This window comes from Schistocerca nitens, chromosome 3 (assembly GCF_023898315.1).
Source record: "Schistocerca nitens isolate TAMUIC-IGC-003100 chromosome 3, iqSchNite1.1, whole genome shotgun sequence".
Taxonomy (NCBI): domain Eukaryota; kingdom Metazoa; phylum Arthropoda; class Insecta; order Orthoptera; family Acrididae; genus Schistocerca; species Schistocerca nitens.
Window position 1 is genome coordinate 834,162,705 of NC_064616.1, and position 121,896 is coordinate 834,284,600.

Consider the following 121,896-nt stretch of genomic DNA (forward strand, 5'->3'; position numbering starts at 1 on the left):
TACAGACGAATGGAAAAACTAGTAGAAGCCGACCTCGGGGAAGATCAGTTTGGATTCCGTAGAAATACTGGAACACGTGAGGCAATACTGACCTTACGACTTATCTTAGAAGAAAGATTAAGAAAAGGCAAACCTACGTTTCTAGCATTTGTAGACTTAGAGAAAGCTTTTGACAATGTTGACTGGAATACTCTCTTTCAAATTCTAAAGGTGGCAGGGGTAAAATACAGGGAGCGAAAGGCTATTTACAATTTGTACAGAAAGCAGATGGCAGTTATAAGAGTCGAGGGACATGAAAGGGAAGCAGTGGTTGGGAAGGGAGCAAGACAGGGTTGTAGCCTCTCCCCGATGTTATTCAATCTGTATATTGAGCAAGCAGTAAAGGAAACAAAAGAAAAATTCGGAGTAGGTATTAAAATCCATGGAGAAGAAATAAAAACTTTGAGGTTCGCCGATGACATTGTAATTCTGTCAGAGACAGCAAAGGACTTGGAAGAGCAGTTGAACGGAATGGATGGTGTCTTGAAGGGAGGATATAAGATGAACATCAACAAAAGCAAAATGAGGATAATGGAATGTAGTCGAATTAAGTCGGGTGATGTTGAGGGTATTAGATTAGGAAATGAGACACTTAAAGTAGTAAAGGAGTTTTGCTATTTGGGGAGCAAAATAACTGATGATGGTAGAAGTAGAGAGGATATAAAATGTAGACTGGCAATGGCAAGGAAAGCGTTTCTGAAGAAGAGAAATTTGTTAACATCGAATATAGATTTAAGTGTCAGGAAGTCATTTCTGAAAGTATTTGTATGGAGTGTAGCCATGTATGGAAGTGAAACATGGACGGTAAATAGTTTGGACAAGGAGAGAATAGAAGCTTTCGAAATGTGGTGCTACAGAAGAATGCTGAAGATTAGATGGGTAGATCACATAACTAATGAGGAGGTACTGAATAGGATTGGGGAGAAGAGGAGTTTGTGGCACAACTTGACCAGAAGAAGGGATCGGTTGGTAGGACATGTTCTGAGGCATCAAGGGATCACCAATTTAGTATTGGAGGGCAGCGTGGAGGGTAAAAATCGTAGGGGGAGACCAAGAGATGAATACACTAAGCAGATTCAGAAGGATGTAGGTGTAGTGGACTGATTAGGCAGCCAGTCCACAGTGACGGGTAGCCGAAAGGCACACGTACACACACGCCGACTGGCGTGAAGTCTGAAACAGGATACGTGATGAAAGCTATAAAGAAAAGAACGGAGCTTCTCGTATACTTAACTTTAATTTCTTGTTGTACATTGCTCTTGATAATACAAGTGAGACTCTCTCCAGATATGGTTAATTGCGCCTTGCTAGGTCGTAGCCATGGACTTAGCTGAAGGCTATTCTATCTGTCTCTCGGCAAATGAGAGAAAGGCTTCGTACGTCTAGTCGCTAGCAATGTCGTCCGTACAACTGGGCGAGTGCTAGTATGTCTCTCGAGACCTGCCTTGTGGTGGCGCTCGGTCTGCGATCCTGACAGTGGCGACACGCGGGTCCGACATGTACTAATGGACCGCGGCCGATTTAAGCTACCACCTAGCAAGTGTGGTGTTTGGCGGTGACACCACAGTAGGTTGCAGTAGGTACTGGGAGATGAAGAAGCTTGCACAGGATAGAGTAGCATGGAGAGCTGCATCAAACCAGTCTCAGGACTGAAGACCACAACAACAACAACAACAACAACAACAAGGGAGTGCTACATGTGATACCACAAACTTGCTTGATGATGTTTCAGACATCCATACCCCTTTATCACAAAATTTCTTTCACAATTCTTTCTTGTGAATACCCATAGTGTCCTGGCGGGAGATAAGAAATTTACTAGAACTGAAGGAACTTCATGTATCAGCATCAATTGGGCATTCTCATAGCTTTTGGCAATTGAAAAGTCATAGCACGTATTTAAAATTAGCTGTCACAATAAGCAGTACTTCAGTCCAAAGTCATTTTTCTAATTTAAATTTATAGCTGAAAAGTCAACAGCCTCTTTCCCTTTTGGCTATCATAAATACATTTTAATACAGATGTACCCTATGACTACTGACGTATTTAAATTAACATTTTGGCAGTGCTGGAGCTTTTCATCAGTAGTAGACTCTACCCACTGTGGGCTGTTTGGTTTGTAGAAATATGATCCACTTTCATCCCATATACAGCTACAGTAAAAATAGTCAATTCAAGTAGAGCCCTGCATCCCTGAGCTACCCTAATGATTTGTGCAAAACCAGCAAATAATTATTAAAGAAAAAAAAAAGTTCAAATGGCTCTGAGCACTATGGGACTTAACATCTGTGGTCATCAGTCCCCTAGAACTTAGAACTAGTTAAACCTAACTAACCTAAGGACATCACACACATCCATGCCCGAGGCAGGATTCGAACCTGCGACCGTAGCGGTCACGCGGTTCTAGACTGAAGCGCCTAGAAACGCACGGCCACACCGTCCGGCCAATTATTACAAAAATTCCCTGTTGATGCTTCTCTCCTTGACTTTACAAGAATACTTTCATCACCTGAAAATAAGATCAGTTCTGCATCCTGTTTCATATAAAATAGTACAGCAAAAGAAATAGAGGGTGAATAGCAGTAGTCATATAATTCAAATTTTTGGAATGAGCACTACAATTTCTCCCTTGTCTAGGCTTACCATACTTTTTTGGGTCCAACCCAGGACGTATTAATGACATCTTTTGGGTCCAATCCAAGACATATTTTTGAAATTACTTGAAAGTCTTAGCGTTTTATTGAAACATTAAACTTTATTTATTCAGTTGTATTTTTCAATGAGCATGACTTTTTTCAGAAATTATTTATGTACAATGTGGGCTGGATAACCAATTCGTAAAACAGGTCTATCTAAATTGCTTTGAAGTTTTCTGAACACATTTTCATTCCCCCCGTCTTCACACTACCAAAATTACTGTAGCTTTATCAGCAATATAATAAACCAACTTTCCTTCATGTGTGTATGTTTTCAGACACTGCAAGAGATAATGAGTCAAAATTTGTGCAATTTCACATGACATTTCATCAAAATTTAAAAGTTTACCTTGTATTCCCTATTCCAGACTAAAATATTTTGCAATTGGAACAAGTTTTACTTCACTTCTGTTTGAGCTATTGATTCATCATTACCGTTACATAATTAATATTTTCCAAAGAACACAATGCATTATCATATACAAATGGTGAAGTAACATTAACAATAATTCCCTCAGCTTTTAGCTCTAGCAGATAAAAATTTTGGGTCATTCAACTTTTTAACCAATTTAGATATGCAGTCTGTTGTGTACAATATGACAATATAGAGTCTTTATTAGCACACTCCAGATCACAATTCCCATCTTTAGCTTAATAAAAAAAAAAAAATCTCTTATGTCTGGTGAACAAGTAACATTAATGTCATCCCTATGTTTTGTCTTTAGTATTGCTCTTTCTTTTATGTATAACAGAAAATTCTCCAGTACATGTACGTAGTACAAAAAACATATTCATTATTACTGTCATTACACAATTTCAAAAATTTGTATTCCTGTTGCAGGTTAACATTAAACAAGCACTTTCTTTTGCCCATTGCTAAAGGATGAAACATAAAATGAATAGAGATGATAATGACTAAACATGTAGAGGAGTTACTGCACACATGACAATATTAACACATTGCTCCTGCTGTGCTGCCAAATGACCAAACATAAGTGAAAAAATATTTCAGAATTGGTAGCTATGCCTCCCCATTGATATCAGTGCTTGCTCCAAGATTGTCTGATGGAGGCTTGGCCATATGCGAATGTCTAAAAATGCAATGTCGAACACGTAGGTCTAAAAAAATACTCTTCACAAGTCATAAAATTCTCAAATTTTGGACAGCACTTAAAACCAGGGCTGTCCAGGCTAATCCTGAAGATATGGTAAGCCTACCCCTGGCATCCCTCAATGGATTACTCGAAGAACATTCTATAACTGCTTGAATTGTGTTAATTGCACTGAATAAGGTTTACAATGCAATACAATTTTCATATAAATAAAATTTCTGTCATCAATTGTTATATCTGACAGGATAAAATAACTTCTATGAATTGTAAAAATATTACAACTGGCAGTATTTCATAATTTTAAAAATTTTATTATGTACTCAGTAAATGTATAGCTAGTAGTCTTAGTAGAGTTTGAGACCTGATATACATATTCCCAGATATTTTAATAACCTTCCACAATATTTTATGACACTATTTATAATACGAAAGTACTCTGTAATTACAAGATCTTCCCTTCTATACTTGGAAACACTGTGATAATTTTATTGATCTAATCTTTTTATTGATACAATCTTCTTCTTCTTCTTCTTTATTTTTGAAGAGTTTCTAGTATTGCATTTAATTTTGTTGTTGTTAGGAAAACAGTTTTCAAGAATGGAAACAAACTAACTAAGAAATATTTTTAGTTTAGAGCTGGTACTGGGCTCATGGCAAACTTAATTCGAGTCAACATGTTTTTAAGCTCACACTAAAGTCTTTGATTTATTTTGTCATTAAACAGCCTCTCTATGCAGAACTGTATACATAACCAATTTATCCAATATGTGTAAGATTAGATTAGATTAATACTAGTTCCATGGATCATGAATACGATATTTCGTAATGATGTGGAACGAGTCAAATTTTCCAATACGACATAATTAAGTTAATTTAACAACATACTTAAGTTAATACAACAACTTTATTTTTTGTGTTTTATTATTATTATTATTATTATTATTATTTTCTTAATTTATATCTAAAAATTCCTCTATGGAGTAGGAGGAGTTGTCATTCAGAAATTCTTTTAATTTCTTCTTAAATACTTGTTGGTTATCTGTCAGACTTTTGATACTATTTGGTAAGTGACCAAAGACTTTAGTGGCAGTATAATTCACCCCTTTCTGTGCCAAAGTTAGATTTAATCTTGAATAGTGAAGATCATCCTTTCTCCTAGTATTGTAGTTATGCACACTGCTATTACTTTTGAATTGGGTTTGGTTGTTAATAACAAATTTCATAAGAGTATATATACTGAGAAGCTACTGTGAATATCCCTAGATCCTTAAATAAATTTCTGCAGGATGATCTTGGGTGGACTCCAGCTATTATTCTGATTACACGCTTTTGTACAATAAATACTTTATCCCTCAGTGATGAATTACCCCAAAATATGATTCCATATGAAAGGAATGAGTGAAAATAGGTGTAGTAAGCTAATTTACTAAGATGTTTATCACCAAAATTTGCAATGACCCTTATTGCATAAGTAGCTGAACTCAAACGTTTCAGCAGATCATCAATGTGTTTCTTTCAATTTAATCTCTCATCAATGGACACACCTAAAAATTTGGAATATTCTACCTTAGCTATAAGCTTCTGATTAAGGTCTGTATTTATTAATGGCGTCATACCATTCACTGTACGGAACTGTATGTACTGTGTCTTATCAAAATTCAGTGAGAGTCCGTTTACAAGGAACCACTTAGTAATTTTCTGAAAGACAGTATTGACAATTTCATCAGTTAATTCTTGTTTGTCAGGTGTGATTACTATACTTGTATCATCAGCAAAGAGAACTAACTTTGCCTCTTTATGAATATACACTCCTGGAAATTGAAATAAGAACACCGTGAATTCATTGTCCCAGGAAGGGGAAACTTTATTGACACATTCCTGGGGTCAGATACATCACATGATCACACTGACAGAACCACAGGCACATAGACACAGGCAACAGAGCATGCACAATGTCGGCACTAGTACAGTGTATATCCACCTTTTGCAGCAATGCAGGCTGCTATTCTCCCATGGAGACGATCGTAGAGATGCTGGATGTAGTCCTGTGGAACGGCTTGCCATGCCATTTCCACCTGGCGCCTCAGTTGGACCAGCATTCGTGCTGGACGTGCAGACCGCGTGAGACGACGCTTCATCCAGTCCCAAACATGCTCAATGGGGGACAGATCCGGAGATCTTGCTGGCCAGGGTAGTTGACTTACACCTTCTAGAGCACGTTGGGTGGCACGGGATACATGCGGACGTGCATTGTCCTGTTGGAACAGCAAGTTCCCTTGCCGGTCTAGGAATGGTAGAACGATGGGTTCGATGACGGTTTGGATGTACCGTGCACTATTCAGTGTCCCCTCGACGATCACCAGTGGTGTACGGCCAGTGTAGGAGATCGCTCCCCACACCATGATGCCGGGTGTTGGCCCTGTGTGCCTCGGTCGTATGCAGTCCTGATTGTGGCGCTCACCTGCACGGCGCCAAACACGCATATGACCATCATTGGCACCAAGGCAGAAGCGACTCTCATCGCTGAAGACGACACGTCTCCATTCGTCCCTCCATTCACGCCTGTCGCGACACCACTGGAGGCGGGCTGCACGATGTTGGGGCGTGAGCGGAAGACGGCCTAACGGTGTGCGGGACCGTAGCCCAGCTTCATGGAGACGGTTGCGAATGGTCCTCGCCGATACCCCAGGAGCAACAGTGTCCCTAATTTGCTGGGAAGTGGCGGTGCGGTCCCCTACGGCACTGCGTAGGATCCTACGGTCTTGGCGTGCATCCGTGCGTCGCTGCGGTCCGGTCCCAGGTCGACGGGCACGTGCACCTTCCGCAGACCACTGGCGACAACATCGATGTACTGTGGAGACCTCACGCCCCACGTGTTGAGCAATTCGGCGGTACGTCCACCCGGCCTCCCGCATGCCCACTATACGCCCTCGCTCAAAGTCCGTCAACTGCACATACGGTTCACGTCCACGCTGTCGCGGCATGCTACCAGTGTCAAAGACTGCGATGGAGCTCCGTATGCCACAGCAAACTGGCTGACACTGACGGCGGCGGTGCACAAATGCTGCGCAGCTAGCGCCATTCGACGGCCAACACCGCGGTTCCTGGTGTGTCCGCTGTGCCGTGCGTGTGATCATTGCTTGTACAGCCCTCTCGCAGTGTCCGGAGCAAGTATGGTGGTTCTGACACACCGGTGTCAATGTGTTCTTTTTTCCATTTCCAGGAGTGTATATTAAGAACAACAAAGGACCCAAGACTGACCCTTGTGGAACCCCATTCTTGATAGTTCCCCAGTTTGAGGAATGTGCTGATCTTTGCATATTATGAGAACTGCTTATTTCAACTTTCTGCACTCTTCCAGTTAGGTACGAATTAAACCATTTTTGCACAGTCCCACTCATGCCACAATACTTGAGCTTGTCTAGCATAATTTCATGATTTACACAATCAAAAGCCTTTGAGAGATCACAAACAATCCCAATGGGTGGTGTTCGGTTATTCAGATCATTCAAAATTTGATTGGTGAAAGCATATATAGCATTTTCTGTTGAAAAACCTTTCTGGAAACCAAACTGACATTTTGTTAGTACTTCATTTTTACAGATGTGTGAAGCTACTCTTGAATACATTACTTTCTCAAAGATTTTGGATAAAGCTGTTAGAAGGGAGATTGGACGGTAATTGTTGACATCAGATCTATCCCCCTTTTTATGCAAAGGTATAACAATAGCATATTACAGTCTCTCAGGGAAAATGCCCTGTTCCAGAGAGCTATTGCACAGGTGGCTGAGAAACTTACTTATCTGTTGAGAACAAGCTTTTAGTATTTTGCTGGAAATGCCATCAATTCCATGTGAGTTTTTGCTTTTAAGCAAGTTTATTATTTTCCTAATTTCAGAGGGAGAAGTGGGTGAGATTTCAATGGTATCAAATTGCATAGGTATGGCCTCTTCCATTAACAGCCTAGCATCTTCTAATGAACACCTGGATCCTACTATATCCACAACATTTAGAAAATGATTATTAAAAATATTTTCAACTTCTGACTTTTTGTTTGTAAGGTTTTCATTCAATCTGATGGTAATACTGTCTTCCTACTTATCACGATCTGACAGTCCATTTACCACAGCAATGGTATGTGTCTGTTTAACTTTTGCTTGTTGTAGGAATGCATCATCTATTAGGGCACTACACATCTCTTATGAAGACAGAATCCCTTCTGAATAGCACAGATGACATACTGCCTCAGCATGAAACAATTTCTATATATGTCCATATAACAGCTACGATTAAATAGTATGCCAGGTGGCTAGTAGTCTCAGTCATCACTGCCCTGAATTATTTACAGCAGTCAGCCTAGACAGATAAGGCATATTGGACGAGACACCAATGTCAGAACTTGTGCATGAAGTTAGCAGGATCTGAAATCCTTCCTGTGTTAACAATATATGTAATGCTAGGAGCAGCCCAAACAAACAATGCAGTTTGCATGCACTGTTCACTTTCCTTTATTTACATGCACATGTGCAGACCATCTTTTATTAAACACCAACTAAATGATTTTGCTAACAGTTTATAGAAAGAACACAAGCTCTGGTGTAGAGTGGGTAACACTGTCAAGAAGGGTGATTAATAAATTGTACAGAAGCACTATACAAACAGAGCAAGGAATGGCTAATAGTTCTTGCTCTAGTTACATATTAAATTGTACACCTGTGGTGGTGCTAAGGTATGCTGCTAAATCTGGAACAACCAGAACTAGTACACTCTGAAAGAAAATGAAATTAATGTGAAGTAGTTTTTTTAAATTTTATTTAAGATTCTGCACATTTATGTACACCCACTATACCAAGGTTGTTAATGTGATTAGTTGGTAAAATATAAGTGAGTATGATGGCACTCAAGCAGTATGGAAAAAAAAAAAACTAAATTTCAGATTTTGTTGAATTATTCTACATTTAACCTAACTAAACAGTGCAACTTCAGAACATTGATAGATTTTTGGCAAAGAGCTTTCCAGCAATTGTGATTATATATGTTTGTTACATCTAACTAGTGTATCAAGGGTGTAGTTCATATAATCTACAAACTGATTTTAATTAGTCATGCTATATTAAACTTCTTGTATATGTAACATGATCATGTAGAATCTGCAATCAAGTACCAGTCACAAGAACAGGGTCATCAACATGAACTAACACCTCACACTGTAAGCACTTTAATTAAGCATATACAAAAGGACAGAGTTGAACTGCCTGCCTCAGCAGATAGTGCTGAGATTTATGAATCAACAGAATGTTCCAGAGAACTTCAACATTCTGTAAGCAAATAACACCCAGAATTTCCAACAAATTACAAATCTTAAATGATAATTGCAGGGGGCCAGAATCGAACTGGTGACCTGTACTTCACAAGCCAACAACTATAACCACTACACTGTGGCGGTGGTGTACCACACACGGTATTCCTCCCCATCCTTGGTAAACAGCAACCTGCTGTTTCACAGTTGACTGCATCTACGTGGGTCTAGTCCTTCATATGACATTGAGGATGGATCCTTGGTTTTGGCCATGTTGATATGTCTGCACGATCCTTTTGACATTTAAATGGAGTTACTTAGAGTAGGGGGGGGGGGGGGGGTTTGGAGATTGTGCCTTAATGTCCCATCAACATCGAAGCGATTAGAGACGGTACTTACACTGAGGCATGATGAGGCATCACGTTCCTTGCATCGGAAACCCCTATTGTAGATCTGCACCTCGGGACTATGACAAAACTTCATGTGAAGGAAATGGATAATGTCTTAACTCATTTGTCTCCTCAATGTAGGATGATCATCCTTGACTTCATAGGCAACACAGGATTCAGTGCCAGCTACAGTGGCACTAATTATATTTCTGATACACCAACGTTGTGCATTTCTGGTACACCAACCACACTAGGTCACCTGAGTTGCAGCTCAAAAGCCAGTGTCTATCATTATAACAGTCATGATCCTTATCCTAGATGTGAGATGTCCATAACCACATCAGCTATATTATTTCTTCAGTTCTGGTGATTAGCTATTTGCCATAAACGTCCTGACCACAAATCAGGAAAAATGGTGTGAGACATGTAAACTATTGCTTTGCTGTGTTGTATGCAACTGTCATGATAGGCAGTGTTTCATACAGCCCTCTGTTCAACACCAATGTAAATTGAGAACATATGTGCCAAAGTCTTATTAAAGCATTCTAAGGGGCCACTAGACTGCAGATGATAGGCATTTGTTGTACTGTGGACAACACCATTACATGCTTCTATATTATGTTTTCAACAAGAAACCTAGGGACTTCCAAAGCTTCAGGAGTCACCATGTGACAAACAGCATACTGATGTCAAAACAGGGAACAACTGACATTCTGACTGATTGCAACACCATATTTTCAACCAATGGCAGAAACTACTTTTTTCCAGCATACTCAATGAGCACTGTGAATAATGAACGTATCTACGACGTTTCAGCATCCTGAAATGTATACAGCCCACACTGCAGCACTCAGAACACTGTCAGCTTAATTATAATTCCAAGTATTTTAACTACTTCATGACTATATATTTACAAATGGTTTATATGTAACCAAACAAATCTCTTTTTTAAACACAACTCCACACATTATATTGTGATGAAAATCTATGACAAAGGCAGCAAGGAAATTACAATATGGCAAGAGAACCATGAAGTGGTGACAGCATTGACTTCAGAGAATAATGGCGAAAACTTCTGCTTGAGGATTAATTCAGGTATAGAAGGTTATTCACGATTACTTTCTGACTTTTAAATCAATTATTTTACTTTGCACAAAAATGAGCCAGTAAAACTGAATCTGACACTTGTTCTCTGCTATAGATAGCTCTTTTGACAGTGAGTTTCAAACTCTTTCATGTGGTGCAAATTATAAAATTGTATTTAGGGTATATTCTATCATAAAACTCAAACATAAGTTCAGTTCTTTAATTCACTCAAATGGGAAGAAACAATATTACAATGGTTGTTCTGATTGAAGTGTTGTAACAGAATGACAACACTGATAAATAAATTTCAAATTATGCAACAGTTTCATAAATAATTACAGTTTACATCTTTCCAGTAGTTTTTGTTCTATCAACTCCAGCTTTATTGTACACCCAAGATGACTTTTTGTTATGATCCTGAAAACCAAAACAGTCCAATTACATGACTAATTCAAAGAATGTGTGTATGGAACCATAGATCAAATGCAATTGTTATCTTGCATGCAGATAATGTAATGCCACAATGAATACTGGTAATACTGTTTTAACGATTAGACTGATCTCATTCCAAGTTAAACTTCATTTCAATAATTTTCTATTATGTCTGCCTCTTAATGAATTAAAGAGTCATGCTGAACGTAGCATTTAATATTGTCAGAAGTAGATGTACCTTAATTATTATGCCGGCACTGCGAAGATCATCCCTGAAGTTGTCACATGCTTTCAACAAGGCCTCTGAATTTGATTTTGATTTTTCAGCACGATTCTGAAAATAATCACAGAATATAATGCTATGTGGAGGTAATGAATAACAGAAAAATCAGACAGTAAATGTATTACATTTGCATAGCAGGTACTGAGATTCATGTTCATATTCATATTCATACAACGCTCTAGACACAGAATGTGACGTCGATTTCAAAGAAAAAAAAAAAAAAACTGGATCAGCAACCATCGCCCAAGCAGCTGAACTGTCACCACCTCTTCTGCTAGACACTAAAATTACATGTTTCTCAGTACTATTTTATATACATCACTAACCAATTCTTCACTAAAGTTCTTTGATCTTAGTATATGGCAAATGGAGTGTTGCAGGCTAGCATGGCATAGCAACTATTTATCATTATTATGTCTTAACCCTAGATTGGGGTGCATAATCCGTATAGAAATTAAATTTTACTTCTAGTATTGTGGTTGTGATTTGCACAGTTCATGCTAAACTCGCACACAATACCATTAGGATGTTTACATATTGGTATGTAACTGCTAGAATCCCTCAGTCCCCGAAGAAGCTTCTGCAAGCTGTCCGGTTATTAACTTTACACAATATTCTTACTGCATGCTTCTATAGGATAAATACATTTTTAACCTTAGCTTCACTGTCCCAGAAGATCATGCCATAGGACAGTACATCTACATCTACATCTACATTCATACTCCGCAAGCCACCCAACGGTGTGTGGCGGAGGGCACTTTACGAGCCACTGTCATTACCTCCCTTTCCTGTTCCAGTCGCGTATGGTTCGCGGGAAGAACGACTGTCTGAAAGCCTCCGTGCGCGCTCTAATCTCTCTAATTTTACATTCGTGATCTCCTCGGGAGGTATAAGTAGGGGGAAGCAATATACTCGATACCTCATCCAGAAACGCACCCTCTCGAAACCTGGCGAGCAAGCTACACCGCGATGCAGAGCGCCTCTCTTGCAGAGTCTGCCACTTGAGTTTATTAAACATCTCCGTAACGCTATCACGGTTACCAAATAACCCTGTGACGAAACGCGCCGCTCTTCTTTGGATCTTCTCTATCTCCTCCGTCAACCCGATCTGGTACGGATCCCACACTGATGAGCAATACTCAAGTATAGGTCGAACGAGTGTTTTGTAAGCCACCTCCTTTGTTGCTGGACTACATTTTCTAAGCACTCTCCCAATGAATCTCAACCTGGTACCCGCCTTACCAACAATTAATTTTATATGATCATTCCACTTCAAATCGTTCCGCACGCATACTCCCAGATATTTTACAGAAGTAACTGCTACCAGTGTTTGTTCCGCTATCATATAATCATACAATAAAGGATCCTTCTTTCTATGTATTCGCAATACATTACATTTGTCTATGTTAAGGGACAGTTGCCACTCCCTGCACCAAGTGCCTATCCGCTGCAGATCTTCCTGCATTTCGCTACAATTTTCTAATGCTGCAACTTCTCTGTATACTACAGCATCATCCACGAAAAGCCGCATGGAACTTCCGACACTATCTACTAGGTCATTTATATATATTGTGAAAAGCAATGGTCCCATAACACTCCCCTGTGGCACGCCAGAGGTTACCTTAACGTCTGTAGACGTCTCTCCATTGATAACAACATGCTGTGTTCTGTTTGCTAAAAAATCTTCAATCCAGCCACACAGCTGGTCTGATATTCCGTAGGCTCTTACTTTGTTTATCAGGCGACAGTGCGGAACTGTATCGAACGCCTTCCGGAAGTCAAGAAAAATAGCATCTACCTGGGAGCCTGTATCTAATATTTTCTGGGTCTCATGAACAAATAACGCGAGTTGGGTCTCACACGATCGCTGTTTCCGGAATCCATGTTGATTCCTACATAGTAGATTCTGGGTTTCCAAAAACGACATGATACTCGAGCAAAAAACATGTTCTAAAATTCTACAACAGATCGACGTCAGAGATATTGGTCTATAGTTTTGCGCATCTGCTCGACGACCCTTCTTGAAGACTGTGCTCTTTTCCAATCATTTGGAACCCTCTGTTCCTCTAGAGACTTGCGGTACACGGCTGTTAGAAGGGGGGCAATATGTCCCAGTAGCGATTGAAAGTACGAGGGCATGTCGAAAAGTAAAGATACAATGGCTCGCAGTCCTTAAACAGAACATTTATTTAGAAAATGTCTGTTACATCTTATTAACTGGGTTATTTGTTATTTTTCGACATAATCACCCCTGTTATCCAAACATTTGTTAAGTCGGTGCACAAGCTTTTGTATCCCACAGTCATAGAAGATTTCTGCCTGTTGTCGGAACCACATTTCAACTTCATCTTTGCTCTCTTCATCGTCATGGAATGATTTTCCACCAAGATGTGACTTCAGGTAATGGAAGATATGGAAGTCGGTGGGCACAAGGTCTGGACTGTATGGCGGATGGTCCAATATGTCCCATTTGAATTGTTCGAGTAGTGCTTTGGTTACGAGCGCTGTGTGAGGCTGAGCGTTGTCATGAAGCAAGCAGACTCCACTTGTCAGCATTTCCGAGTTTGTTTTGAATTGTCCTTCGAAGACGTTTCAAAGTCTGGTAATATGCAGCAGCATTAATTGTCGTTCCAGGAGGCATAAATTCCAACAGAAGAATGCCTTGTCTGTCTCAAAAAACAGAAGCCATGATTTTCTTCACTGAAATTGACGTTTTGCATTTCTTGGCTTTTGGTGAATTCGAATGGCGCCATTGCATTGATTGTTGCTTGGATTCAGGTGTATGGTGATAAACCCAGATCTCGTCACCTGTCACAATGTGATCAAGAAACTCATCACCTGTTTCAGCATAGCATGTGAGGAAGTCGAGTGCAAAGCCCATCCATTTCTTTTTGTGTTCTTCCGTTAACAGTTTTGGAACCCAGCGCGCACACAATTTCCTGTACCCTAACTTGACAGTCACGTCATAAAGAGTTGTCATTGACACGTCTGGGATGATCTGATGCAATTCTTTCAATGTGAGATGTCTATTCGCACGAATTGCTTCCTCCATTCTCTGAATAACGACATCAAAGATCACAGATGGTCGACCTGTTCTTTGTTTGTCATGAACATCGATCCTACCTACAGAGAAATGACGACACCATTTCGTTACTTTTTGTCAATTCATAATGTTCCCATAAACAGAAACAATTTCTTTGTGAATATCCACTGGTCACTGACCTTTTGCATGAAGAAAACGTATGACAGAGCGCACTTCGCGTTTGGCAGGATTCTGAATCGGCGCAGCCATTTTAAACACGACCTACTCCAACCAGAAGCAACGTTCAACTGCCAAACGACTGCGAGGGGAACGCTAATGGTTCAAGGTTAACACCAGTGTTGCCAACTTGCTCGCCAAAACTCTTCTGTTCATCTGGCATACGGTGTATCTTTACTTTCCGAAATACCCTCGTATATAGAGTATGCTAACAAACCTATCTGCATGTCAACACAATGAGTGAGATTTTTAAGTGCAAAGAAGGCAGAACTGAACTTCTTGCTCCAGTACTTTCGCACATGGAGCCTCATCCAGTGGGTGCTCATTGAAAGCTACTTCTGGTATTTGTAGGGAATTTTCAATTTGGTTGCTATTGGATTACATGAGTCTCTATAAAATTAAGGAGTCTGGTGTTTGCTGTGAACCAGCTGTAAGTCTGTTCCATTATTCTTCTGGCTTTGTCTGGTAGAGTGTCCTTCAGGGTTTAAGGCAAAGCATTCATGTAGGTCAAGATCTGAAGGGGTCAAATAACAAACTTTGCAGGACTTCATATTTAATGTTTCCCCATTTTGAATTTGGTCTTATTTCTGTCATATTATTTCTTAAAGTGACCCTCTGTTCTCTGTTGTTACAATAAAATTCCAAAATGCAAGGAGAATGTATTTAATGCTATAACATTTTAGTTTCCCTAGTAGAACTATTGTATGATCTACACAATCAAAGGCCTTAGTAAATCACATAATAAAATGCAAATAGGGTAATATTTCATGTTTAGTTGTGCCAAAACTTAACTTATGAAATCACATATTGCTTTCTCAGTAGAGAAGCCTCTATAGAAACCACACTGAGACAATGTTAAAAGGTTATTCTCAGGAAGGTGGTTAAATATTCTGTTGCACACCATTTTCTCAAAAATGTTTGAGAATATAGGACAGAAAGAGATATGTCTATAATTAGAAGTTACTTGTTTATCTTCACTTCTTTAAATGGATGTTCCTACCACCTACTTCAGTCTTTTAAGAATGAGACCTTGACTCATCAAATAGTTATGAAGGTAACTCAATGGGGCACTACCAAGTCAACACAACACTATAGATGAGATAAGGAATTATTTGTTGGTGTGTGACATACCCACTTTCAAAAGTTTGATAGCAGCGCAGACAAGCTTGTCTGTATTAACGATATTAATTCCTAGCCACCTGACCACTCTTTTCTTATGATAAGTGTGGCACACAACTCTGATTGTAAGATGTTAAGCAAATATGAGATCTCTTTCTTAAAAGTTCAGTTTCAAATTTCTTTCCCTGGAATATGTGTAGAGAGCCTGCAACATGTTAGCATATAGACAAATTATTAACAACTCTATGTAGTGCAAAACTCTTAATTACCTCAATATCTTTATCCTTCAGTGACGATATAGACAATTCTCTGACAGTGTTCCTGAATGTCAATGCACTATCGATAACCAGCCCAACATCGGCAGTGACTGTTGTTTCACTATGTTTCTGTAAGAATAAATAAATTAAAGCAATACAGAAGTATTTAATACAGGTATATTATGTACTATGAAGAAAACTTATTAAATCATATCTTAGTATATTTTATTATATGCTCTGTATGTATAAACAGGACATAATTCATATGACAGATAATGCAGCATGCCACAAATAACACACAAATCAACACATTGAAATTCTTCTAATTTGATTCATATTCCAGAAGAACAACTCGAAAACAAATTCATGCAAAGCTACATCTACTGATCAACTGACTCAATCAAATAAGCCAAAGTTCAAGAGAAAAGAAGCCTTGACATGAGACTAAGGAAAGGTCCGTAAGGTAAGGGTAGGGGGATGGGGTTTAACTAAGGAAACAGAGAGCTACGAATCAGTGAGGGCATTGTGAAATAAATGTCAAGATAAGCAAAGATACTACAGATGGTGCTGTGGCTATTAGATAATGGTAAGAAAAGGGCAAGGAGCAGACATTAATAACAAAAAATGCACTGTTTTGAAATAAAAGGAAATGAGAAACAAATGGTGATTATTAACAGAGAGGAAGAAGAGGTGGCCAACATGAGAAGATGGAAAAAAGTGAGGAAGAGAGAGAGGACAGGAAAGGGGTAAATAAATGAAGAGAGAAGAGAGGAGACAAGATGAGATGTTGAGGAGAAGTTGAGGGTAGAGGAAGATGATGGAAAGAGAGGGAGTGGATGAAGAGACTGAGGAGGAGGAAGAGAGAGTCTAGGGGCAAGGTATATAAGGGGGAAAAGGGAGACAAGTGGGAAATGGATAGAGGGAGGAAGCGGGAGAGAAGGAGGAACTGGACAGTGGAGGAAGATGGAGAGATGGAGGGAGATGGACTGAAGGGGGGAGAGGAGGAAAGAAGAAGAGAGGGGGAGAATAAGAGAGGGGGGAGAATAACAGGGGGGAAAGGAGGATACATGGGAGACAGGGAGTGAGGGAGCATAGAAGGGATAGCAAGGGAGAGGGGGTTGAGAGAAGGTGGGGGGGGGGGGGAGATTAGGAGACTGGGAGGTAAGGAGACAGGCGGTAAGGTAAGGGGGAGGTATGGAGTGGGGCAATATGGAGAGGAACAGGGTCAGGAGAGAGGAGGAACAAAAGTAGTGGAAGAAGGAGGGGTGAATGGGTACAGAAGTAAAGGGGGAAAGAAGGAGGGTATACATCAGTACTGCTGGAGGAGGTGGTGAAGGCACATAAAATGTGTCCCGAGTCTCTTCTTTTTTAAGTAATCAAATGCTCACACACATTATAGAATGAGGCAATGTTTTCCATGATCTCAACACTGCATAATGACACTTCCTGATAAATTAAAACCAATTATTATATCACGAAGTGAATCTGCATCTTTTTACAGTTTTGAGCAACATTCTAGCAACTGAACCATCTGTGCTGTGCATGCTTCACAGCCAATTCAAAGCTTCTATTATACTTCAGTCTGGAACAGTAGGTTTCTTTCACTTTCTCTCTGTAAGACACAGTACAGTGCTGTGCAAACTAGTTGATGAAGCTGGCATATAAACTAAGAAAGTAGGTATAACATATTGTCACTTTTCCCCTTCTGCAGCCTCAATTATGGGAATGAACTCAATGATTTAAATTCATATACATACAGTCTTGGCCATGAGTCCTATGTTCTTGTCATTTTGGGACCTCAGGCATTAGATGAATCCAGAAATATTTCTCATCAAACAAACACTCATGAAAAAGATTTCTTATCATGTGGCAATGTCATGGTGTGGGATGGTTTATATTTAACTGGCTGTATAGACTTGGATGTCTCTCCATTTCACTTGGAACTGTAACTACACAAGTCTATGATGATGGCATCCTTTATGCGTAAGTATGTAAATATGCTGAGGCAATGGGTAGTAATTAATCTTACCAGATGTCAATGCTTAACCATACACAGTTTGTCTTGTGGAAGAATATACTTAAGAACAAACAATTTAGCACAAATATCCATTGCTATTCGCTATCACCACCCAGACACCTACCAAACAGAGCAGCCTTGCAAGAACAATGGTGAACACCATTATTCTTGCAAGGCTGCTCTCTTTCGTAAATACTGGGGTGACGACACTGGAACTCATAGATAAAATCGTCAAAGGCAACACAAATCACAATATGATCTATACTGCTGCTCTAGGTAGTCTCATTATGTACTGACATCATTTGTGTCATACATAACTTAATCCAGTTTGCACTTTTCAACAGATTCTAAAGATTTATGAGAAATTCATAGCAGAACTTGGACAGAACGTAATTTGTACATGATGAGAAATCACTACTTGCCAACTGGAGGAGGCAGTGAACACTGGACAGGTACGTATAAAAGATGGAAAATTGTTTAATTGTTTAACGATCAGAAAAAAATACATTCCTCACTTCCCCCTCCCTTCCCCCCCACATGAGAGAGAGAGAGAGAGAGAGAGAGAGAGAGAGAGAGAGAGAGAGAGAGAGAGAGTGTACTGGTCTGTTCTCAGAGACATATTACAAACATTTCTAAGTTTGAATGTATGGTTTTGACAAAGTATTATGTTTTCATGTCTAAAAAATACTGTAGACAACAGCTAGTGTTTAACTTCTTTATATGACCATTAGGATTGGAACACAAGGTTGGATTGGGCATGGGTGGAGAAAGAAACTTCTCATGTTATTTTTTATAGAACAGTAGCATTATCCGAATCCAGCATCAGTAAATCATTCCACATTAGCATCACATGCTTGGTTAGTAGACACTTCCTTTAACACCACTGCTGTAACTTGAGAGCCAGTTCTGTATTACAATAAACTCAGTCTCCTGGTTATCTGATTATGTCATTCATATGTTACTACAAACCTGGATTTGGCTGATATTAGTTTAAAAACTACAATCATAACTATGGCAGCCCAACTTTCCAATGATGATCCTGCAATACTAATGACTTGGCAGTCCCTACAATCAGATTAGTCATTTTCAGTATAACAGCTCTGCTGTATTTTTCCACTGTTTTTCTATGTGATTTTGTACTGCATATAAATAATATGTTACACATTTACAAAAGTGGATGAGAGTTTTCAGAACGTACATCGGTGTACTATGGACCTAGTTAATCTAAATTATGTAGATCCTAAAAACCACTGGTATCAGCAGCTAGTGGTATTGCTACAACAACAAGAATAGCAGCAACTGAAAACATAAGCAAACCATCAGCAGCTGGCACAGGCACAGCAACAAATGCAGGAATAGCAACTGCATCAAGGACATATGCAGTTCATGTTAGGAAAAAGTTCAGTGGTATCACATATTGTTCTGTGAATATTTCCTGTCTTTAATAATGTTTCAGAGGAATAGAAGGTCTTCTCCTGGTATGTCATGTTTCTTATGGAATTTTAAGGCACTGGCTGTCCCAATTCTTCACATTCTAATGTATCTGTGGCTTTTTGACAGTGCATTTCACACATAAAATGCATATTGTGGCTAATCCATTATAATTTCTACTGACAGACATTATCAATGTAGATATACGAAGTCTTGTTTCTTAAAATGAAAGTTATTAGCCACAAATGCCATTTTGTTTGTAATAATCCTCAATGTCAGAAATTGTACTTAGATTCACTGGTCTGCAATGTTGCCATTCACTACACCCTTGAGAGATGTGAACAGCATGAATGAAACTTTTGGGTCCATACAACACAGACTCTGATAATAGTTCAGTCACATGAAACTTCTGTTGTTACAAAATAAAATATGCAGGAAACAATACAGAGTAAAGAGAGGAGTACAGTCCAGTACCCCCAACCACTGTATCAATGTCAGTACAAAATAGATGTAGTCCATGATATTGCAGCATGGCACAGCAACAAACAATTATTAAATCACATTGATCTTCCTTAGCATTATTGTTATAACCGGGTTCTACATCTATATCTACATACATACTCTGCAAGTAATGATATGGTGCATGGCGGAGGATACCTTGTAACACTGCTAGGCATTCCCTTACATGTTCCACTCACAAGTGGCATGAGGGAACAGATGCTTCACTCCATACCATCTGGTACATGTTAGTTGAAGAATAATATTACAATAGGAGTATTTTCTCATGTTTTATTTAGCACACTGCAAGCAGCTGGTTTATATTGTAAAGTATATAAAATGCCACTTTTTGCAGCCTAGTGTTCAATATTTAGGTTTTATCTAAAGCTATGACAGTATAATGTCTTAGTGTTCATGCTACATATCAATGACTTAGTGGGTAATATTAGATGCAATATCAGACTCTTTGCAGCTAATGTGGTTATGTATGATTTGCAGATGATGTGATCATGCATGAGGAGATGCTATCTAATAAAACCTATAGCAAAATCCGGTCAGATCTTCACAAAAATTAGCTTGGGCAAAAATTGCTGATTGACTTTCAATGTATACCCTTTTGATATGTATACCCTTTTGATTACACAATTCAAAATGGTTCAAATAGCTCTGAGCACTATGGGATTTAACATCGGAAGTCATCAGTCCCCTAGAACATAGAACTACATAAACCTAACTAACCTAAGGACATCACACACATCCATGCCCAGGGCAGGATTCGAACCTGCGACCATAGCAGTCGCGCAGTTCTGGACTGAAGCGCCTAGAACCATTTGGCCACAATGGCCGGCGATTACACAGTTAATGAGTTACAACTGGAGTCAGTAATGTCCAACAAATAAGTAATAACACATAGTGATAAAAAGTGAGATGATTATGGAGGCTCAGTTATTGGTAAATCAAATGGGAGAATGAATGGTCATGATCTTATGTGGCTCCCAGAATGGTGTGGCAGAAATGGTGAACAATTTCATCTGACACATACTCACAGAAAAAGGCCTAATATAGCATAAAAATCTACTTAGAAAATTCCAATAACTGTTTCTCAGCACAGAATCAAAGAATATGTTTCAAGCCCCCCGTTATTCCACCTTCAAAGGCAGTGCAGATTAAATTTAGACTAAAAACTGCTTGCACAACAGCATATAAACAATCATTCTTCTCACATTCTATCAATGCATGCAATGGAACAAAACTTTGTATACAAACACGTGTTTGAAATTTTTGGCGATAAATCCTAACATCAAGACAAAACAAACTCTCCATATGAACATATGCTGTATAATGAGTTGGTAGTGAGTTTTAGAGTTGCACAAGATTTGGTACTATGTATCTCAACCACAGTATACTTCTTGGGAGACAGCTGTTACGTCCCAGCACTTCTGAATGTAGGTAATCCACTACTATGACAAATACTAAAGAATTCAAGAATGTCTCACACATGGATGGGTAGCCCCCGAATAAGCCATGAAAACACTCTCTGCAGCATAACGTTGTTGCCCCAGTAGTACTCCACCGGCAAGGTGCTTTTTGCCATTGCTCAAAATTGAGCATTTGAACATTCATTTATCTAGTTACACATACCACAGAATTCATTAGCAAGCACAATTTTTGCCTGTTAGGAGAAGGTCAGTTTCAATAATGTGAACGCAATTCAACTTGCAGAGAAGAAGCAAGTTGGGTATAATGCCCTACTAATATCATTAAATATAGACCCGCTCAGCATATATGGTTAACTGGCAAATAAGCCTGAATTTGTGAATAGCATGTTTGCTCTGCTTATCTACACTAGTTCTGCAGTAAGTGACAAGCAAGTTGGAAGCCATCCAGAGAAAATGGAGGATGGGATCGTTTGATCGGTGCACAGCTGGCCAGAGGAAGAAGAATTGACAACTAGAGTGCTCTGGATTAATAATTCCAATAACATCACATGAGGCCATGAGAAATGGAGGTGTTAATTCAATGAAAAACAGTGAATGGACTTTCAGGCTATATCTTGTGGTATATACAAAAGCATTTTCTCTGAGGACACTTCTGCGTTTGTAAACAGAAAGTCAATTACATTTTGTTATGGTATATCAAAATGGTGTGTCTTGATGGGTACTGTCAGACTATGAATTCAAAGGTACAGGTTTGACCCTTGGCAAGACAAAGATTTTTTTCTATTACTTATCACTTATTTAACCTCCGGCAACGATTCTGAGATGAAGACAGCTTTAACTTTTTAAGTCAAAATGAAGATCATATATGTAGCAGGTGTTATAAAAACGAGAGAATCAAAATGTTTTTCCTATGCAGAAATGACAATTATTTATGGATTACTGCACGTTTCATGCTGGTGTTATCTAAAATTGTCACTGGCCTGAGCCAATACTTTTATACGTAGGTTAGAACTTAAATAGTGACAACACTGCTGTACGGACACTATGCAATGGAATCTACTATTGTCGCTGATAGCACATGTTGTTGACATACCTACCTTACCTCTGAGCAAATGGACTTGCCCGTCCCGTGTCACCGGCGTGTGCACAGTCAAGGGAAACGCAGTCACTTCTGAGCCAGCAGTATAACAGAATGGTGTCACTACGTTTTCAAAACAGCAACAATGGAGTTGGATCAAGATTGAATGTGCCAGAGGTCGTACAGCATAACAGTGTCATCAAGGTCTTTGAAAGGTGTGGGAAATTGGCACTGCCATGCAGAACAGTGGCACATTGGGTAAAAGCCTTCAATGAAGGTCAGCAAACTGTGGCAGACATGCATCAGGCAGGTCATCCTAGCATCTCTGAAGAAGAAGTGCATGCTGTTGCCGTGTTAGTGGACAGTGATCGACCCCATATGATTCGTGAGCTTGCCCACGAAACTGCATTAGCGCATATGACTGTGCTTCACATCCTGAAGGAATGCCTGGGCATGTGAAATATTGCATCACGATGGGTTCTGCATGACTTGACGGAAATGCAGAAATGGATGTGTTACAACACTGCTCAGATGTATTTGGAGCGCTATGAGCGTGAAGGAGAGGCTTTCTTATACCGTATCATAACACTGGATGAGGCATGTGCCACATCGTATGAGCTAAAACTGAAATGCCAATCCAACAAATGGCGTCATTATGGGTCGCTGCGACGCTGGGAAAGTTGAAAGTGCATCAGAGCCCCAGTATGGTGAAAGTTATGGTAATTATCATGTACGACTGTGATTGTGTTATCCTAACTCATTATGTTCCTCCATGATAGACCGTCATGCACAGTATTACTGTTCATTTTTGGAGCATCACCTGTGACCAGCTTTGTGAAAGAAGCAACGACACTTTCTGAGCAACCCACCCATCATTTCACATGACAATGCATGGGCACATACAGTGCAAGATGTGGCAGCTCTGTTCGGTCGATGGGACTGGGAAGTACTGTACCATCCACCATACTCCCCGGACTTAAGTCCTTGTGACTTTGATTTGATTCCAAAGATGAAGGAACCACTTAATGGCATTTGCTTCTACATCTACATGGATACTCTGCAAATCACATTCAAGTGCCTGGCAGAGGGTTCATCGTACCACCTTCACAATTCTCTATTATTCCAATCTCATATAGCGCACGGAAAGAATGAACACCTATAACTTCCGTACGAGCTCTGGTTTCCGTTATTTTATCGTGGTGATCATTCCTCCCTATGTAGGTCGGTGTCAACAAAATATTTTCGCATTCGGAAGAGAAAGTTGGTGATTGGAATTTCGTGACAAGATTCCGTCGCAACGAAAAACGCCTTTCTTTTAATGATGTCCAGCCCAAACCCTGTATTTCTGTGACACTCTCTCCCATATTTCGTGATAATACAAAATGTGCTGCCTTTCTTTGAACTTTTTTGATGTACTCCGTCAGTCCTATCTGGTAAGGATCTCACACTGCACAGCAGTATTCTAAAAGAGGATGGACAAGCGTAGTGTAGGCAGTCTCCTTAGTTGGTCTGTTACATTTTCTAAGTGTCCTGCCAATAAAACACAGTCTTTGGTTAGCCTTCCCCACAACATTTTCTACGTGTTCCTTCCAATTAAAGTTGTTTGTAATTGTAATACCTAGGTATTTATTTAAATTTACGGCTTTTAGATTACACTGATTTATCGTGTAACCGAAGTTTATCGAATTCCTTTTAGCACTCATGTGGATGACCGCACACTTTTTGTTATTTAGGGTCAACCAACACTTTTCGCACCATTCAGATATCTTTTCTAAATCATTTTGCACTTCGTTTTGATCATCTGATGACTTTATTAGTCGATAAACGACAGCGTCATCTGCAAACAACTGAAGACGGCTGCTCAGATTGTCTCCAAAATCGTTTATATAGATAAGGAACAGCAAAGGGACTATAACACTATAACACTACATTGGGGAACGCCAGAAATCACTTCTGTTTTACTCGATGACTTTCTGTCAATTACTATGAACTGTGACCTCTTTGGCAGGAAATCACAGATCCAGTCACATAACTGAGACGATATTCCATAAGCACGCAATTTCACTACGAGCCGCTTGTGTGGTACAGTGTCAAAAGCCTTCCAGAAATCCAGAAATACGGAATCGATTTGAAATCCCTTGTCAATAGCACTCAACACTTCATATGAATAAAGAGTTAGTTGTGTTCCACAGGAATGATGTTTTCTAAACCCATGTTGATTGTGTGTCAATAGACCGTTTTCTTCGAGGTAATTCATAGTGTTCAAACACAATATAATGTTCTAAAATCCTGCTGCATATCGATGTTAATGATATGGTCCTGTAATTTAGTGGATTACTCCTACTACCTTTCTTGAATATCGGTGTGACCTGTGAAACCTCCCAGTCTTTGGGTACGTATCTTTCATCGAGTGAACGGGTGTATATGATTGTTAAGTATGGAGCTAATGCATCAGCATAATCCGAAAGGAATCTAATTGGTATTCAGTCTGGACCAGAAGACTAAGTGATTTAAGTTGCTTCACTACTTCGAAGATATTTACTTCTATGTTTCTCATGTTGGCAGCTGTTCTCGATTTGAATTCTGGAATATCTACTTCGTCTGCTTTTGTGAAGGCATTTCGGAAGGCTGTGTTTAGTAACTTTGCTTTGGCAGCACTGCCTTTGATAGTATCTCCATTGCCATCACACAGAGAAGGCACCGATTGTTTCTTGACACTAACATACTTCACATATGACCAGAACTCTTTGGATTTTCTGCAAGATTTCAAGACAAAGTTTCGTTGTGGAAACTGTTATAGGCATCTCGCATTGAAGTCCGCACTAAACTTCAGGCATCTGTAACAAATTGCCAATCTTGGGGATTTTGCGTCTGTTTAAATTTGGCATGTTTGTTTCATTGTTTCTGCAACAGTGTTCTAACCTGTTTTGTGTACCAAGGAGGATCAGCTCCGTTGTTTGTTAATTTATTTGTTATAAATCACTCAATTGCTGCCAATACTATTTCTTTGAATTCACGCCACATCTGGTCTACACTTATATTATTAACTGGAATGAGTGGAGACTGACTCTTAGGAAAGCGTCAAGTGAATTTTTATGTTTTTAATAGGTATATTTTCACTTATTTTTCGAGGGTTTGGGGATTACAGTATTTAATCTCGCTATGACAACTCTGTGTTGACTAATCTCTGAATCAGTTTTGATGCTCGTTATTAACTCAGGATTATTTGTTGCGAAGAGGTCAAGTGTATTTTCACAACCGTTTACTATTCGCGTGGGCTCATGAACTAACTGCTAGAAATAATTTTCAGAGAATGCGTTTAGCACAATTTCGGATGATATTTTATGCATACCTCCAGAATTAAACATGTATTTTCGCCAACATATCGAGGGTAAATTAAAGTCACCACCAACTATTATCATATGAGTCGGGTACGTGTTTGAAATCAAACTCAAGTTTTCTTTGAACCTTTCAGCAACTGTATCATCCGAATTGGGAGCTTGCTAAAAGGATCCAATTATTATTTTATTCTGGTTGCCAACAATGACCTCTGCCCATACTAACTCACAGGAAGTATCTACTTCAATTTTGCGACAAGATAAACTACTTCTGACAGCAATAAACACGGCACCGCCAACCATGTTTAGCCTATCCGTTTGGAACACCGTTAGGGTCTTCACAAAAATTTCGGCTGAGCTTATATCCGGCTTAGGCCAGCTTTCAGTGCCTATAACAATTTGAGCACCAATGCTTTCTATTAGTGATGGAGCTCTGGTAGTTTCCCAACACAGCAATGACAATTTACAACTGTTATACCAATGTTTCCTGTATCTACGTTCTTCCTGTGTTCAGCCTGCACCCTTTGTGACTGAAGCCCTTTTTGTGTTTTCCCGAGACCCTCTACTCTAAAAAACCACCCAGTCCATGCCACACAGCCCCTGCTACCCGTGTAGCCACCTCCTGCTTATAGTGGACACCTGAACTCTTCAGCGGAACCCGAAACCAAACCACCCTTTGGCGTAAGTCGAGGAATCTACAGCCTACACAGTCGCAGAACCGTCTGAGCCTCTGATTCAGACCCTCCACTCAGTTCTGCACCACAGGTCCGCAATCGGTCCTGCCGACTATCCTGCAAATGGTCAGCTCTGCTTTCATCTTGTAAGCAAGACTTCTGTTAGCCACTCGAAACCAGAGAGAATCTCTTCTGATCCAAAGTGACACACACCATTGGTACCGACGTCAGCAACCTCCTGCAGTTGGCTGCACCCTGTGCTCTTCATGGAATCCGGGAGGACCCTTTCCACATCTGGAATGACTCCACTTGGTATGCACATGGAGCGCACATTGGTATTCCGACCCTTCTTGTCAGCCAAGTCCCTAAGGGGCCCCATAATATGCCTAACATTGGAGCTCTCAACTACCAATAATCCCACCCTCTGCAATTGCCTGGATCTTGCAGGCTGAGTGGTTTCCTCTGAAACAAGACAGGCGACAGCACCTGGCTCAGCGACAGTGTCAGCCACAGACAGCACCTGGAACCTGTTTGTCAGACAAACCGGGGAGGCCTTACGTGCGGCTGCCTGGGAAGTCTTTCGCCACTTGCTTCGCCCCGAGGTGACCTCCCACTCAACCACAGGTGAAGGGTCAGCTTCAGTGTGAGCAGTAACTGGGTTGGCCACTGGTGTGGACCGATCAGAGGACTCTGGCATGCTGGACATCCATTGGATCACCATGGCCAGCCCACAACAGTGGTGCCCATCCACTGCAGCTTCTACTTCAGAAGTGTTCCAGAGATTTGACAGGCAGTAGACCGCCCCATTTGCGCCATCAACAGAACAGGCTCTGCTAACAGTATACTACGCCTTCCACATCGCTGGCAATGGGTTCTACACAACACTGGTGACTCCTTTGAAGGACAGTAACAGGTGCAAACATGTAACTCTTTTGTATCAGTTGTGAATAAATAGTTGCCACCATTTAAGTTCCAACCCTCGTACAAAATCATGGGTTTCATTGTTCTTAATTTATTTTTCCTGCTTTTCACAGGAAAATTAACAACATTACTCTAAATTCAATCAAGATCTTCAAACCATTCCATACCCTTCTAGCAGTTTCATCCTAATAGAAAACAAAATCCACTTATATCCCGCTAAAGAGAGAGTCAGTTTTTACATAATTCTCTATTGTAAATTTTGTTGTTTTATTCCCATGCACTCAAAAGTAGCAGTAAATTTTAGACAATTTTCTTTTTCTCTGCACTTTTTCTCTGAAACACACACAAACATAATATTTTTCATCAAGCTTTTGTATCCAAATCTATCAAAAACTTCTGATGGAAACAGATGGCAGTCAGTTAAATCCATCTATTTGAGCTCCCCATGTTTCCTGACCAACCAGAGGAACTTGGAGACCTGAAATACTGTGGAACTTCCATCTCTGCAATATATGCACTATAACAACATGGCTAAGAGGTGGAGACCTAGTTTGGATTGGACAGAGGCAGGGGAATGAATCAACAAAGAACTACAGCGCAATTTGACAAAAGCAATCTTTAGAAACAGTAAAAATTTAAAATCAGGGTAGCCAAAAGGGAATTTGAAATTCAATTCAATTATTTTGGATCTTTATATTTGTTTTTAAAAAATGTTTCATAAACTCCTAGTTAATCTGACGGTGAGCTGCTCAGCTGTAACACACTAATTAGTCCGTGCAAGCTTTTGTGGTCACTGTTTACTTCTACAGCCATAGTATGTGGAACTCTTCATGCCAGTTGTTCATATATGGTGCAATTTGCCTATATGTGACAAACACACACTACAGATGTATGCAACAGATCACAAACAGCACTGTTTCAGAAATCCTGTCACTCTTGGCCTCAAGCAAATACCCAATTTTGTTTACAATATGTATAACTCCTTCCTTTTACTCGAGACAGAAACAAGAGACGTGCAGTTGGCCACTGGCACATCTTATGTATCATACCCTCCTTCATGGCTAATTTAATTTAAAATGGTGGTTAATCTTAGTTCTAGCAACCAGTGAAGCGGAGTACATTATCCTTCAATACAGAGTTGTATTTCTTGCTGAAATAAACTCCTGTCTTGACTCATATTTGTTAAGAATACAGAAACAGTACATATAATTTCTGGTGCAATATCATATGGGGAGAAATCAGAAGGAGTCTGACTGAATATGCAAAACAGCTCCTTTGCAATTATTCAAGAGCAAGCATTTCAGTTTCAGCCTTTTGTGTCATCTCTGTTATAAGAATGAACAACTTACCTGTCCTGTAGAAGAAGTTACTCCAAATGATTCCATAGTGTTCTTTACAAAGTTGCAGCATGCTACCAATCCAGCTGCCTGGCTTCCAACATAAACATCCTACAATTAAAAATGAAGTGTAATATTAATAATAATGACTAAAATTTTTGTTCAAAACATTTGATGTTAAATAAAACAATAACCTCAGTTATTTATTACTAACATGATGACGATACTTACTGATGGAAATATTTTACCATTTTTAAAATGCATGGTCCAGTCAAATTAATGCGACCACCTATCAGAAGCATTAATAAAGACCTTTTGCAGTGCAGACAGGCAGGAAGAGAGCCAATGATTATCTGGAAGGTACTGACAGGGATTTGGAGGGACTCTAGTGCTGTGGCCAGCTGCACTAGGTTTCACGGCGAAGGATCCACGGTGCTAACAGTCCGATCGAGGTGATCCCACAGATTCACGACTGAGTTTAAATCTGTGAAGTTTGGTGGCCAGGGGAGTACTGTAAACTTATCCTGGCATTCTGCACATACACTGTGAGCTGTGTGACACATTGCTCTGTCCTGGTCGGTGCCACCATGCTGACGAAAAACCAAGCAGCACGTAGGGGTGGATACGGTCCCCGAGGACAGATGCATACGTGTGATAATCCACTGAACTTTCCAGAATGACGAGAACACCCAGAAAATGCTACAAAAACATTTTGCAGACTGTAACACTCCCTCCTCCAGCCTGGACACTACTGATGACTGTTGCAGGGCCGTACATGCCACCTGTCCAATAGAGCATAAAACGTGATTCACCTGAAAAGGCCACCTGCCACCACTCAGTTGATTTCCTGTTGCAGTACTGATATACAAATTCCAGTCTTCATCACTGATGAAGGGCAATCGCCATGGGCACAAGAACTAGGCGCCTGTGCTGTGGAGGCCAATATGAAGCAATGTTCGCAGAATCGTCATTGAGGGGATGCTGCTGGTAGCCCCCTCGGTTCATCTCGGTCGTCAGTTACTCGAGAGTTGCATGTATATTCACCTGTACACATCTTCACAGCCATCATTGACCCCTGCCATCTATGGCCCACAGTGCACCACAGCTGCCTAGGCACTGCTACAGTGCTAGTGTTGCCACCTGTCATCTGACAGTGGTTGTTGCACACTGACGTTGAACATAGGCAGTTGTTACACTTCTATGACTGGACTGTGTAATGTATACCACAACAAAAGCATTACAGTTTGGGAATGCTTCTGTCATACTATTAAAAAGACTTTTGGTTGACTGATACCGTGAAAAAAAGTAGGGTAGGGGTAAAACATGTCCATAGCACTCAACACTGTCTGACTAAAGAGCTACATCTACATGGCTACTCTGCAAATCACACTTAAGTGCCGGGCAAAGGGTTTACCGAACCACCTTCACAATAATTCTCTCTTATTCCACTCTCAAAGATTAGTAATTTATCGTAGATCACTTGAGCAACGGAAGGTACCTAACGACTGGAAAAAAGCACAGTTCATTCCCGTTTTTAAGAAAGGTCGTAAGACAGATCCACACAATTATAGACCTGTATCGTTGACATCAATCTGTTGTGGAATTATGGAACATGTTTTACGCTGAAGAATTATGACATTCTTGGAAAGTCAACAGCTCCTCTACAAAAATCAAGATGGATTCCGCAAAAAGAGATCCAGTGAAACTCAGCTCGCTCTGTCCCTCCATGAGATCCCCACCCGTAGTAGACAACAACAACGCTCAGTCTGATGCCGTGTTCCTTGATTTGGGTAAGGCATTTGACATCGTCCCGCATTGCCATGTAATGAAAAAAATACGAGCTTAGGGAGTATCAGAGCAGACCTGCGATTGGATTCAAGACTTTCTTGCAGATAAAACTCATCATGTCGCTCTTAAAGGAACTAAATTGACAGATGTAAAGGTAATATACGGAGTACCACAGTGAAGTGCGATAGGACCGTTGCTGTTCACAATATATATAAAAGATGTGACAGAAAGCGTCGGATGCTCTTTAAGGCTATTTGCTGATGATGCAGTTGTTTATACCAAATTAGCAACACCAGAAGATAGTAAGAATTTTAAGTGGAATGACCATATAAAACAGATAGTGGGAAAAGCAGACACAAGACTCAGATTCTACAGACGAATCTTAGGGAAATGTAACTCGTCCACAAAAGGAGTGGCTTATAAGGTGCTCGTTCGTCCAATTTTTGAGTACTGTTCATCTATCTGGGATCCCTACCAGGTAGTACTGATAGAGGAGATAGAGAAGATCCAACAAAGAGCAGCACATTTCATCACGGGATCGTTTAGCTGGCAAGAGAGCATAACAGAGATGCTAAAAAAAACTCCACTGGCAGACGTTAAAAAAGAGACGTTGTCCATCATGGAGAGATTTACTACTGAAATTTTGGGACAGCACTTTTCAGGAGGAGTCAGACAACATATTACTTCCCCCCACATACATCTCACATATTGACCACAAGGAAAAAATTGGAGAAATTAGAGCAAATACAGAGGCTTACCGACAATCATTCTTCCTATGCACTATTTGCGAGTGGAACAGGGTTGGAGGGATCAGATAGTGGTAGCTAAAGTACCCTCCACCACACACCACTAGGTGGCTTGCGGAGTATGATGTAGGTGTAGATGTAGATATTGTGAGAGAACAGAATGGGATGCCTCGCGGAACTCATGGACTTCGAACGTGGTCAGGTGATTGGGTGTCACTTGTATCATACCTCTGTACGTCAGATGTCCACACTTCTAAACATCCCTAGGTCCACTGTTTTTGATGTGATAGTGAAATGGAAATGTGAAGGGACACATACAGCACAAAAGTGTACAGGCCGATCTCATCTGTTGACTGACAGGCAGGTTGCAATGTGTAATAGGCAGACATCTATCTATACCATCACACAGGAATTCCAAACTGCATCAGGATCCACTGCAAGTACTATGACAGTTAGGCGGGAGGTGATAAAACTTGGATTTCATGGTCAATCGGCTGCTCATAAGCCACACATCACGCCGATATATGCCAAATGACACCTCGCTTGGTGTACGGAGCATAAACATTGGATGATTGAATAGTGCAAAAACATTGTGTGGAGTAACGAATCACAGTAGACAGTGTGGCAATCCGATGCCAGGGTGTGGGTATGGCGAATGCCCGGTGAACGTCATCTGCCAATGTGTTAGCACCAACAGAAAATTCGGAGGTGGTGGTGTTATAGTGTGGTCGTGTTTTTCATGGAGGGGGCTTGCACCCCTTGTTGTTTGCATGGCACTATTGCAGCATGGGCCTACATTGATGTTTTAAGCACCTTCTTGCTTCCCACTGTTGAATAGCAATTTGGGGATGGCAATTGCGTCTTTCAACATGATTGAGCACCTGTTCATAATGCATGGCCTGTGGTGGAGTGGTTACATGACATTAACATCCCTGTAATGGACTGGCCTGCACAGAGTCCTTACCTGAATCCTATAGAACATCTTTGAGATGTTTTGGAACACCGACTTTGTGCCAGGCCTCACCGACTGACATCGATACCTCTCCTCAGTGCAGCACTCCGTGGAGAATGGTCTGCCATTCCCCAAGAAACCTTTCAGCACCTGATTGATTGAATGTATGCCTGCAAGAGCAGAAGCTGTCATCAAGGCTAAGGGTGGGCCAACAACATATTGAATTCCAGCATTACTGATGGAGGGTGCCACGAACTTTTAAGTCAATTTCAGCCAGGTTCCGGATACTTTTGATCCCATAGTGTACATCTGTCCATGTGAACTCTGATTTCCCTTATTTTATTATGATGATCATTTCTCCACATGTAGGTCAGCATCAACAAAATATTTTCGTATTCAGAGGAGAAAGTTGGTGATAGCTGAAGCCTGGAGTGCCCAGACATCCACTTGTCTGTCACAGTACACCAGCACCAGTAGGTTGACACACACACACACACACACACACACACACACACACTCTTATAGATCAGTTCACACAAAAGTTTTGGGTTGTTTTTAGCAACTGAACAGTTCAGCCTACTTGCAGTCCAATTATTACCAAAGGAATTGGCAAAGCCTGTAAATAAGAGAATCCAACAGAGTGCATAGAATCTAGAAAGCTAAAATTAAAAAAAAAAAAATGCTATATGTGGTGCGCGTAGATCATCTATTCTGAGCAGCAGTGGTGAATTGGTGGTCTCACGTTTGTTCCCAATTGTGTCCATGGTATCAGCTCATGTGGCCACTGACATAGTGTGAGGTCTGAGAAACTCATAAGCACAATGCGACATGGATGCTGAATGATGACTTCGGGTCACACGTCATCTGTTTAGCCAGTGTAGATACAAGATCCCTCTCCCCTTTAACTGGGCAGGGAATGGTAGCCTAGTGGGTAGAGCACTTGACTCCAACCCTGGGGTTCCCAGATTTAACATAGGTAGGGGAGGGGATATTTCCACATTCCAGACCCTAAACAACGGCCTTAGATCTTCTCAGCCTGCTGTCAAAATGAGTTCTGGGGATATTTTCTGGACGGGGTGAGGGACTTGCCACCCCTCCCCTCCCAGTGCTGCAGTAGACAGAATGGCTCCGCTCTACCAGCAATCAAGCACAGTCTGATAATGGGCTTGCATTGCAAACTTCTTAACCAATCCCTCCAAGTGGTAACCATCCAGCCTGTGTGGGATTGGCATCAATCGAAAGAGGCAGTTATAAGTATTCTTGATGAGACCTGTGTCTCTGCTGTCGTGAAGAGGCAATGCAACCACTATCGAGAAGTCAGAGATGTTGGACTGTGTTAGATCATAGCTGCAAAAGGAGCTGGGGTGAAGACCTTCCTCACTGGACAATACAGCAATGTTTCCACCAGATCCAAAACTCCGTCTGGTGCTTCAGCTGTGTTTATAGTGGATGGTGATTGTACTGAAACATTGCCAAACTGATGGTGCTCATGCCAATGCTGTAGAGGGAGTCAGCATGGACATCAAATTTGCTGCTAGGGAGTGGTGTTACGAGAAACTCGTGACTCAGGTACAAGAGCTCATAAGCAAGGCAGCTTGAACACACTTTTAGCAGAGGGAAATCAGTGAAGTTTAATAAATGGATGACCTGCAATGAAAACTGCATGTACGACAAAACATATTTAATGAATTCATTATTTCACCACCATAATATTTTGACCTTCACATTTTATTACCCTCTCGTTTAGAAACATTGTAGTATTTTAAAATGCCCTTACTTTTCACTCAGTGAGCATGTGCACAGAAGTAAAGTTTTTGTCTGCTATAATCACAATCATTTATGAAGTCATTCTAGGACTGTCCAGTGAAAGAAATAATAGTCTTTAAGAAACATAAATGTATACAGAATGAGATTTTCACTCTGCAGTGGAGTGTGTGCTGATATGAAACATCCTGGCAGATTAAAACTGTGTGCCGGACCGAGATTTGGACTCGGACTCGGGACCTTTGCCTTTTGCAGGCAAGTGCTCTACCATCTGAGCTACTCAAGCACGACTCATGCCCCGTCCTCACAGCTTTACTCCTGCCAGTACCTTGTCTCCTACCTTCCAAAAGCTCTCCTGCGAACCTTGAAGAACTAGCATTCCTGGAAGAAAGGATATTGTGGAGACATGGCTTAGTCACATCATATCAGCGAACACTCCACTGCAGAGTGAAAATCTCTCTCCCAGGCAACTCTTCATTAAGGAACACGCATCTACATCTACATTTATACTCCGCAAGCCACCCAACAGTGTGTGGCGGAGGGCACTTTATGTGCCACTGTCATTACCTCCCTTTCCTGTTCCAGTCAAGTATGGTTGGGAAGAACGACTGCCGGAAAGCCTCCGTGGGCACTCGAATCTCTCTAATTTTACATTCGTGATCCCCTCGGGAGGTATAAGTAGGGGGAAGCAATATATTTGATACCTCATCCAGAAACGCACCCTCTCAAAACCTGGACAGCAAATTACACTGCGATGCAGAGCCCCTCTCTTACAGAGTCTACCACTTGAGTTTGCTAAACATCTCCGTAACACTTACCAAATAACCCTGTGATGAAAGGCGCCACTCTTCTTTCGATCTTCTCTATCTTCTCTGTCAACACGACCTGGTACGGATCCCAATGTGTGCCCTTAATGTTATGATTATGCAGTGCACAGCACATAGAAGACATCAGTGATACTAGAGAGCTTTCTTTATGTTTGGCCCTCGAGACATACAAATGTGACTTTTACTAAATTCCAGGACAGTTATACCTAGTTATGACATTTTATCATAAAATTCTATAGGAACTCTTGTTTTTGTAAAGTCTGGATACTTTATTCTGAGGAGTAAATTGTTCCTTAATGCTCACCTGTCCTCAGAATCCATAATAATATTGGATGTGAAAGTAAGATAATGTATCTTACAATAATGGCCAGTCTAGAGTTCACTTGCCACACTCATTCCAGTCAATGGCTTTGTTTACTTTAGGCATGATCTCGCATCTCACTGCATTAGATATATCTTGAATACATTCTTGGAGAATGCAAAAACTCTTGTACAACCATATGCCTATTTGGCACCAATGCCAGTCAGTGCTTAGGGAAGTCTAATGAACCCTTCACCACTGAAAGTGTTGAATGGTTGTAGATACAATGCAGACTTTAGCAGACACTTGTCCCTGATCTATTGAATGTTTGATATTTTTGCACTTCTCCCTTATAATGCTCACAGTGCTTCCCTTGTAACCAAGAGGACCACAAGTTTCCCTATCAGCCCGTACCTGGAATTAAATATACCGTTAATAAACATTTTTCTCCATCAGGTTACCCTCCATTCAGAAGGCTGTTGCACGCAGCGACTGTTATATTGACTTGTAAATAATAGATTTCAGCTATCAGTCGTCCTTTTGAAATTTTATTGGCAGATCTAGATTTCAGCTAGAAACTAGCCATTCTCAATGCACTATCATTTTTGATAAATGCATGTAATGCCTGTTGGTTGCACTTCATCCACAGTTCATTTAATTGGTAGTGCATTGAGAATGGCTACTTTCTAGCTGATATCTAGATCTGCCAATAAAATTTCAAAAGGACGACTGATAGCTGAAATCTATTATTTACAAAACATTTTTCTGTCAAAGATCTGATCTCTTTCTCTTACCTCTTTAAATGGGGGACCACTGTTCCTCACATCTGCAAGTATTACGTCTCTATTACTTTGCACGTGTTCCCCTTGTGGTGCTAAACAGCAACTATCAAGACCAAATGGAAACATTGGACCTTTAATATCAATTTACCAACTGAACATAGAAGGCATAAGCAGAGAAAAAGAGTGAATGTTTATCCAGAACACTGAAAGATCATCAAATTAATATCATCTTATTCTAAGAAACCCATGCAGAACTTCACAGCAGAGGAAAGATTCCAGGCTTTAAGCTTGTTACAACTAAAGGTCATCCGAAACATGGCCCAACTTATGCAACAAGCAACATTAGTTACTATGAGGTCTTGCCATCATGTTCAGATGATAACAGTTTCACAGCCACAGTTAAAGCGAGGAACTTGACAATAGTCAACCTGCAAAAACCACCAGGATGCAACTGGCCCCCTCCACTTGTGCCCTCTCTACAACAACAAATTATCATAGCTGGAGACTTCAAAAGCTACAACATACCTTGAGGATATCAAGAATGTGACAAAAATGGACAAAAAACTTGTCGACTACATGGAAACAGAAAACCTCAAATTTGTATATGATGCGAAAGGCAAGGCAACCTTCTTTTCTGCCTGATGGATTAAGGGCTACACACTTGACCTGTCCTGTATCACAGAGTCTCCAAATATGTCCAATGAGGGGTGCCACTAAGTCATAACAAGATTCCCTTCTTGTCAGCATTGTACAATATTCCTCCAGAGAGGACTGTTCATACCCATCATCTACTACTATCCAAAGCCAAGATGGAACATTAAAAAAGCCAACTGGTCTGTATTTTCCACACAAACAGATAAGATGGATAAAACCAACCTTCAACAACTACAATAGATTCATTGGTGTATTGAGAAGTGGAGCAAAATAATGCATACCAAGAGGATGTCGCAGATAATACATTCCTGGCTGGAATGAAGACAGCGAATGGCTTCACAAGGAATTCGAAGACAGTGCTGATCCTGCTACAGCCTCCGACCTTCTACATTCACTAAATCAGAGCAGACAAAAAAGATTGAAAGAAACTGTAGCTTCCTTGGATCATATTCAGTACAGCAGGAAGGCCTGGTTCTTAATCAGCAAGCTGAATACAGCAAACACCATCACCCGACAAAAATCTAACACAAATTTAGATGATATGGCCAATTACATGATCTCCACCTCTAAGTCAACAAGAGATAAACACATCAAAAGAGAAATTAGACACCTCTAAACAGTAAAGATACAGTCAGCTCCACAAACATCTGAGTTTTTCCACTCCATTCCAATTGGAAGAGACCATCATAGGAGCTAGAAAGAATATGAAAACTAGGAAGGCATCAGGTGTTGATGGTATTTATGTTGAATTTCTGTTGTACTGTGGTCCTGGTATTCTCAAATGGCTGGACACCTTTTTGCAAATATCTCAAGTCAGGTCATCATCCACCTCTCTTCAAGAAAACTAGCATCACTGCTGTACTAAACCAAATGAAGATCCATTTAAAGTTGAAAACTGCCCCATTGCTCTCCTTAGTGTCATGTTAAAGCCCCTGGAGATGCTAATTCATAACAGAATCCGGTCAGCCATCACAAACATGACCCAATAGGGAAAGCTGAGTTTAGACCAGAAGAGGATGTGAGGAACAGGTGCCAGCAATAGCAACTCATATCAAAAATGGCATTGAGAAGCAGAAGATAAACAGGAGGGTCCTCTTGGATCTAAATGCAGCCTGCAATACTGCCTGACACGACAAACTCCTGCTCAAATTCATCAGCATCATTCTGCATCACAAACTAACCATTCTAATTAGCTACATAGTCAACAATAGATACTTGGAGGTGTTCTCTGAAAGCAGAGTTCACAAAATAATATATTGTATCCCACAGGGTTCTGTTTTGGCCCTATTCCTTTTACATTTGTATACATACGATCTTCCAGAAAGAAAGACCAGGAAATTTATTTATGCTGATGATATTGCTTTGATCGCTCAGGATCAAAGCTTCAGGCAAGCCAAAGCAACACTAACATAAGACCTGAAGACATTGGATGAATACTTCAAACATAACTCTCATTGCAATACTCCAAAATACCTAGGTGCGCCCATAGGCAGGTCTTTGACATACAAAAGCCATCTCTGGAATGTGGCAGCAAAACCAAAACTTGGAACTATGTACTCCAGAAGTTAACAGAAACCGCCTGAGGTGACACTACAACAGTCCTCAGATCAGCTCTAGCTTTTTCATATTCATTCACGGAATACTGCAGTTCCCCCTGACTAACCAGTGGTCACAGTAAAATAATTGACACACAATTCAGTTAACCAATGCACCTCCTCATTGCAGGGTGTATTTTCCCCACAAACATACTATGGCTATTGGTACTTAGTGATACTTCAGCACCACCCATAAGAAGATCACAGCAATTGCTGAATCCAGAATTAGCAATCCATTCAGAAATTTCATCATCAGAACCCCAACAACTGAGGTCTAGAAAACCATCGCAGCACACAGCAATCAGCTTGTAGGACATTAACTTCAACAGGCAAGAAGCCTTCAATAATGGCAAGAACAATCTTCCATGAAGCACTGTCAATTAGGTAATCAAAGCTCCCTGGGACCGACGAGCAAGTTTTCATCCAACCCAATAACACTGGTGCATACTGAATTGGATCAGAACTGCATTGCTGTACCAATGGGGGTGGAAGTTCTACCATGAATGTGACTCCGGTGACAAGGAGCAAATAGTACCTCACATAATATTTGAATGTTTCCTCAGAACATTCAAAGGGACACTGGAAGACCTTCACAATTTGTCTGCAGAAGCTTCTTACGGGATTTTCAACTCTTACTTAGAGCTGTGAACCCATTACGAACTTGAGATAGTGAGTATCAGTATAGAAATGTATAACAACAAAAATAAGCAATTTTTGAAAATATACTGTAATTCCTTCTCATCCCATCTGTTAAGTCTCCCCTGACTTGGGGTTCTGGGCAACTTTTCTGAACCCTCCCCATTTCTTAAATCTCACCAGTACTTTTCCTTCAACCCTTTCCCTTCCCCTACAACCCTTCTGCCAGAAGAAGGAGCCACTGGCTCTAAAAGCTTGCAGATTTCAATGCCTTAATATGTGTGTTCTACTGCTGCCACTTGGTGTACAGAAATGTACGTATTTGTTGTAAATGGTTGCCTATATTTCTCTGTCACCATACAATAAATAAATATATAACCTCTTTAAAGTAATGAAGCAAATATTTAGAAATTACAGAGCAAGGAAAGAAATCAAAGAGCAAACTATTATGATTATTTCCACAATGGCCCTAGTTGGACCCTAGTGGAGAGCTCCTTTGGTACATAAGAAATATTATTCAATTTTTTTAATGGCACCAGTGGAATATTTTTTCTAAATCCTTTCTCAATATGTATCTTGTGTTTCAGTTTCCATTTCAGCACTTTTTTTTTTAAACTGTGACATCTGGTGATATCTCCAACCATTTGTCCATTACTGAGCTTTTTAGTTTGATGTGAAACCAAGATAACCTGACTTAAATAAGATCTTGAGTAAAAGAAAAGTGTTAAGGTTTTGCTGTTTAGCCCACCAATGCTAATAAAATGTGAGAGAGGTATGAAAATAAACATTGCCATTCTTACTTCATATGGATGTAAGAATAAACAAGGAAAACTTTGGGAAAATCCAATAAAATTGTCTTAGGCACCTCAATCATCTAGCATGAAAAGACACAAATTCTTAATAGAAAAAAACAACCAAGTACCTTGAAATTATTCCAGCTGGCACTACCTTGGGTTACTCCAGGTCAGTCCAGTAGAACGAATGCCCTGCCTTCTAATGTTTGCAGAATGTCCTTCTCCATCATCACAGCACTGTAACAAACAGCACTCGATACACGAGTCTTATGAGCATTACGAACACAATGGGAATTCACAGGCTCACTATGTCAAACGGTTATCACTGATTCTTGACCCACTGTAACTCGTGATTGTGATAATGCGGCACAGTGCTAATGAGTGTATGGGAGAGGCTGTGATTACAGGAACAGTAAAGGGAAGTTGCTGGTGGATGACAACTGCAGTTGATTCTGGTGGCAAGCCATGTGACTGCCCATTGACTCAACTGAAAAAAGAAAAACAGTTGTCATATCAGATTCCTGCAGCAAATGGTGCCAGGTATCTAACACAGCAAATGTTAGTATACGGAGGCCCAGATAAGGGAGCCCATTTGAACTATGGACACTGCCACAACACAGGTGCATATGGTATTGGCCAGAGGACGTTCAGTAATGTTTCACGGCCTGTCGCTGAAGTATTTCCACAAGGTAATGACCATGTATGGTTGTTGTTGTTGTGGTCCTCAGTCCTGAGACTGGTTTGATGCAGCTCTCCATGCTAATCTATCCTGTGCAAGCTCCTTCATCTCCCAGTACCTACTGCAACCTACATCATTCTGAATCTGCTTAGTGTATTCATCTCTTGGGCTCACTCTACGATTTTTACCCTCCACACTGCCCTCCAATGCTAAATTTGTGATCCCTTGATGCCTCAGGACATGTCCTACCAACCAATCCCTTCTTCTAGTCAAGTTGTGCCACAAATTTCTCTTCTCCCCAATCCTATTCAATACCTCCTCATTAGTTACGTGATCTACCCACCTAATCTTCAACATTCTTCTGTAGCACCATATTTCAAAAGCTTCTATTCTCTTCTTGTCCAAACTATTTATTGTCCATGTTTCACTTCCATACATGGCTACACTCCATACAAATACTTTCAGAAACGACTTCCTGACACTTAAATCTATATTCGATGTTAACAAATTTCTCTTCTTCAGAAATGCCTTCTTTGCCATTGCCAGTCTACATTTTATATCCTCTCTACTTCGACCATCATCAGTTATTTTGCTCCCCAAACAGCAAAAATCCTTTACTACTTTAAGTGTCTCATTTCCTAATCTAATTCCCTCAGCATCACCCGACTTAATTCGACTACATTCCATTGTCCTCGTTTTGCTTTTGTTGATGTTCACCTTATATCACCCTTTCAAGACACTGTACATTCCGTTCAACTGCTCTTCCAAGTCCTTTGCTGTCTCTGATAGAATTACAATGTCATCGGCGAACCTCAAAGTTTTTATTTCTTCCCCCTGGATTTTAATACCTACTCCAAATTTTTCTTTTGTTTCCTTTACTGCTTGCTCAATATACAGATTGAATAACATTGGGGAGAGGCTACAACCCTGTCTCACTCCCTTCCCAACCACTGATTCCCTTTCATGCCCCTCAACTCTTATAACTGCCATCTGGTTTCTGTACAAATTGTAAATACCCTTCCGCTCCCTGTATTTTACCCCTGCCACCTTCACAATTTGAAAGAGAGTATTCCAGTCAGCATTGTCAAAAGTTTTCTCTAAGTCTACAAATGCTAGAAACGTAGGTTTACCTTTCCTTAAACTATTTTCTAAGATAAGTCGTAGGGTCAGTCTTGCATCACGTGTTCCAACATTTCTGCGGAATCCAAACTGATCTTCGCCGAGGTCGGCTTCTACCAGTTTTTCCATTCGTCTGTAAATAATTCGCGTTAGTATTTTGCAGCTGTGACTTATTAAACTGATATTGCTCATCTTATATATTGGTTGGAGATGAATATCTGTGGTCATGGAAGAAGACAACAGATAGCCATGTATTTGTACAATCTACAGAATTAATTACATAAACCTGACTATATTAAAATCTTGGAAACTTACACAAATAGCTGTGACAGTTCACGAACTAAGTTAAAACATTCAGTTCCCCTTGTACTCACAACAGTACTTAGAATTATGCCTTGTGAAGGTATGTACTAGTCAACAAATACGTCCAAATGCAATTTTAATGGTGTTATCAACTGAATTTTAGATTTAATACAATTAAAAAAATATTGTGTGACATGAAAGGAATAATCCGGAATATAATACCGCAAGATAATAGAGAATAAATAAAGTGTGGACATTCTTCTGACATTCCTCTCAACCTGTTACTTGTGTATTAATAAAGATGAGTTTAGTTATTATCAAACAAATTTCTCTATTCTACAAAGTACATATAAACATAATCTTCAATAACATATTTAATAAAAACTAAACATAATACTTATTACTTACATTCCTTTTATTTAACAGCATTTTATTTACAAAGTGAATCAGATTCATTATAATACTTGTTGTTTTACTTGTGTCAAAGTCATCAGCCAGTGCTGAACGAATACTGATCCTTGCCTCTTCTAATGACTGAAAAGCAAAATATACACTAATGAGAATATTTACCTTTCAGTACTTTATTTACAATTTCTTCAATAAAGCTATAAAACTAATATACCTTCAGAACTTCAGGTTCATCAATTACTCCTGTATCCTTATATCCATTTATAGAAGCTTCACAGTCTACAAGAAAATCCTCAATCTTTCTGTACACTCCTTGAGCATGCTCCATTGATGAGTGGGTAAACTCAATGCCTGTAAAAAGCATAGGTAAGCTTAAAAAAAGTCACTATCACTAATCCTGAAAGCAATAAATCATACAAAAAGCTTTGAGAAAACTTTAACATAACAGCAAGAGCACAATGTGAGCAAAGCTGCTTATACTAATCTTCCGCATGCTCAATTCTTCTTTAGTAAAGCCACTAAAACAGAACAACAAATGAAAGAAAATGTTTCATTTGATCCCCACAATGAATACAACAACACAGATATCTTAGTGATACTTAAACCTACATGACATCAGACTTCCGTTACAGAAAACTGGCGTCCTTATAATATCATAATGTTAAATAGGGCAAAATTGCCTTTTTTAATTACTGATGCAATTATATTCAGAGCGAGCCACCAATCGATTTGAGGGGTGACCTCAGATATGATAATATTGCAAAATTCTGCTTCCTATGAAATTGGAAAACATGGGTGGAGTGGGGCGGGGGCGGGAGGGGGGGGGGAGTGAAATATTTAGCGAGACAAACATGAGTAACTTTCACAAAAATCATTATCATTATAACCCAGTCTTCATGACTGAGCAAGGTATTAAATTCAGCTACAAATCTACAACTAAAACCAAACGTGAATGAGAACAGTATTAATTTACCATCAATAAGCAAGTCTCTCAAGGTATTATTGTCTTTTATGAAATACAGAAAAATTATAAAAGGTGAAATAACACACCACAAGCAGAGTTAATACACTTAAAGACTGATAGCCAATGGTATGGTAAGGAGTAGCCACCAAACTACCAAGCACGAGTATTCCCAAATTAAATCCAACATTATGACTCTCACAAAACTGGTCCTATATGAGTAAGGACACTTTTTAAAAAAACTTCTACAGATGTGCAAACTAAATGTAAGTACGTAATTCCACAGTCAGGCCCAGAGGACCACATGCTGCCGACTGACCATCATGTCATCCTTTTTCATATAGCATCATTTGGAAATGTTATGGAGGGGGATGGGGTGAACACACTGTACACTGCTCTCCTGGACATTGTCTGCATTTCAGATGTTGGAACCTTTACTTCTCATTCAAGCAGCCCCTCAACTGGCATCATGGGACTGACTGCACCCCATTCCAGTCCTCCCATCAAAGAAAAATCCATGGCAGTACCGAAAAATTGAACCCGGGTCCTCTGCATGGCAGTCAGACATGCTGACTGTTGTAACCATGACTGGAACGGTTGGGTGGCCAAGAACGAAGTGCGGTGGGACCAAACGGAGAGCAGCCCATGAGCAAACAAACGAACAGAAAGGACGGATACGAACAACGACGGACAACTGAGTGAGACCTTAAGACGATAACACGCAAGAAGCAAAGGGGTGACAGAGACAACCAAATGAATTCACAATGTCCACTTGTAATGAAAACAAAGTATTGTAAACACGCTGTCCTCCACGGTGTTCAGACTGCCTAGCTCAGCGAGAGGCAGGCACTTATATAAATAATAAGGCATGCCACTATTGGCTGCTGGGACCATGTGTTCCACCGTGGCACCCTCATGTTTTACGCGAGCCAGGAACGTGCGTAGCCGTGGCTTACGGCGCGACAGCTGTAGAGACCTCTAGTGGTAATCGAGGTCCATGCTGTGTGGCGCGGATTCAAAACCCACGGCGCTTGGTACCAGACTGACTGCTCAGCAATGGAGATGGATGTAAACTATATGTAGGCAATTCAAAAATGGAACATTCATTCAGCTACACAGTTTGTGGAAAAGATTTCACACAGGTCACGGATTACATCTCGTCAGACTGGGAAAGACATTTTTTAGTAGTTTGCTTTCCTAAAAGGTGCACATGAAATTAAGTTTGCAACATGAGTTTACATACGTCATTTCTCTGAAGGACAATAAGAGTAATTAAGCAAGCAGTGTTATCAAATAGCAGTGATTTCTCCCAAGATCAAGAGAAATGACAAAAACAGTGCTTCTTTTATGAAAGAAAAAACAGTGCTTTTTTATGAAAGAAAAAACAGTGAATTTTTATGAAAGATAAAACACTCCAACAGTTCTAACTTGGCAGCTACAGAACGTCAAAATCATACAGGCCATATACTTATTTCTGCTTAAATTAAAACAAAAATAAAGACAGAACATTTATGTTGCTAAAAATTAATATTATTTTTATTTGAAATAAACTGTTAAAGGTAAAACATTTTCCTAGCACTACGTGGTGACACATTTATCAGAACACTGTCAAGCACACTGTTTAGTTTCATTCCTCATGGACATGTGGGCATCATATTAGGAAACTGAGAAAAGTTGTGATGCTGGAATTTATATCAGGTATGGTTTAATTAGACATTACACCACACTGCTCAAAACTATACGGAGAGTCCAGTCCTATAAGACTGATTAAAAGAAATATAATAATTGCTAGCTTATTTGAGTCTCATCATGGTGATATAAACACATTTTTCGTTTTTCAAACTTTGAGTTAATGGTGAGAGAAACTATTGAAATTTAAATTAAAGGAGTTATCTCTGGAAATTTCAACATTGAAATGGCACAGTTCAGAGCTTTGTGATTGCGAAAATTGTATTGCATGTACAAATGTCTCATACATTACGATACCTGCTTATATAATACTATTGTTAAATTTTACATAAACGACTATATGGGTAATTTGCAGGTGGAATTTTTGAAGACCATGAACCATTTCTTCTAATACACTATCATAAGCAACCAATTCATTCCAATAAAATTAGTGTCATGGGTAAGAGCTCAAAAGAGGTACATTGCACACCGGCATCCAAAATTAATGCAACAAACTGATATTTCCCTGTCCTGTGTCTAATTCATGATATAATCATACAAACTGTCAACAGATGCCTGTATGATCATGTTCTGCACAGAAGATGGCACTTCGGTCAATGCAAAACCACGCCAACGATGATGTCAGGGCATCTATCAGAGTAGCATTTGCTAGGTAGTTACACATCAACAATTACCATGTACACAGTCACAGAAAGTGCAGTATGGTACAGTGAAACCACCTTCCAGACTTCCTGCGGAGGAGGGCCACAGGAATAATGGAGGCGGGACAGTCGCAAACTAATGTCTCCCAATGGCTTAACATGAATCGTTCTGTTGTTTCTTGGATGTGACAACAGTTTAGAGAGACCAAAATTGTATTATAAAGACCAGGCCAGATCCAACCACATATGACATCATAAAGAGATGGCCATTATGTGGCTGTAAGGGCACAACAGTATCACCTTCGTACTGTGCAGCTGCAGGCATCTTTTCTCACAGCATCCACTGGATGTGTTGTATCGAAACAAACGGTGTAGAGAAGGCTTTGACAGAGTGGCCTTTATTGTTGGAGACCTACTGTATGTTTGCCCCTTTCACAAAAGGAAACGAATAGAGTGAAGTTGTCAAAATGCCACCTCAACAGTGAGCCAATGTTCTTTTCACAGATGAGTCCTGATTTGGTCTGTAGAGTGGTTCTTGACGGATTCGCATCTGAACATGTGGAATACAATTTTGAGACCCGAACATTGTGGAAAGAGACCAGTGTCAAGGAGGATACCTAATGGTGTGGGCAGGGATCATGTTGATCATTCGAACATCTGTTCATGAAATTGTGAGGGTGAATTGGAAAGATTTAACTGCTGACAGGTGTCATGACAAGGTCTTGGGTCCTCATGTATGATTTTGCGAGGTGCTGTGTGCCCAGACTTCATGCTGATGGATGACAATGCTCGACCTCATAGAGCATCGAGTGGCTGATGTTTTCTTGGAAGCAGAAGATACTGTATGCATGGTGTGACATGCTCACCCTCCCGATATGAATCCCATAGAGCACGTCTGAGGTGCACTAGGTAGATGGGTTGCATCACATCAGCATCTACCAATCACTCTCCAAGACTTGCGAGCAGTTCCACAGGTAGAATGAACATTATTGCCTCAACATGACATTGATGACATTATTCACAGCATGCTCACTTGTTGTCATGTCTGTATTGCAGCCAAAGGTGGTCACACACCTTAGTGAGCACATTAACCAGTTGTCAGAATGTGTGTGCAAATCTGTTAAGTTGGAAAAAATGAAGAACATTTTCGTCTACTGTTATGCTTGTAGTAGTTGTTTATGTTCTGTATTCTTTACATTGTTTCTACTTTATCATCACCTGTGTGTACTGTTTTGTGGCAAAATAAATTCATCTTTGCTAAATTTCCTTTTGTTGCTTTAATTTTGGACATCAGTGTATTATTTATTGATAGTTCCAACAATACAAATTGGAACTCATATTTGAGTGTCAAATTGGAGAAGTTGAAGTTGAAAGTGTTTTTGATAATTAATACAAGGGTTGCAATTTAATGGCAACTATTTATTCACAACCAATACAAAAGGGTTACATGTTTGCACCTGTTACTGTACTTCCAAGTAGTCACCAGCGTTGCATAGAACCTGTTGCCAACGATGTGGAAGGTGTAGTATACCATTAGCGGAGCCTGTACTGTTGATGGTGCGAATGGAGTGGTCTACGCTGCTCAGACACACTTGGAGCGCTATGATACAACATAGGAAATATGGAAAGAAAAAATACACAAGAAAAGTTAACAAAAGGAATGGGAAGTAACTTAACAAAGACTAGACTGGCTAATAGGGATGAACGAGATGTCAAAAGCAGATAGAGACACCTGAAGAACAGTATTCATGAAGTAACTTAGCCAAGAAAAAGTGGTGGGGAGAAGAAATGCAAGGAAAGTGTGGATTCAAGAAAGGAACAATATGACCCTGAAGGAAACATATTATATAATCTGCCAGGAAACACAACAAACCCTAAGACAAGAGAAAAGGGAATACTACAACAATATGATAAGAGAAACAGTTTTCTGGTGTGACGACAAGTGCTGGCACGAAGATCAAGAATACAAGAGCAGAGAGGGCTGTGAGATGGCATTAGCCAATAGTACGCTGACTTGGACGACACCATGACTGCAGCGGCATCTATACAAAGAGAATATTAGCACCGCACCGCCTAACCGCTGCCGGACTGGAAGACTAGCCATCATACTAACTCTACAGCAGTGACTTGTGAACTGTTTTGTTTTGCTTGTATTGAAATTGTATATACCAAAGAACATTGATTATTTGCATGTGGCTATTTGCTTGCAACATACCTCTGTGAATATGCGAAGTTAAGTATTGTCAGTTTAACTTATTGTAATAAACTCCATTAATGTGACTTTCTTGAATTGTTGTCTGTCAATCCGAGAATGTGGCTTCCTAGGCACCCTCTATTGGAGGAGTGGGCAGGATACTACACAGAGGGTGATTTCAAGCATCACATAGTAAGCCAATGTATCATATAAAAATCTTTTGGTAAATTTACTAAAAGAGAACAGTTTATTAAGATCAATATGGGAAAATACTGACCAACAAAAGTGACATACAAAAAGATGAAAGACATACTTTTTGCAAATCCTTTACTGTGATGATCCACAGTCATGCTTTAACTTGAAGCACCTCATACAGTTGATGTACAAGTTACCACTCCATCATTAAATTAAAGACTAAAACAGCTTGTGGTGAAGACCAGATATATGATAAGATATTAAAGAATGAAGGATCACAACTGGAATTAGAACTACAGTCTTTAGCAGGAACAATTTGGAAGACAGAAACCGTACCTTACTGGAAAAACACAATTACATGCCCCATATTTTGTGCTATAACTGCAGAGGAATTGCTTTATTGGATATCACTTATAAAATCCTTGTGATATGCCTATTAAACAGACTGAGATCAATAACTGAAGAACTAATTGGTGACTACCAATGCGGTTTTCACAGAAATATAGTCACATTAGGTCATTTATTCACTCTAAGACAAATAACATAGAAGGTGTGGGAATTCAATGTAGACGTCCACATATTGTTTCTATGTTTCAAAAAGGCATATCTAGTATCCACTGACAGACACTCCTGAATACAATGAGGGAATCTGAAATACCATCAAAGCTGATCAGATTAGTTACAATGCATATAAAGGAAACTTTAGGTTGCACAAAGACACTTGTAGCAAACTGAAAATTTTAGGGTGTTCACTGGACTTTATTTATTTATTTATTTAGTGTATGGCATTTAAGTACATTTCAGTATTGGATCATGTTATTCTACATTACATATATTCACAGACAAACATCTAGTTGTTGTATATATTAAATGGATTTTTGGGATGCCACGAGGAATTCTTGAAAGTCCCCACTGAACGCTCTAGCACTGCATTCTTCTCTGATGTGTTGGGTGGTCTGCTTAGGCACCTCACAGTCACATACTAGCGAAGACAGCAGTCACCATTTGAAGAGTGAGTCAGCACATCTTCCATGCCCAGTTCTTAGTCGGTTGACAAGATCTTGTGGGGCTGATCAAACCCAGGAACTGCCTCAGTAATACAAGGCATTAGGTGGCAAGCTGTTGGGGCATCTGGAGTCATTCTCTTCTCCAAGAGTTGATGTCAGACCCAGTGAGGCTGTCGAGAGCAATAGGAGGATGTCTGGAACGAAGCCTCTTGATACTCAGATTAGGTATATCGATAAGTACCGATAGTTCAGGGTTTGCTTCAATCTTGTTGTATTCCCTCACCAAGCCTGCTTCTCATTGTATTTTTGGGGGTGGTATATGACTCAGGACACATAGCCATATGTGAGCGGTAGACCTATGATGTCTTGAACGAAGCCTCTTGATACTCAGATCAGGTATATCGATGTGTACCGGTAGTTCAGCATCTGCTTCGATCATGTTGTATTCGCTGACCAAGGCTGCTTCTCCTCGTATTTTTGGGGATGGTATATGACTCAGGACACGTACCCATATGTGAGGGGTAGACCTAATGGTTCCTGAAATAATGTGTATGGTGTTGTTAAGTTCGACATCGATTTTGTTCACAAGACTACTGTTTAACCATACTGGACTGAAACAAGGGGACACCATTTCATCTACTATATTTAATCTTGTCTTGGGAAGATAATAGAGAGTTTAGTACACCCAATCCCCAAGGGAGATGTACGTTATTAGACTTGCCTACACAGATGATACAGCATTAGTACATAGTTCCAAAACAGATTTAATCAAAATGATGAAAAATTATTACAAAATCACTGAGATAATAGGATTACATGTTAATGAAGGTAAGACAGAATATCCAGTCATAAGTAAGAAAATCTAAAACGATTCTCCTTTGGCTGTAAAGACTTTGAAGACAGTTGACTACTTAACAGATGGAAAAACACTTCTCAGTTTTAGCAAAATCTTAAAAGATCACTCAGTACTAACTTCAAAATCCACTTATTTGACTATTATACTGGTAACATTATCAGGATGTGAATCATTAATGTTTTGAAAGGAAGATGAAGAAAAACTGTTAATATTCGGAAAAAAAAAAAAAAAAAAACTACGATACATTTGTGGACTGGAGGAGGATGAAAATAACATGGAATGGAACAACAAGAAAAAAATAAAAAATTAAGAGAGCTGTACAAACACTGTAACATTGCTTAAGTGCTAGAGAAGAAAGATTGAACTGGGCAGGACATATAGCAATAATGATGGAAAGTAGACTAGCTCAAACAGAATTTGGTACGACAACAGATGGAAAAAGAAGAATACCCAGAATTAGGTGCAGAGATAATATCCGAGATGACACAGCTGGGATGAACATCAACATGAGTGGACAAACAATGCAGTCAACAGAAAGTAATGGAAGAGGCTCGTACAGCAGGTGTATGGTTGATAAGGTTCCCGCCATATGTAAAGTACATGTCATTTTTGTATTCTTAAGAAAGTTAAACATAGGAACTTCCATTGTGATCTTCTTCAGTAAAACTGTTTTAAAAGACAGAATATAGTATTTTGGCATTCATTATATCAGTTTTGTTTTGGTGTTATCATGGTTGACAAGCATTTGGAAAGACAATTTTGTTCCATTATCTGATTTTATATTGTATCAAACCATTTTAGCATTTTTGTGGCAGTACAGTATATAAGATCTTGATTCTGTGTTCACTCAATGGTTCTTGCATAGCTGTCCTTGCACGTTTTGGCTTCATTCAACTTTTGCTTTTCAGCAATGGTTCCGTTTCAATTGATTCAGCTATGCAAGTCTCCCTACTTTTGTAATAGTTTCCCAAAACACTGTTGTTGAAAATGTTACATTTCTGCACTTAATTTGGAGTCAATTTCCAAATACATACTCTGCTCATTACAGTGTCTGTGTTCCCTCTCCATCAGATAGTCTTGTGTGTCACTGATGCTCCCAGAGACATGGAAAATCACAATGGACTTGCAGAAAAACTCAAACATTACTTTTTCATAATAAATGTTTTTTAAAATGTGGTGTCCCTCCAGCTATAATATGGTATTTTCCTCCTCTTTTTCTAGTAGAAACAGGCATGAGACTAAACATACCAACAAAGGTGGAATACATTTTATTCTAACAAAACTTACTGTTTCTGTAATGACTCAGCAGGCAGAACATTCTGAATTCATTAGAAGTGTATTCCTTCAAGAAATCAGAAATAGAAATGGTATTTTTCAGTGATTTTGACATTTTTCCACTTTCTTTCAGGTGTAAGTGACCTGCAAACAAAAATTTTATAATGGAGTGCAATCTTTCAACTCTCTGACAATGGAATGGCACACTGTAACAACATATTTATAATAATGTCATATATTTCAGCTAATTGTATGTAACTGTTAAATTCTCAGCAGTTATGTAGCATGGATGAAATTAGGTGTTTAATGCCTCATTAACATCTTGGTCTTTAGAAAAATAGCACCATTTCAGCTACACATTTTTAGGATATTTGGATTTTTCAAAGGCTCTGTATCAATGTTTGCCTGAGGTGATTCAAGAAAACTGCAGATAAGATGGATGCTACTTCAGGGTTCTGAAACCTGCTTTCTTGAATACGAGCCCAGTTATGCCCCTCTGTTCAGTCAATACCCAGTAAGAGCAAACACTTACAACCTTGCTAGACATGAAAGTAAATCTGACAAAATAAATAAAATGAGCATTCCAAATAAAACCTAATAATAATAATAATAATAATTGAAAATACTGTCTAATGATGCCAATAAATAAAGTAAGGATTCCTTCTTTGTTAAGAAAGATGTTAAAATGTTTGGCAGTCTATCAAATTTGGAAAAGAAAAAAAAACATTGAAAACAATGTTTACTTACATTTAATAGTACAACTATTGGCATTTTAAGCAGAAACATAAATCACTGGCATCTCTGTAGTATATTTACAATATATGTCTACATAAATAAAATAAAATAAAAATAAGTCAATTTTTGATTTCCACTTTTATCCACTGGTTGACTTGTAATTTTGTCAGGTTTTCCATTCTGTTCTCATACAATTAGGCACACCAGATTCATAACTTATTTGATATTAAATGGCCCCTAGAAATTCCTCACTCTTTACAAACATCCGTCAGCGAGTGTGCTGCATCTTCTCTTGCCCTGATGACTGTGGCAGTGCAAAGTGACATGAACTGCATGAAACATAGCATTGGAGAGTGATACTAATCCATGCCCCCCACAACTGGCACCCACAACTTATGGGTATTGACTGGAACTGGGCTCCAGGCAATATGTCATGCTTGATTGCATTCCAGCTGTGCTCAACAGGATTAGTTTTACGTGTTCTGGGGTATCACAAAACACATTTTAGGAGCAATGAAGTGATGTATTGCCTTGCTGAAGTTATAGGTTGCTAGTGGGATGCTCTGGGAGAACAAACATATTTGTAAAATTGAGCAGTAGATTCCTGTACTGTCTGCCAGTAAGAGACAATGGCAAGACATATCAGGGCCTACATTTCATCCCTGTAAACACAAAATAACAGAAAGTAGTCAAGTCATCATATTTTAAATTCATATATGTATACAATCCAGACAATTAAAATATTTTTGAAAAAAATATTTAAAAATTTTTAAGAAACCACTAAGCATGTTTGGATAGACATCTTGGTTGGCACAGTGGTAATTTTATTTAGGGGCCACTACATAGAGTAATGGTTAAAGTGCAGACATCATCATCAGGCAACTGAATAACATAACTTTCATGTAACTTAAACAGTTTAAGCAGCACATGCCAGGAAAGTTCTCAGGAGACACAAATGTCATGTGATCCATATGTAATTGGTGTTCAGACTGACACCTCATGGCAATGAGGGTAGCTGCAAACTACCATGCTGCGCAATCCGCCCTAAATCTGTGTACATATTAGTGAAAACTGCACAGTAGTTCCTGAGATTACCCTTCACATATTGACAGAAAAACATGACGGGGGACCTCAACTTATAAAATATATAGATGTATAGAGTTTGGTAACAATAGTTTCATATGGCTTAGTGACCTAGTGAAAGTCTTTCAATTAGATGCCACTTCATGTCTGTACTGAACAACACAGACTTGATCCATGAAGATGCATAGGCAGCACAAAAACTACAAACACCAAAAATGAAAATGACAATGTCACACAATCTCGACAATAGTGTCTCAGAGCAAATGTAGAATCATTGCCGCTGCAGTGAGAAATGAAGATCGGATTTGAATCTTTGCATGTTAATCTAATTTTTAGACATATTTAAATCCGGAGGTATGCATAAAACATCATCCAAAATTGTGCTAAATGCATTTTCTGAAAATTATGTAGAGCAATTAGTCCATCTGCCCACTCAAATAGTAAACGGTTGTGAAAACAGACGTGATCTCTTAGCAGTAAATAATACTGAGCTAAGAACGAGCATCAAAACGGATAAAGGGATTGGTGAACACATCATTGTCACAGTGAGACTGAATAATGTAACTCCCAAATCCTCCAAAAATTAATGAAAAATATAACAAAAATTGATGAAAAATATATCAAAAATTAATGAGAAATATATCTACTCAAGAAAGCAGATAAAAATTTGCTTGATGCATTCCTCAGAGACTACTTCCACTCCTTCCAAACTAACAATGTAAGAGCAGACCAGGTGTAGATTGAATCCAAAGAAATAGTACTGAAAGCAACTGAGAGATTTATACCAAATAAATTAACAAATGACGGAGCTGATCCCTCATGGCACACAAAACAGATCAGAACACTGTTGCAGCAACAAAAAAAAAACATGCCAAATTCAAATGAACACTAAATCCCCTATATTGGCAATCTTTGACAGAATGAAATTTACTGCCAACTTCAATGTGAGATGCTTATAACTCTTTGTGCAATGAAACTTTGTCTCGAGACCTGACGGAAAATTCAAAGAGATTCTTGTTGTATGTAAAGTATGCTAGTAGCAAAACACAATCAATGGCTTCTCTGTGCAACGGCAATGGAAATATTATCAATCACAGTGCTGCTAAAGCAGAGTTACTAAACACACCTTCCAAAATTCCTTCATCAAAGAAGACATAGTAAGTATTACAGAATTAGAGACAAGAACAGCTGCCAACATGAGTAACTTAGAAGCTAAGTAGACATCTTTGGAGTAGTGAAGCAACTTAAATCACTTAAGGGGCTCCGGAAAGGCTCAAAATCATGAAAAGTTCAATTTTTACTTTTTTGCATTTTCTGAATCTGCAGACTATTACCTTTTAATAGATATATAATTTATTCAATTCCGAAGACTACAACTATTTTTAAATTTTTTTTGAAATGTGTTCTACATGGGCGTGACCCACTGTGGCGCTGTTAAACTGCTGTCAAATGGTGTTATTATTAACGTCCATGTTCATCAGGTACATTTTAGTGATGTGAGATAAAGTATGTGTTGTGGCTAACCTGTGATGGTTCAATATATATCGCTGGTGTGATTGTCGATTGTTTCATGTTTATTTACTCTGTCGTTATCTCGAAAATATTCGTAATTAATTCTGTTTCTTGAGTCTCTGTTTTGTTGAAGTATAATAATGAGTAAAAGTAAAGTTATTAGAAATCCTCTGAAGGCTTTTAAGAAAAGGAGAAATGTTGGAAAGCCAAAGGTATGTGTTATTACTGTAAACAATAAAGACGATGAAAATCCCCAACATAGCTTGTGTCCCAAAGAAGAAGACAGTTGGTGTAAATATAACAAAGGATTGCTAACTGGTGAAGTGTACACTCATAAGCATAGTCTGCCTCATGCAATAATGGAGGTGATAAAACCTATTTTCAGAGACTTAGCAGCACCTGAACTGTTGAAAAAGTGTATTCACGGAAAAACTCAAAACTCCAATGAAAGTGTAAATAGTGTTATATGGTCGAGAATCCCCAAGACTGTATTTGTTGGAATAGAAACACTTCACTTTGGTGTGTATGATGCTGTTGCGACTTTCAATGATGGCAACATTGTAAGGTGCAAGGTATTTAGAAATATGGGAATGAAGATAGGTTCTAACATGGTACGAGCGATGCTTGCTTTAGACAAGGAACGCCTTCGGGCTGCAGACAGGGCTGAAAAGAGTCTAGAAATACAAGCAAGAGTAAACAGGAGGAGGAACAAGAGGAAGCTGGAGGAGGAGTTTGCAGAGGATGAAGATAATCCATCCTATGGACCTGGAATGCACTAAAAAGTTAATCCAATCTTTGACACTCGATTCCCAAAACTTTTATTTTCTCATACTAATTACATGTTTTCTAAGGATCTTCCAAACATATTTGTTTCAAACTTTCAGTAAATGTTACACAGTACCTTCTGCATAATTTAACACAGCCTTTTTCCAAAAAACTGTATATTTTTGAATATATAAATAAAAAATTGCAAAAAAATGTTGTGAATTTTCATTACAATTGAAAAAAAATCATCTTTAATAACTGAACTAAAATTTTGTAAGATCCCTGTGTTAAGTTGTAGCCCATATTCCAATAAATAATCTGTAAAAAGTTCAACTTCCTACCTCAAATACTTTGTGAGGAAAGATGTAATTTATAAGCGTTATTTTAACATTGCAAGTATAGGGCGTTCCGGAGCCCCTTAATAAAAGCGAGTCTTCTGGTTCACACTATGTACTAATTAGGTTCCTTTCAGAGTGTGTTGATGCAATAGCTCCATACTTAATCATATACAAAAGCTCACTCCGCAAAAGATCTGTACCCAAAGACTGGAAAGTTGTTACAGGCCCACATCATTATCATCAATATGCAGCAGGATTTTGGAGCATATATTGTGTTTGAACATCATTAATAACCTCAAACAGAATGGTCTCTTGACACACAGTCAACACTGATTTAGAAAACATTGTTCTTGTGAAACACAGCTAGCCCGTTACTCACAGGAAGTGCTGAGTGCTACTGACAATGGATTTCAAATTGATTCTGTATTTCCAGAAGGCTTTTGACATTGTACCACACAAGCAGCTTGTAGTGCAATTGTTTGCTTATGGAATACTGTCTCAGTTACATGACTGGATTCATAATTTCCTGTCAGAGAGATCACAGTTTGTAGTAACTGACAGAAAGTCACCTAATAAAACAAAAGTGATTTCTGGCAGTCCCCGAGATAGTGTTATAGGCTCTCCACCCTTCCTTCTCTATATAAATGATTTAGAAGACATTCTAAACAGCCGTATTAGGTTGTTTGCAGATGATGCTGTTGTTTACTGTCTAGTAAACACATCAGAAGATCAAAAGAAATTGCAAAACGATTTAGAAAAGATATCTGTATGGTGCAAAAATTGGCAAGTGACCCTAAATGTGATGTCATCCACTTAAGTGCTAAAAGGAATCTGTTAAACTTCAGTTGCACAATAAATCAATTAAATAAAAGGGCATAAATTTAACTAAATACCCAGGAATTACAATTATGAACAACTTAGATTGGAAAGACCACACAGAAAATGTTCTGGGGAAGGAGAACCAAAGATTGTGTTTTATTGGCAAAACACTTAGAAGATGCAACAGATCTACTAAAAAGACTGCCTACACTACATTTGTCTGTTCTCTTTTGGAGTACTGCTGTGTGGTCTGGGATCCTTACTAGTTATGACTAATAGAGTACTTTGAGAAAGTTCAAAGAAGAGCAACACGTCTTGTATTATTGCGAAATAGGGGAGAGAGTATTACTGACGTGATACAGTATTTGGGGTGGAGATAAGTAAAACAAAGGCATTTCTCATTGTGGCGGGACTGTCTTATGAAATTTCAAACACCAACTTTCTCCTCCAAATGTGAAAATATTTTTTTGACACTGACCTACATCGGGAGAAACTATTATCATAATAAAATAAGGGAAATCAGAGCTTACCCAGAAAGATAGACGTGTTCATTTTTTTTGCATGCTGTTCAAAAATGGAAAAATAGAGAATTATTGTGAAGGTGATTGGATGAATCCTCTGCCAGGCTCTTAACTGTCATTTTTAGACTATCGATGTAGATGCTCTTGATGGCAACGGCATTCATTTCACAATGGCAGTTGACTTTAATTCATCATGGTCCAACCAATTTGCATGAAATATTTATAAATTATAAATACAAACCTGCCTCGAAAGCAAGTTCAACTATTATACAATACGATATGATATTGCAGTGCTTTTGCTACTCCGAATTATGATGCAATGTTCATTTGAACTTGCATGTGTGTCCAAAGGAACAGGCACTTTGATGACTACAGCCATTGTTAAATACGTTAAATGTATTTGCAACTGCAAATATGGGCAACCATCAGCTGTAGAATGGAATGACGACAATGAAAATTTATGCCGGACCGGGACTCGAACCCAGATTTTCCGATTATTGCAAGTGGTCACCTTATCATTTAGCTATTTGTGCACGGCTCACAGTCAGATCCAAATTTCCAAATGTCATCAACCATGCATCTACATCCTGTACTCGTACATCCATTATTCATATTCCTGTACAGGTGAGACATTTTACTTGAAAGTAGCTTTCCCATGGTTGGCAGATACATACAATATTGCAGTGTCTGTCCTTCCATTCTACATCTGATGGTTGTCCATATTTGCAACTGCGAATACATTCAACATATTTTGTAATGGCTGTAGTAATCACAGTGTCTGTTCCTTTGGAGCATGGATGCATGTCCAAATGAACATTACATCGTAATTTGGAGTAACACAGACACTGCAATAGTGTATTTATCCGCCGACACCATGCAAGCGACTTTCAGGTAAAATGTCTCAGCTATATGGGAATATAAATAATGGATGTATGAGTACAGGTTGCAGGCACTTGGTTTACAACATATGATAGTTTGGGTCTGGCTGTGAGTCAAGCATGGATAGCCTAACGGTAAAGTTATTGCTCGAGATATGCGGCAAATGTGGATTCAAGTCCCAGTCTGGCACAAATTTTCATTGTTGTCATTCCACTCTACACACCGAGCGGGTTGGCACTAAGGTTAGCATACTAGACTCATATTCAGGTGGACGATAGCCCTTCAAACCCACTTCCAGCCTCCCTGATTTAGGTTTTCCATGACTTCCCTAAATTGCTTCAGTCAGATGCCAGGATTGTACCTGTGAAAGGACATGGCCGACTTCCTTCCTCATCCTTCCCTAATCCAATGGGATTGATGATCTTGCTGTTTGGTTTCCTCTCCCAACTATTCTACAGCCGATGGTTGTCCATATTCATAACTGCGAACACATTTAATGTAGTCCAACTACTAGTGAAAATAGTGTCAAAATCCCTGCAATAGTTCTTGAGATTAGGCTGAACACACAGACAGAAGTGAGCAGAGGACTTCAATTTATGTATGCGGAGAAGATTTACATTGCCACAGAATCCTTAAAAATAATAATAATAATTAAAAAATCCTGCTAAGTGCCTCAGCCTACAAGTACAGAAAGATATACACTAAAACAATTTTTTTAGAAACTATTCTTTCTTATTTCAAATGGATGAACTATATATGCTGGACAGTTATGAAAATTTGAATTAATTACTATTACCGGGCATTCTTGGATACATTACAAGTTTGGTAAGTAACAGAAATCTTACCTGAATGAAGCCAGTAATTTGTCCATTGAGGGATACTATGATGTGCACAACACTGAGCTTCTTCATTTTCGTGATGCGGAAAAAGTAAATCAACACCTCCAGAATGGATGTCAATACTTTCTCCCAGGAGTGCACTAAAAGTAGACATCATTTCATAGAAAATTTTTATCGTGATTTCAATGAATTCACCTGCCATAAAAGCCAAAGAAGATGAATCATGTCACTCAGGTTGATTAAAAATATTGAGACATCACAACAAAGCTGACAGGTTTTCAAAATATTTCAGCATTAGAAGAAAACTGGATACATAAAATTTAGGTGTTACACGAGTTGCTACTTTTTTTTATTCTTAAACTATTTCTCCTTCTGTACTTTAAGTATGATCTACAAATAGCTCTTACCATAAAATCAATTACATGGAAAAGTAGACAGTCATTTTTCCAATACAACAATACCACACATAAAAGAGAAAGTGAAAAGAAAATCTTTATCAATGGATATCGATATGAGGAGCGATCAAGAGGTGATGAAAAGTGGACAGGCATGTACAAAGAATGATAAATTGCTTGGTTCTGTCTGTCAGTTTTGAAGAAGCTAAGTACGCAATTTATTGTCATTTCTATATACCTGTCCACTGTTCACTGCCTGTTCTCATTAACTGATTAACTTAGGAATGTGGAACAAGTAAAGGTATATATTCAGGCCATTCCATGAAAAGCGAATTGTTACATATGTAACACTTCCAATTCCCTTGTTTAATGAAAAATCTACACAGCTTGCACTGTCAAACTTTCACTGTTCATTTTTATATTTAGGTCTATCTGCTTTTTTAAATACTTTCATGTCAATTGTATAAATGTTTTGACTGTAACCATGGCATGACTCATTAACAACAGACAGACAAATCAGAGAAACCTAATATTTAACTGTATTAACAACATACTGTCATTACATTGTTTAATGCTACTAATGCTTATGACAGCTAAATTTAACCAAGTAAATTAAAAAGTAAGTTGTTTCAATAATGCTGCTGTTTCCTCATTTATGTCAAATGGCTGCTGCTTTAGCTTGATATTTAGTCAACTACATTGCTATTTTTCAAAGAAAATAGTTACCTACACCTGAAATAGAAACCCCTGTTTACAGTCCTTCGTTATTTGTCACACATCTTTACAACAAATACAGCTGCTTGCCATGTAGCTAACAGAACAATTCAATCCTTGAATATAGATATTAAGATAATTTGTAGAAAGAGTGGCTGAAGATGTATGTTTTTAACTTTCTTTTGAACTGCTTTGGATTCTCGATTTCTTGCTGTAAGTTGCATGGGAGCACGGTTGGTTGGTTGATTTGGGGGAGGGAACCAAACAGAGGGGTCATCGGTCCGATGGGAGCATGTTAAACACCTTCGATCCATATCATACAACTCCGCTCTGAACCCTACGCAAAGAGGCAAAATCTACACAGATTTGATTTTGAGTCTCGTATTAAGATTGTGTATACTTTACAAAATAAAGGTATTGCTTGCTATTTCTGATTACCTACTTCATTTACTTTAGGTGGAGTAATCCAGATAATAATTCCATAAGACATCAGTGAGCAAAAATGTGCAAAATAAGCCAACACTGTTGTCTTTAGGTCAGTATAATGAGAGAGATACTTCTAAGGGCAAAACCTGGATGAATTGTACACAAAGTATTTCATTTTGTGTATAAGCATTAATGTCTGTTTCAGATGGTAGCAAATCATTTTTGCACATTTGAAATTGCATAATATGAGTCTTTGTGAGATTAAGCTGAATTTTTGGCTGTGAACCACTTGAAGACCTGTTGAGCTATCAACAGAGCTGTGCCTGTTAAGATTAAGTCTGGACCAACGATCAGTATTCTTGTGTTATCACCAAACACTACAGTTTTTGAACCATACTAAAGTCACTGGAAGATAATTTGTGTAGGTTAAAAATGAGAATGGGGCCAGTACCAAGTCTGGTGGCACAACACGTTACGTTCCCCCTACTGTGATGTTAATTTCATGCCAGTGACACAGTCTGTCCTCTGCTTTCTGTTATGAAGGTAAGATTCCAGCCAAACCAAGTGGCAGTTAACAAGTTTTGCTCATATAAATGAGTTAGTACTCTGTCATAGGTAAGTTTCTCAAATAGTTTGGAAATGACAAAGAGTCTGATTCTGACTGAGCATTTAATGAGACCAAACAGCTAAGGCCATGTATTCTGTTCACCTTCACAGGACACAAGCAAGGCACCCATTCTGCCTGAATATAGTGAAAATTCTGTGTTCGAATGTGAGAAAGTGTTTTCAATGTTTGTGTAGCATGTATCTGAGGCAGAACAAGGGAACCAGCCAGGTATACACTTCTAGTGGGATGTGGGAAACAGCCTAAAAACCACATCCAGGCTGGTTGGCACACCATTCCTCATCTTTAATCCTCCAGGTGGATTCAATCCAGGGCCAGTGTACCCCCCTGTCCCAGAAGCAGTCATGTTAGCACATGCAGCTAATAGGGCGGATATATTTCATAATAGGGCGGATATATTTCATGCATATTTGTTTTCTTATTGAGCAGAGTTCTGTGCTTTATTAACTGTGTAGTACACAGAACTGCTGTTTGCATCATGGCACACATTTGTTTTTGTATTTCAAGAGCCACTTGTAGTTGTTAGATTCCCCAGCTGAGTGACAGATCCCCTAGCAGCAGCAGCAGTAGTAGTAGTAGTAGCAGCAGCAGCAGCAGCAGTAGAGCATTATAGTACTGTGAGTTGTCACAGCTTCTCATAAAAAGCGACTTACTTTACATTTTGTCAGGGTCTCATGAACATGCAGAAAGGGCTTCAGTTTTAAAGGGCGCAGGATGAACGCAGGAAGAGGGCAGACATAGGAACAATCAATATTGTAGTTGTAAACTGTCGTGACTGTGTTGGAAATGAACCAGAGGTTGAAGCACTAGTAGAAAGCACTGAATCTCAAATCATTATAGGTACGGAAAGCTGGCTAAATCCGGATATATGTTCGGCTGAAAATTTTACAAAGAACCTAACTATGTTGAGAAAGGATAGGCTAAATACAGTTGACGGTGGAGGGTTTATTGCTATCAGTAGTAGTTCACCTTACATTGAAACTGAAGTAGATAGTTAATGCGAGTTAGTATGGATAGTTTATACTTGACAACTGGAATAAATTAATAATTGGTTCCTTTTACCAGCCCCCCTGTGCTCAACAATTCCAAGAAAACTTGAGTGTCATTTAAAATACATACCCCACTCACTCATACAATCATAGTTGGCAGTGACTTCAGTCTACCCTCAATATATTGGCAAAAAAACATGTCTAAAGTCAGTGGTAGGCATTAAACGTCATCCAAAATCATACTGAATGCCTTCTCAGAAAATTATTTTGGACAACTAGTTCAGCAGCCCACTCGAAGTGTAAATGGTTGTGAAAACATATGACCAAAAATTAACAAAAAATACATCTATTCAAAAAAGCAGATAACAGTTCGCTTGTCACCTCCCTAGGAGGCAGCCTCCACTCTTTCCAATCTGTGTAGGTGGGCATAGACCAGATGTGGTTTAAATTCAAACAAATGGTATCGACAGCAATTGAAGAGGTATACCAAATAAATTAATAAGAAATGGCACTGATCCCCCATGGTACACAATACAGGGCAGAACACTACAGCAGAAGTAGCAAAAAAAGGATGCCCAATTTAAAAGAAAGCAAAATCCCCAATATTGACAAAGTTTTACTGAAGCTTCAAATTTAGTGTGAACTACAATGCACGATGCTTTTAATAGGTTCCACAATGAAACTCTGTCTCAAAATCTGGCAGAAAACGCAAAGAGATTTTGGTCAATTGTTAAGTACAGCAGTGGCAACATGCAATCAATACCTTCAATGCATGATAACAATGGTGATGTTATTGATTACAGCACCACTAAAGTAGAGTCACTAAACACGGTTTTCCAAAATTCCTTCACAAAAGAGCACCAAGTAACTATTCCAGAATTCAAATCAAGAACAACTGCTAACATGAGTAACTTAGAAGTAGATATCCTTGGTACAGCAAAGCAGCTTAAAACGCTTAAGACTGGCAAGGCTTCTGGTCATTTCAGAGTATGCTGATACAATAGCTCCATACACATCCACTCACTCGTAGAAAGATCTGTACCTAGAGACTGGAAAGCTGCACAAGTCACACCAATACCCAACAAAGAACAGAGGAGGAATCTCCTGTATTACAGACCCATATCGCAAATGTTAATTTGCAGTAGGATTTTGGAACATATACTGTGCTTGAACATTATGAATCACCTTGAAGAGAATAGTCCGCCCCTAGTAGTTGTGTGGTCAGCGCGACAGACTGTCATACCCAACAGCCTGGGTTCGATTCCCGGCTGAGTCGGAGATTTTCTCTGCTCAGGGACTGAGTGTTGTGTTGTCTTTATCATCATTATTTCATCCCCATCGACCTGCAAGTTGTCGAAGTGGTGTCAACTCGAAAGACTTGCACCAGGCGAATAGTCTACCTGATGGGAGGCCATAGCCACATGGCATTTTCATTTTACCTTTAAGAGAATGATTTATTGACAAATAGCCAACACAGATTCAGAAAATATTGTTCCTGTGAATCACAAATAGCTCTTTATTCTCTTAAAGTAATGAGAGTTATTGACAGGGGACATCAAATTGAATACATATTTTTAGAATTCTAGAAGGTTTTTGACACCGTTCCTCACAAGCAACTTGTAATTAAATTACGTGGCTATGGAGTGCCATCTAAGCTGTGTGACTGGATGCATGATTTCCTGTCCAAAAGGTCACACTTCTTAATAACTGACGGAAAGTCACCGAGTAAAACAGAAGTAATATATGGTGTTCCCCAAGGAAGTGTTATAGGCCCTTTGTTGTTACTTATCTACATAAATGATTTAGGGGATAATATGAGCAGTCCTCTTAAGATTGTTTGCAGATGATGCTGTCATTTACAGTCATATAATGTCATCAGATGATCAAAAAGAATTGCAAAATGATTTAGACAAGATATCAGTACAGGTGCAAAAAGTGGCAATTGAGTCTAAATCACGAACGGCATGAAGCCATCCATATGAGCAGTAAAAAGAATCTACTAAGTTTCAGTTGCATGATGAATCCCACAAATCTAAAGGCAATAAATTCAACCAAATACTTAGGGACTACAGTTACAAATAACTTAAATTGGAATCATCACACGGATAATGATGTGGGGAAAGCAAACCAAAGACTGATTTATTGGCTGACAACATCGAAAATGTAGTAATTTTACAAAAGAGACTGCTTACACTATGCTTGTCTGTTCACTTCTGGAGTACTGTGTGTAGTGTGGGATCTGCTCCAGATAGGATTGATGGAGGACTTTGAAAAAGTTCACAGAAGGGCAGCTCATTTTGTATTATCATGAAATAGGAGACAGAGTGCCACAGATTTGATACATGAATTGGGGTGGCAGTCATTACAACAAAGGCATTTTTCGCTGCATGACTTTCTGGTGAAATTTCAATCACTAACTTTCTCCCCAGAGTGTGAATATATTTTGTTGGTGCTCACCTACATAGGGAGAAATGATCATCATAATAAAATAAGAGAAATCAGAGCTCGCGTGGAAAGATTTAAGTGTTCATTTTTCTTGTGCACTGGTGAACTGGAAGATGAGAAATGAGGTCTGTAATTAAAGGAGGTTTGCTTATCTCCAGTTTTATAGATGGGTGTTGTTATATATCAATCTGTGTTCATTAACTAATTAGAAAGATAACTTATTGATAATCCTATTAAGCCAGGACAAGATATAAATAATCTGCTAGAAACACCATTGTAGTGAGCAGAGCTACTACTTCTTTAATGATAGACGAATTTTGTAATCTCCTTATGGGTCCTATTTTTGAAACTAATATTTATTAGTGGTGCTTGCAGTTAACTTCCCTATTATGTAAAATAATAAAGTGAACAAAATATTTACTCTTTACATCATTCATGGAATTGTTAACTTTTCATTGAACCTGTGACTCTTCAAATACTGTGAGCATTTCAACAACCTGCTGATATGTTCCAGTTTTCATCTTATCCAGCTTTTAACAAAAACATTTTTTCTGCATTATACAGGTTTCTGGCTTATCCATTATTTATTATTATTTCCAGAAAATGCAATTTCTTCCAGATACAGATTTTAGTATATATGAAGACAGCACATGAAAGTAGGATGTGTTAGCATATACCTCACAGCTTTCAGTACGCACATTCCCACATCAGGCGATTGCACATGAGGCCATTGGCAGAGAATAAAAGTTGTCCACGTGGAATCAACATTATCTGTCACTTGTCTGTTGTGCTGTCATTGCTGCCAGGAGATCTCTGCTCGCCAGCAGGTCCTGTGACATCATCTCTGAACTGACCCTCTCCGTATGCTCGGAGACTTGACTTGCCAGTCTCCGCTGCTGTGTGCTCAACCAAAAACTCATCACTTGAGTCTGTTGTCGGGTAAAATGTACTATACCGGTGTTTGAATGGGAGCAAGTTCATGAGTATAACTGAGAATTCGCGGCACTGCTGCTACACATACAACAGCTGGGCGTGATGATTATCTGTACATTTTATAAACTGGAGCCTCCACCACATTTTTGTTTGTATATGAACGCTAACCTCAGGAGCTACCGCAGGGATTCTGATTTATGAGGAAGATTTCTGTATATAGTTTACTAGCACTACACCACACAAGTTGTCCAGTTGTAGCTACTTACAAGGGAAACTCCCTATCACAACCCCCTCAGATTTAGTGTTAAGATGGGCCACTGGGTAGCCCGTCAAGAACTGAACACAGATCAAGCATGAAAACAGGAAGAACTTGTACTGAACAGTGGAAAAAATAAGCAATATAGAAACAGTGAACAATCCCAAGAGCTACCGCAGGGATTCTGATTTATGAGGAAGATTTCTGTATATAGTTTACTAGCACTACACCACACAAGTTGTCCAGTTGTAGCTACTTACAAGGGAAACTCCCTATCACAACCCCCTCAGATTTAGTGTTAAGATGGGCCACTGGGTAGCCCGTCAAGAACTGAACACAGATCAAGCATGAAAACAGGAAGAACTTGTACTGAACAGTGGAAAAAATAAGCAATATAGAAACAGTGAACAATCCCAAGATCAACATGTGCAACATTTAGTGATGTTGAATGACTCTGGAATTGTGGTCATGGGTTCACGGAGTTGGACTGCGAAAAGGGGAGATCCGGGTTCAAATTTCCCTCATGCCCCACTTTTTTTTTCCCTCCACAAAATTATGAACTGTCCATCCGGTAACTGACATGTCTCTTCGCTGTATTCTGATTTGTGTCTGTACTGTGGAGTAACGTCCATTTGCAACAGTGATGTGTAGCAAAGCGACATACGCAGCACTTCCGCAGAAATTCAAATGTGAGGTTCTCGGTAACCCTCCATACAGTCCAGTCCTTTCTCCCTGTGATTATGCCATTTTTGGTCCCCTTAAAAAGGCTCTGAGGGGCAAACAATTCATCTCTGATGACGACATCCAGCTGTACATGCGGAACTGACCGCCTTGTATCAAAGTGGGACAAGTGTCTGAATAGCCAGGGTCAATACTTCTAACATACAGGTACTGGTTTCTTCAATTATGCCTCCTGGTTGTTTCTTTTTGAATGCCCCTTATAATATGTCACTCATCGAGTTCTGCCCTCAGATCTCAGAATACTTGCAATGAGACTACTATGAACATTACACAAAGTTATTAATATTTCCAAGTCTACACAATGATAAAAATAACAGAGACAACAGTGGAACAGAGAGTCACAGATGATCCAAAGTAATGTGTAATTTTTATTTTTCAGTACAAATGGCTCTGAGCACTATGGGACTTAACATCTGAGGTCATCAGTCCCCTAGAACTTAGAACTACAAACCTAACTAACCTAAGGACAGCACACACACCCATGCCTGAGGCAGGATTCGAACCTGCGACCGTAGAGGTCCTGCGGTTCCAGACTGAAGCACCTAGAACCGCTTGGCCACTCCGGCCGGCTTTTTCAGTACATATTGATGTCTTATTCATATACTAAAAGTTTGGAGTGTTCATAGTAAGCCACACTACCTCACATCAACTACAGAAACAACAAATTTTGCTTCCAAATTACTACCGAAGTATGCATATTGTTGGAAATTGATAAGCTAAGGATTATGCCAGATCATCTGGAGGGGAATCACAGGTGGAAAGTGTTCATCGAACATCACTAAGTTGACAGCAGTGGCGGCCGGTTGTCATGTACTAATGTACTACAGAAAACTATAAATACTGTACTAAAATTATGCCATTTCACTTCGAATTTGAGATGGAAATGGCACAAAAATTATGGTATCTCCCTTTGAATGTGTGCTGGTATGAAAATAAAACAGACAAAAACATGTTTTGTAGTGCTCTCTTCGTGATAAGTGGAAACCATTGTTGAGTGCTGAAATGATGATTAGCTGCGCTATGATCAACTCAGAGAAGCAATGCAACTGTCTGTTTTCTGCCATGCATGCTCTGATGTGACATCATCCATTCTGGTACTACACGTGTTACGCTGCTCACAGCACCAGGTCAGTATTTTTCTTTGAAATTACATGTAGTGTATTGTGCAAACAGAGTATAACGACTTTTTAAGGAGAAGATGTCATGACGGCATTGTGGGCAAAGACGTAATTTGTGAATTTCGATTCCTACTGATACCAACTTTTTTGTTTTTATTACCAGAAATGTTAAATTATTAATTTAAAAATTTAAAAATAACAATTCAGTTTACATATGTAAAATTAATATATTTGATTTAGTTACAATTACTACCCTCATAAGTCAAAGGGCTATAGGCTGGATGGTGATAAAAGATATGACTATAAGAAAATTTGGTACGAAAGAGTTTTCTGTAGATGATCTGCTAAAGACACCCTCTTCCAGAAGATCTTTGGAGGGAAAGTGAAATTTAAAGAGTTAGACGAACTTCAAATATAAATCTAGAGGGGCATGGGACGAGGCTCACCGGTTTGGCTTACATAACACCAAAAAATTTGAAATATTTGCAAAATATTTTGATCAGCATCTTAAATGACCAGAACCAATCCTTGAGCTCAAATGCTCAAAACTCATGAAAATCTACCAAAGAAATTAGAGAAGTTATTAAAACTTTGTAAAGCTAGTGGAGAACACTATTACAGCAAAACATTTGAATGGCCTCTACTAAAAAAAAAAAAAAAAAGAGCTAAAATTAATCTTTGAGCAAATTTGGAAAACAGAAAAACTCCTAGGAGAGTGAAAGGTGTCATTTCATTGGTACATTCACTACATCATCATTTTTCAAGATTATACTACACAGAGTTGAAACAACAATGGAGAGTAATTTAGGTGAATATCAAGGGGGTTTTAGAAAGAGCAGATCATGTTCTGAACAAATATTTAATCTGAAGTCAATTATTTGCCACTGATTACTGAATTCAAACAGTCAGCACTTTTATTTGAAATAGCATGTAGCATATTGTGCAAGTGTAGAGTAATAGGGATTTTTAAAGCAGCATTATCATGACTCCACTGTGGGCAAGTGGTCTGAAGCATAGATTGGTAATTTGCTGACATCGGTTTGATTCCTGCAGATACCAACCTTTTCTCCCCCTCATTTTATTTTATTCCTCACAATGTTAAACTATTAATTATAAAATTTAAATATATTTAAACAATTCAGTTTATACACACAAAATTCATATAATAAATTTAATTCTGATTACTACCATTGTAAGTCAAAATACTATAGACCATCACATTGTAGCACACTGGTATAATTTTGCACGAGCTGCCAGTGGCTATCAGTAAGCATGACTCATGGGACACATGTACAGGGTGTTCAGAAACAGTCTGACAAGCTGGTAAGAATGTTGTAGGGTAATTTGTGCTGAGAAATAATTATTAAGAAATAATTCAATACATTGTGTCATTTCCAAGTTAATTAGCATTGAAGTTAGCCAATCAACAGACCATTGTATGTGTAACTTCAAGCGGCCCACTGGACACTGCTTCACCAAACATTCTTCGTTTGGTTTCCTAAAACTGAACACAATAGTGATACAAAAATTGGACATGAGATGGTAGTAAGGACTAAACTCAAGCCAAATGCTGAGCAATTTCATACATTATTATCTATGCTATGAGTACAACTGATTCTAATTGTATCTGGCAGGCCACTTGAATATGTGCAACCAATGGCCTGATCAGCTACTAACTTCAGTGCTAACTAACTCTGAAACAGAGCAACATATCAATTTTTTTCTTAACAATTATGTCTCAGCACAACCTACCCCGCAAATACCTTTATAAGCTTTTCAGACTGTTTCTGACCACCCTGTATATGATATATGTTCAGTGCTCACTGCCTAAAGGTACACACCAGCATGCAGCTCAGCTCTTACGAAACCACTTATGGTGGATGAATGATTTTGCCGATTAATTTTGCAATGTCAGCAAGGGGCAGCAGCAATGAACATGCCAGAGACTTAGACAGCAAACTACATGAAGTATGAAAGTATGTAAAGGCTCAATACCATGAGTCATTTCTCCAGCAGGCCACTCAACATGAACACAGAGTAGTAATACCAAAATATTGAGTTGGAGACTTAGTTTATATGAGTAAACAGACCAGCTACTGAACCAGCTGATGAACTGGAAGAATGATCCTGAGGCAGACTCCGGAAGCAGCTGAATCAAATGCAGGATTTACCAGACTGTGACCAGTCAGTGATATCCCACCAAACTCACCACATCATTCCTTATGCATTTAACTAATTACATTCTCACATATAACTAATGCTCCTTTGTAGGGAAGATATACATAAATCTGTGGCATGGCCATGGAGATCTGCATGGCAATCTCCTACGCCAATCTGTTTATGAGGCATCTAGAGGAAACCTTCCTAGTCTCTTGTTCAAGTTTACTGATGATATCTTCATGATCTGGACCCAAAACCAACACACCCAATCCTCATTCCTACACAGCATCTACCACTACTCTCTCTTTTGCTTGACCTGGTCCTCCTCAAACAGAAGTTTACCTTGCTGGACACTGGTCTCTACCTCTCTGATGCTTCCATCCATACCTCTGCCCCCTTCAAGCCCAGTAAACATCAACAGTATCTGCATTTTGATAGCTGCCAAACCTTCCACACCAAAAATTCACTTCCGTATAGTCTGAGCATGTGTGAACAGCGCATCTGCCGTGATGAAAATTCCCTTACCCAGTATGATGAAGGTCTCACTAGACAGACAATACCCTCAAAAGCTAGTCCATAAATAGATTTTCTGCACCCTATGATCACACAACTCTAACCCTCCAACCACACCTAAGGAACAGCTACTAAGTAGCGCCCTCCTCACCACTCAGGTTCGGTAGATGCTGCTATGGATTACCTTAGACCAGACATTTCAAGTAACTTCCATGATATGAATTTGACCCTCACTACCCCAACAGAAATAATGTCCATCATAAAATCTTTAAAATCAAAAACATCTAGTGGGTATGATGAAATATCAACAAAGTTAATTAAAGAATGTGATTCTGAGCTAAGTAACATATTAAGCTATCTGTGTAACCAGTCGTTTATCAGTGGAATATTTCCTGAATGGCTGAAATATGCTGAAGTTAAGCCACTGTTTAAGAAGGGAGATAAAGAAATAGCATCAAATTTCCGTCCAATTTCACTGTTGCCAGCATTCTCAAAAATTTTCGAAAAAGTAATGTACAGTCGTCTTTATAACCATCTTATCTCAAATAACATACTGTCAAAGTCACAGTTTGGATCTCTAAAAGGTTCTGATATTGAGAAGGCTATCTACACTTACAGTGAAAATGTGCTTAATTCATTAGACAAAAAATTGCAGGCAACTGGTATATTTTGTGATCTGTCAAAGGCATTTGACTGTGTAAATCACAATATCCTTTTAAGTAAACTAGAATATTATAGTGTAACAGGAAATGCTGCAAAATGGTTCAAATCTTATATCTCTGGCAGGAAACAAAGGGTGTTATTAGGAAAGAGACATGTATCAAGCTATCAGGCATCATCCAACTGGGAACTAATTACATGTGGGGTCCCACAAGGTTCCATTTTGGGGCCCTTACTTTTTCTTGTGTATATCAATGACCTTTCATCAGTAACATTACCAGATGCCAAGTTTGTTTTGTTTGCCGATGATACAATCATTGCAATAAATAGCAAATCAAGTGTAGTCTTAGAAAGATCAGCCAATAAAATATTTGTGGACATTAATCACTGGTTCCTAGCCAATTCTTTGTCACTAAACTTTGAAAAAACACACTACATGTAGTTCAGAACTTGTAAGGGGTGTCCCAAGAGTATATGTCTAACATACGATGACAAGAAGATAGACGAAGTGGACAGTGTTAAATTCTTGGGATTACAGCTTGATAATAAATTCAACTGGGAGGAGCACACCACAGAACTGCTGAAGCGTCTTAACAAATCTCTGTTTGCAATGCGAATTTTGTCAGACATAGGGGATATAAAAATGAAAAAGCTGGCATACTATGCTTACTTTCATTCCATAATGTCATATGGGATTATTTTTTGGGGTAATTCATCAAGCCAAGCTAAAGTTTTCCGGGCACAAAAACGTGCAGTAAGAATTATATGTGGTGTGAACTCAAGAACATCCTGCAGAAGCCTGTTTAGGGAACTAGGGATACTAACTACTGCTTCCCAATATATTTATTCCTTAATGAAATTTGTCATTAAAAATATATCACTTTTTCAAACCAACAGCTCAATTCATGGAATCAATACTAGGAATAAAAATAATCTTCACAAGGATTTAAAGTCACTTAGTCTAGTACAAAAAGGTGTGCATTATTCAGGAACACACATTTTCAATAACTTGCCAGCAGCCATAAAAAGCTTAACAACCAATGAAATTCAGTTTAAGAGAAGCCTAAAGGATTTATTGGTGACCAACTCCTTCTACTCCATTGATGAATTTCTTAGTAAAACCAACTGATTTGTATATAAGTACAACATAACTTCTGCACAATTTCAGTGCAGTAATGTGTTCATTGTAAATAAGTATTACAGTAGTTGTATTACATGTTTATTACCTTATAAATAAATAAAAAACTTTTTTATTTTAAATTCAGTGCATTAGTATTTGTAAAATGACTCTTAGTGTTCATTAAAAAATGACGATCATTCCACTTGGGACCTGTGGAATGGTACATTAGCTTATTTGTTTTAGTTGTAAATATTTGTCATGTATTGTTGTTTTTCTGACATGTTCCACATCCTGGAGAACCTCCTCACTACGGATCAATTGGAATGAAAGTAAATCTAATCTAATCTAATCTATCACCGCAGACTGGGACAACTGAATCATGTCTTTCATCAGGGTTTTGGCTGTCTATCATTGTGCCCGGAAATGAGGGACATCCTTGCCACAATCCTTCCCATCCCTTCTAAAGTGGTATTCTGCTATCTACCCAACCTATGCAATACCCTGGTCCATTCCTATGCCACACCTACTCCCAGTCCCTTGTCACATGGGTCATACCCCTGTGGAAGACCTACATGCAAGGCCTGCCTAATTCACCCACCCAGCACATTTAACTCCAGTCCTATCATAGGCTCATCCTATCCCACTAAGGGCAGGGCCCATTGTGAAGCCAGCTAAGTCTTGCTGGTGCTCTGCTACAATTACTGCATAGCATTTTGAGTGGACGTGACCACCAGTCAATTACGCAACTGAGTGAATGGTCACTCATAAGTTGTGCCTAAGAACAGAGTTAACCAACCAGTAATGGAACACATTGCTGAGCACAATATGCTCTATTCCAGCTGCTGCTTTACAACCTGTGCCACCCGTATTCTTCCCCACAGTGCCAGTTTTTGTAAACAACAACTTGCAACACATCCTTCATTTCCATAATAACCTGGCCAAAATCTCGGCTGACTCTCAGCACCCACACCTTCTTCCACACAGAACAAGCAAACATTTACTCATTTCCTATAAACCATGAAGAACACAAGATGTAATCTTTTTAGAGAATGAGTAACACATGTTACTGTAAGTAAACCATTATTTTAAAAATCTGAATTGGATGAGTAGGAAATTGTTGAAAAACTGCTCCAAAATGACACTGTGACTCAGAGCACAAGACAAGAAGATTTCATCAGTGAAATCCACATACAGTGCATTCTCACATGGTTTCAGAGGTTTCTTTTCTGCACAAGGCTGAACTTGTTGGACAGGTATGAGTCTAGCTCCACAGTACACTATTTAAAGTAGCTCTGATTCAGTGTGGGGAGAAGACTCACGAAAACAAGTCATAGTCTATCCCCCATTTGTATGTCAAATACAGAGGCATGTGGAAAGTGCTGTTTGACTTAATTACAAGTTGTGCCAAGAACAAGGTGGTCTACAAGACTGGCGATTCAGGCTCACTGATCTCTGCGCTGGCAGCGAACATTGCTGACAAAAGGGTGATAAACAGTGCTGTGGCCACCCATATCGTCGACGCGCCACCGAAGTGTGAGAAGATGCCTTCCCCCGGAAGAATGAAGACGACCAAGGCATTTCTAAGGTGGCTACCTAGGTGCTGCAATGAGGCAGTGCTCCAAGAAGGGCTGCTGCATGCCAGTCTCGGTAAAGCGGCCGCAAGGTTGCATAACTGGATGAACAGGAGGAGACTGCTACTCTATGCCATGACCGTGCAAACGGCTGACGGCGTGGGTGACAGCTTCCTGTTGCGGAACCTGTTGGACTTCCTTGTTATGGTAGAAGCTCTCCTGTCTGGCATGGACCCTCAGCCCAAGTGCTTCAAGTGCCAGCGAGAGAGCAATGTCACCAAGTAGTACTGCAACGCAGCGCGGTGCGTCAAGTGCTCTGGCGAGCGTGACAGCTGCACCTACAAGTGCAACAGAGAAGTTCTGTCAAATTGCACCCGGTGTGGTGGATTAGAAGTCACCAGCTGGCACAGCTGGTAGGCTTTCTTAAGCCACAAGCGTGCCGAAGGCAGTGAGGTGGCTGCGGCAATGCAGCAGAGAAGACGAATACAACGATGACGGCACTGACGATAGACACAAACCAGCCCGGCACAGCTAAGGGACAGTGCAGAAGCAGCTCCCCGTGCCAGCCGCGGGGATGACTGCCAAGGCGGACGGTTGAAATGTAGCTCACACCCCTGAGAAGAACAGCAACATCAACATCCGCACCGCCATGGAGGAAGCCACAGCGGCCCTCATGGCAGCAAAGAGAGCTACCTCTGTAGAGAATGAGGAGACCTTGAGGTGACTGTGCACAGTGTTTGACCAATGCCTACGTTCAGCAACAGGGATGCCAACCCCGACGACCACTCCTGCACCTATGTAGAATACCGCCTACAAGCAGAAGATTCCTAGCGTGCCTGCCCCTGTGACCATGCCAGCAGTGTTGCAGGAGAACAGCGCCATGAAGATGTCCTTCGTCCCTGTGGCAATGGCAGTGAAGCCGACAGCTAAGGGGACAGACAGTGCCAAGATTGAAGAAAGGAAGGCAGCACTCATCACCAATGTGCAAAAGGTTGTCATAGACATCCCCACAGAAACCATGCGGCCCAGCTTGAGGAAAAACTGCAGCAGAATTGCACCATGCAGTAAACAGAAGAGGCCGAACATCAGCGATCTGCCACAGATCAATAGCAGCTTGATGTTATGCCAAGTCTCCACCAACACGGCGCAGAAGACGACTCACCGCAGCACACTGCACTGCTGCACTGGATTGCCTTTACAATAACGAACTTTAGCTCTGACACGGTATTGATGCATGTTACCCAGTACTAACATAACCTACTCTTGCATGATCTGTCGCAAGCAGCAAGTAATCTGCTACTTCTCTTACTACCCCATCCAGACTATCACAGAGGTTTTTTTTTTCCCTGGGCAAACCTTGGCCCTTTTTTCCCTCTGCCCTTAAAACCTGTAGCTCAGGTTATAAATGCACTCTTGTGCAGTTTCTCCTGACTATGAGGTAGCTGGTTTGAAACAGGGTGGTGAAAAAAATTTCATCACCAATTTTTGGCTGGCAAAAGGAGGAGAGGTGATGGTATAGACTTCCTGATCACGAGACTTTATGTCGAAGTCCTGTGTTTAATTCCAAACCTCTCTACAGTGTCTTATGGAGTGAGGGCATGTGACACCATTGTCAGAGATCCAGCTATCAGCTGGGGACATTTGGCTTGGTTGTGAGATGAGTAGGCTATGTGCCAGCACCTTGTTTCACCGTCTCCCTTCTCTCCTTACCAATAATACAAGGACAGCACTACACTATACATACACTCATTACATACACCTATACAAAACTGTTACATTTAAGACACCTGAGACCCAGCTACACTAAAAACATCAGACGTGTAAGTCACCAAACCTGCATCAATGACAAAATGTTTGAACCAAGCCATTCACTAAATGAGTTAATTTATTAATTCTGGGAAAAACCAGCAGCCCAGTAAGAAGCTTCATAGATTTACACTGTGAGTTTCATATTACAATCTTCCCAAAGCTTGAAACAACTGGTATTATGCATCACGTGGCCAATCTACGTGGTTAAATTCCTCCATAGTGCAAACAACTTCATAACCATAGACAAGTTGATTCTTCCAGTACTCTGATACTGATAGACATATAGATGGGTCTTCTTTCCCTGCATACCACTGAAGTTTAGAGACCTATCAGAAACATATCTGGTACATAATTATATTCTGACATCATGATAGGCAATGACACTTTTCATTTGACTATTGCCCATGGCCATACAGTAGGCACTGGCAAACAATGACTATACTGGCAGGTATTGACTCCAATGCTGCATTGCTGCTACATAAGCCACGGTGGCTCCACCACCTTCTCCCCAAGGAAGAAGGGATGCAGTATTCACATCTGCACTACAACCATACTGCAACACATGCACACCTGTGTCTCATAGCTGGCCTAAGCTTTAGGCATCATCCACTTCCTGCACAGGCATTGGCAAGCCAGCTCGATGATAACAGCTCCTAGCACAACAACAACAACAACAACAACAACATCACATACAATGCGGCTTGTTATCGTCGGGAATGCAGGACACCACCACATCAGGCACTGCTTTTGCCACCTTGTGACGATCCTGTAGATGACAACAGGTGCAGCCACCTTGGGACTATTTCCCTCCACAAATCATGTGTGTGAAAATAGCTCACACTGCCTCAGCAGTACTTAGGCCAGTGCATGGCCTCCAAGAAGCCAATCTTCATTATGCCAATCTTCACTACGAGTTACGCTGGGCAATTGCACCAACTGCTCTGTGGTTGCTCATTCAGAGTAAATCTTGACCAGCACAGACCTCCGCTGATCTGATGAATCCTTCTCTCAGTGGACACCAACTTGCAGAACTAGGCCCGTGCTATGCCTCACAGCTAGGGCACCATCACACTCCGTCAACAGAGTTACTGGCATTATGTTACCTCCTTTCATAGCTCTCTGTGTTGTTACTCACTCAGTGTGATCTCTTTCTGTAACTGTATCCTGAATAAATGTGTTATTACTTCCAGTCTACTTGATTGGTGTTTAATCTGTATGTACTGAAACCCAGTCCATAATAGATTGGTGACGAGGATAGTTACAGCCCCACAGCATTCTCCTCTCATTCACCATCTGGCCACTGCCTCCCTGCTCCGATGCTGCTTCCTGTTGCTCTACAGGTTGCAGCCATGGGTGATCTTTTTCCGATGGAGTCACTGTTTTGAAGATTGGCAATGAGGATAAAGTTTGGATCACTCTCACAGGCTTGTAGGCTTGTCCACTATAACAGATGGGCACTTAGGATAAAACTCTTCTTTTAGACATCTCTTTTCATTAGTGGCAACACAGTTTCCATGGTGCTCTATCCATTTCATTGTTGTCACCAAGGGTCACCAAATTCTTTGCTCCATTCTTGTCCGTGTAACACAACTGGTGACAATCCTAGCATCCCAGTCTCATCTGCCATCCAGTTGCCACCCTCTCCAGCCATCCAATGCTGCTCCCTGCTGCATTAGAACATTATAGCCAAGAATACTACCTTCTTGAGAGTGGTAATGCTTCAGACAGAAAAACTAGCGGTGTGATAGTGAATTTTTCACTAGCTCCAGTGCTGCTTCTCCAAGACTCATCCCTTACATGGTTTGGTGATGATATACTTCATTTTCACCCTCAGTTGTGCTTAGTGAAGATTCTACTTGCTGACTAAGTCTGCCAACTTTTGCCTGTTTGGCTCTAGTGCTGCCTTTTTCCGTTCTTATCAGTTATTCACACCAAGCTCTCTGTTTACCTCTGGTCTGTCTCTGTTTTTCTCCCTTGATCTAGTATGGCTTCTACTCTCTTGTGCCTTTTCTGAATGATCTTCACACCTGTTACTCTTGATGTCTTACAGCTTCTGGGAGACAGGGTTGGAGTACATTCCAGCAGCATCGAGATCTGTCCCACATCCACCTTCAGCCCTCTTTGCACATGATGCTGCTTCCTGTTGCACATGCATGTCACAGCCATATCAGGCCCTCATCTCGAGGGGGGCATAGCTATAGACATCAGCTGGCCAAGGGGCTCCAGCTCAATTCTGCTGCATCAGACCCTCTGCAGTCACCCTCCATCCATCTCTGGTGTCATCTGGCCTCTGGGGTCTTCTGGCCTACAGGGTCATCTGGTACCCACAGCTCCGCCAGCCTGCGATGAGTCCGGTTCACCGTCATCGTCCTGCTGGCTGCCTCAGATCCACAGGACCATTCATTCCTCATTCCTTATCCCATTAGTCCCTTCTGGGCTCTTATGCATGCTCTGGAGCTCTGCCATTTTTTTCCATGTGTCTGTGCCCACTCTGGCAATAAGCACTCAACAGACTGCTTTCTCTGGAATTATACTCTCTTCCTTCCCGTGCTCTCTCATGCATACCAGAGCGGCACAAATGCAATGAAGCATTCTTCCAGTGTGCATGCCCTTTCCCTGCCATGCTTTCTCCATGTTGGATCCTCTGGCAGCTTCACACTCAACTGATTCCTCCAGTGCTCCACCTTTTTCATTTCTACATTCCTTCCTGACTGCTCTATGTCATCAGTCCTGCAACATCCTAGTCTTAATATGTTTCTTTTTTAAGTTGCACCCGTTCTTGGTCGCTCCATTGCTTGCTGTCACACTTGGGCTTTCCACAACATCCACATCATGACATCTCTCAACCTCAGGTAGCAGTTCCGGGGTCAGGGCTATGACCGTCATTGGCACCCCAGACACAAACGAACATCCCACATCATGCAGGAGGCGGCACTGCTTCCATTGTAGAAACCTATTGACACTCCTCTGTCCAGCATCCGGTGGGTGCCACCTTCTCTTTCTCCCCACAAGATGGGAGGGGTACACCAGCTTGATGATACCAGTTCCAGGGAGCAGCCAGCACAACAACAAACACAATGTGGTTTATTATCACCAGGAACTCAGGACACCACCACTGAAGGCACTACTCTTGCCACCTGATGGGATTCATTTTGACGACTGCAGGTGCAGCCAGCATGGAGCTATTTCTGTTCACAAGTCATGCGCCTGAAAATAGTCTGTGCTGTATACTGCTGTCTCAGCAGTACCCAGGCCAGCACACTGCCTCCAAGAACAGACTATGCCGGGAGTTATGATGGGCCATTGCACTGACCACTCTGCGGTTACTCACCTGGAGTAACTCCTGACCAGTGCTGACATCTACCAAACTGATGAATCCTCTCAGCGGAAACCAACTCACAGATCTACGCCCCGTTCTACGTCTCACTCCTAATGCTCCAATTGCTCCTTCAACAAGTTACCTGCCTGGTGTTATCTCCTTTAGTAACTTCCTATATGGTTACTTGCTTAGTGTTCTCTCTTCCTGTAACCCATATTGAACTGTACAGTTACCTGCTAGTCTTCTCTCTTCCTGTAACTGTACCTTGAATAAATGTGTTATTACTTCCAGTCTACTTGACTGCTGTTTTATCCATGTGTACCAAACCCCGATCCATAACAGAATGTTTCGGCACCTCTACCATGACCCATTCAGACTCCACAGCTTTATGTTGCATATTCAAAAGCAATTCAAAATGTGTTCATTAGATGTAAACAATATAAAGTTGCTCTGAACATCTGGAAGCACTTACTGGTGTGTAATTCGATTCAAGACCTTTACTACAACTTTCCCTACAGTTTTGTCTTAACCCGAGCAGTGCAGTATATTATAGTCAGATCAAATGATAAGTATAGTATAAGAGTACCTTGCAATAGCTGAACATTCGATATGCCAACCAGGTCGGCCTTTTCCCCAAGGTGCTAGCCAGAATGGTTCATATTCCTTTGACCCTTTCCATAAAGCAAAGTCCTGAGGAGACCTCTTCTCCATAGAATTAGAAATCTCTTCTGCTTCATCAATAACAACCTGAACAAGTTTACCATAACCTGGTAAGCTCTTAACATCAAAATACACAGAACCTGAAACAAAAACCTGCATTAACATTAATAGTTCCACGATCTCTTAAAAGGACAACCATGTAATGAATAATTGAGAATGTAGGTATTTAATTTCTACAAGTACAAAGAAAATTATACAACAATAATTGGACATTAGTGGGAACTATTAACATTAGTTTCTTATTTATTATTTATAATTTAATTGCTACCAGTCACATCTATTACTAAGGATTTACAAGTGCATTTTTGTGTAACATAGCAATAAGTCTTCATTGTCAAGTTAAAAGTACACCTTCAAGATCGTTACTTTCATGTTGGTGTCAACATGCATTCCCTGTTTTAAATTTACAATATTTATTTTTGTTTGACTGGTATAAATCAGTCTTAAGATTGGCACTTTGCTTTTTATAAGTAACAAAACAAATAAATAATTTCAGATATTAATTTCTCAAGAAACACGTAAAAGACTAAAAACTGCTGAGATTATTAAACAGTGAACCCATAAGAAGAAAGCTGAAACCAAATATTTCTCTCCATGAAATACCTGATACAAAAATCATGAGAGACTGAGTACAAAATAAATGACTGCCTGGATTTTTCAAGTTAATGGAAACAATACAAGGGACTTCTTTTTAACTTTTTACAAAAACAATGCAAGGAAAACGTTTCCGCATAAACTGTGTTATTGGTTCTCCAAGGATTTATCAACCAATTTTGGAAACATTTTGTCCAATATGATGTTGATAGATAAAAAACATGATTTTGTAAGGATTCAAAAAGGTCTCGAGATGATGAAAATCACTGTCCGTTCATTTTTTATTTGGCATACGGGAACGAAAGGAAGTTGTAACATGGTAAGTCAAGTGAATACAGGCAGTGAGACATTAATTCTATGTTTTCTCCATCAAATAACCAGTTTTCAAATAACTTACAAGAATGTACTTGGGTGATATCATTGACAACCACCCATATTCTGACCAGGTGACAATTCCGTCATTTTCAAGGCAAAACTGCAGCAAGTAAGTGCTATGCATGAGAATTTAAAACTTTTGTCTGCAGAGCAGTTCTGCAAAGATGACTCTCTCTCTCTCTCTCTCTCTCTCTCTCTCTCTCTCTGCCTTGCAGCACTAGCACAAGCCATTGCCAGCCCAGCACTGCCATCCAGGTCAAACACCATAGAGTGAGCTCTGCAATATGTCATCTCTGCCTTGTTCTGCATGGTTCACAGGTCAACACCAGACTGTGCTCACAAGTCTTGGGTGCATACTCTTCTCAGACAATGTACAGAAAATCATGTGGTTAATACAAGTATTCTACTCAGTTCGTGACATCCGGCTGATTGGCTACTGTCCTCCAAGTCTGCTGTTCGAACCTAAAATACCTGCATAGGGTGCAGCTTTGCCATCCTAACCTCTACTACAGCGGAAGAACAACATTTGACCTGTTACAGTATGAATTCAGCCAATGTTGTTTTTTAGTGGTTAATAAAAGTGTCTGATACCTTGTTTCACTGCCCCTATATTGCTGTAGTTTGTTTTCCCTGTCTCTTGCAGTTATTGTGTGTTAATTGCTTGTTTTTGGCTTTTTCTATGGCATCAGCAATTGCAGAGAGTTTGAAGACTATGCTTCCATGTATGTTGTCTAGATGATACTGTTCAATTATGCCTCAATGTTTGTTCTACATTGCTTTACATAGCAGGAGGCATCTATCTGTATTTTATTGTGTATACCTTTCTGATATGGTAATTTTGTGAATTGCGATTTGTTCACTGAGCATCACATTTGGTATAATTTCCCATGTTTGTATTACATCAAGGGTTTTCTCTTTAATACAGTTGCATTTATATTACTGTGAAACCCTGCTACACCATTATATGTTAGTGAGTGTCCCTCATTGTTTGTGATGTATAGGTTAAGTTTATCTCATTTTCTTATCTTGGAATGGGCATTGACATGTGCCATTATAACTAGGCATTTTTTTCCTCAGCAAAAAAGCCTTTGTGCCTTATCATGTTAGTGTAGGGTTCAACTTCACCTGTGTACTGAGTTGTAATCAACAATACCTGTCTGACTTGTTTTAATTCTGCCATGGCAAAGAGTTGAGTGCATAAGTGCAAGATATGTTTCATAGTCACTTTTGGTTTGTTATAATTATGGTTGCCTTAGATTTTCTGTGTCCTGTTATTACTCTGATGTCTTGTATGTAACAAGTGACCATCACAAGAATAAGGCTCCTGGAGAGCCATCGTGTTCACATGTAGTTCTGTCTTAGCTCACCGATTTCTGCAATAAACATTATTTTCCTGTGAGCATTTAACTATAAGGTTCTCATGACTATTTGGTATACACATAACATTCTTTCCCAGTTTTTGCTGGACTGAAGTACAGATGACCATCATATCTTATCAGATTATTGTAGATCTAAATTTAAATTCAGGCCTTTAGACCTTCTGGTGCATGGTCTTCATAGCAAATTACACAATTCTAGTGTAGCCGTTGATAGGTTTTCAACCCTTAATATCATTCTGTCTGTTCAGTCAACAGGAAGCATTCTGATCAGACCTTTGAATGAGTCTTATGATAAGTCTCTGTGCGGTTTGTAATATGTCCCTAGACTTTAATTTTCTGATTCATAGCTCTCTCCGTAGTTTTATATAGTCCAGTGCAACATCTGGGTTTGAAGTCTCCATGTTAGCTCTGAACTATTTTTGGTATATATGCCTGCTGTTTTTATATCATGCATGGGAGTTGCCGTTTGGTGATGGTGTCACCATGTAAGAGCCCAGGTATAAGAGCTGCAATGGTGGGTGTTGCGTTTCTTTGTGTTTGTTGTGTTTCACTGGGTGTCATACTGGTCTTAAGCATTAGCAATGGAGGCAAGGGCCCAGATGGAGGTTTGCCTCACTGGAGGTCTGAATATGATGTGCGTAATCAGATATTGTGTTACCCAGCCAGTGAAGGACGTAGCACTATGTGTGACCTGCTTCTTGTGATTGTTCAACTGATTATTGAGATATTTTTACTGCATTCCTCATTCTGTTTTTCACATGTTTCTGGGTTCAGGGTTACCCAATGAAATAAGTTATTCTTCACTTGTCTTCTGACCTAATAATATATACCGGAGGAGGGGAGGAGGAGATTAGTGTTTAACGTCCCGTCGACAACGAGGTCATTAGAGACGGAGCGCAAGCTCGGGTGAGGGAAGGATGGGGAAGGAAATCGGCCGTGCCCTTTCAAAGGAACCATCCCGGCATTTGCCTGAAGCGATTTAGGGAAATCACGGAAAACCTAAATCAGGATGGCCGGAGACGGGATTGAACCGTCGTCCTCCCGAATGCGAGTCCAGTGTGCTAACCATAATATATACCCCTGTAGGCACATTTGGTTAACAAAATCAATCATGTAAAGGCAACAATATTGTAATGTCTCTGTTGCAAATACAATCATGTAAAGGCAACAATATTGTACTGTCTCTGTTGCAAATACAGATGGGTGGATGTCAATCTACCTATGACAAGCATATAAGCAAACCAGATAGCTGGACAGGGATTTGAACCATCGCCCCCACCCCTCCAAGCGCCAACGCCCCGACCCCCCCCCCCCCCCTTTCTGAATTTTTTATCCACAGAAGAGAACAAAAAGTGGGGTTTCTCAAAGAAATTCGTTCAACCAAGGCAACATCCAGAAAGAGATACAGCTACAGATTTAAAATATAACAGGCAGATCATATATGGGCAACTGTTCAACATCAACTAATCCTGCTGTGTTGTAGCAAACACAGAATAAGAGGAAGGAAACAGGAACAAATCAGATGACAAATGTTGCAGAGCAACTGATAAATTAACTGACTACTGTGCAATAAAGCTTTGAAAATCTTGGAATTGTGCAGCATATAATTAAAAAGGAAAGACTATTACAAAAATAACTGAAAGGGTGTTGAACTTAAAAACAGAAAAATATTTCCAAATGTAATCAGCTGTAGCGTGTGCGTGTGCGTGTGTGTGTGTGTGTGTGTGTGTGTGTGTGTGTGTGATTGCATTCTGATGAAGAATGCAAACTTTAATACCTGAGCTATGCTACCTTTCACCTTATTATGTGCCTGAATGCTACTCAATACTTCAGAGGTTGTCTTTCACAATACCATTTCTTGACTTGCATCCAGGATTTTCCGCTATTTTCTTTCGTAATAATTTAGACTGTATCTATTCTCTATATCTCACTATACTTTTGCTATCTTTTGTTCCATGGTCCATCAGAAATTTGGGCAGCCTTCTGGAAAGTCTGAAAACTTGCTCCCTCTGGGTAGCACTTCAAACTCTGGCATCAAGCTACTAGGCAGTCCTACCTCCACAGACTGGCCCCAATATGGTCAACCTATCATGTGGAATGACCTCAAATATCGTACTTCTGACAACAAATGATATACTCATCAGTTTTGCTGCAGGTCATGCTTGTTTACCTCAACAGTGATCAGCAAATCTTCCAGTGGCCGTTCTTTGAACTCTGGCCTTATCTACATGATTTGCATTAGGTTATATTGTACTAGTGACAAATTTTGCTACTACTTCAGACTGAACAGACTCTCTCTCTCTCTCTCTGGGGAAGTTTAGTAATCACTGACTTATCTGTGATGTCATATAATGTTCTGACTATGCCCAGGAAAATAAGCTATTAAAAAAAACAGACAAATACCCATTTTGCTTTACTATCTCCAACTGTCCCCCCTGGGGGACATTCAGCCACGAGCACTCACAACATACCTCCCAGGCAGATGAGTGGAATAGTCTGCCCCTGAGGCATCCTGAGCACATGAAGTAAATTGTGGTATTTTGTATGACACCATAATGTCAATAACTGCCATTTCAAAGGCTTTTAGTGAGATGTTTAAGTATGGTGGTACGTATTATCATCATGCAATATGATGCAATTTTCCAATCTGAGGAGTCACACTGTAAATAAAAAAAGGAACTTAAAAGCCCACATGTCACTCCAAAGCAAGGATCTACTGTGTCACTCCAAAGCAAGGATCTACTGATGATTTACATGCATGGTTAGACTGACGCATTCATGTACAAACTTCATTTGTTGGAAAAACAGCTTGGTACAGAATATGTATTCCACTACTTAAGTTACCTCCACCATAAAGCTTTTGTGTATTACCCAACAAAGCATAGTGCAGCTTTATCCAATTTTTAAGACAGAGTTCGGGGTGTGAGGTTCTATACAGCACAGAATACAAAATGAAATTATTTACAACTTTGGTTTAGGTTCCACCAAAAACTATATCTCTGAATATGCTAATAGATAGGTATTATGGAACCATTAACTAATTACTATTTTCTTGTGAGGTCCATGTAAATACATTTTAAAATAAGTTGTAAAGTTGACACAGATCATGTCTAAGTTTGGGACAGTGTTATGTCACAACAACTATTTTTTTCATGAAAAAAATAAAATTTTAAAAATGCAGAAAAGACTCAGCTTCATGATCGAACACTGAGGAAAAGCCTGCATATTGTTACAGCTTGGGCATCTGACACCAAATGTTTCTTCAGAAGTAAATAACAGTAAATGTCATCTTTTACAAACATAATAAAATATTTGTAATTTGATTTTTGAGTTGTAGAAAACTTTTCATCACTGGGTTTGGCTGAAAATCAAAGAAAGGTGGTTTCTCAAATTTTATAATCAGCAAGTTTTTCACTTACACGATGTGTCAATAAGAAAATATTTCTAAAGATGAAGGATGGACACAAGATATTGTTGAAGAACAAAGGAATATTACAGTTTAACATTCAGTTAACAAAGAGGCTATTAAAGATTAATCATAACAAAATGGAGTGCATTCTTTCCAAAGAAACCAACCCCTACAGTTTGCCTTAGTTGATTTAAGGAAAATACAGATAATCAGAATGGCTTGGTAGGGATTTGAAACACACACACTTCCAAAGGTGAGTTCAGTGCTTCACAGATGCTTGTTCAATTAAATCACAATTCAGAAAGATTTGAGCATCAGATGTGCATACAAAGAGTGTCAACACTTGCAGTGTTTTCCAAAAGGAGCATTATCTGCTCCTCATTTAATTTCCAAATTTACTTATTATAATGTAAATATAATGCAAAATGATACACTAACAAGCATTCACTTCAGTCACTTGTACTATACAAAAACACGATGAAGATATCATATGTCACTGGTTAATGAAAGATACATTTGCTGCCATAAGTAGATTTCAGGAAATAATTATGAAGTTCTGGATTGTCGTGATGCTCATTATGTAATGTGGATAAAATCATCACCATCGCTGCTATTAGCATAAGCAGAAGTGGAAGCAGCAGCAAGTTGTTATTCTTTCTCTAGTCAGCTCTTCACCAAACTGTCCTTCAATAATTAACAACATTCTGTTAGTATACCACAGTTTTTCAGTGTCCTATTTAAAACTAGTGGCAGCTAAGAGGTCAGATGCTAATGTAAACTACTGTAAAGTGCATAGTGCAGCCATGTTTACAGGCCACCTCCTGCCTTTGTAAGACAACAGAATTTAAATACATTCAAGGACTAGTTACAGCATGTTTAACTAGTACACCTCAAGGACAGTAAATATTAAAGTAAGAGTAAGTATTAGAATACATTCACAGAAACCAAATTATTATAATACAAACTGTGTAGGAATTCAACAGGAGATGAATTACGAAAATTATTATTAATGTAATCAGTGTCAAAAAATTAAAATTATACTGTAAAGACCTAAGTGGAAGACAAATAATGGAAGGAGTAAAGGTAATCACTACCTCTTTCATCACGTGCAAGCACATAAATAACACTGAAAATTGCACTGCTATATTGTCTCAGCTGACGACATTGTCCTGGCACTGTAGCCAGACTAGGGTGAGGGAATAGTTGGGAAGAGCAAGAGATTTGACTTAAACGGCTGTATCACAACCTGTGGCATCTGAAGTGTCTCATCTCCCTATCTACCCCCTAATTACCAATTTCTCTGAATTACATAGATGAGAAATGTCCTTAATACACATCCCTTGATTCTCGAATCCCCCCACTCCTGTACACTCTGTTTTTGTGTGTGTGTGTGTGTGTGTGTGTGTGTGTGTGTGTGTGTGTGTGTGAGCTTCAAATGAGAAAAATGTCTGAAAGCATGGTAACACTTTCAGTCTAGTTTCTCTACTGGTCCACTGTTAAATGTCTCAAGCATACGGCATATGGTTACCTTTACTTCTTTCATTATTCATAAAAAATATGTGCTTAATGTTTTGTTTGGAAATAAATTACCATCACTGGTGATATAGCCATGCTTCTTTGTTAAAAGATTCTCGACAAATGCAATAATATGAGGTATATAATCAGTAACACGTGCTGTTATTGATGGCCTCTGAACATTCAGCTTTGTCATATCTTCAAAGAACTCATTCTCATAGTGCCTTGTCAGTGTCTTAATGTCTTCACCTTGCGAGAGCGCCATCTTAATTATTTTGTCATCCACATCTGTAATTCCCATAGCAAAAACAACGTTCATTCCAAAGTGATTGGCTAATATCCTTCGTACAATATCAAACCTCACGTAACAGCTGCAAAGAAAGAAAAAAAGTAAGTGTTTAATGCCTGGAATTATGCACAATATAAAAATCACAGGATTGTTAGAACTGTAAGCTGTAAATTAAATCCTAGTTTGGGTGGCTCAAGTGCCTCAATGATTCAGATCAGAATACCATAGGTGTAACCATAATAGTAGGGTACCTGTGGAGAGCCAGACAAATATATGATTCCTGAAGAGGGGGCAGCAGTCTTTTCAGTAACTGCAGGAGTGACAGTCTGGATCATTGACTGACATTAGTTAACATTGCCTTGCTATGTTGGTACTGTGAATGGCTGCATGCAAGGGGAAATGACAGTTGTTATTTTTTCTGGGGGCATGCAGTTCTACTGTACAGTTTAATGATGACAACATCCTCTCGGGTACAATTTTTACCCTCCACACATTCCTCAATTACTAAATTGATGATTGTTTGATTCATCAAGGTGTATCCTACCAAATGATCCCTTCTGTTAGTTAAATCACATCATAAATTTATTTTCTCCCCAATCTGATATTTTAATTCTTCATTAGAGATCCAATCTACTCATCTAATCTTCGGCACTCTCCTGTAGCACCCCATTTCAAAAGCTCCTATGCTCTAGGGCTACAATGTGTTCAAATATCTTGAGGAACGTCTTTTTAACATTTAGATTTACAGTAAATGTTAACAAATTTCTCATTTTCAAAAAAATTTTTTTTTCTTTTTTCTACTGCCAGTGTACATTTTATATCTCTACTTTGGCCCTCATCACTTACTTTGCTGCCCAAATAGCAGAACCCATCTACTGCTTTGGTGTCTAATTTTCTATTGTAATTTTGGTCTGCATCACCTAATTTAATTTTACTGGATTCTGTTATCCTCTTTTTACTTTTATAATTGTTCACTTCAAAACTCTTTTCATGACGCTATAAATTCTGTTCAACTGCTCTTCCAAGTTCTTTGCCATCTTTGATAGAATTAAAATGTCAATGGTAGTCCCTAAATTTCAGTTCCTCCTTGATTTCCTTCACAGGTTTCTCAATGTACAGATTGATTAACACTGGGGATAAATTACAGCCTGGTATCTCCCCCCTTTGAGCTACTGTTTCTCTTATAACTATAGTCTGGTTTCTGTACAAGTTGCAGAAAACCTTTCGCGCCCTGCATTTTACCCTGCTATCTTCAGAATTTCAAAGAGTGTTTTCTAGTCAACATTACCAAAAGCTTTCTCTAAATCTACAAATGCTATAAACATAAGTTTACTTTTCTTTAACTAATTTTCTAAGATAAGACATAAGGTCAGTATTGCACTGTGTGTTCCTACATGTTTCTGGAACCCAAACTGATTTTCCCCAAGGTCAACTTCTACCAATTTTTCCATTCATCAGTCAATATTTCATGTTAGTATTTTACAACCATGAGTTATTAAACAGATAGTGTGAAAATATTCATGCCTGTCCTCACCTACCTCCTTTGGAATCAGAATTATTACCAGTATATTCTTCTAGAAGTCTGAGGGTACTTTGACTGTCTCATATCTTTTACACCATGTAGAATAGTTCTTTCACGTCTGCCTGTCCCAAAGATCTCAATAATTCTGAAGGAACGCCATCTACTCCAGGGGCCTTTTTTTTAACTCAGGTCTTTTGGTGCTCTGGCAAATTCTTCTCACAGCATCATATCTCCCACCTTATCTTGATTCTTCCCTTTGTATAAGACTGTCATCAAGTTCACTTCCCTTGTATAGCCATTCCATATACTGCTTCCATCTTTCAGCCTTCCTGTCTTCGTTTGGTGTTAGCTTGCCATCTGAGCTCTGAATGTTCACACAAATGCTTCTCTTTTCTCAAAAGAAATCTTATATTTTCCTATTGGATGCAGCTATCTTTCACACAGTCACACACTCTTCTACAGCATTACATTTCTCCTCTAGCCATTCCTACTTTGCCATTTTCACTTTCTATCAATCTCAGTTTTTAGATATCTGCACCATTTTTGTGTGCTTCATTTGCTGCATTTTTATATACTTTACTTTTTCAATTAAATTCAATACCTCACATGTTACCTAAGGCTCCTGGCTCTTGTCTTTTTGACTATTTGATCCTCTGATGTCTGTACTATTTCGTTTTTCAAAGCTACCGCTTCACCTTCTATAACATATTCCTTTCCCCTGTATCAGTCAATCGCTGCCAAATGCTACCACTGAAACTTCTCACAAATAGTGTTTTTTCCATTTATCCAAGTTCCATCACCTTCGTTTTATAACTATCTCAATTTCTTCAGTTTTAAGCTGGATAAATTATGGCCAGGGTTCATAGCTACCCCGGGAAATGTTTCAAAGTTAAAAATCTAGTTCTGAAATCTTTTTGTCTTACCATTACGTAATCCGTCTGAAACCGTCCTGGCGTCTTTCGGTCTCTTCCACGTGTAAAAACTTCTTTCACGGTTCTTAAACCACATGCTAGTGATGATTACATTTTTTACTGAGCAAAATTCTAACAGACAACTTTCCCTTACATTTGTTTCCCCTACAATTTTCCCTTCTCTTCCTGTTTCTACTGCAGAATTCCAGTCCTCTGTCACAATTGCATGTTCATTTCCCTTCACTATCTGAATAATTTCTGTTATCTCATTACACATTTCTTCAGTCTCTTTGGCATCTGCGAGGCATTGGCGTGAGTACTTGGACAACTGTGGTGGGTGCTGGCTTTGTGTCTGTCTTTGTTGTGGTAATGCATTCACTATGCTGTTATAGTAGCTTACTTGCATTCCTTATTGCACCAACTCCTGTATTACCACTATATCATTTTCTGTTGGTAACCCTGCATTCATAAGACCCAGAATTCCTATTTTTCACACCACTGCACTTCACTAATTCCCACAATATCAAACTTAAACTTATCCATTTCTCTTTTTAAATTCTCTAACTTACATACTAAATTAAAGGATCCTAATATTCCATACCCCAGACTTCAAATTGCCAGTTTTGTTGTTGGGGGACTATTTTACCTATCATACTCACATCATTAGACTAAAACAGTTTCCTTAAATTCGCTGCAGAGCAATATTTTAGATGTAGCTATATATTAGAATTTCTCTTTAATGATAACATGTTCACACTGACACAAGACTGATTGGAAGGTGAAACCACACTGATTTTGGGTGATTTATTGAGGACTGAGATTAAAAATGTCTGATTCACTGTATTTACTTAGCAAAAGACTTCTATTTCTCTTACACTTGTGTCCCATGTACTTAATATTTTAGATTTTAAATCAGAGCAAACATAAGCTCTTGAACACTGCCTTGATAAACTATGCATTCAGCCTTTAGAAGGGTAAAACCCGAGGGATGAACAGAATCTGAGGAGAAGTTGAGTTTAAGACACGTGTGACATAATAACAATACAGGCATTCAGTGGTAGAACATGCTATAAAACTCATCAGAATTAAGTGTTTTTAATTGCACATTTGGATGAGTGACAAAACAGCTCTGGGGTATGTCCTAGCACGGCTGCCCACAGGGTTGGCTGTTTCACTGGTAACTGCTGCCAGGAAGGGCCTCTATGGCCTGTATTCTCAGGGATGATCAAATTTGGGATTGTTTACAACATTTATTAATGATCATCTGCAGGCTTTGATGAATGACTGACTGGCTAAAGGAAAGTGTGGAAAAGGGACACACTATTCAATGAGCTGAATCAGTTTCCAAGGAAAACAAAAAAAGGAAATTATAGGGAATGAGCAGCAGTGGTAAATTAAATACAAATTAATTTGAAATTAATTAATCAACTTAGATTTAATTTGGAATAAAATATGGACAATAATGAAGTAGACAATAGTAGTGAGGAAAATAGAAACACTTCAGTTACAAGTGGAAATTCTAATTAGTGTAATAGGTCAGTATTACATGGAGTCTGAATCACACGTTGTTCCTGGTGAATTTTGACACAGATGAGAGGTCAAAACTAGGGATTCAATCTCATGACTTTTCATTTCCAAACATGGGCTTTATCACTACTCAAACAGACCTAACAATGTACTGATTATTTATTTACTTAATATGCATGTGTATAATATGAAACTGGAAAGGAGAATGATACACTTGTTCATGTGTGTAGATACACACACAACGAGTACTACTTGTAAATTTATGTGTAAATTTAAGAACACCAGAAAAATCACCCTCAGAAGACATTATACCAATACCACGCAGCTTTGTTAATGGTCTCAACTTCAGAAGTAAGAGAGAGCACAAGTTTGTTCAGGTACGCCATATCCAGTTGAGGACACTCACTGATGATTAGATCCCATAGACCCACCAAAATGATGGAATACTGACTGCTAGATTTCACCCACTGTTCTAAATACTTCCACACATTTTCTGTGGGGTTTAGATCAGAAGATTTAGTGGGTCAGTTGAGGTGCAACAGCATGCCCGTGTCTATAATTCGTCTGTCTTGTACTGAAATATCACAATCATTCAGACACAGTCCCTCTAATCGACATAAGAAATCTGCCAAGTTCTTAATGTGACGCTCGCACTGACCTATCAGTGGACTCAACCAACACCTCTGAGAAAACAATGCCAGCCAACAATTTTGCTACATCATCATGACATCACGTCAAACAGCCCACAGCTAAAGAGTATACTGGTAATATGGAAATAGTATTTTACTGTGAGTGGATTGCTGTTGAGCTGTAAGTTACTGAAACTGTTGTTCTTACTATACATCTCTTCCACCAGCAGAAAATACTTGCTTTCCATCACACTATTGTGAATAAGTGTTGTGTACAAGGCTGTATTGACAGTTACTGATCTGGGGAAACAATATCTGTGTTTCAATTTTCAAAGAACACAAAACTGACGAAGAAGTGGACTCACGCTATTTGACAGGAGAACTTCAATCCATCAGAACATTCTGTGGTAATCACTATGAAGTTATATTTATAACAAGAAAGCAAAGTTAATTTCATTGTATATGAGTGGTACATAACAATAAATCATAACCCCAAAGGCTCCATTATCACTGCACAGTTCCATTCAAAGTGTTGTGCAAATGACTTCTATAGTTCAGATTTAGTGTGTTTCAATAAGTGTCAACTTTACAGTACATAAGACTATTGTTCCAGCGTATCGATAAGTGACAGCATGAAAATGAACACGTGAGCAGAGAAGGCTGTGAGATGATGACAGCCAATAGCCTGCTGACTAGGATTGCACTACGACAGGAGCAGCCTCTATACAAAGAGAATATAAGTGCCACTCCTGCCAGCCTCGTCGGGACAGTTAGAAGACGGACACTAGTGGAGCTGTTATTAGTGAACCATACTCATTATTTGCATGGACATTGTAGACAGTGAAGGACACTGACTTTTTTGCATGTTGCCCCTCACTTGCGACAACTCGTTGTAAATCCAAAGTTAAGTGTTGTCAATCTTCTTTATTGTAATAAAAACTATTAATGTGATTTGCTTGAATTGTTGTATAGCTATCAAGAAAGGCAGCATCCTCTAGGCACCCTGTAATAGATGAGTGGGCAGGACCCCACAACTATATATGACATTGTAAACAACTTATTTAATGAAAACTCCCTACAGTAATTACAAATGTAATTCTGGCATACCTAAATTTTGGTCCTAAAATGTTCTGTTTGATGAATAGTTTTTTCTGCATCATGAATAACAAAATACTTTTAAGGTAATCGTAGTGCTTTGCTATCAAAGGTGTACTGCATGCTTTCGCAAATATGAAATCTTTACAGTCAGATAACGTGCAAGTACAATTACTTGATTTTAAAAAAAATTTCTGAAATTACTTTCTTTTTCTTTCTTTCCAGGTTTATCAAGAACACTGTATTTCGCGTGATCTAATTCATCAAAGCACTGCAATTGACAGGAAAACAGGAAGAATATTAACACTTCCTTCGGGGAACCCCGGTTTAAAGAAATTGCTATCCCTTGTATATTAGCAAACTATCCCAGTTATTTGAGCTCAAGACAAAATGTTCAACAAGAACACCCAAGGAAAAGAAGACAGGGACTGGAAGTGGCTATATGTGAAAGCATAGCAAGAGCTTCTGCAAACAAGGGGGAAAAGAAAAATAATTTTCAAGATTATGCTGAATAGTGAGAAAAAGTGAAAATGTTACAGTGAATGAACTGTGGAGTAAAGTTGTGAAGAAAGATTATGTACTGTTCCTGTATTTTAGCTTTAAGAAAACTCTCCATGATAATTTGTATATAACAGTTCGCAGAAACCTCAGTGTTAAACTGTATATGAAGGATGTAGAGACAGTTGCCAACACACTATGAAAGACCATAGGCAATGTAACTGAAGCTGAAAATATACTGAAGTTATGTACAGACTTAATTAGTAGCCAAAAGAGTGATTTACACATCCCAGTTATACTATCCCTTCTTGAAATGTTACCAGTCAAAGAAGGTAAGAAGAAGGTTGTTTCATTCAAGTCACAAACTGCACTGTCTCTTCAATTGAAGGCTCATCATAAATTTTATCCAGAGATTTTGATTCTTTGTTCTATATTGTTTAGTCTTTCTCCACATGTTTACACATTTTTATGATCAGCTGGTTCTGTCATTGAACCTCATCCAAATTCATTATGGGAGCTTAGCTGCAATATAAATGTGAACCCAAGTAATCCTAATTTATTAAGTCACTCGACAGAAGAAGAGATGAGATTCACACAAGCCATATGTAGATTCGAAAGCAGGAAATATTACTGGAATGGCTTTGGATACTATAAATATAGCAAAAAGTGCACATGTATTCATGATTCAGGGTATTCTTTTTCCTTTCAATAAGGTAAATGTATTGCCTGTGAAGAAACAGAATGTAGAAAGCTTGTTTCATGTAGTAAGGGTATTAGCAGTATGTGTAGAAGCTGTTGTCTTTCAAATTTTTTCACTTGTTGCAGATAACAATCCCATCAATAGAACATGTGTTACACATTCTGCAAATCCACCACAAGACCACAAGCCATTTTTGTGTGCCCATCTCCAACAGATAGTAAAAGACCACTGTTTTTTTCTGCCCAACACTGTTCATATTTTTAAGTGCATAAGAAAGAGCTGGATAAATCTGAAGAACCATACACAAACACTTTGATATCCAGATTTGGTTAATACTTGATAATCCTAATACTGTTAGATATGCATCTTTTGCTGCAATTAGGGAAGTATATGATACAGAAAGCCAAAAGCTGCTAAAATACAGTTATGTAACGTCAGTGAAAGCTGTGTGGTGTTCCTCTTCAGAAAAGCAAAATGTTAAACTGGTTACTCAAGTGTTCAGTTATTATGTTGAAAGTAGCTTGGTAGAGTTGTGATCAGTTCATGGTGCAGAGAACTGGGAGGGTACAGCTAAATTTATAAATTTGATTAGGATCTGTATGGGAATTGTCAATGTTGAAACACCTCTGAAGGGAATTCAACATGAAGAAATGCAGAAGCCTCTCATCAATAAAGCAGAAGACATGTATTATGGTTTCCTGGACACATTTATTACTTGGTTAGACAAATGGAGAAGTTTAAGCTCAGAGAATAGTATCAACTGTCCCTAGAAACTCACATTTTGGCTAATTATGGATTAATGCAGGTAACTGAATACTGTAGTAATGAACTAAACATATGTTATAAATTGCCAAGCAAGTTCCATACTGGTTCTCTGGAAGCAAAAGTTGGTCTTCATAGATAATTATTGGGACATCAGTGTTGTATCTCATTTAGGCAGTTATTGGAAACTGAAAAGAAGTTAAGGCTCATGAGTAACTTAGAAGTAAATGTGTACCCACAAAAGAAGTTGAGGAAGTGTAGAGATGCATATCTGCGATGAAAATACCAAGAGCAGTGGGTGTGATGTTAGTGACTTATTTTTTAATTTCAGTATCACTTATGGTAATTAAAAAAAATGTTGAATCTGATCATCCAGTTTTAGCATACATTGGTAGTTTCTTTTGTCACTCATTGATAAGGAAACTTCAGTGTACAGAGTGCACAGATTTTTTTTTACTCTTGGTAGGTATACAACAACTTATAAGCAGTTAAATTTAATTAGATGATTGGACAGAGGCAGTTTTAAATTCCCATACGAATTTCCTGTGACATTTTTTGCACACAGTTATTTGACTCTGCGAAGGTTGCTGGTAACACATGTCTTCATGAAGCTGTTGAATCAGTGAGCAGTAGCAGCTGAACTCATTTTGAAAATAATTATGGATAATGATGTGATGTGAGCAAATTGTTGTACTTGACATATTGTGCCAGAAATGTACAAGAAAATTATATAGACCACTGTAAATATTGTACCGAATAATTTTTACAAAAAGAAAAATAATGAAACTTCTGTACAGCCTCTTCAAGGCTCTAATAAGAAGCAGCTTCAAACACTATGTCACAACTTGAAATAATTTTTAATTTTTATCTTTGTCTATATTGCATTATTACTGCCTTTTGCATATTTCCACATATCTTGAATGGGTCGTTCCACGTCAAATCAACAAATGAAACCATCGCTTTCGACCTTACCCTCTTGGATTTAAATGAAATTAAGTATGCCTATAGTACTCATATATAGTACCACAAATTAATTTTTTCACATTTTTCTGATAAAAAGTTACCAAGTAATGGACTTTCAAAAATTGAAAAAATGACAAATTTTTGACTCATGCAACAATGTTGTTTTCTTTATAACTCGTGTTCTAATTAAGCTAGAACAATAAAATTTACTTCATTGGAAAGCTCTTTTAAAGAGCTTTTATATGATACCAAACATCATTAGTTTGTAAAAACAACATTGTTGAATTTATCGAATTTTGAAAAACTCTATTTTTAAAATTCTCAAAAAAATATATGTGAAAGATACACTTTACATACCAAATTCTGAAAGTTTCAACTTGGGATGAGCATGGGATCACTATCAAATCAATTTTATGTTTACCACGATTCTCCAAAATCAGTCAGATAGGTGAATTTCTATTATTTTGCTACACATGAAATTATACAGTATTAGATTTTGTTACATGGTCCACAAACTGTACTTTTGAAATGAATAACTGCTTATTAAACTTTAGTGCTAACTATTTATTAATAGCTGTAAAACCATGGGGGAAAAAAAAAGGAAGCTATCTCTTATTTTAAAGATTATATATAAAATGATTCTTTGGTGTTACTATCTGCAATCTATTCAGTATTTTATTTCTGGTTAATATTGTCAGCAATTTTCACCTATTGTTGAAAGTGACCCACACATTCTTTTGTTGTGAGGCAGCTGTAGTCAAATTATGTGATTAACTCTGAAATGTGTTTTTAATCTAGCTTCAAGGTACTTTTGTACAAACCTCACAAGAGTCTATAAGTTTGTATGCCTACAACCAGTTAATGTTTGCATACTATTAACATAATGAAATATTTTTTTACAGGAAGTGAAGGAATAGAGAAGTAATATTGTGTAGTATTGAATATAGAAAGCTGGGGCATTCAACTTCAAAAACATTTTTTTAAATTAGTTTGTTCACTTGAGAAATATAAAATGCCTAAAATTTTAGCTTTGTGCTGTAATCCATTTAATGAAAAGGGCCAAGAAAAACTTATGGCCTGTTTCACAATGGATGATAGCAAGAAAACCTTTCTTAACTTTAAATCAAAAAGTGTGTGACAACTGCCGTAAAAAAATGGCACGAGTAGAAATTTGTGATACATCTAGCACAGAAAATTATGATGATCTAATGCATTCTGTGGTGAAACAAGAAAGTGAAAAGGTTTTATGTGATAGTGACGTACAAGACATTGCAGCAAGTGAGGCCTTAGAAAGGTTGAATGTTTCTTTGCAGTCCGTTGATGAATCGCCAATTAAGAAGAAACGACTGTGTGAAGCAAAATATCCTAAGGATCAACTTATTAAATTAACTTCAACAATTCAAACAAATGTATTATTGCTTCCTTCCGAAAAAGAAGAGGAGGTACATGATCATGCAGAATCTGAGATGATCAGACAGCTAAAAGTTAAATTTTGTACATGTACATCTCGAAGTAAACAGATGGAAATTCTTACCTTTTTACCTAAAAGCTGGAGTGTTAAGAAGCTTCAAGATGAATTTAACGTAAGAAATTACATGGCTCGAAGAGTAAAAGATTTGGTGAAGGCCAAGGGAATTTTGTCTTCACCAAACCCAAAACCTGGAAAGACTCTTGATCAAACAACTGCTGATTTTGTTAGAAACTTTTATTGTTCTGATGAGAAAAGCAGGGGAATGCCTGGGAAAAAAAAAAAAAAATGTGCTTGTGAGAGATGACGGAGAAAAACTGCAAGTACAAAAACGACTAGTTTTAAGTAATTTGAAAGAAATTTATGCGAACTTTAAAGAGAACCATCCTGAGCTCCACATTGGATTTTCGAAGTTTGCAGACCTACGTCCCAAAAATTGTGTTTTAGCTGGAAGTAGTGGTACACATAGTGTCTGTGTGTGTACTACCCATCAAAACTTCAAACTCATGCTGACTGGATGTAACATTCCTCAGCTGACAAAGGATGAAGATAATACAATAAAAACTTACAAAGACTGCATTGCAAGAATTGTATGTAATCTGTCATTACCTGCTTGTCATTTTGGTGAATGTAAATTCTGCCCTGGCCCAGAAACATTTAAGACACATTTGCAAGATTTGTTGAATGCTAACGATATTGATAATATAACTTATCAGCAATCGGTTTCCGTTGATCACACATCTCTAGAAACAATCATAAAATCATCTGACAACTTTATTGATTTTTTTTTTTTTTTTGATAAATTAAAATCGCTTACACGACATTCAATGGTTGCTAGTCAACAATCAACCTTCCAAAAGAGACTGAGAAATGAACTTAAAGAAGGCGAGGTCTTAGCAATCTGTGACTTCTCTGAGAATTACTCCTTTGTCATCCAGGATGAAGTTCAAGGCTATCACTGGACAAACATGCAAGCAACGATTCATTCCATTGTTGCTTATTACAAGGATGGGAACAAACTCGAGCACACAGGTCTTGTAATCATATCAGAGTGCCTAACACATGACACTGTTGTTGTGCATTTGTTCCAGTTGATGGACTTCCTGACTGTTAAATTCGGTAGAAAACCAAGAAAAATATATTATTTCTCTGATAGAGCAGGAGCTCATTATAAAAATAGGAAGAACTTTATCAACCCGTGCCATCATGAAGATTTCCAAACTGAAGCTGAATGGCATTTTTCAGCCACCTCGCATGGGAAGGGAGCTAGTGATGGTGTTGGTGTAACAGTTAAACGACTTGCAGCTCGAGCAAGTCTGCAACAGCCATACAGTGATAAAATAATGACACCAAAACAACTTTATATGTTTGCCAAGGATAACATAGAAGGAATGAACTTCAAGTATGCTACTAAAGAAGATCACAAAAATGAAGAAATGAAACTTATGGAGAGATTCGAGAAATGCTGTAAAATTGTAGGGACACAAAAACTTCACACTTTTATTCCTTTTAGCAAGGACAAAATAATAACAAAAGTGTTTCAAAATCTGATGATAGTAAAATTGAACTGGTGACAGTTTCTGATAGTGATACAATACCGTTCCAAGACATAAAAGGATATGATGCTTGTGATTATAATGGACGCTGGTGGTTAACCTGTGTACTTGAAAAAAATCAGGAGAAGGATGAAATCTCAGTTAGTTTATTACATCCACATGGACCGTCACCATCTTTTACATTTCCGAGTCATCCAGACATTCTTTCCACAAGCAGCAGGGAAGCAGTGGCAATTGTGAACCCTCAAACTGCTCCAGGGTGAACATATAAGTTATCCAGTGCAGAAATGTTGATGTGCAACAGACTGATTAGTCCGAAGTATGAAGAAGTGCACTAATAGGACGCCTATTTGTAAATAATAGTAATTACTAACTGAATTTACGTCTGATCTCAGGTATTCATCTTTCTGTGTTTTTTTTATTTATTTATTTATTTTAAGTTTTCATTTTGTATTTATTAATTACAGAAGCATAAAACATATGTTCTTTTGTCAATTATAAGTTATTTTTAATTTCCACATTTTAAAACAACATACAGCTGGTGAGAAGTAGGCCTAATATCTAAAATAAATTAGTTTTTATGAACTTTTAAAGCACCACCCTTAACGTAAAATTGCTTTTGATAGTGATCCCATGCTCATCCCAAGTTGAAACTTTCAGAATATGTAGATGTAAAGTGTATCTTTCACATATATTTTTTTGAGAATTTTAAAAATAGTTTTTCAAAATTTGGTAAATTCAACAATGTTGTTTTTTTAACAATTTGTGTATATATATACATTAAACTAACGGTGATTGGTATCATATAAAAGCTCTTTAAAAGAGCTTACCAATGTAGTAAATTTTATTGTTCTAGCTTAATTAGAGCACGAGTTGTAAAGAAAACAACATTGTTCCGCTAGTCAAAAATTTGTCATCTTTACAATTTTTGAAGGTCCATTACTCGGTAACTTTTTGTCAGAAAAATGTGAAAAAATTAATTTGTGTCATGATTTATGAGTAATATATGCACACTTAATTTCAAAAAAATCTGAGATGGTCAGGTTGTAGCACTTGTTGATTTGACATGGAATTGCCCAATTGCAAAATGTTTTTACTCTTCAATGAAGTGCATAATGTACTCAGTGATTAGTGTAAAATCAAACATAAGTGCTGTACAGTGTTTTGAAAATGCTGGGAAACAAAGATCTGAATTTTTCCGTGCATAGTGTGACAATATTTTGTTTAACTACTTAACATTCATTGCTTGCTACCTGTCACTAGCCTCCAGATGAGCCCAGATTAAAATCGTTGTACTCTTTAAATGAATGATACTGTGCTCAGTGAGAAGTGCAACATCAAGTGTAAGTGCTGTACAATCTCCTGAAAATGGTAGAAACAAAACTCTTGATTTGTTGGCATTATTTGACATACACTTGCTTGAATGCTTGATAAGCACTGTTTACCACATACTCATTCTTGTACTCAAAAAAATTACAATGTCAAGCTGCACAGCCCAAGATAACTTAATGTCAAGAGTTCCTTTGAATATTTGCTGCATTTATGATGCACATTTCAAGTAATTAATGCATCCTGACTCTCAGAGAAATTAGCTGTACAAGAAATTTTTCAGTGTTTATATTTTCTTCCCCTCTCCGAAAATATGGCTAGTACATCTACATGGCTACTCTGCAATTCACACTTAAGTTCCTGGCAGAGGGTTCATCGAACCAGTTTCATAGTACTTCTTTACCATTCCACTCTCGAATGGCGTGTGGGAAAAAAGAAACACCTAAATCTTTCCGTTCGAGCTCTGATTTCTCTTATTTTATTATGATGATCATTTCTCCCTACGTAGGTGGGTGTCAACAAAATATTTTCACATTTGAAAGAGAAAGTTGGTGATTGAAATTTCGTAAAAGACCTTGCCGCAAAGAAAACTGCCTTTGTTCCAGTGACTGACACCCCAACTTGAGTATCATATCAGTGACACTCTCATCCCTGTTGTGCGATAACATGAAACGAGATGACCTTCTCTGCACTTTTTCGATGTCCTCCGTCAGTCCTACCTGGTAAGGATCCCACACTGTGCAGCAATATTCCAGCAGAGGATGGACAAGTGTAATTTTGGGCTGTCTCTTTAGTGGGTTTGCTGCATCTTCTAAGTGTCCTGCCAACAAAGAGCAGTCTTTGTTTCACCTTCCCCACAATATTATCTATGTGGTCTTTACAATTTAAGTTGCTCGTAGTTGTGATTCCTAGGTATTTGGTCGAATTGACAGCCCTTAGATTTGTGCGATTTATCGAATACCCAAAATTTATCAGATTTCTTTTAGTACCCATGTGGATGTCCTTGCACTTTTCTTTGTTTTGTGCCAACTGCCACTTTTTGCACCATACAGAAATTCTCTCCAGATTATTTTGTAATTGGAATTGATCTTCTGATGATTTTTAGTAAATGGTAAATTATGGCATCATCTGCAAACAATCTAAGGGGGCTGCTCAGATTATCACCTAGATCATTTATGTAAACCAGGAACAACAGAGGGCCTATGACATTACCTTGCGAAATGCCAGATATCACTTCTGTTCTACTCGATGATTTACCGTCTATCACTACGAACTGAGAGGAAATCGCGAATCCAGTCACACAACTGAGACGATACTCCATATGCACGCCATTTGATTAATAGTCGCTTGTGAGGAATGGTCTCAAAAGCCTTCTGGAGACCTAGGAATATGGAATCAGTCTGAGATCCCTTGTCGAGAGCACTCGTTACTTCATGGGAATAAGCTTGTAGGGTATAATCAGTACCTTTCATATTAATAAACAAAACTGCATCTCTGTTAAGTAATTTGCTACTGGCCTGTTTTTATATAAACAACCAAGTTCAAATGGAAGGTGGGTCATTAAGTACAATTTATCACTGTTAAATGAAGAATTCAAGCAAAGTGATTAAGCACTCCAATCACGATTTCTTTGCAGTATTTTGTGACGGAGTAATGAGCATTAGCAGGCTTCATGATGTATCAGTTTATGTGGGCCACCAAGCAAGGTGTCACAAATTTGTTGGCAGGCCTTATATCATAGGTGGTGTCAGCTTAACAGAGTAGCAAGGTGAACTGTCACATGATATGTCAGAGCATCAATGTTACCCATACTTGGCCTACAAGGAACACCTCCCTAATGGATCTTGGAAGACCATATAATCTAAGGGGGACACAACAATAATAATTAGGATTTTTGATAATCTCCTGAAACAAGGAACTTTTCTTCAAGAGCTTATTAGTGTTTCTCTCAACACTTTTCGCAGGGTCAGCACCAATCCAACGATGTGCTGAAGCAGACAGTAAACACTGTAGCTTCTGAAAGTAATCCTACGTGTCCAACACCATTGTAGCACTGCCCTTGTCTGCGGGTAAAAAAGAAATAACCAGATCTACTCTGAGAGAACATAAATCAGCTCTCACCTCTGGCCGTAATAACGGCCTTGATACGCCTGGGCATTGAGTCAAACAGAGCTTGGATGGCGTGTACAGGTACAGCTGTGCATGCAGCTTCAACACGATACCACAGTTCATCAAGAGTAGTGACTGGCGTATTGTGACGAGCCAGTTGCTCGGTCACCATTGACCAGACGTTTTTAATTGGTTAAAGATATGGAGAATGTGCTGCTCAGAGCAGCAGTCGAACATTTTCTGTATCCAGAAAGGCCCGTACAGGACCTGCAACATGTGGTCGTGCATTATCCTGCTGAAATGTAGGGTTTCACAGAGATTGAATGAAGGGTAGAGTCACAGGCCGTAACACATCTGAAATTTAACATCCACTGTTCAAAGTGCCCTCAATGTGAACATGAGGTGACCGAGACGTGTAACCAATGGGACCCCATACCATCACACCGGATGATACGCCAGTATGGCGATGCCAAATACACAACTCCAATTTGCGTTCACCGCGATGTCACCAAACACGGATGCGACCATCACGATGCTGTAAACAGAACCTGGATTTATCCGAAAAAAATGACATTTTGCCATTCGTGCACCTAGGTTCGTCACTGAGTACACCACCGAAAGCGCTCCTGTCTGTGATGCAGCGTCAAGGGTAACCACAGCCATGGTCTCCGAACTGATAGTCCATGCTACTACAAATGTCGTTGAACCGTTCGTGCAGATGGTTGTTGTCTTGCAAACGTCCCCATCTGTTGACTCAGGGATCGAGACATGGCTGCATGATTCGTTACAGCCATGCGGATAAGATACCTGTCATCTTGACTGCTAGTGATAAGAGGCCGTTGGGATCCAGCACGGCGTTCCATATTACCCTCCTGAATTGACCGATTCCATATTCTGCTAACAATCATTGGATCTCGACCAACGCGAGCAGCAATGTCACGATACCATAAACCACAATTGCGATAGGCTACAATCCGACCTTTATCAAAGTCGGAAACGTGATGGTATGCATTTCTCCTCTTTACATGAGGCATCACAACAACGTTTCACCAAGCAACGCCGGTCAACTGCTGTTTGTGTATGAGAAATCGGTTGGAAACTTTCCTCATGTCAGCACGTTGTACGTGTCGCCACGGGCACTAACCTTGTGTGAATGCTCTGAAAAGCTAATCATTTGCATTTCACAGCATCTTCTTCCTGTCAGTTAAATTTCGCATCTGTAGCACGTCATCTTCATGGTGTAGCAATTTTAATGGCCAGTAGTGTAAATATCCAGTTTCAGTATCCTCAACTATGGACAGCCTGTAACTAACCTGGAAGATGAAGAGCTTAGTGAAATATGGTCTTAAGGAAAGAGGGATAGGGAGTGTGTCAGAGAGACTATTCAGGGAAGATTATCAGCAATGCGAAGCAAGGGCTAGTCCACTTCTTGGGAGGGGACGGTAGGACAAACTAATACCAATAAACAATTACAGAAATGGAAAGAAGACACAAAATTAGAGCATTTAGTATGAATTGCACCTTCGCCTGGGATTCGTAAATGTTGAGAAAACTCTTGACTCAATTTCAATTAAGTTAATAGTGCTTGAGAAAAGTGGCACTGGTTGAATGTGAAGCAAACATATATTAATGCAACAGCTTCTACTACATTAAATCAGAACAATGACGAATTGAAAAGGGAGATTCCATGTCAGACATAGTCTTAGCAGTGCCAAAGGAAATCTTCAGAACCCTAAAATGTGAAAAAGGAAAAGGAATATTTGTTAGTGGCACATATTTGGTACAACTTCATTTTCTGATACTGTTGGAGTGTTTACCTATAGTGCAGATTACCTTAAATGACTAATGAAATAACTTAATTCAATGAGTTTGAAAGCTGACCTTAAAACAATTTTAGTAAGATGAAAACAATATATAGTCAAAACATCAAAAATAAAACTCTGTAAATTAACAGTGAGGTGACAGACATAAATGATGAGTATTAATATGGTATGTGAGGCAGCTGAAGACAACTGGATGAACAGTACAAGGAATAAAGAGAAGAGTAAAAATGGAATGGTGTACTCTCAGTAAATCAAACAACATTTTCAAAACTAGGACTCCAATATGTGTCAAATGTAAGTTTACAATCACCGTGTATTACAACTTTTGACTTATGACACTGAGACAGTTAGTTTCATGTTCCATGGATCATTTTGCACGGCAGATCTTAATGATGCGGAATGAGTCATTTTACATTCATGTGTTTTCTTTTCTTTTTCAAAAAGAAAAACAAAAAAAAGATATACATATATTGTGAGTAAGTAAGTCCTAGCTATGACGTTTTACACAGTACAGTAATAGACTTTCTTCTACAGGATAGAAGGAATCATCAAGGAGAAACTTTCCGAGTTTGTGTTCGAATTTTACTTTGCTGCCTGCCATTCATATATATTTTTAACGAAAAAAACATTCAAAAATTAAGGGTGGCTCCACAAACAATAAAGAAACACATATTTGGAGTTAGTGTGTGAAACAGGAAACGCAAATAGATCAGGAAATTGACTGGGGTGGAAGACATAATTGTGACTGTAATGTTTGCCGGGCATGTAACTAGGTGAGTGGATAGTAAAAGGACCAGGAAGCTTTCTACTGGATTCCAATTGATCAGAAGTGACCAAAGCAATAACCTAATTGAAGATGGTTGGAGAAGTCTATAGGAGGTCTTTATCCAGCAGTGAATACCAAATAGTTAATTATGATAGTGAGTGAATGAGAAAGGAACACAATGAAAAGTCTTTAGTAATAGGCGTGTCCGAAGAGCCTTAAGGTAACAACAGAAATCCTAAATCAGAATGGCCACATAACAATTTGTACCCTGTTCCTCATGAATATGAGCCCATTTATTAACCACTGTGATACCTTGCTTGGTGGTTTCTTTATGGCTTGTACTGTATAATCTGGACCTCTCTTATCTCTCACATGCCACCATTTCTTGACTGCGTAACTACGGAACAGTCCTGTAACAAAACCTACTGTCTTTCAGCTGTGACCAAACTGGAACTCCACCAGTCTTTTTGTTGGTATTTGCTGCATTCTTTCTTCTGTCCTTTTCTTCTTCTACTATTGAATTATGAGGCACAGTTGGCATAACAATGGACTCGTGTTTGGGAAGAACAAGATTTAAATGCACAACCAGCAAATTTGAAACAGATTTTCCATGGCTATCTTAAAAACTTTCACCCCAAGTGCCTGAGTGGTTTTTTCAGTAATGTTACAACCAATTTCTTCAGCCTCTGTCATTCACTTCAAGTGGGTGCTCTTTTTATAATGATCAGAATGCCAATGGAATGATAAATTTTAATCTTTTCTGCTCTAATTCTGTTCCACAATAAAGTTACTTTCATTGCACAACCTCAGTCTTCATTTATTTATTTTATTATTAATTTTTATATAACACCTATTCTCTAGGCTCCTTTCTGGTTGGCTTGTGGTCTTCATTTACGTCCAACTTAATGTGGACAATACTAAAGAGTAAAAACTGGCATAAAGCACTGATTAACAAATGATACTGGTATCGTTTAAGTCCAGTGGCACAAAATGAAGTTCTGGACCTGGGAATGGAAGTAGTTTTAAATGACGGACTGATAGCAGTAAAAAACACACAAGTCTTGGAACTTCTACCAAATTATACCTTCAGTAAATAAATAAATAAATAGATAAAACAACAAAGAAAAATAACCATGCTGACTCTGGGACAAAACAGCACTACTTTAAAGATAAATGATGTGGGTGAACGTCTAATAAGATGATGATGATTCTTTAGACGCACAACATCAAGATCTTTAGCATCATACTAAAGTCGGGGGAGACAAATGTTATTAAAATGAGTTATAAAAAACACACACACACACACACACACACACACACACACACACACACACAAAGGCAAAAAATGGATGCACCAGTGATTCTTAACAACACTAAACTCCAACCTAACAGTTTAGACAACTCACAACATTTCAAAATGCATACCACATTTGTCTCATTGTCAGCTGGAATAGAGGGTAGATTCCCACTTCAATTTACTGCTGCCCTCTTGTTCAAGTACAAAACAAATACTGTTAAAATTTAATTTTTTGACGTACATACTCCACAACTGCCACAGTCTGGCAGGTCTTCTCACAAGAGCAAGAAGCCTTAGGTCAGAAGATTACAACCTACAAAGCGATGGGTCAATGTAACTTCATTCCTTCTTCCTGACTGAAAGGAGGATTGTCATGACTGGACAGTTAGTTTCAAAGAACACAGCTTATTTTCTGACACTTCCAGCCACACTGTCTCACAATGGTTTATAACTTCCTGGCTCAGTAACGAGGAAATGGCTCATAAGTGGGCAACACACATTTCTGCAGTGTGTCCCTGACATACTTTCTTGGTTGCAATGTCAGTTTCCTCATATCCCTGGATTCTGACATGTCCTGTTACCCAGCAGAATACCACTTCCTTTCTGTGGTCACAGACACACACCGTAGCACTTTATCTGCTTGGTACATCTGTCAAATTATTTGGAGAGTGCTGGAGAAATCTCAGCATGTGAGAAAATAGAAAATCTTTCCAAAAGGACCTCATTATTCTCACATAATTATTAAAAAGCTGCCACACTGGGCTTCTTTGGTGGATCAGAAATGATATGGTGTACAGGTGATCGCAGTAGGAAGGAAGATTAGAGTTTAACATCCCATCAACAGCCCAGTCATTAGAGGTGGAGCACAAGATCAGATTACTAAAGGTTAACCTAACTCTGAAAGGCTGGATGGGGATCTGAAGCACTGTCCTCCTGAATGCATGTCCAGTGTGCTAACCAGTTCACCTCTTTGCTCAGTAACTGCAGGATGGAATAGATTTTATACACTTGCTGCATCATCAGTGGTCCCCTGGCTTCCACACAGATGCTGGAAATAGGGCTGGTCTTAAATGTCCCTGTGGCCACCCTGATTTCCTTGCAGTGACTAAAGTGAGAATCTTCAAGTGCGATGGCAGAGCAGGGCCACAGAGTCATACCCTGTACAACCATAATCAAGGCAGTATCACACAAAGACTCTATAAATCTAAAGTAAACATGTTCTGTGCACTCCCCATGTTACGTGGATTACATATTTTCAAATATTGAGTGCTCTGAGAGGCCATGCTATCAGATGTCTCAAGTGTTGCAACCAAGTTTGTTTTTGTATAAAATGAAGCCCAAAAAACTCTACAAATTAAAATTTAAAAATCATGTCCCTCATTTCAATTTCTGAAATATTAAAAACACTTCTGGAATGGTTAAAAAGAACACACACAGATTTTTCAGTAGAAAATTTAAAACCAGTATTGTCCACAGACAAAGACAAAAAGAAAACTACTGGCATTTGAGGATGCTGTTCTGAGACATATTCTTGAAATAGCGAAGGGTGGAGTTCACTGGAGAAAAAGGAAAAACTGTGAATTGCAAGAGTTGTACAAATTTCTGTGATTAGCGTATGGGCACATAATGCATTGAGAAGGCCAGATCACCAGGCAGTTGGTGGAAGAAGACATCAGAGGCAGCAGACTGAGGGAAAGACTACTGCTGGAGAGGACTGATAGGATCAGAGAAAATATGAGTATGATGGGACAAGCTGGAGAAGAATACATGGACTGAGAAAGATGGAGGAGGCTGACTGGTGAGGCTAAAGGCCGACTTTGGTTTGTGTGGCCAAACTAGTAAGTTACTATTGCCTGTCTACTTCTGTAACCTCTTAAGAATTAGTTGCAACTACTGTAAGGTCACTGGGAGGCTGGAAAAAGAGCATAAAATTGAAAAACCATCCATGAATACTGTGCACTGCACAGGGTCTGGAAATATGGAAGCGTCCGATCCCGCCCGTCTGCTTCGACCAATGACGTCACAAATATGGCGGAAACGATCATAAACCACGATTCGAATATGGCGCATATAAAGTCGTTACGTACACATTATGAAGACGAAAATACATCGAAAAACACACACACACACACACACACACGTCCCAAAAAAGCGTAAGTGAATGCTGGAATCTTACAACGTCTACGACAAGACAAAGACAAACTCCCGTGCGGTAAAAGGTAGGAACCCTCACTAGCAATAATAATCTCAGAAACAGGTATAGTACGGTAAGCTAAGATTTCCCGAGTTTCAAAGGATTCCAAACCGGCTCTTCCTGCATTGTTACAAGCAACGAAAGCTACAGTTAGCCAACCGTTACCCAAACTGGAAGAAGAAGAAACTTTCATTAAAGTAAAATTAAACCTCGCACCACAAAATAAAGTAGGTCCATGAATAAGAACAAATTGAGTAGTTTTACCTTCTCCTCTTATTTCATTCTTTTTACCCTTCGCAGAAGATGTCGAAGCACCAAGAGTGCCGTCCACATTGACAAGTGATTTGTAAACCAGCATTCGCCGGCGACGACGAAAACAACGTTTACGCATCATTGTAAGAAGCAGTGCCTCAGTGGCTATTCACTCAAACCGAGTGAATGCACTAGACAGAACAGTGTGCTATTTATAGCATCAGTCCTGGCCACATGCACGGGACAAGCACGGGAAATAGGGGTTTTTGGGTGGGGACAAACTAAATATAAACAAATTTAGACACCCACCCACCCCCACACACACAAAACCACGCAAAACGACGAAAAAAAAGACATAACAAAACTTCCCAAATACCACTAAACACAATATCATCTGGAATCGGACACTTCCCTTGACCTATATAGCTCAACAGCAACTCCCGATCCCATAAATTAGGATCAAACACTTCCCTAGACCTATGTAGCTCAAAAACATCGCCCGATACCAATACTAACATTCACAGCCACACATTGGGATCGAACACTTCCCTTGATCTATATAGGTCAACAAACCACAACACGAAGACATCTAGAAACACGCCACATGCACAAACCAAACTCCACGCCGCCATGACGTCACACACCACAACACCCTTACGTCACGGGTCAAAGCCGACGCATGGGATCGGACGCTTCTGTCGACCCCAGGGTCTTTACTATGGATGCAATACCATTAGTTGCTATTAAAAAAAGTATCACATTAAAATGCTGCCATGTGGGACACCATTCTCTTGTATAAAACAATCTGATAGAACATTACCAACTATATACTTAAAATAATGTTGCAAAAGGAAGGACCGTAGCAGGACTGTAATACACCCCTAAACGACCGATACATAAAGTTGTTCAAGGATATTATGCATTTAAGTAATATTGTAGGCCTTCTCTACGTCAAAAATTAGATGGCACCTGCGCAGCAAAGCTGCTGCTTCCAGCATAGTCCAGTTATCAAGGTAGAATGATATCTCCTGAAACCATAATGAATGTGACTAAATAGCTGTCTGAATTCTAAGATCCATACATGACAGAGGTTGATCATGTGCTCAGAGTTTTTCACCGCACAGCTGCTGAGAGAAACACTTTGATACTACTCACGCATCTATTTACAGGTTTGAGGAGGGGGATTATAACAGCTTCTTTTCATGAGTTAGCGAATTTTTCTGTTTCAAAAAAAAAAAAAAAAAAAAAAAAAAAATATATATATATATATATATATATATATATATATATATATATATATATATATATATATATATATATATATATAAAAAAATCAAGGAGGATTCCTTTCACATTTCTATTGGGGTGCTGCATCATGTTGTAATTGGGATTCCATTAGGACCTGGTAACTTATTTGTTTTCAGCTCTTTCAGTTGTCGGTCTAAACTATGGATGCTTATTGCTTTTTCATCCACTTGGGACTCTGTGTGATGGTCAAACGACAGCACAATTGTACGATTATCCTGCAAGAATGATTTCTTAAATGCGAAATTTAAAACTTCAGCTTTGCTTCCGCTATCTTTTACTGCCACACCAGATTTGTCAATGAGTGACTGAATAGAAGCCTTAGACCCACTTACCAATTTTATGGACCAATATTTTTAAAATCAGTTTGCTGCAGAATCCTTGAACATATTCTCAGTTTGAATACAATAAATGTTCTTGAGAGTGAATGGCTTCTGTCCTCCACATTCCGATTTCTGTAATGCATCTGACACAGTGGTACACTGCCAACTGTTAACGAAGGTACAAGCATGCAGAATAGGTTCCCATGTAAAACAGAGTATGTTGTCATCAACGGTGAGTGTTCATAAGAGGTAGTCTAACATTAGGGTTGCCCCAGGGACGTAGGATAGGACTGCTGTTATTCTTTTTATATGTAAATGATCTGGTGGACTGGATATGCAACAGTCTGTGGTTGTTGGTCATGATGCTGTAGTGTATGGGAAGGTGTCATCTTTGAGTGACTGTAAGAGGATACAAGATGACTTAGATAAAATTTATGGTTGACATGACGAATGGCAGCCAGCCCTAAATGTAGAAAAATGTGAGTTAATGCAGATGAGTAGAAAAAACAAACCCATAATGTTCAAATACATCATTAATAATAATCTGCTTGACACATCACACTGAATAAATATCTAGGTGTAATGTTTCAAAGCAATATGAAATGGAATGAGCATGTAAGGATTATAGTAGGGAAGAAAAATGCTCGACTTAAGTTTACTTGGAGAATTTTAGGAAAGTGTGGTTCATCTGCAAAAGGAGACTGCAATAGGACACTTGTGTGACTCAGTGTTGAGTACTGTTCAAGTGTTTTGGATCTGCTCCAGGTCAAATTAAAGGAAGTCATCAAAGCAATTCAGTGGTGGGGTGGTATATTTGTTACCAATATGTTTGAACAACATGCAAGTAATACAGACACACTTCAGGAACTCAAATGAGAATCCCTCGAGGGAAGCTGAAATTTCTTTCAAGGAGCACTATTGAGAAAATTTAGAGGACCAGCATTTGAGGCTGACTGCAGAACAATTCTACTGTTGCCTACATACATTATGCGTAATGACAATGAAGATAAGATTAGAGAGATAGCAGCTCGTAAGGAGCTATACAGACAGGCTTTTTCCATAGTCTATTTGTCAGTGGAACAGGAAAAGAAATGACTAGTAGTGTTGCAGGGCACCCTCCATCATGCACCATATGGTGGCTTGCGGAGTATGTATGTAGATGTAGAATGAATGCTGTCATGACCTCGTGATGTATCATGTGACACCGACAGAGCCAACTCCTGCTTCCAAACTGAGAAAGTGCAGTTGTAACCTTCAACACTGATAGAACTAAAGTCAATGCTTCCCCTCTCAGCAATTACTCAGCACTGATGGAAAGCTGGGTCCTGTCTGACTGTGCACTTATGTGAGCAAAATGTTCCACTTTATTCAGGGCAATATCTCCTTCGCTGTTCTGGAAGGTACCAATCTTCATTAAAAGAGTAATTGTGCACACCTTGCATCTCTGTCCAAATTCCTCCTGACAGTTTCCCAAACAATCAATCACTTAGTGGAAACATTTAGGGAGTTCAGGAATGTCTGCGATTGCAAGGATGGAACAAACTTCTACTAAAAATCAAGCAGGCACATTTATATAAAGTGCACCAACCACAAATAATGTTGTCTTGTACTGTTCCACTGTCGCTTTACAAGTGCAAGCCCATGGTATGGGTTCCTTCATTCCTTATTGCTTCATCTAACCCAGTGCTAAGTTGTGCTGTCATTCGTCCAAGTTATTAGCAGTAATATAAAATAAACTACATGCCATATGAGAAAAAATATACGATCCGTGCAAGAAAATGACCGAGATTCTCAGCTACTGCCACCATCACACAATGAGGCAGTTGGATGAGATAATTAGCAACCTATTAAGGGGTTGGCTATTTTAACACTTCGAGCATGTTGTTACTGTGGGGTAAGACTTGTACACAGCATCCAAGTGATATAATGAAAATCTATTTCATTATTTAGTTATTAAACACTGACTTAGGTCATATAATGTAACTTTATTTTATTGATGCTTAATTAAATTAAGATTAAACTGATTTTGCTAATTCATGTTTACCTTGGTAACATGGAGACAACTATTCTTTAACAGCATGCCCACTCCTGTTACAAAAATTGGTGGCCCCATTTGAGGGTTATAAAAACCTCAACCTCACAGTGCGCTTCATACCAATGGGGTGTATGACTGTTGAGTTTGAACAGTTATTAGCAGGGAACCTCTGGGGAAACGTGACCTGTGCTTTCTTCCAGCCACTGGGCATCGTTTTTTGTTCGAGGGACCTACAGTTTTTTATGATTAAAATAAGAACTAATTCAGCCACAAATTCTATATAGAAAGTGATACAGAGTCCACCAGGCCCTAGCAATTTGTTTAGTTTTAATAATTTCAGTGTCCCTGGGACTAATATCTATCTCACTTAACTTTGCAGTGGTGTGAGAATTAAATTGGGACAACACTCCTGGATGTTTATGTTTGCTTCACATTTAATGCACTTTTTGTCATAAAATTAAAACTGCAAAGTAAATTTATAAAACCTATATTAGCTGACGCATACACCTTTGATGGATATTTTGATGCATATTATGTAGGTATATTTTACATATACTGTGAAAAATACAAGGAGGCCCAAAATGCATGGTTAATTATACTTTTAAACTGGAGCCACAGTTCTTCTCCATGCTACTGTTCAGTGGTAAATGTTTCAAGTTCCTGATTTAGATATGTCACTACTGCCCCTCTATCAAGTTCACTAGACATATAAATCTGGCTACTTGTTTCAGTTTCCCTCTCTAATAATATTTTAAAGCTTCAGGTTATGTATAAGACCCACAGGAGGGAGAAGTTACTTGGGTACTGCTAAGACCAAATGAAACTGCCTTGTTCAAAATTTGAAACTACACTGGAGAAGAAACAGTACCTAGAGTTGGTAACTATATTTTTTATTATTACATAATTAATATTTTGTATATCTTTGTTCTTGTTTCCTACTATTCATCCCACTTTCGACATAACGATCAGAAGAAGCATTAACTCATTTAAGTGGTTACACAGGATGGAATCACTGCAAGTAAAGATTATTATTTTGTTCCACAAGTAAGGCTACATCTATGCATGATATGTATGGCTTATGCATTGCAGCAAGATCTATGGCAAATAGTATGCTGCTGCTAAATGTAGCTATTGCATTGTGCATTCAGTTGTCCTATAACTCACGGCACAAGTTGAAACAATCTCTATGATTTTGTGTTGATATGTTAACTTCTATTCAGTGACTCATCATTCACAAATCTGCAATTCAGTGTAGTCTCAAACTAATAATATAGCTGAGTGTTGGTGATGGCCACAACAATTCATGAGTGGTTGCGTGTAGTAATACTGTTCCATATCTACAAACAACAATAGTTTCATGAAGAGAATGACCACGTCTCTCTTGTCTTCATTAGTTCTTTTTTTTTTTTAATTTGTCTTCGCGATGAAATTATCTCAATTTACATCAAATACAGAACACAGTATTCATCTGTTTTGTTCACAAGTGGCATCAGCTAGAGAAATTCATTTAGGGTACAAATTCGACACACTCAATAAATTTCACTTTTTACTCAAAACTAAATAGTGATTGAAACAAAATCATGTACGACATATGTCTACGACTTGTACGTGGATCGTTCAGCTGCAGCGAGAAAAGCTCTGTGAGGCACCGATCTCCAACCAGTTTGTGGTAGAATAGAGAAGGAATCGGTTGTGGTAGTCAGGAAAATGTCCTTTTCTTAGGGATCTACCATTAACAACGCTCAACGTACAAAGCAGTGGAAAAAAGATTATGGACCTTGTCACGATATACATAATACTGACTTGCTACTCAAATACGTCAGGAGATACCTGACAACTAATACTACAGGGCTCTAAAGCAAAAGAAGTAATGTGTTGTACATTAAAAAAAAAAAAATGGTCAGTGACTACCTCTACTTCTCTGTTACTACTGGCGTGACACGATTAAGTACCTTGCATGTCCAATATGCGCAGAATCGTATACTGTTGGTCCACACGAATACCAGTACACGAAATTCTTGTTTCTAGTTATAAAGGGAACCTTGCACTTTGTTAAAGAGTTATACACAATGACTGGGGTACGAAATCCAGATGGTTCAATCCATTTCGTAGATGTCGCACTCAGCGAAAAGCTTCGCAGCTGTCGAAGCACTCCACAAATTTTAATCAGATTTTTCCTTTTCATGGTGGCCTACACCTCAGTAAATCAACAAAATTAAACTTCCGTCACACCGATGAATACTACATTCCACTATATAATGTGTTCACTTGTTGTCCCACTTTTAGTCATCATTACGTTCGTACTGTAAAAGAACACAACAAAGTTTGTCAAACGTTACTGTATTGTTATCAGAACATGATACAGATACACTCTATTTAACGCCTCTTGGCAACAACGCCTCCCGGCATCGCAAATGTTTGTCAACAACTGTTACCAGAGATTATGGTCACCAAAGTACCATCCCAAGGTTATTATTTAAATCTTCATTGCTAACAATGAGAACTTTGGTTGGTACAAAACCAAACACATACTTTTTGCTGTAGCTGTTCAGTCAAAATTTTCTTGTGTAGTGGAGACAAGAATTTTATTATTGCAATAATCGTGACTTTTTAGCTATTTATCATTCAAAAGTATATTTTATGTATACAAAGCTTCGAAAAGTATTAAACATTTATTTTCTTCTTTTGAAAGTATCCACAAATAATTCTTAGAAATTGCATATAGTTATTTTATTAGTCTATAGAGTGGTTGTTAATGATTTTTATGAGATATAAATTTCTGTACTTCACATTGCATAGTATTTATAAAAGATCTTGACCCACCTGATCATTACTGTCGGATAATAAAGCTAAAGACTAATTTGGTGAAACCTCTACAATATATCACTCAGCTCACACCAAATTTCTATTCCCTAGGTCATGATAGCACTAAAATATGAGAAATACAATATTTTCATAGCATCATCTGCTACTATTGAGTTAATATTTTGGAAAACAAATATCACTCTACTTAATTTGCTAGTGATTGTAAAAATGTGGTCTTACCAAAGTTCATTATTTACTTACTTATTCCGGTGATCAAATTCATGATCAACATTATGATGTTGAATTTCTCAACAGAATGAGCACAAATAAGCAGCTACCTGTGGCGACTCTTAACATTTTTGTGTTTTAAATACATATATATCCTATGCTTGTAATTGGGATAATTCCTCTATTCCTCTTCTCATATTGTACCTGAAGAGTATTACTTCAGTTTCCTCATTATTTGGAATTAGCCTATTGATGCAAGAAACTGTGTGGTAGACTCAAGTATCGTTTTCCTTTTCATTGTGATATCTTGTAAAGTATTGTCTGTAGTTATGCTGTGGCATCATCTGCAAGAAAAATCACGGCTTTTCATGATTAACAGGCAAATAGTTTATTATATACATCAGGAACAGCAGGGGTCCAAATATAATACACTGTGGTACAATGTGACTTACTTGTTAAAATTCTGAGAGACATTTGTTTTGTTTGAACTGTATTTTTTTTTGCTTTTATTCTAATTTGTGGGTGTGACTTAATGATACTGAGAGCTGTTCTTCTATTTCCATAGTGATCAAGTGTTCTTATTAAAAAAAACACAGTTCACTAGATCAAACGTTTTGACAAATCACAAAATATACCAAAAGGATTTCGGCCTTGATCTAATCCCACTGACACGATATTTATACAATCATATGCAGCTGAAACCATTGATTTTCTTTGCTGCAATCCAAACTCTCTACCATTTATGATCAATTTCTTTCAAAATTGGACATAAATTTATTTTATATTATTTTTGTAAGGGATTATGAGAAAATGGATAAAAGACAAACTGGTCTGTGGCCGTCAGAGCACACTGGATCTCCTTTCATGTATAGTGCTAAACTGGATATTTTACATCTATCTACAAATTGCTTATCGTCAGAAGTGAATCGACGAGGTGGCAAAGTGGTTTGGCCATTTAATTTGTCATTAACTTTAAAATTTAATTTGAACACCATTAATATCAGTGGAGGTTTTATTATCAATTTTTTCTATAACTTTTGCTATCCATCGCTTTGTCATAAGATACAGTTAACACAAGTGAATGGTAAAATCCCGTTTATTTTTAAGTGGCAGTAGGCTTGTAGAGGACAACTTTTGTTAGTTTTTGTTTGTATTTGGCCTATGTTGGTAAAATATTTGTTGAAAGAACTACAAACAGTTACAAGATTTACTATTTCTTCATTGTCTACTTTGATCTTTAGGCTTCTGCTATTATTGTATGATGCTTTCCCTGTTTCTGTCGTGATTTTTTTCCATATACCCTTGGCTTTGTTTAGTGACTAAGGAATGATATTTTTTTGCAGCTTTTGGTGTCTTATTATGAGTCTGTAAGCTTTACATAATTTGTCAGTATGTCAGACTTATGTGGATCTTTGATAATACTATAATGATGTTTTAGTTTTGTACAGGATACAAGTATACCATTTTTCTACCATGGCACATACCGCACCTTTTTCACTATGTAGGTAGTCTTCTATAAACTTTAAGTTAATATAATTTAAAATGTCATATTTATCGTTTATATTACCAAAGACACTTAAATTTCTTAGTTCTTTACAAAATCACAACACTAACCTACAGTTCCTAGATTACTGTCACAGGTACAAAAAAAAAAAAAACAAAAGAAAAACAAAACAGGACCGTATTGTTTGCTGCAGAAAAATCATTTAATGAGAAAAAATTGATAACTTAGGTTAACCTTCTGAAACATCAACTGCTATTATGTATCGAAAAGTAGCATTAGAGTACATGCTTTAGAATTTTGGGTATTAATTTGGCGACTGTGTATATGTGGAAAATAAATTTACTACACTTGCACTTTCATTACCTTGTAGCCACGCAGAGTGGCTGCATGGTTAGAGGTGCCCTGTCCATGAATCGCGCGACCCCCCCCCCCCCCCCCCCCCCGCCAGAGGTTCGAATCCTCCCTTGGGTATGGATGTGTGTGTTGTCCTTAGCATAAGTTAGACTAAGTAGTGTGTAAGTCTAAGAACTGATGACCTCAGCAGTTTGGTCTGTTAGGCATTCACATTTTTTTTAACTTGCAGACATACTTTAGAGACAGTTTAGAATATTGTGACACTTGACAAACGCCATTGATAAGGAGAATTGTTGGAAACAATGTTTTTGCATTTGAGAAGTATCACAGATGTGGAAAAGTATTCATTTGCTACTGTGTTGCGTCTTAAAGCAAGCATCGTACTTAGAAGGGAACAATTATTGTTTTTATCATTGCAGGCATCATTGTCTACAGTGCAGCCATCTGTTGGTGACAGTGTGAACTCATGATACAACAAACGAACAATGCACGTTTTCTGCAGTACAGCTAACTATTGGTGACAGTAAGAAACTGTGGTACAAATTTCGACGTATGCTTATTTTCAACAGTGCAGCCATCTGTTGGTGGCAGTGAGCAAGTTGGACGTGAAACAGGACTTGATTTTAATTCATTTTTTCAGGGTTTGCGTAATAGTATTTAAGGTAAAAATCATGTTCAACAAATATGAATTTCTATTTTGTAAGCAAATGCTGGTTTTTAACTATATATAGGAAATATGCCATCTACCCATTCCAATATTCTTTGGCGAATGATATATAGCTTCAAATGAAATTTCCCAAGGTGACTTGTGAGCCAGTCCTTAAACGAATTTTGGAAGTCAGTAATACAAACATAGTTGATAAACTTTTTGGTATTTTAGGAAATTCAGATACTTTATCGTATTTGGCATACATAGGGTGGCGGGCTGTGTGGGGTGTGGAGGCCCTCCCTCCCTCCCACCCCTTTCATGCCGTTGGCATGTGTCTGGACGCGATTTCCAGTACAGCCTTGAAGATAAGGAAGTGCTGATGCTGTTATGAAATGTGCAGTTGTCTCTGCTGTAATATGACACTGCAGATAAGGAAGTGCTGATGCTGACATCAGCACATTCTCTGTCAGTACTGACAGTGACCCATTACTCACTTAAAAATATTCATACGTATTATAAAAATATAGCACATGTGTGGTAATTTAATTTCTCTTTGCTGATTTCACCGCATGAAGTTTGTTCTGACTTGGGTCGAAACTTCTCTTCCTTGATTGTCTCTCTTCACCAGTACCATCTCTCTTTTTTTTTTTTTACTTTATTGTTATTTTAACACCTGAACAATCAGGTAGGCTGGCAGCGGCATGCTACGCCGCTCTTCAGTCATAGAGTGGACAATCACAGTACAATAATGGAGAATGAAAATGAACAGAGTGACGGGCAAAAAATAGTAGGCACAGACACACAAAAAACACGGAGCCGTTCACACTCGACGAGACAGACACTGAAAACACGTTGGCACGGCGCACATAACACTGATGAATCCGATGCCACAAGTGAACGTAGAAGCGTGACGGCGGACACTAAAAACACAAACGACGTCACACACACGAGACACAGATGGCGATGATCTCCGGCGCGCGAAAGTCCACGTAGCGTGTGCGAGTCCGGGGACCTGCCAAGAGGGGAAGAAGGGTGAGGGCGGGCGGAGAGGGTGGAGAGGGGAGAACAGAGATGCCAATGGCTGAGGAGATGGGAGGAGGAGTAGAAGGACAGGGGAGGGGAGGCCCGGGGGAGGAGTGAGGAGAAGGGGAGGAGGGATGGAGGGTGCCCAAGGGAACAGAAACAGGAAGAGGGAGGGAGGATCAAAGTTGGTAGGAGGGGTAGATGGAGGGGAGGAGGGCATCATCAGGGAGGGGAAGATGGCGGAAGCCACCTTGGGAGAGGGTAAGGAGGGTGGAGAGATGGAGACCGGGTGGGACGTGCGAATACAGGCGCGGCAGCGGGCGGGGGTGGGAGAGGATCGGGGAGACGAGCGGGTGAGGAGGATCGAGTTTGCGGGAGGTGTACAGGATCTGTATCCTTTCAAGGAAAAGGAGGAGGTGGGGGAAGGGGATGAGATCGTACAGGATCCGCATGGGGGAGGGGAGACGGATGCGATGGGCGAGGCGGAGAGCATGACGTGCAAGGATTTGGAGGGATTTATAAAAGGTAGGGGGGCGGAGATCCAAGCAGGATGGGCATAACAAAGGATAGGGCGGATGAGGGACTTATAGGTGTGGAGAATGGTGGAGGGGTCCAGACCCCACGTACGGCCGGAGAGGAGCTTGAGGAGACTGAGTCGGGAGCATGCCTTGGCTTGGATTGTCCGGAGGTGGGGAGTCCAGGAGAGGCGACGGTCGAGGGTGACGCCAAGGTACTTAAGGGTGGGAGTGAGGGCGATAGGACGGCCATAGATGGTGAGATAGAAATCAAGGAGGCGGAAGGAAGGGGTGGTTTTGCCTACAATGATCGCCTGGGTTTTGGAGGGATTGACCTTGAGCAACCACTGGTTGCACCAAGCGGTGAACCGGTCAAGATGGGATTGGAGAAGGTGTTGGGAGCGCTGTAGGGTGGGGGCAAGGGCAAGGAAGGCGGTGTCATCGGCAAACTGGAGAAGGTGGATGGGGGCTGACGGCGGCGGTATGTCCGCCGCGTACAAAAGGTACAGAAGGGGGGAGAGGACGGAGCCTTGGGGCACACCGGCAGAGGGGAAAAAGGTGTAGGAATCTGTGTTATGGATGGTGACATAGGAAGGACGGCGGGAGAGAAAGGAACCGATCAGACGGACGTAGTTAGTGGGAAGGGCGAAGGTTTGGAGCTTGAAGAGGAGACCGGAATGCCATACGCGGTCATATGCACGTTCGAGGTCCAGGGAGAGGAAGATTGCGGAGCGACGGGAATTAAGCTATTCGGAAAGGAGATGAGTGAGGTGAAGGAGAAGGTCGTTGGAAGAGAAGGACGGCCGAAAGCCACACTGGGTAACGGGAAGGAGGCGGTGCTGGCGGAGATGCTGGTGGATGCGACGGGTGAGGATAGATTCCAGGACCTTGCTGAAGACCGAGGTAAGGCTGATGGGACGGTAGGAGGAGACGGTGGACGGCGGTTTGCCAGGTTTAAGGAACATGAGGATACGGGAGGTTTTCCACAAGTCGGGGTAGTAACCGGTGGACAGGACTACATTGTAGAGCCTGGCCAGGGTGGAGAGGAAGGAGACAGGAGCTTCACGAAGGTGACGGTAGGTGACACGATTGTGACCAGGAGCGGTGTTGCGTTTTGTGCGGAGTGTAGCAATGAGATCCTGTGTAGTGATAGGGGCGTTGAGTTCCGTGTGTGCAATGTTGTCCAAGTACTGGAAACCAGGAGCGAGGGGAGGGACAGACGTGTCAGTTCGATCGCGGATATCTGATAAGAGGGAGTAATCGAACTGGGGATCATCGGGGATGGAAAACACATCGGACAGGTAGGAGGCAAAGTGATTGGCCTTACTAAGGGCGTCAGGGAAGGGGTGATCATCATGGAGAAGAGGATAGTAGGGGGAGGGCTTAGTTCCGGTAAGGCGACGGAAGGCTGACCAGAAATTGGACGAGTTGATAGGTAGGGTAGCATTGAAACGGGTGCATGTCTGTCGCCAGTCCCGGCGTTTCTTAGCCGCGAGCAAATTACGAATGTGTCGCTGGAGTTGCCGGTGGCGTCGTAGGGTGTCCGGGTCACGCGTGCAGAGGAAGGCACGGTAGAGACGGCGGGATTCACAGAGGAGGAGGACGGCCTGTGGGGGTAAGGTAGGACAGTGGGGGTGGATGGCGACAGTAGGGACGCGGGCCTCCACGGCTTCAGACAAGGTCTGCTGGAGAAAGGAGGCGGCATGGGTGACATCATCTGGGTGGTGGTAGGTGAGAGGGTGGCTATCGACCTGGGTGGAGAGGGTATCCCGGTAGGCATTCCAGTTGGCACGGGAATAGTCATGGACGTACTTAGGGGGAGGGTCATTACGAGGGTCGGGGCGGGGGCGACGACCGTCTCAAACGGTGAGGAGGACAGGGAGATGGTCGCTACCAATAGGCTCCAGGACATCCACCGTTATGCGGCCAAGGAGATTGGGGGAGGAGAGGATAACATCGGGAGTGGAGTTGGATGCAGCACGGGTGTGCTGGGGGATGGGAATGAGGTCGCCTTGAAGGGAGGAGAGGAACCGATGCCACCGCCGTAACTGGGCAGCGGAACGACTATGGATGTTGAGGTCGGCGGCGATCACATAGAAGGAGAAGGTACGGTCAATGTGGGAGAGGAAGTCGAAGGGAATAGGGGCGTTGGGGCGGACATAGATGGTGGCGCAGGTAACGGTAAGGCCGGGGAAGAAGAGACTAAGGATCAGGTGTTCGGTGGGGTCGGGAAGGAGAGGTTGGAGCCGAACGGGGATCTGGCGGTGGTGCCCAATGGCAACTCCGCCACGTGCAATCGGGAGGGGATTATCGGAGCAGTGGAGGAGGTAGGGCGAAGTGTGGATGGTGTGGTGGGGTTGCAGGAGGGTTTCATTGAGGAGGAAGGAATACACGCAGTGGGTGGCAAGGGTGTGCAGGAAGAGGTTCTTGTTGGCGGGAAGGGAGCGGATGTTGTTAAAAAGGATACGGTGCGGCCGTGCCATGACAGGGAGTTAAACGAGGGTGTCAAGACGGGAGAAGGTGAAATGGGCCTGGTTGTTGGAGTAGGTGGCGTACATTTTGATGTGGAAAACGGAACGGGCGGCGAGTGAGATCTGTTGGAGGGTGTGTGGGCGCTGAAAAGGATGAACATTCTGAAGGACAATGGTGAGGAACCTGATGATGTCCTCAGCAGTAGGGGGTGGGCGAAGGCATTGCCAGGAGGGGTGGGGGCGTCCAGAGGGCGGACAGGAACGGTGAGTTCAGGAGTGGTAGGAGGGGGCCGGGCCTTACACTTCTGGGAGTAGGTAGGATGAGGGAGGTTACAGGTATTACAGGAGGGGGGGGGACTGGAGATTGGGGCACTGCCGTAAAAAGTGGGCTTGCCTACAGTGCGGGCAGGTGGGGGCCTCGCGGCACTCAGATGGTGGGTGCGCATTATACTGCAAGCACCTTTGGCAGCGGAGGGATTGAGGAGGGGAACGGGAGGGGTCAACCTTATAACGCTGGTTAAAAAGGAGGGCACCCTCCTTCAGGAGATGGTCTATGGAAGGGGCGTGCTCAGAAAAAACCCGCATAAGGCGGGTGGGGCCAGAAGCATTGTGGATGCGGCGAACCGCACGCACCTCCAGATGGGGATGGGCCTGAAGCTCCGCCAACACCTCCTCCTCCATGATCACCGGACTGAGCCGAGTGATCACGGCGGTGAGGGTCGGCGTGCGACGCGGGGGTTGGGGTTGGCGGGAGGTAGGTGGGGAAGGAGCAGGGGTGAGGGAGGCATGAGGGCCAAAGCGGGTGACAGGGATGCGGGAAAGGAGGTCTGTGTGGAGGGTAGGGCTG

General features: G+C 39.5%; 1 protein-coding gene across 3 annotated transcripts; it reads right to left on the reverse strand.

The window, feature by feature from the left end:
• Positions 1-10,827: 10,827 nt before the first annotated feature.
• On the reverse strand, positions 10,828-113,934 carry LOC126248865 (cysteine--tRNA ligase, mitochondrial). Of its 3 annotated transcripts, XM_049950305.1 has the most exons (11): positions 113,453-113,934; positions 86,223-86,518; positions 78,742-78,955; positions 58,368-58,501; positions 50,883-51,014; positions 42,267-42,403; positions 42,053-42,178; positions 28,717-28,815; positions 15,984-16,100; positions 11,292-11,387; positions 10,828-11,038 (listed from the first exon to the last, which is right to left on the reverse strand). In XM_049950305.1, the coding sequence occupies exons 1-11, from the start codon at positions 113,683-113,685 to the stop codon at positions 10,964-10,966; spliced, it is 1,659 nt and encodes a 552-aa protein (XP_049806262.1). In that variant the 5' UTR covers positions 113,686-113,934; the 3' UTR covers positions 10,828-10,963. The 3 variants fall into 3 exon arrangements, with proteins under 3 accessions (XP_049806262.1, XP_049806264.1, XP_049806263.1); XM_049950307.1 differs by lacking the exon at positions 86,223-86,518 and having other exon boundaries at positions 113,453-113,591; XM_049950306.1 differs by lacking the exons at positions 10,828-11,038; positions 11,292-11,387; positions 15,984-16,100 and adding an exon at positions 39,672-39,780.
• Positions 113,935-121,896: the final 7,962 nt, after the last annotated feature.

Excerpts from the sequence above, each read along its gene's own strand:
- LOC126248865 (XM_049950305.1), bottom strand. The coding sequence starts at position 113,685 with ATGAAAAGGAAAAATCTGATTAAAATTTGTGGAGTGCTTCGACAGCTG. Across the intron at positions 51,015-58,367 it reads AAATTACTGGCTTCATTCAG|GTCACTTACACCTGAAAGAA; the intron begins GTAAGATTTCTG and ends TTTTGTTTGCAG. Across the intron at positions 11,388-15,983 it reads TGAAGGATAAAGATATTGAG|AATCGTGCTGAAAAATCAAA; the intron begins GTAATTAAGAGT and ends GATTATTTTCAG.